Below are 116,405 nucleotides of genomic sequence, written 5' to 3' on the forward strand. Positions count from 1 at the left end.
TTACACGCACAATCACACATAAACAGTTTTTACACTCATCATTTGCTACTGCTACTCTGTTCTTTATTTTACTCTTATCATTATCTATCCTGATGCTTAGTCACTTTAGCCTGCTTTCATGTACTGTACAAATCTACCTCAAATAGCTTGTACCTCTGCACATAGATCTGGTACTGGTACTCCCTCTATATAGCTCCCTTGTGTATTTTATTTTATTCCTCTAGTGTTACTATTTTAAACTAAGCTTCCCTGTGGCTCAGTTGGTAGAGCATGGTGTTTGCAACGCCAGCATGGTGTGTGCAACGCAAGGGTTGTGGGTTTGATTCCCACGGGGGGCCAGTACAAAAAAAATGCATGAAATGAAAATGTATGCATTCACTACTGTAAGTCGCTCTGGATAAGAGCGTCTGCTAAATGACTAAAATGTCAAATGTAAACTCTGCATCATTGGGAAAGGCTTCTAAGCAAGCATTTCATGGTAAAGTCTACACCAGTTGTCACCACATGTGACAATTAAAATTTGGTTTGGGATCATGACGCGCGCAGACAGCAGTGGACACACAAATCAATTCAGAATACAAGTGTGCCTAATGAAATTGCTGAATGTCATTACACTTTCGGTGTTCTAAGATGAATGGTGGGTGCACAGTGCACTGTTTTAAGATGCTGGAATCATTATAAAGTGGATTGAACGTGTGCAGATGGCCTACTTTTTAAGTGCTTTGTTTGACAATCAGATGAAAACAACATGCCTTGTTTTGTTCATGCCAAAAGTGAATGGATTTTTTTACAGTTAAATGACATCTTTACTATTATGCACAATGGAGGTCCCTTTGAAAAAACCCTGTTCTAACCCCCATATCACAAACTGAAATCATAATATAATATTGTGTACACATTGTACAATCAATTAGTGAGAACCTCAAATATCACATTTATTAGTGTATATCAACTGAACACATAAATGACAGCAAATTGGTTCCTGTTTCAGTCATGTCTTTGGTCACGTTCGCGTGAGTCAAACAAAAACACCCTAATGATTGGTTGACAATAGAGCCTCCCACAATGCAGGTGATGGCAGCAGGATGAAGTTGGTGAAGAGCAACTGCAGAAACTTGTAGTCAAAACTTCATGAGCTTTGGTTGGATTTAAACCCTTCTCTTACAGTGAGTCAGACACAGCAGTGTTTTAAACACAATCCATGTTCTTTCTTAAACACTACTACTTGAGGTGAGAATGGGCCTGAATAACTATTCACACTCTTGTGGAGGATTTACTGCTGTCCAGGGATAAAGCTTGCTAAAGACTGATGTCAGCAAGAAATCATTAGCCCTGCTCCTCCATCCTCGATTGGGACATACCATGAAGTCCCAGGTCAAGTCCATTTGAGGGTTGGAAAGTGGAGGAAAATGCTCAACTCTGACTAGTATTGTTGGAGGACAAAAGGGTCAGAACCACTGAGAGACCTTCTGTTTTAAGTAAATATGTGGTGCTTCTTCAGAATCCATCAGACAAGTTGTATTACCATAAGCAATAATTTACTTGGGAGAGACAGCATTAATCATTTGATTTGTCTGTCTGCTTTTAGGATTCCAATTTCCTAATCCACTAACTGTAATGAGCAGGATTACAGATGTAATCAATTTGGAAAATGAAAACTACTTTCAAAAGCTGAGACAAAATATAATTTGGAACTATGCAAACACTAAGCAAGCAGTGTCTTTCCATTCACCAAAACCATACAGTTTATGGGTTTTTCACCTAGAGTGCAACATTTCAAAGAAAATATGTATATTCCTAAAGCTCTAGGTGCCAAACAATATTCCTAACAGGATTCTTTGCACTTTTAATTGTTTTTACATCTCTTCTCTCTCAATCCATGCAAAGTGTTTCCAAAGAAATGAACAATAAGATTTATTGACCTCTTGCTGCAAATAATTCAGACATGTTGCTGTGAAATCAATAGCTTTTAACATCACCATATTTCAAACCCATCTTCCCGGACGCTGGACCAATATCGGCTTGTCAGAGTGAATCTCCTCTCTGCTGTCAACACGGTCTGGAGAGAAAAGGTTAGATATTTTTGCTCCCCTTACAAAAAATGTGTAAATTATTCATGGCTTGTATTAAAGATGCAGACTGGATCTCTCTGGGGAGTAAAGTCGTCTTCCAGATGAAGAACTGACATAGTCCTAACAGTGCATTCTTCTCATCTGCTCTGTTGCGCTCAAGCCCCAATCAGCAGAGCTAGGCAGGCTCTGTCATAGGCCTGTACACTACTGATGGATGGCTGGATCAACACCGTCAGTCACTCACCATACCTCTTACATTACTGACTTCTATTCTGACACATTGCTTTGTGCAGCAAGAAACTAACCTTGATTTACCAGGAACTGGCCAAACGCATGGATAATGTGGAATTATTGTTATGAAATCAGCTAGCCAGCCTTCTGAAATGTCGCTGTGTCTAGGGTTCTAGGCGTAACTAACTGAACCTGTCTGAATGTGTGCATTTAAAACGTTAAAGTAAGAGTCCGGGGACAGGGTGTTGGATGCATGTGTCTAGGCAACAGCTTACTCACCAGGGTCCTGGGACAGCTCTGTCCGGACTCCAACAGTCGGGAAACCCAAGCAGGTTATGTTCAGTTGGGTGACAATAAAACAATATTGGGCTCCTGAGTGGCGCTGCCGTCTATGGCACTACAGACCCTGGTTCAATTCCAGGCTTATCACAACCGGCCATGATTGGGAGTCCCATAGGGCGGCTCCCACAATTGGCCCAGCGTCATCCGGGTTAGGGTTTGGCCGGGGTAGGCCGTCATTGTAAATGAGAATTTGTTCTTAACTGACTTGGTTAAATAAAATAAAAAATTTAAATTAAAAAACATAAACAAAAAGATGGCTTTCTGACACTGAAGATATAAACAAAGCCAAGTTCCAGAGCAGCCTCACTGCTCTGCAATCACCTAACACTCCCCAATCACCCGCACAGTGCGTAATTATTCACTTATCACGAGTAGTTACTGGCTACTGACTCCTAGATGTGGAAGTGGAAGGGTACCTTTTACTTGTGCACCTAAGCACTTACTTACCTAACTAACCTCCATTCCTGACAGTGTTTACACTAGCTTACGCTATAATCATACTGCAGTGCATGATACTATGTCTATAGCATTTGTTGAATCATTAAAGATATTGTACAACCTATAGTTTAAGATGAGAATGCACTTGACTGAATATGTATTGAATGTGTATTGCCTGTACATGGCGAGAAGAATCCCTCTATAATAAGAGACCCAACATTGAACCGACAGAGGTTCTTGGTCAGATAAAGATGAAAAGGAGAAGCACGCAGGTTGAGATGTGGGTTGCGACACACTGGCACAGATTGTCGTGAAATAGACACAAATTACTTATTTGTGACAGGCACAAGATTTTCTTCATAACACATTCGTGTCCAGTACACGATTTTCGAGTCCACCACACGATTTCTTCATAACGCATTCCATTTTTTTGTAGCTAACACGTTAGCTAGGTGGCTAATGTTAGCTAGGCTAGGGGGTTAAGGTTAGGGGTTAATGTTAGGATAAGGGTTAGCTAACATGTAGTTGCAAAGTTGCTAAATAGCTCAAATCCTAAAGTTGTCGATCATGTAATTCAACGGTGGGATTGCTACTGTAGATCTTTGCGTTATACGCCCACCCATCCTCCCTGACCAACCTCCCTCCTATCGTTTCTGTCTTAAGTCACCTACTTCTTTAACCCTTTTGTTGTGTTCGTTTCATGTTAATTAATTCTGTGTTCCCAGTCCAAAATGACTGCCGCATTATAGCTGATTTATAAATCCATTATCACTTAATGTTGTGTTAGATCTTTTTATCAACTTAAGTTCGTGTGAACATTACACATTTTGAACTTCTATTTGCTATTTATGGTCTGTAGGCCTCATTGACCTGAGCTCATACAACTCATGTTTGAGTTAAATAGCGTAATGTATGAATTATTTTGACTATAACAAATACTCAGATGAAACATATTGTGCTACTTATCACAGACTACTTTGTGTCAAAGTTTAACAAGGACTCTTTCCTCCTCACCAGTGTCATGATTGGGGCGGCAGGTAGCCTCGTGGTTAGTGTTGGGCTGAGCAGTAACTGAAAGGTTGGTGGATCGAATCCCTAAACTGACAAGGTAAAAATCTGTTGTTCTGCCCCTGAACAAGGCGATTAATCCACTGTTCCTAGGCCGTCATTGTAAATAATAATTTTTTCTTAACTGACTTATGATCGAAGATATGATCAAGAGCCTCACATACAGTATATCGTTTGGTTATTGTGCTGCCACAGAATGAATTGTGAGCAAGTCCTCAAAAAAGCTTTAAACACCAGAACTGTGAGAAGTTCTATATATCATTGAAACAATGTTGCGATTGTTTGTAAGTATGCCAACAGGTGTGGTTCCTGTGGGGAAAAAATTATATTGGGGAAAGGTTCCTGTGGGGGTTGCCATGGAAGCCAAGAAGGGGAGTGAGGTGTTTGTGTGTGTGCACGTATGCGCTCAAACACACATGCATGTGGGGGTCTGGGAGAGGAAGTGTGTCCATCTGATGAATGGGCATGTGCCTGAACTCAATTGTATACACTAATTGTAGTCTCACCCATTAATTTCTAATGATCGGTCATTTTTGACCGGGAACACCACAGGTGTACAAAAGTAAAGAAAACACCCAAAATGTAATGTAAATCATAAATGTATTTTGTGTGTTCAGATGCCCTGTGTGGACAAAGTCATGGAACCATATAACAATCAGATTAAATGAACATAATTTTTCAGAGAGAGAACTTGTAAATCGGTCCAATTCGACCGGAACGCAGCAGGAGGGTTAATCTGTTTAGTTTAGTTTATTAGGATACCACAAGATATTACATTAAATTCAAAATAAACAATAGACAGTTATATAGTGTAAAGACACCAAGAGACATCCAAAATACTTTTTACACATTATTCATGTATACATATTAATATTCTTACACAGTGCCTTCAGAAAGTATTCAGACTCCACTTTGTTACGTTACTGCCTTATTCAAAAATGTATTAAATCGTTTTTTTCCCTCATCAATCTACACACAATTTTTTTTTAAATTGTTGCTAGTTTATTAAAAATAAGAAACTTAAATATCACATTTACAAAAGTATTTAGACCCTTTACTCAGTACTTTGTTGAAGCACCTTTGGCAGCGATTACAGCCTCGAGTCTCCTTGGGTATGACGCTACAAGCTTGGCACAGCTGTATTTGGGGAGTTTCTCCCATTCTTCTCTGCAGATCCTCTCAAGCTCTGTCAGGTTGCATGGGGAGCGTCGCTGCAAAGCTATTTTTAAGTCTCTCCAGATATGTTTGATCGGGTTCAAATCCGCAATCTGGCTGGGCCACTCAAGGACATTGAGACTTGTCCCAAAGCCACTCATGCGTTGTCTTGGCTGTGTGCTTAGGGTCGTTATCCTGTTGGAAGGTGAACCTTCACCCCAGTCTGAGGGCCTGAGTGCTCTGGAGCAGGTTTTCATCAAAGATCTCTCTGTACTTTGCTCCGTTCAACTTTGTCTCGATCCTGAACAGTCTCTGCCGCTGTAAAACATCCCCACAGCATGATGCTGTCACCACCATGCTTCACCGTAGGGATGAAGCATTCTGACGCTTGGCATTCTGGCCAAAGAGTTCAATCTTGGTTTCATCAGACCAGAGAATCTTGTTTCTCGTGGTGTGAGAGCCCTTTAGGTGCCTTTAGGCAAACTCCAAGCGGGCTGTCATGTGGCTTTTACTGAGGAGTGGCTTCCGTCTGGCCACTCTACCATAAAGACCTGATTAGTGGAGTGCTGCAAAGATGGTTGTCCTTCTGGAAGGTTCTCCCGTCTCCACAGAGGAACTCTAGAGCTCTGTCAGAGTGACCATCGGGATCTTGGTCACCTCCCTGACCAAGGCCCTTCACCGATTTCTCAATTTGGCCAGGTGGCCAGCTCTAGGAAGGTTCTTCATGGATCCAAACCTTTTCCATTTAAGAATGATTGAGGCCACTGTGTACATGCGGACCTTCAATGCGACAACAATGTTTTGGTACCCTTCCCCAGATCTGTGCCTCGATACTACAGACAATTCCTTCGACCTCATGGCTTGTTTTTTTTTTTTTACATGCACTGTCAACTGTTGGACCTTATATAGACAGGGTGTGCCTTTCCAAATCATGTCCAATCAATTGAATTTACCACAGGTGGACGCCAATGAAGTTGTAGAAACATCTCAAGGATGATCAATGGAAACAGGATCCACCTGCGCTCAATTTCGAGTCTCGTAACATAGGGTCTGAATAGCTATGTAATTAAGGTATCTGTTTTTTATTTGTAATACATTTGCAAACATTTCCAAAAACCTGTTTTCACATTGTCATTATGAGGTATTGTGTGTAGATTGCTGAGGAACAAAAACTATTTAATACATTTTAGAATAAGGCTGTAACATAACAAAATGTGGAAAAAGACAAGGGATCTGAATACTTTCCAAATGCACTGTATACAGTACAGTTAAATTAGGTTTTTAGAAAGAGGAGAGGCACTGTGACACAAGATGATTTGATCTGTTTTTAAAAGCTAACCTCTGGTGGCATAGCATTCCACGATGGCATGGCTCTATCGATAACTGAGTGACGCATTAAATCTGTTTTTAGTTTGGGTACCATGAAGAAACACATAGTTGCGTGTCTGGTGGGGTATGTATGTCTGTTTGAAGTGTATGCAATTGGATTATACAAGTGGTTAGGCATTTTCAACACTCAAATGTTTCTTAACCTTTTACTGCAGCAAATCAAGGTCACACAGGGTGATTAGACAAATCTACTTTGAAACAAAAGTATGCACCTCACACACATGGTTATGGACTTAACAAAAAGAAGACACCTGTACTACGACAGAGTTTGCATCCCAATATTACACTTTATATACATCACAGAAGAGAAATATAACAAAACCATTTGACATAGAAACACCAGATTTTTTGGGGGGATAATCTGTATTAATTATGGAACTATGAATAACATTCCACCCATGAGGCCATTGACTGCAGGAACAGGCTACAAAGACTAGAAGAGAAGTACATTTCTCCTCAACCATGAAAGACTATTATGCATGTCGTTGATGTTAGTTCTGTGTGTGCAGTTAATGGCAAGGCGTGCTGTTTTGTTTTGAGCCAGCTGCAGCTTTTCTAGGTCTTTCTTTGCAGCACCTGACCATATTACTGGACAGTAATCAAGATGGGACAAGATCAAACACAGAACGTCTTTTTATAACAGACATACCTCTCCCCATCTTCACAACAACTTTGTCAATGTGACTTGACCATGATAACTGACCATCCAATGCTACTCCTAGGATCCGATGTTCAATGGTCACACCCTTTATGCACAACTCAAGTTGAGGTTTAAGTCTAAGAGAATGCTTTGAACCAAATACAATGCTTTTGGTTTTAGATGTATTTAAGACCCATTTATTAATAATTACCCATTCTGACACTGACTCTAACTCTTTGCATGCAGGCAGGCAGTGCGGTGAGAGAAAGAGCAGGCTCTTCATCCCCTCCTTCTGTAAAACCCAGGGTTCTGCCCTCCAAGGTACCCACACACATTTTTGACGATGTGCGCTTCTCTCAGAACGAATCAAAGTCCCCGTCATCTGGGAATTCACTTTTGTTCTTTGGTAGCTTGGAAATAAAGAAAACTTTATGATGATTATTTCCCTCTGGTTTTATTTGTCTTTGATTATTTTTGGGTGCAAGAAGCGGGATTATTTTACACAAAGTCAGCTTGTCTTTGGATGAGTGTTTTATGGTTGTTCTCCTCATGTATTCATTACAGAAACAACTCATGAGCTACTGACCACTGTGTGCAGTCTTAAAGATAGATATGCAATTTGAGAGTAAGGAAAGGATGTTATGCATATGGAATGTACACCAATACATGTTTTTCAGTGAGATGTCTCTATTTTACTTTATGGTGTTCAGAAAATGTGATTTACATTTTAAGTGTTGTGTTTTCGCCATGTTCTACAAATCTAGTAGAACACTGGCCTCTAGTGGAAGTCTTGCTCAATAACAGTCCTGACAACTCATGACAACTCATGAGAGTTTGCCAGTGACGTTTACACAAGTCTCATTTGTCTCTGTTACTGTAAGTGTACAGTAACAATGGATGAAGCCGCCACATGGGAAGAAGCTCATGTTAAAAAATAAATACTACTTAAATGACAGACGAAGAATCTAGAATAAATATTTCAATTTATTGCACTCTATCAAAAACACATTGTGCATGTGTAAAGGTGCAATTCAATTGTTCAATTCCTGAATAAAATGGGTATTACGCCACCTCCTGGTTGATTAGTGTGTTTACATTGTCTAATACACTCAGTGATAAAGGCATGGGATTCTGGTTAATCCACAGCAGATTTATGGAGAATTTCTGTGGGTGAGTTGAAAATTGAATGGTCCCGGGATAGAAATGTATAAAGTTGACATTACATCATAAAATCCAGCTTTTACATCATACATTAGCAATTTATGTTATGAGTAACTACTGTTGGCTTGGCATTAAATAAGACACTTTATTTGTTATTTGCGGAATCTCAGTTTTCCATGTGGGTTTTATGCTAGCTAAAATTCCCACTTTGACGTTGGTAGCTAACTCGAAAATGCATCTTCTTTAGGAGTGCTATTTATATCTCATGGACTACTGACCATTCATCCATACTGTGTGTGTCCCATCATTGCAGGTCATTTATGACAAATGTATATGTTTTATAAACTCATGAGCATCAGCCAGTTTAATAGCCTGGTTTTGTTAGCTTAGGAAAATATGTGGCACATTTTAGGTATATTATATTCCTTTGCCACAAATGTGACAATTTTTCTGGTTAATTTTATATATTTTGGATACTAAAATGGATGATAGTTTATTCTGATGTTGTAAATATGAGATTACACATGGAAACAATGTATTTATTTTATTATAGTAAATTAGGAATTATTAGAAATTGTTAAATCCACCATATGATCACAATGACTGATAGACATTTCAATAGTTTTTTTGTTAGTATATTATACAGCAGATTTATGAAGAATTGCTGTGTGTGCTATTTATATCCCGTCGACTACTGACCATTCATCCATACTGTGCATACTGTGCATCTTTGGAAATAAATGAACTATCCATCTATTGCTCGTTCCTGTGTTGACTCACTGACTTGAGGGACGGGACCAGGAAGGTCACGTTGGTGCCGTGACCCGGATCATCAATCAAGATTGGTGTTCCTCATCGAACTGGGAGCCGTCCTATCTTCTCAGAGTCTACAGGCAGCGAGAAGAAATGGAACAAGCTGTAACTTTGATGCACCACTGTCCACACATTGATGCAACACTGACCATTCATCCATACTGTGTGTGTCCCATCATTGCAGCTTTGAAAATAAATGAACTATCCATCCATTGCTCCTTCCTGTGTTGACTCACTGACTTGAGGGACGGGACCAGGAAGGTCACACATGAAATAAAAGCAACAATGACAGGTCACTGTTAAAACATTAGGGTCCGTTTTGTAAAAGTATGATCCAAATGATACAGTATAATTACTTCATCTCAAAAACAATTAAGAGAAAACATATGGACATTACATCCGCTCTTATAATACAAAAAACTTTGCCAGGTAGTATACTATAATGTGAGTGGGGGAGGAACTTTCAAGTCCCTTAGACTTTGTTAATTGCAACTGCTTCCTATCGACACTAGGTAGTACAAGATAATCAACAACCTTTAGTTAGACTTTTTGAGGTCCTTGTGCTCATAGCACCAAACCATACTACATGTACCTGTCCTGATGTGACATCAGGAGGACACTGAGCGTGTGTCTTCAATGTCTGAGGAATCACACTCGTCTGCGGACTCGGTGAGGGCGGGATAGGGACGTGGCTGGTCCAGGTTGACATAGGTGACCTTGAGGTTGATGTAGTGCTCCCCCTCGAGGCCAGACAGGATGGTCAGGACAGCAGACACCAGCGTGGCGAAGCTGGGCCTCACTTCTGGGTCTGGGTCCCAACACTGCAGCATGATGGCATACCTGGAGAGAGTTACATATAGCACTTACAGTTTTACTCAATCGCGTACAAGCATTTTTTGATCTGTGTTGAGACGTAACTATACAACTTACATTAAATTGCTTGTTAGTGGGTAGGTACTTAGTAAATACGTGTATATCCATTGCAACAACATTGTAATTACAGAGTTGGTTGTTAAAGATTTATATTGTAAGTACAATGTAACTAAAAGGGTTTTAAATAATGTTCTCCTGTCCCTTAATTTCTCCTAGTTATCTTATTGTCGGTAAAGGTTGTTTCATTCTAACTACATAGTAATTATAGAGGTTATACCCTACTGGGTTTCACTTTACATTGTAAGTTGTTAGCTCCTGGGTTGGTACATGAAAATTACAAGTATATCTTATGTAACTACATTGTTCTTACATTTCACTTTATTCAGTATACCCTTTGAGCCGGGTATGTATTGTAAGTAAATACATGTATTATTAAGTAAATACATTTATATTTAAATATGTACATGTATTGATCTACTGGGATTTTAAAAAGAGAGACTAACTTCCTGTTTTGTCTGCTTGGACTCGAGATAAATATGGTTGTGTTAATCTTTTTGCATGCAGTTTCTTTTGATTAATGTATTTGCAATTTTGACAGTATAATATATTTTTGATGAATGTATTTCTGTTTTGAGAAGGAAACTACATTTTGAAAATGCATTTACTGTTTTGCAAAAGGCCAGAGCATTTTGAAAATCGACAACATTGTTCCAAACAATTTTTTTTGTGCTTTCTTCTAGCAATAGGAGTACAAGTCCTACAAAATGCTTAACTGAAATAAAATAGTATTGCGCAGGCTCAGTACATAACATCTGTAATTACACATGTGGAATAACCTTTCAGCAAGTGGACGTGTAATTATACATGTGGAATAACCTTTCACCAAGTGGACGTGTAATTACACATTCCTTTATCAAATTGTGTAATAACTAATACTGCTACAACCCTACTACCATGCAATTATATAGTAATACCTATGTAACTACTACGTGGCCTTACAGGGGCAACTTAATGTAAATAGTTACCCAATGTGCTTTTTTTTTATCAGGAATAATATTACATTTGATATGTTCGAAATTGTTAAGTGAAATAGGCTAAAAAGGAGAGTAATTGCTCATAATTCTGCACCTTTGGATAGTTGTACTTTCAATTTTGATAATTTTTTATTTTATTTTTATTTTAACCTTTATTTAACTAGTCAAGTCAGTTAATAACAAAATCTTATATGACGGCCAAACCTGGGGCAATTGTGTGCCACCCTATGGGACTCCCAATCACGGCCGGTTGTGATACAGCCAGGAATCGAACCAGGGTCTGAAGTGACGCCTCTAGCACTGAGATGTAGTGCCTTAGACCGCTGCGCCACTCGGGAGATCATCATGATTTAGTGACTGCAAAGAAAATGTATTGATCTACTGGGATTTTAAAAAGAGAGACTAACTTTCTGTTTTGTCTGCTTGGACTCGAGAGATAAGTACGGTTGCGTTAATCTTTTTGCACGCAGTTTCTTTTGATTATATGAAAATCAACAACATTGTTCCAAAACATTGTCTTGAGAAAAACTGTAATGTGGTGCTTCCTTATAGCAATGGGAGTATAATTCCTACAAAATGCTTAACTGAAATAAAATAGTATTGTACAGGCTATGTACTCATTTCAATTTACAGACCGAAATTATTAAGCAAAAGCGATATGGAGGTGATTTATGGCTTTTACATATTTGAGATATTGAGACCAATGTTTGTTCCCACATGGAAAAGTCAGCCATTATGTTGCGTTCTTCTTCTCTACAGTTTTTTTCTCAATCGTTAATCTGTCTTTCAACACTTCCTATTTGTCACTGGGAGAGGGGACACATTAGATTAGACTGTAGAATTTATCATTGATATTGGGACGAGGACACAGGGAAAAACAAGTTGACGTTCATACGTAATCTCACTCCAGTGTGTGTGTGTGTGTGTGTGTGTGTGTGTGTGTGTGTGTGTGTGTGTGTGTGTGTGTTTTGTGTGTGTGTACTTGCGCATGTGAGGATATCTTTGAAGTGAAGCATAGTGGTGATCATTAACTCTCAGACTACATTGCTTAACCATATTCGGATATGACTGTGGTGGACATTTACGGGTTTAACACTGCAGGTTGACCTTTCCAACATCCTTTAATTACTGGCTAGACTTTCCTGTTCCTCTTTGTTGCAACTGAAGAGGTGGGAAATTCATACTCCATAACTTTCTGATTTGTTTTAAGCATCTCTGTTACAATATAACACTATTTACTATAGACATATTTATTTACTTTGAACAGGGCTTTTCTTCTTCTTTTTAGTTCTAATATGAGGAATTTTCAACAAAATGAAATGTCACTAGACTATCATTACCACTACTTACAAAGGGTCAGGACAGAACTGTGGTTGGGGGAGTCTCCTGCCCTTCAGTAGGTAATGTGTGATGTCATAGGGGTCCACCTCTGGGTAGGGGCTTGCTCCTCTCGTTAACATCTCCCACATCAACACCCCAAAGGACCACTGCAGAGGGGCATGATGGGAAACTTAGCTTGGTGAGAAAAGATTTGGGGGTAATATAAAGTTGCTCTTATTACTGTGTATAAACACTATAATTATTCAAGTAACAACAATGTCAGTCCTAATTCCACAAATGCTGCCTAATTCTTATTGTGTTATCAGAAAGTAAGTCCTTTACTTACTACGTCTGACTTGGCAGTGAATTTCTGTGTCTGGAGGCTCTCGATGGCCATCCACTTGACTGGTAACTTAGCCTTCCTGTGGTCCTGAATGCTGTAGTACTCCTTATCAAACACATCCCTGGCCATGCCGAAGTCTGCCACCTTCACTGTGTACGACTCATCCAGCCTGCACAGACAATAACAAGGGCAGACAGAAGGGCCCCAGATTGGTGATCTGTGAAAGCAAGCCTGCAACTATGGTACAGAAGCATTACTAAGTAAAATATAATCCGTTTGCTTATGTCAGGTCTAATGTATAGTTTAAATTGGCGACTAGCCCCAGTTACAGAGAACTGAACTGATTGCTCAACCCTGACTTACATGCAGTTGCGTGCTGCAAGGTCTCTGTGCACAAATTTCATATGTGCTAAGTACTCCATCCCCTTGGCAACCTGAAGCCCAAAGCCAATCAGGTCCTTCACTGTGGGGTTCTACAGGAAGAATCAATACCACACAAGAATAATGTCTGTCACATAAGCCTTGAGACACACTGTATCATTGAGGTGTTAAGGGGATCCCTTGTATGCTGATCAAAGTGAACAGGTGGTAGTTATTGTTTTGTCGCGTCCTTACCCTTTTCTCACAGCGTATGAAGTGGCGGAGGTCCCCGTGTTTCATATAAGGTAGTACCACCAGGGGGAGCCCCTCCTGGGGCAACAGGATGCCCAGCAGAGAGAGAACGTTGGTGTGATGGAACCCCTTCATCAGGATGCCCTCCTTCAGAAACTGCTCTACCTCATCTACATCTGTTATCCCTGATATGACACACACACACGCATGTACGTACGCAGGGCATACACACACATATTAACGTAAAAACTGCTTATGAACAGTCAACATTTACAGATAAAGCTTAAAAACCCTAAACAAACCACATTTAACCGAGTTTGCATGTTCAATTATCCCCACAAACGAGCAGGGTTGTTCCATGTTCACCCAGTTGGTCACATGTACAGGTGACTAATGCTCAGTCCACCTGGTTCAGCTCTAGAACATTGTGAAGGAGATACTCACTGTTCAATGACTTGACAGCACAATGGATTTCTCTGTTGTTGTAGTCTGTGAAGTAGCCATGGTAAACTGTGCCAAAATGACCTGAGGGAGATAAGAGAACATTATAATTGGAATGAGATGGGTTTAAGTCCCTATTATTTAAAATGGCCAATTTGATTTACTTGGTATAATAACAGAGACTAAAAGGTATGGGAGTAGTAGCCTATGTGCATTTGATTGTTGTCTAAAAAACACAATTAAAAAGCACTCTATGTATAGTGCTGTACACACTATAATGAGACTGACCCTTGCCAATGATCTGGCAATGCTGGACAATGAGCATGTCTGCTGGGATCAGCACATCCTTCACCTCTTCCAGGAGCTCTGGTCTAAAGCTGGAGATGGAGATCTTCTCAGAGGGCAGGAGGGGGGTGAGTGTGGGGTCCATTCTGCCTGCAGGGAAGGCCAGGTTGGGGAACACCACTGGGCTTCCCAGAGCTGAACTTGGCCTCTGAGGCAGGACTACTAGAGTGGAAAAGGGCAAGGTCAGTAGAGTTCCTTCAGTATTTGTAGATAATGCACATACATCAGTATGTGTAGATAATGTACATACATCATATGTGTAGATTTCAACTACTGTTGTTGAAACCAAAGAATAGAAACTGATCGAGACACAATATATTTTAGCCAATTAGAGTCTCACCTCTTCTGTAGTCAGCTACAGATGACAGTTCCACACTACTGCTGTTGGAGCGGTTGTGGTTTTGGGCCAAACGGGTCTCCACCTGAGAGTCTGGAAATGTCACAAGAGTTTTCAATCGTAAACCACGGGAGTAGGAAAATGCATCAAAAGTCAGCAAGACAATGTTAGCTACCACTGTCACTGTGCATGGCTGTAGATGTCCTACGTTAAACCAGTTGCATAAGACATCCTCATTACCAGTCATGAGGTTGTGTAAGATGACCTGATCAAAGTCCAGACAGACAGGGAACCCCACCTTTCTTCTGCTTCCTCAGGTGCTTCATGACTACAAAGGCCAGCACGGCTCCCGCCACCAGGGCCCCCAGTATCCCCAGTACGATGCCCACCATGTAGTGGTTACTGACCAGGACCACTGTCCCAACGTTGTGAACCTGCCCATTGATGGAGATCTGGGGAAGGAGAGACAGTGGGTGGGTCTTGATTGATTGATTTTATTTCCTCGTTTCAAAAAAACACATTCACACATAGATACAGACATGTTTTTTTTTTGTCAGCTTTTGACATCCTTTTTAAACGAAGTTATGGTCGGCATGGTCACACACTACTGCCAGAGACTGCTGTCTTGTTTTCCTGTAATTTCACCACACATGTAGGGAAAACAACCAAGTACAGCCCAATAGAAGGATGTTTATTGTTAACATACTCTAATGTTGAATGCACAACATAGTGTCCAGTAACCAACAAACCTTCACAGGCAGTCCTTCACTGATGGTTACGTTTCTGGGGATCCTGCAGGTGATTTCATTGTCCAGGACTTTCGCGTCACAATCCACTCCTCCCACTGTCATAGTGATTGTCATGCAGGAACTCACAAGGTTCAGTTTCTGGTGCTGTGATGGAGAAGAAAATGAGACTTCTGAGTTTTCCTCCTTGAAAATGTTTAAACAATACGTAAGCAATATAAAACGATATTCCTACTCCTTCTGACAGTAAGTAGCAGTCAAATAGACATTAATAAGGTGTGTTGTTACGGCACTGTTGCACTTACATGCAGTGACACTTCATCTTGTCCATGGTACAGCCTAAGTACATGGCCCTCAGTTTCAAAGGGTATGGGCTCGCCATAGGGGTGGTAGGAGAACTCTCCATTCCACAGTCCAACAGCTCCATCCATATCAAAGGAGAGCTCCCCTTCCTCTGTTTCTTCCCGGGGGAGAGCAGGAGTTATGCACTCCATCCGTGTAGGCAAAGACTTGCCTTTGCACACCTGGAGGGAATTATAAAAGAGTTGTATGCATCTGATTACATGAAACGTTTTTTTTATCTCTATCATGTATCATGTATGTGGTTGTATAATATTTTATTGGCCCGTACTCTGATGACAGGCTTCAGGTGGCCCTCATTGGGCTTAAAGCGGATGATGGTCCTGTAAACAGAGTCCAAGTTCTTCCCTTCAATGATTATCTTTGACCCCCTGGAGTCGACAGAGAAAAACAATGGAGAGTGGAGCGAGTGACAATAACAGATTCTACAGAAACCCACCAGCGGGGCTTAGATCTATCCTCTATCCTTTTATTTTGGTTGAGATGGTGACAGATTGTAAAGGCTGGCCTACCTGTCGAAACTGCAGTCTGGGAGGACGGCTGTGACCTCTGGGTTCTCTTTGTAGTAGAAGACCTTGGTGGTGAGGACAGGGGACTTGTCTATGAACACACTGAGGGGGACGTCCCTCACCTCCGCGATGGGCTGAGACAGACAGATGATGGAGGACATGTTCCCTCTGGATGCTGTGACACTGGAGGCAGGTGAAGTAGGGAGGAAGTCCAGGGTTAGTATACTCCTACAGGTCATACTGTAGGACTTATGGTCACCTCACTCTACATGTGGCTTTATGTGTTTATCACCCCACATTATCACCCCACAACATGAAAAAGTTGAACAGACTATTTAGAAGATATGTATATTTTGAAAAGAAAAAAGGATACACCACACTGAGTTAGTCATCACAACTACTAGTTCTTCATTCACTCCCTGTAATTGAAAGGTTTAAAAATATATATATAAAAAATAATAAATATATATATAATAAAGTAGTCCAAGCACAATCAGATTGCGATCAGTTTGCGTTTACTGTACACACAAATGCTGGGACAAGCATGGGGCTCACACAGGTAAATAGTCAATAGTAAATGTCATACAGGCAGGTATTTTAGAAGTACAGGTTAGAGGAAACAGGCTTTGGGTGAAAACATCACAGGAGAGCCATAATGACATAACCAGTAACTGGATCGTTCCACGAAATGAGTGCCTTTGCGTCCTTTGATAGTTGAATTAGACATTTTGCACCAAAATTGAAATTGAAATGAAACGCCTGTTATATTCAACTAAGTGCCCTTTAATATAGACCACATGGAAAATTCAATAAATGTGATTTTTTTTTTATTTGAATAAAGACTGAATAAAGGCTAAATATTTGAATAAAGGCTAAAGGGCAAAATCATAATTGTAAAGCCATAGTTATTTGGTTTCTTTGACAAAGTAATTTCTGAAGATTATTATTTATTTCATGTGATTAATGATTCATTTGATTAGTGATTTGTCCCATTTTTTAAGGTCAACCATGTTGACTATTCCATTTTAAATATGATTTTCAAAAGAAACATTGAACATATAATAGTCAAATCAAAGTGTAAAAGCAGGTGAGCTGATTTGTCCATTTTCTGGTGTTTTGTGGTGGAAAACATAGTTGGCCAAGCATAACAAGTCAACCCTGTTCACCATAGAAAGACAGGCTAGAAATGTTTTAACAATTACATTTTTGGGGTGAAGCTTGCATTCAATTATCCCTCCCTGTTGCACATAACAAGCTTCCATTTCCCCTATCACAAGCGGCTGATTTAAGATAAAATTGTCAACCCTGTTACTTTATTTGGCATTGAATAAGCCCTTATTATAGTAATTTTGTTATTTAACCTCTTGAGATGGAAAAACTTGTTTTTTATTCAGTTGAACATGCGCTTTATGACAATGTAAAACATTTGTGAAATCAACAGTTTTTTTCACTAAGTTACACATCTCAAAATGCACCGAATTGATGTAATGACCCAACTACATCCACCTGGTGATTGGGCAGGGATCTCCATTCAGAGTGACCCTCCTGTTCTTCCCAGCGTCCAGGTGAGGCCCAGTCACAGTAATCAGAGTTCCCCCAATACGAGGCCCGTAGTTGGGCTGGATTTCTGTGATGTTGGGAATCTGCCAGAGGGAGCAAAATGTTACCAATTGAATCCTAAAGCCATTCATAAAGTACCCCTGAAAGAGTGATGGTGACTTTGTACAACAGAGGATACTTCCAAACTCACTTGATATTTACAGTATGTCTCTGTTACATGCAATAATACATCTTATTATTAACAGAGACATAATCAAATGAGTCACCCAACTGAAACTAGGTAGTGCAATCAATTGCAGATTCAAATTACCACAAAGGTAAATCCTGGCATTTCTGATTTCCCGTCGATGGAGTAGCGGCCCTCCACCTTCTCCTCATGCACCTCCACAGTGATGTTAACTGATTTGGACAGCTCAGTGGGCCCAGAGTGGATCTTACACACCAGGCTAAGAAGCGGCACAACAACAGTGTCAAACTAACATAAAATAAAAAAGATGAAGCAGAAATCACCATGCGACGTCAACCCGTTTCAGTTAAGTTAACATCTACAGGATGGCCCATACTAGTTGAGTAAAACCTACATACTGTACATACTGTACATATAATACACATATATGTCAATATGACTAATACGATCCACTGTGTATCTCAAATCAAATAAAAACTTTCACATGCACCGAATACAACAGGTGTAGACTTAACCGTGGAATGCTTACTTACAATCCCTTTCCCAACAATGCAGAGTTAAAAAGTAAGAAAAATGTGCACAAAATCAAAAGGAAATAGTAACATAATAAAATAACAATAGCAAGACTATATACAAGGTGCACCGGTACTGAGTCAATGTGCAGGGGTACGAGGTACTCGAGGTAATTTAGGTAATATGTACATGTAGCTAGGGGTAAAAGTCATTAGGCAATCTGGATAGACAATAAACAGAGTAGCAGCAGCGTATGTGAAGAGTGTGAAAGTGTGTCTGTGTGAGTGTGTGTGTGTGGTCAATATGCATGTGTTTTGTGTGTGTGAGCGTATGTAGTGTGTGTGTGTGTGCGTGCGTGCGTGCATGCGTGCGTGTTGGCGTCTCAGTGTTGTATGTGTGAGTGTGTGGTTAGAGTCCGGGGAGTGTGCATAGAGCCGGTGCAAGAGAGTTAGTGCAAATAAAAAGGTGGTCAATGCAAATAGTCCGGGTAGCCGTTTGATTAACTATTCAGCAGTCTTGGCACTCTGGTACCACTTGCCGTGCAGTAGCAGAGAGAACAGTCTGTGACTTGGGTTGCTGGAGTCTTTGAGAATTGTTAGGGCCTTCCTCTGACACCGCCTGGTATAGAGGTTGTGGATGGCAGGGAGCTTGGCCCCAGTAATGTACAAGGCCGTAAACACTGCCTTCTGTAGCGCTTTACGGTCGGATGCCAAGCAGTTGCAATACCAAGCGGTGATGCAGCCAGTCAAGATGCTCTCAATGGTGCAGCTGTAGAACTTTTTGATAATCTGAGGGCCCATGCCAAATCTTTTCAGCCTGCTTAGGGGGGAAAAGCGTTGTCGTACCCTCTTCACGACTGTGTTGGTGTGTTTGGACAATGAGCGGTCCTTAGCGATGTGGACACCGAGGAACTTGCAGCTCTTGACCCGCTCCACTATAGCCCCATCGATGTGAATAGGGGCGTGCTCTGCCCTCCGTTTCCTGTAGTCTACAATCAGCTCCTTTGTCTTGCTGACATTAAGGGAGAGGTTGTTGTCCTGGCGCACTGCCAGGTTTCTGACCTCCTCCCTATAGGCTGTCTTATCATTGTCGGTGATCAGGCCTACCACCATCGTGTCGTCGGCAAACTTAATGACAGTGTTGGAGTTGTGCGCAGCTACGCAGTCATGGGTGAACAGGGAGTATAGGAGGGCACTAAGCATGCACCCCTGAGGGGCCCCCGTGTTGAGGGTCAGCGTGGTGGATGTGTTGTTGCCGACCCTCTGTCTTTGTGAGTGGTACTCACTGTGTGTTGTTGCTCTTCAGTGGCAGCACGGCGCAGGCTGTCTGTCCCAGTCTCACCAGGTGGGTTCTGGAGCTGATGGCAGGTCTCAGGGGAGACTGAAACTCCCAGCCACACAGAGTCAGCTCTGATTGACCATCAGGCGGAGCTGTCTTAGGGAAGAACTTGGCCAAACAGGAACAAACAGATTCAGCATATGAACTTTCAATCCCAACCTATCATCATCATCACAACATACAAATACTATACAAAGTCATGGTCATGTTATGGTTATGCCCAGGTAATCTGTGACTATGGACAATCTCAAACATATCTTTATGATAACCATACATGCATATGACTAATGGCATTTCTTTGAATTCATCAACACATTATTCCACATAGAACCTAGCCAGCAGTAAGATCCATTGTATGGTAGGGTAGCTAATTGCTCCAATCCAAACCTCCCTGCCCAAAACAAACACATCCCTCTCCACAGTTCTTCTCACCTCGGTAATACCAGGGGGGCAAGACTCGTTCCGCCAGCGGCCACTGCATTCCTCCTCCCAGGAACACTCTCCAGAGCACCAGCCACAGACCATAAACTCAGGGGCTATCAGGCACATGGCACAGGTCATGAAGTGCTGGCAGCCTGGCCCCCTCTGAGGCACCTGGATCACCTGCCAGCCAAAGAGAGCGATTTGATTAACTTTGATTCAATCAAAGAGTCACTTTGATCGCTGTGTTTGCTAACTGTAACTGATTTTGAACTGGCTTTTCCAAACCTTGTCTCCAACCACAAACAGTAGAGATTCTGACGAATACACAGCAGCAATTGAGGAGACTCTCTGGTTCTCTACCAAGGTGTAATTGGCAAAGATAATAGGGCTTGATCTTCTCAAAACAAGCTGCCAAAAAGACAGAGCAGATCGTTAATAATCTATCGAAGAAGAGCAGAACTATAGTATGTTCACACTTTTCATTTAACTGGATTAGATCATATGGATCAGGATCACACTGTATTGTGAGCTGTCCCCCTCCATACCTGGAGGAGCCGTCCAGTGGAGGTGCCAATGTGTGCCACGGTCTTGTTCTCTATGGTGGTGACAAGCAGGGAGGTAAGCAGAATGTCATTCATCTGCCTGTTGAAGAGGTCCACTCTGTAATAGGGCTTAGACACCATGGTGGGGTGGTCCCTGCAGGTGGCTTTGTTCTCCATGCTCTGGTCACAGGGAGATAGGGCATAGTAAATAGGGAGATGATGTACGTTCTCTGAGTAGGGCCAGGAGTTTTTTCTGATCACGAGCCTAGAGCATGAAAAATAATTGTGCCCTAGTTATAGCGCACAACAAGCTCCCAGAGTGTTTTCTGGTCAAGATTAATCAGAATAATTGGGCTGCAAACCAAGGACTCATAGGGGCATGTGTAAATAAATCGACTTGTGCTATTCAAATAACATATTCAAAACTACTTACACAATACATAGATAACACTAAATTACCAAAAGCAGAAAAAGTATTATCTTGATCCATGTACAATGTGTTCACAGTTTGTTTTTAAAAAAATCTCTCTAGCTACAACCTGTTAAAGTGCAATAGTAAATGTAGGGTATTATACTTGTATCTGGTACTTGACATCAGGCCTTGAGGCACTATAGCCTACTGCTGTTGTTTCGTAAACAGATGTTCTAGGAACAAGGAACTGGGTGAGCAGCTTACCTGATGCCAAGTGAAAAAGGAATGAAAAGGTTTTAAAGCAAATGCACCCTAGCTTGTGTAATGCTTTTATAAGGGAACACTTTGAGAACACACTGACCAATGAGTTCCTCCACAGCTCTGATAGTATTATATCAGCTATAGGCTGTGCAACTTTATTGACTGATTTTTCCCACCTTCCTCATGGGACCAGAAAACCTTTGTTCTGCTTCAGCTTCCTGAATGAACCACAATGGCGTCTGACCTCAGATGCCAAAGACCCATGGTGATTCATAGCTCTCGCTACTATATTATATTTATCATACTGACGTGGTACAAAGAAACTCCATCTAAAAGAGGTACAAATAACATGTTAAAGAAACATAATCAATTGTCTCAGGTCTCAAGTTCCAACAGTCATTGTCATGAATATGCACAAAAACTAGAAAACAAGGATATAACCAAGGAACAGTATGTGATTATTAGTTCAGGTTCAACAGAACTGTTAGTACTATTTGGGAATCAGAATCTGTACTACTGATACAGATGCCAAAATGGAATATGCCTTATCAGTGTATTTTTCTGACTGTCTATATGTATATGTTTTCTCCCACAATACTGTACTAAAAAAAGGTTGGCGAAGGAGGATTTGTTTCCATGGTTTCATAACATCTGGGCATGCTGGAGGTAGACAGTGTGGCAAAGAACAGACAACAATAAGCACTCAATGCCACGAGCCAGTAAAAGTACACATAAATAGGCTTCAAATTATACAATAATTATATAGACAATGACACTCATGAGAGGTGTAGTTGTTCTTCTGAGAAGCAGGGTTATTGGTAGCAGCTGTGAGCTAATGTTGGAGAGGGAGGGACCCAGATTTCAGATTCCTGTAAATTCCAGCTGGCAGGCCACTCCTGTCCTGAATTGTGAAAACACAAAGAAACAGCCAAGTACTGTGAAACAATAATCCCTCTCGGAGTCACGTTCACTGTGGTTACGTTGGTCGTATTGGTGTACGGATGTAAAAATCCCTCAAAATCTGCTGTTGATGTCAATTCAAATTAGACCCCCTAAAGAATCTCAGAACCAGAGATCTGTATAGGTCAGGGAATATTTGGGGAGTCAAATGTGATCTCATAGTAGTAACACTCACTGGCACGTTTTTATTTGCTATTTGCTGAGTAAATAAAAAATGTAAAAAGAACAGTCAAAAATGTAAATGGTCGTTATGGCAGACTTGTTAAATTTCACAGTATTAAAACATGTTCATTCCCAGATAAATGAGGCATACAATTCATTTGACTGACAATAAAACATTGCCAAAGGCACAGAAATGTATTCAAAGACGCATATCCGGAAACAAGTTTAAAAGCGAACTAACTTCCAAATACGTTCGCCTCTGTCCAAAATCATGTTCTTTTTCAGCTGTTTTCTTTTGTTGGCAAAATGTTGTGTCCTTATTCCATAAAGCAGTTTTCCATCCCACAAAAAAAGCTTCCAAACAAATGGATTGCTCTCTAGAGGAGTCAAGAGCCAGTGAACGCTATTGGTTGCTACAGGAATCATGTTACAACTGTGTCATGGCCTTGTCTATCCTGAACCTGATAAAAAGGATAACAGCCTAATTAGATTTCAAAGACACTGCTTGGCTTACTGCTAAATATACATGTAAACTGACAACTAAAGAATTTTGATTAAGCCTAAATCACAGTTTCCTTTTTTATGGATATGTCATCTGGATCATGTGAGATATCGAGGATGTGTGCATAGTGGATTGACTACCCAAGGCAGAGAAGAAAAATAACTTGAACACACTATAAAGTCTCTGCTTTGGACTGGGCAATACAGAAACATTTTGTGGAGCAATTGCATTATGACTCCAATAGATTTCTCTGTGCCTAGATAGCTGTTTACACATGAAAATACAGATTTTTGTTGTTGTGATTAGTGATTGCTGTCGGAATCAAAATAACTCCTTGCTTTCAACCCTCCTCTGCTCCTGTGTAAACCAAATTGAGCAGGTTGAGACAACCTATTGCGTGACTAAATACAGACCATTAAACTCTGACACGCTTGCTTTTGTTTAACATCCTTGTCATGTCCATGCACTTACTGTAAGAGAAAACATCATCCTAGACTTACCACGCACAAGAAATTCCATTGGCTCTTACTATACCTAGCCTACAGTGGCGGTCGGTGTCATTTCAGATGAGGGAGGACGATTATTTTTGGGGAGCATGGCCTTCTTTCTATTGCAGCATACTGGATGACTGTCATTCATACTCCATTCACCCAGTTCAATGTAACATCGATAGGTTTAGGCTACTACATGCTACTTCAATTTTGCCTATTCCCATCATGAGGTTGTGACAAACGAGCCTATGAATTAAAGTTTACAGTGTAGGTTGAGAGAAATTTGAGTAATCGAGGTGACAGACATTGACACATTCAATACTGCCTTGCACAATCTTGCCTGCATCTAGCTGCTCTAGGATATAATCCTTAGTCCAACAGTTGCAAACAAGAGTTTCTATTGGACAAATTAATGTATGTTTATCCCCGTTTCCTTCCGTTTGCTTCCATTTAAGAAACTTTTTCCAACAGAATTGGCAGAGTGAATCACACGCAAATACAGTTCACTTTCATAGCAGCCACATACAAATAGCATGATTCCTTTTATCATTGGGATAATTCCTTCTCACATCTACGCGCTCTGTCTACGCGCTCTCCTCCTCTCACCTATCCCCTTCGCTTGTGGACTTCAGTGCACAACACATCAGCTATCTGTGACATGGCAAAAAAAACTTTCCAAGCCAAACCTTCATATAATAACCTCTAACCCCTACACACAGCCTACATCGTTGTCACCATATTAGCTAACATAGCTACTAGAACTAATGTGTTAGTAAAGCCGCTACAATCATGCAGTACAGTGTACAGTTTGCAAGCAGTTTAGCAGTTACAATACATCGGCGGGCCCCAGTGACAATGCATTAAAGTTAAGCTTAACTTGACTTGGAAAAATTCCAGTGTCGGATAGCCATAGCCAGCTAGGTAGCATAGCATCCCTCTCTGTTTGAGCCAGGTGTTTGAGTAGGCTAAACCAGCTAGCTGCATTTGCTAGCTAAGAAAGTGAAAGTGAAAATACGAAATACAGCTAGCTCTCTCTCTCTCTCTCTCTCTCTCTCTCTTGCTTCTCCTTCATTTTTGAAGAAATGAATTTGTTCAAAACTGTTCAACTATTGTCTTTCTCTCTCTTTGAGTCAACTACTCACCACATGTTATGCACTGCAGTGCTAGCTGGCTGTAGCTTATGCTTTCTGTACTATATTAATTATCTGATCCTTTCATTGGGTGGGCAAGAGCTCTGATAGGTTGGAGGACATCCTCCGGAAGTTGTTATCACTACTGTGTAAGGTTATGGAAGAGGGCGAGAACCACGAGCCTCCTAGGTTTTGTATTGAAGTCAGTGTACACAGAGGAGGATGGAAACTAGCTGTCCTCTGGCTACACCATGGTGCTACCCTACGGAGTGCTATTGAGGCTACTGTATACCATCATTGCAAAACAGTGTGTTTTAATCAATTATTTGGTAACGTGAGTATATTTAGGATATCTAAAAAGGACATATTTTTTAATGTTTCACTATTTTTATTTTTATGAAATTCACTGAGGAGGCTGGTCCTCCCATTCCTCCTCTGAGCAGCCTCCACTGATACACAGGAATGAGAGTCATTGAAATAATCTGTTTTCCTGCCGAAAGAGTAGTACAGGATGTTCCATGGCTCCTCTGGAGAGTCCACTTCTTCCTGGTTGGAAAATAGCTCACACCTGTCTCCTGGTGCACTCATTATCCTTCACACTGTTCCATACTTTTGTACAGTTGTTTTTTTATTTTATCACTGGATCACCCACTCTCGCTGAGTCCACAGACATCCAAGTCTCCATTTTACCAGTCCAGCCAGACATGTACATCTAGGCTCAGGGCCGGTCCGTCCTAGTCAAGACAAATAAGTTGCCGCCCCTACTAGAATAGTCCCAGTAAGCAAAATGACATTGAAAAGATATCTAAAATACGTATTTTTACAGATATTAAAGTTGGGTTCACTTTAGGTTCTGAATGAATATGAAAAGACGTGTTTTCCAGACGTTGAAATCAGGTTCATTTTCAGTTCAGAATGAAAGTTGAAAATACGTATTTTCCCTACATTGAAAATACGTATTTTCCCTACATTGAGATCAGATTCAATGAAAGTTGCAAATATCTATCTTTTCGGACGTTGAAAATACGTATTTTCCGGATGTTGAAATCAGGTTCATTTTTGGTTCTCAATTAAAGCTGAAAAGACACCATTTATAGACATCTATGTTTGGGCCAAATCAAGGCTGGTCCAGACGGACAAAATCTGAACGAAACGTCCGTGGATGTAGAAATCAAGGCCGGTCCGGGCTGCACCGAAAAAAGACATCCAGAAGTATTTTAGGAATGCCGATCTATGTGGTAAGCCTACCATTTGTGACCGACCGTCTCGATTCGGTCTTATGTAGTACATTTTTAAAAGGTGTTGACTGACTAAATAAAAGCAGGGCATCCTACCGGAGAATTTTAGAACTTGGACACTGTCTCATTGACCTAACGTTATATCCTAATTTGACTTTGGTGCAGGTCATGTTGTTCTTCACATTATCTTCTATGGTAAACTCACACTATATCAAATTAAATCTAAGTTTATTTGTCATATGCACAGGATACAGAAGGTGTAAACGGTTACTTGCATAGTGGAGTCTTTTGTTTAGACATGTAGCTAGCTTAACAATGAACCATAATCCCAACTCATAACATCACTACCCTGCATGAATCTGCTGGTAGCTAAAGCTAACCAACTAGCTTGGTTCAATGTGAGCTAGCTAGCTAACTAACATTAGGCTATAACTAGAAATTCAAATGGCTCTGAGATACGAAAAATATTACTACACAGATCATACACGTAACATTAGCTAGCGAGCCAGCCAGTTAACATTAGCTAGCTAGCTAACAGTACGCTTTAACTTGCAATGAAAATGACTTTCTGACAAAATTAGGAACATATAATATCTGATAATGTAGCTAGCTAGACCATTTTACCTGTATACATGGATGAACGCTTCTCCCTCTCTGTCATGGATGCTATGGTTGCCCTTAGTTTGAAGATGTCATCTGGAGACAGGTGTTTTATGCAACAGCCTTCTTCTATGTGTTCTCTTTTCGACTCCCTCCGCAAATTCATAGCGGCAGATATGAGACACTTCTCTGTGGTAGAGAATGCGGGGTTCAGAAACATGTTTAAAGTGGTCGAGCCGCACTTCACTATTCCTTCCTGTACACATTTTGCCCAGACATTAATACCTGCCTTACACAAAAAACAAAATAACATTTTGAGAGCGAGTTGTCAGAAACGTGGTCTGTTGCTCTAACCACAGACAGTTGGACATCTAGAGCTACCTTACTGTAACGGCTAATTTCATTACGGCAGAGTGGGAGATAAAAAGCCATGTCCTTCAAACACGTCCCCTTGAGAGTAGTCACACCAGTGTAAACTTGGGGGAAGAGCGATGGGAAGTAGTTGCAGTGTGAAAGTTGGAGAAGGATAATGTAATGATTCCTGTGACCACTGACAACACTAGAAATATTGTAAATGCAGTTGCGCTAGCTGGATTGGGGCCACAGATAGGATGCTTTGCTCACGTTATTAATCTAGCATTTCAAAAAGCTATGTCGATGAATCCAATCTCTCGCCTCCTAGCAAAGATCAGGAAGGTGGTATCCTTCGTTCATAAACCACACATGTGCAGATCTTTTCAAGACAAAACAGGAGATGCTGGAGCTGCCAAACCACAAACTAATCCAAGATGTCCCTACTTGATGGAATTCAAGCCATGACATGTTTGAGAGATACCTTGATCAGAAAGTTGAGGTGTATTCTACACTAACTGATCAAGTTGTGAGGAAGAATGTCAAAGATATTGTGACTTTGTCTGAAAATGACATAAAACTAGCAGAGGAAGTTATCAAAGTGTGCAAACCTCTCAAAACAGTCACAACACTGATATGCACTGAGAGCATTCCATCAGTTTCCATGGTCCTGCCTATGAAAACAATGATCCTGAAATCAATGGTGGCATCTGATGAAGATGAACCCGCAGTAAGGGATGTCAAGACTGCTATCAGAGTTAACCTGGAGCCTAGATATGCTGACCTTGGTGACCAAGACTTCTTACACAAGAGCACCGCTTTGGACCCCCGGTTCAAATCCCTGCTGCACCTGGATAAACTCACAGCAGAGATTGTGACCAATATACAACAGGTATTGTATTTATTTTGTTAATGTGACATTTATTTTATTAATTAGTGATTTAACAATTCATTATAAAGTAATAATTGTAATTGTCATAATAGTGTCTGATATATATTTCTAACAACAAATCATATTTTTAAAGCCACTTCAGAGATTTTCATCTAATTTAATTCTGCAGGGTCAAGCCACAGATACCACAGGAGCCAACCGCTCTCCAGAGACGACAGACGACAGGGGTTCTCCTCCAGAAAATAAGTCTGCCATGGCTGAGCTTTTTGGGGAGTTGTTCACGACCCAGGAGCAGGGAACCAAGTCAAAGGTCAAGGTCATAGAGGAGGAGGTGACCTCAAACAGGGAAGTGGACCTTATTCCTCTGGATGCTGATCCACTTACATGGTGGAAAACCAAAGAGTTAATATACCCTCATGTTGCCATGTTAGCAAGGCGCTACCTGGCTGTGCCTGGGACCTCTGTCCCTAGCGAGAGTGTATTCTCCACAGCGGCTGACATTGTCACAGTAAGCCGATCTGTGCTCACTACAGATAATGTGGATAGACTAATCTTCTTAAATAAAAACTAGAAAATCTGATTTTATTTTTTTCAAGTAACCAGTCTCAAGTGGTCCTATTTTGTTTAAAGCACTGCTATGTGACTACATTTTGATATATGCTGCTGGACTAAGCACTCTTGTTGAAGTTCTGTTTTAAATGACTGTATTATTTCATGTTATAAGGCAGGCACTGCTGTTTTTAGTTGTCCCTTTGTTTCCATATCCTCCTGGGAATTCAAGCTACCCATGTTTACTATTATAATAAATGGAAAATCTAAATACAAATTACATATTTCTCAGGCATTTATTTTGTTGATGTATCGAAACCGTACCGAACCGTGACATTACAGTACAGTATCGTACCGAACCGTGAGTTTTGTGAACCGTTTCACCCCTATTAAGTAGCCAAACTAACTAACGTTTACCCAGTCTGTCACAAATATTAGAGTGAAGTAAGGGAATAACTCTCATGCTATCTATGCATTGTGAAGACAACCTGAACAGACTATGTACGCATAATGTATATAACACAATTTACCAACACCTCTCTGGATCAACCTGTGTGAGTGAGTGTTGAGTTGGTGGGCTGGTGAACTCACCTCATGAGGACAGCTCTCGCAGGCCTGGAAGTGGCAAAGTCCCCGGGACAGCTGCTCTGGGCCAGACTTACAGCAGTCATCCACCCCGTCATCGATGGCCTTGTTCACATTGTCCATTGGAAAGGCACAGAGGGCCGAGTCATGCTCTGTGACCCCATTGTCATCTGTGACAGCGAACACTCCATAGAGGATGTCATCCTCTTCCTCTGCTCCAAGTTCATCCGCCAGCTCTCTGCCTGCCTTCCCAAAGTGGGCTGCCTGCACCACGTTGTACACCACATCCTTAAAGGCCTCACTCCCGCTTACCGTGTTCCTTCTCCTCCGTTTGGGTTCAAACCGGCACTCCAGAACCACCTCCCGGTACCTCCTCATCTCCCACTCATTCCTCGGCAGGCGGCCCAGCCGCGTCTGAAACGGGGAGAACTCTTGGTCAGGGCTCTCTCTCTGGACAGACAGGAAGTAGACAAACTCCTGGGTGAAGAAGCTGTAGACATACTCAATGTTGTAGGTCCTGCGCAGGCTAGGCAGAACGGTCAGTCCCCGCACGTCATTGTAAAAACCGTCTTCTGACGCCAATGGTCGGCGCACTGATATGGACTTCCTGTCATATCTCTGTGTCACTCTATCATTTACAGTGGAAGCCACAAAAAAGTATACAGTCTGTCCCTCCTCCACCATGGTGACTTTGGTGCCCAGCGGGCTGGCAAGACAGTCAGGACAATAGGCAGCAGAGTTAGATTCTTTTCTGAATAAACATTTTGATGAATTCTTATTGGGTGGTTGTCCATCTGTCTTAAGTTGGTGGAAATGGCATACACCATATTGAGAACTCCCACAAGAGTATAAATACATAAAGAATGTATCCAACAACAATACCTCATTGTCAGTGTTCTCTAGGAAGTTGGGATCCTTGTCAACGTCACACAAATCACAAATCTTACACTCAGGGCTGCCCACTGGGCCTGTAGGAAGCTCCCACACTTTCTCGAAAGTCATGTTCACAGCCTCGATCACATTCTGAGATGCCACATACACTTCCTGGTACATTGAGTTGGTCACTATGTTTTGGATGGGGCTCTTTGTTTGGAAGAAGGGCATGGTGTAGACCACAGAGAAGTTGACAGGGCTAGGGGTTGTAGAGGGGCAGGTGTCCAATGTGGAGGTCAAGACAGTCTGGAGCCAGACACATGTCAACCACTGTGTGACCCAGTGGACCATCTCCACTCTCAGATGCAGAGAGAAGGGGGGACTGATGTCCTTGCGTTACCTCCAGGTCTGATTGTTGGACAATGTCATCCTTATTGAGACCAGCTGCAGATCTCTGAGGAAAATAAAAATTATAAATGATTAAAGTGGTCCTGACTGTCCACAAGATTGCAATCAATATGATTCCTAAGCTATAAACATAATGGGATTCTATCTAAAATAACGTAGAGTATAGTACTTTCTGGTCGAGACAAGTATGAGAGAGACAGTGATGAAGAGATGTGGTCATAAGGAAGCAATGTTAAAAGCTTCCGCTGTCTCATAGTAAACAACAGCCTAATAGGAAATGTTTAGATACCGGTTGCCAAAGAGAGCTGTGTTGGTATTACACAGTATGCATCTGTTAAACCTCTTCCATAATGACATACAAAAGCCTTTTTTTAATTAACAATCTGAAGTATTTCAAAGTGCCTGAAAATGTCATGATCTGTCCTTTGAGCTTGAAAATGCATTGCTAAAGCACAACCTAATAATGTAAAAGCCCTAGTAGTGTGGAAGCATCTACCCCAAATTGTGCCATGTTCTCATACAAAGCAGGTAAAAGTCTGTCTTTCCAGTGCAATACAGATCAATAATCCAGACATCTTCTAATGCAAGAGAATATCAATTTCCCTAGAAGCTTTAATTTCCCTAGAGGTCTTTACGCTCGAATGATGAATGGGTTAAACACATTCTAATTGCTAATCAATACTGAGCCATAACATGACATACATGTAGCTACTGCTGAAGTTGACCAGAGCACTCCATGTCCCGGGAAGTTGACCAGAGCACTCCATGTCCCAGACATTGTGCATTTGCATTGAGCCACATCCCCTGGGTTGATGATTAACCGGACATATCACAGCCAGGTTACAGGTAGCACTCAGGGACCTGGGCCTCTCTACTTTGCATTCCTGTCACAACCACTACATGCCTTTCTGGGAAAAAGATGCACACGGACTGATGGTCATACAATACGTGCCTCTTAAGTCCCACATGAAAAGCGGGACTTCTCAAAAATGAGTTGTAGAATTTCAACAACAGAAGCATTATAATGCGGCTATATAACAGTCTTCAAGATACAGTAAAAAAAATACCTATAATAAAGTTATTAGCCATTAGAAAAGTTGGAAATCTTAATTTTTATATATATAATATATTTTATATATATAATATATATATATACACACAGTATACGCAACATCAATAATTCATAGAATAGCATTGGCATACATGTTACATTTTAACACCTGCAAATTCATGTCAAACAAACATAGGTTTAGTGTTTAAAAGCAGCAGGGACATGGGTGTAAGGACTGAGTGACTTTCTTCATGCTCATGGTTAATAAACCAAAGGTTGGAAATTTAGTTTCCATTCATTGCCATTTACAGGTAGGCATGCAACGCATTGCAATCTGGTCTTGGTCATTGAAAAGTCACAAATAGCATTATCTTCATTCAGGTGCTTTCTACAAAGGTCATTTGAAGAGTAGAGCATTTCAATATGTATCAATGAATAGAGTGTTCAGTAGTTCTGAACAAACCCATGATTTGTCTCTGCAGCTTGGTCTACTGTCTGAGCCTGTGAACATGTCCAATAGCGCTAATGCATGTTTTAGCTATCCAAAACTACAGAGACGTGATTAATAGGTTTATAATTCCCACAGACACCCTGTTAAACATGGAATAACGCAATATGAGTTTATCTGGCTTGCAGGAAATGCCATGTGTATATCATATTGAAGCAGTTATGATAAGGTACACAATTCCTCATAAATCCAGGTCGACACATACGGTCGTAATCAATACACTGATAATATATAATTTTGGGATTTCAGCAACTATCAACCAAATCCAAAGACTGACAAAAACAACAAACCGAATAGATATTCTGTCATTCGAGTGGAGTAGATATAAACAGAATATAGAATACCATATAAACAGAAAGAATGGAGTAGACACGTTTGAAGCACGCCTTGTAGGAAATGTTTCAGATTATTAAATCAATCCGTGTTCACAATATACATTTTAATCCACTATAAAGTTTAATATATTCGATGATGTCTAAAAATCACAATATAGTTTTTAGGTGAGAACCACAAAGAACGAATAAACTCAGAACTCGCTGCAAAATGATGTGATGCATGTTACTAAACCATAACTTTTCGCTACTTACCTGTTTGAGGTAATGCACAAACGTCACGAATCTCAGATTTGTCCTCTTGACAGCATAATTGACAATCCCTTGACCACGCGCGGACTTCGAAAAGTTTTCCCTTCGCCAATATTTATTTTAATGGAGAATTTGCTGTATGCGTAGCCTACGCTAGTTTTCAAACAATGATAACAGTTTTTATTTCCAGGCGAAAGGTGAATCATAGACTGCTGTGCACCAGATGGTTTGCAGTACTCCTCAAGCTAGCGCACGCATTCACCTCCTCTTTGCGCGTGATACAGCGTGCCAACTTCCAAGTGCATAAAATGACAGTGAAGAAGAAAATGCAGCTTGCCACTTCACTTAAAACATTTATTTCCAATTTCATTATTCTAAGATAGTAATTGTCATTTTTGCCAGTTCTTGCTGGATATATTTGTTGTGGGACATTTTGGTTGAACATAAATGGTTATAAGCCTACTGTACTTTGTTTCGGTCTTGTTGTTTGAATAATGAAAATCTTACAAAAAAAAGAAACAAATTCTATACGATTTCTTTTTATTTTACATAATAGTTTGTTACACTCCAGATACAAACGAACAACAATTTACAGACACACAAACAATGACTACATCTCATCTGGCCGGACACGCATGTTTACATGAGTTGGGTTCGGTGGTTGACATGGTGCCATGAGATCGCCTGGGGCTAGGCTGAGAGCTCTTGTAAAAAGAACATTGTAAAACTTTCAAATCCATAATTTTTTCGTTGCTAAATCTCTTTTTTTTGTTGAATATTAAAACATACAATCTACTTGCAGTGAAGCCACTCAACATTTACATTACATTCAGTCATCTAACAGACTCCCATCCAGAGCGACCCACAGAAGCATCCAGGGTCAACACCCTGCTCAAGGGCACGTCGACAGATCTCCCACAAGATCTAAAACAATGGCCCGAACCAGCGACCTATCAGCCACAGGCCAAAGCTCCCAACCACCAGCCCACCCACCACAGTTTCTGAGAGCTGCCCCTCAACCAACCAGTGGCGGTTCTAGACCATTTCAACTGGGGGGGCCAGTTGTACTGTTAGAGGGGCCAGTTACATTAGATGTTATTGTTGTCATATCGTTTTCTTCACTGAATTGCAGGCATTAGCAGGCAAAAGACCATGTTCATAATCATCATCGTTGCCACTGTCTAATAACGGATGTAAAAAAAAGAACAAGAGCATAAATTTGTTATGTAAAAATGATTTCATACTCCACATTTAGGGGGGCCACAAGGGGGTCCAAAATTGTTGTCACAGGGGCACTGGCCCCCCTGCCCCCCCCCCCCCCCCCCAACCAAGAACCGTTAGTGCAACCAAACCGAGACCCCCCCCACAGCCCCCCCCAAAAAATAATAAATTCCATTACCCAGCTCCAAGACCCCCCAAGCCACGTCCTCCCATGCACCAACAACCAACAAATTAACAAAAGAGAAAAAAGAGAAAAACTAAGGAAAACAGAAAACATGAAGGACTGCAAAAACCCTAACAGCAAGTCCAACTGAATACATTCCAGTGCATGTATGGCACTATTTACATGTGTGTACTGTATGTGTGTCTGTGTATGTGCACGTGTGTGCGCTTGAATGTGAGTGTGTGTATATGCATGTGTACAAGTGTACAAACGCCTGCACGGCATCAGCCTCAGGCAAACAGGCATTAGATGTAACAACGTTACCATCAGTATCATTCAAACTTAGTTTTATTTGTTTTTATTTTGACTGAATTTTTTTGAGAAAAAAACATCTGTCTTGATATATGGTGGTCTTCAATGTTAAAGTTAAAAGACTTTCATGTTAAATCCATTTGTTTGCCCTGGTTAGCTAGCTGGATGGAAGTCATTTTTGCATTTAAATAATGCAGGACCAGCTGTTGCTTTGTTACACCTGCTGGTTGGAAGGTGGAGATGGCTGTGTCTGAGATGTTAGAGAGGCAGAGGGACTGTTCCTGACCACTGCTGATGTGTGGTTGAATTTCTGGTTCTTTACTGCAGCCGATAAATCACCCAGTTGGGTGCTACTGTTGGCAGGGTAGTACAGAATGTGCCATATGCTGAAACAGTGAAGAGAGTGGTAGAGGAAGATGGGTACAGGGTAAGGGATCCTGAGAGGATTCCTGTGAGTAGTCAGAGACCAATAGAGAGGGATTGGAATAATATGTGCTTCGCTCAGGTGGGTTTCTTACCATTCATAGCCATGATTGTCAACAGTACTACAGAAGTGGAACGTAGGTCACAGAAAATAGAGGTTGTGGTGGCAACTGCAGAGAATTACTTGGGATTGCAAGGTTTTACTGCAGAAGATTTGTTGGGGGTGTTAAGTGATAATGTTCTGTCCTTGCAGAACATTGGCCTGGAATAGGATTAGATAGGGCTAAATAGTGGAATGGGGTCCAATCCCAAAGAAGAAGAAGACAGTTTTTTCTCACCATCAAATATGGTAGTGAGAGGAAGTCCAACTGGGCCAACATTCTGCAAATCTTCTCATCAATGAAACATCTGATCTGATTTCTGTTTCCAAAACTAGAAACTGTTACAAACACAGTGCACTAAGTTTTATACACTTGACGCTTTGCCAAAGTAAAACCAAAAAAATGTGTTGTTAAGAAGGAGTGCAAGGTTGAATTAAGTTTGTGCACATGCACACTTCATTGAGGAGGCGTTCCCTAATGGAAATATGCAATTCATGCTACAACACGCCAATTGGATCTCAGAAGCTTGTGATTGGCTTTGCCCACCTCCTTGTTGTTCTGCTCACTATGCTTCTCCCACAGTAAATGACACAGGTGAACTGTCTTAGGTTAGCGATAAAGATCTTTGGTAATACTTCTGACAGCCAACGTTCCAGCTCCACCCATAACTTCCAGACTTTATAGCATTCCCAGAAAGCATGGATTATTGAGTCATTATTGGTTTTACACTTAAGACATTACTACTAGTGTGCTGTAGAATTTGTGAATTTTGTCTCTTGTATAATACATTCTATACATTAGTTTATACTGGATAAAATGTTCCAACTTTCCCTCCATCTTGTGCCAACATCAGTTCTTTTTAAGTCTTGGTTCCAATAGTTTATATATTTGTTCTAAGATATTGTCAGTTGGATATGCTCTCTGCAAGATTTTATATATCTTCCCTATCATATGAACATCCTTTTCTGACTCAAGATTTCAGACACTTTTGGCTTACTGCTAAATATAAGGTGACAACTAAAGAATTTTGATGAAGCCTAAATCACTCTTTTATGGATATGTGATCTGGATCATGTGAGATATAAAGAAAGTGTGCATATGGGATCAACAACCCCCAAGCAGTAAGAAAAATAACTTGAACACACAATAATGTATCTGCTTTGGACTGGGCAATACATATATCTCCAGGCCAGAAAAATGTTGTGGAGCTTGCATTATGTGGTCAATGGATTTATCTGTGTCTAGATACCTGTTTGCACATGAAAACACAGTTAAAGGATATATTTAGTGTTTATTGTATGTTGGAATCAAAATAAACCCTCCTCTGCTCCTGTGTAAACCAAATTGAGCAGGTTGAGACAAACCATTGCGTGATTAAATACAGACCCTTAAACTCTGACTCCCTGGTTTTGTATGACATCCTTGTCATGTCCACGCACTTACTGTAAGAGAAATCATAATCCTAGACTTACCACCACCACGAAATTCAATTGACTCTTACTATACCTAGCCTACTCCCTGAGTCAGCAAGAGAATGGTTGACACCCAAAAACTGTTCAATTGAATGCCTTTCATGCACTTGAGGAGTATGATGCCAATCTTGACCCAATTAATAGGTCACACTGTACATTATGAAAAATACCATCTAAAAACCGTATCACATAGAGAATATACATTATCTTATACTGTATCTTCATATACACAGGAATGAGAATCAGAAAAAATAATCTGGATTCCTGCCAAGAGTAGTACAGGAAGTTCCATTGCCCCTCTGGAGAGTCCCTCAAGGTTGCTCTGTTGTCCAAAAGATTTCAAATCAAAATATTGTGATATGTAACTTTTAAGTTGCATGTACAATATTTGAAACTATTGGTCAGTCCAAAATTACTTTTTAATTCTGTCATGGAAATACATGTATTTCCTGTTACCAAGTCATTTACGGATTCTATGCCTTTAGTCTTCAAAGTGGACCAATTTATTGGGGAATTCTGAAAAGCTATCCAAGGATTGTCCTTAAGGTTGTGTTTTTAGGGTGTTATATTGGTTCTTGTAGAATACGTTTCATTTTCTTCCATGTTGTTATAGTGTTCTTAACTATGAAGTTGTTAATGTTCTTAGCTTTATCGTTTATCCACATAAAAAGATCCTGGGGATGAGCATGCGCATCTTCAGTATGTACCCATTATTCCTCTTTAGTGCATTTAACTATATGTCGCAAGTAGAAGCCTTGGGCAGCGAGTTGATATAATTCCAAGTCTGGAAGGTTACAACCACCCTCAGACTTGGAAGATGTAAAACTTTCCATTTTATTAATTGAATTTTATTTGCCCATATGAAGTCTATGCTGTCTCTTGTAAGTAGCCTATGTGGTTAAAGCGGCAACAGCAGATGAAACAGTGTAAGGGCTGTCGTCAGGAATGGACCAAGGCGCAGCGGGAATGTGGATACTCATATTTTTAATAAACACAAGTAAAGCATCCACAGGAAAAAAAACAATAAACACGACAGGACCAGTTTTGCAGGCACACAAAACGCAGTGCAAAAACAACTACCCACAACCACAAGGAAAAACACACACTACTATATAGGACTCCCAATCAAAGGCAACTCAACACTGCCTTCAATTGGGAGTCCAACAACCAACTAACTAACACATAACACAAAAACTCTGCCACGTCCTGACCAAAACTAATACAATTACGCCCTCTGCTGGTCAGGACGTGACAAACAGTAAGTGTTCCCTGCCACTGCTTTGCTAAAAAGCTGAGGAGAAAAATGTAACCACTATCACATTTATAGACAGAGCTATGGATGCAAGGACTGACCATCCATGACATCAAAATTATAGTTTTAACCATGTTTTGAAGCTATTTAGTGTTTGTTTACATTTGCTTTGTTTAGAAACATTGGAGTAAAACAAGCTTATAGTTTGGGTTCAGATTGAATACGACAGTTGAACTAAGCTCATGGGGCATTTATAAGTTAAATTCTTTAAGAATCAATGGGTACATATCATTCATATTACAAGTCCAAAAATGGATGAAGCTACTGCAGATTGCTAGCCTGACGACTCACACTAAAATCTTCCGCTGCTCTGTCGTTTGCTACATACTTTAGTCTGAGACTGCCATCACTGAAGTCGTTTGTGGTGACGAAGGGCAAGAAGGGCGTTGTACAAAACAAATGAATCAGCGATTGGATCGTCTCAAAACCAATCAGAGTATCAAAGCCAATGAAGAATTTTCAAACCACCACTTCTCCCACGTGTGTTCTGGCTATGGCCCAATCCATCGGTTTCTGGACCAATCAGATGGCCCAGAACATGTTCACATTTGGTGAAGGGTCGGAGAGGTACTCAGATCCAGGCTCATTGCGTAGAAGAAACTAACGTCTCTGGGCGTAGCCTAGCGTTTGGCCGGAGCAAGGTGTCTGAGTAGCCAGGCAAGCATAAATAAAACCAAAGGTCATATCTGATGCCAGTTGTCTTATGATAGCCTACAGACAAAATCCTCACACTGTGTTGTTTTCAGAGATGAACACGTACACATGAAATGTCATATAATTTATTTGATTATTTATCATAATATTAGACAATTAATCTCTAGACAAATGGGTAAAATGTTAGATCTAGGAGCTAGACTTGAAGCAGCTACAAAACCATACAACTCTAACAAGCTCCAGCCATCACACACCATTAGCACAACTATAAAGGCAGTTCGGCATGAAAAGTAAGGGAAAGCTTTTGAATCACCTTGACGGTGAATGTCAAAATTTATCAACCCGATGTATTGAATTTATTTTGGGCAACAGACATATACAACAAAATGCACAATGTGGACCCAGAAGATATCACTTGAAAGTATGAATTAAAACGCTTGTTCTAAAGTGGTCCTCGATGGTAAAAACAATAACACATATAATGATTAAAAGACAAGACAAATTACAAACAACCATAAATGCATTCATTTATATTGACATCCTAAAATGTGGCACTATTCACTGCACTTCTCCCTAACCTTAAATATCAACCATATTAATTTCACATTAGAACATTCTATTAATTTCCCATCATACCGATTCTTCAGATAAATACACCTGACCAGCAGTAGGGGGCACAAGGGGCAGTGGAGTGGTTTCTCCTTTGCCTGCTTTTTAAAGCTACTTTTACTTTTTATTTGCTTGATCTCCAAGGGAAGGCTATTCCACAGACAAATGCCTGTATGGAAAAACGTGCTCCTCGCAGTACTGTTTACTCTTGGGAGTTAACAAGACATAACACTCGCTCTGGTATTGTGACTGTGTTGGTTATAGACCATATCGATGTGGTTTTTCATGTAACCTGGGGCACGATCATTTAAGATGTCAAACATATGATTAAGTTTAAGTTGGTCCACTCTGGACTCCAAAGGCAACAAACCCACCTCCCGGAACTCCTGCACCCCTATATGGGTCCTAGCGGGGAAATTCAGCATATACCTGATAACATTATTTTGCATGACCTGCATTCTCTCTTTCAGCTTTTTTGATAGCCCACTATACCAAGCAGAGCAGGCATGTAAACTAAAACAAAAAAATCATATTATTACAGACAACTCAAGAGATTCCCATCTTAAAATAAATATACTTTCCCAAGTACATCACCTTTGACAGTAAAATCCTTGATCCAAAACCCAAGCAACAAATAAAGACACAAATAATAATTAAAATAACTCTTCTGAGCAACACAACGGTAATCATGGTAGACTTTTCCCGTTGGAGTATGCAGATAAACAAAACAGTGGAATTAATAGAAGTACGTGTTTAAAGTATGTGCATATACTGTAAGTAGAGTGCATGGGGCTAACTGCATTACAGTCAGAAAGTGAGATTAATCTTTCTTGGTTTCATCAATTAATGGGCTAACCATTAGGGACTCGTTTGACAATATAAGGCAGGTTTCCATTGACCCACGTCTATTCGACAAAAGCAAGACGCAAAAACAAAACAACATTAGGATGTGTAATGGAAACGGCAACTATAAGAGAACTGTTCTAAACATCAACATTTTTATCTGCTCAACGGGTGGATTCTTATTTTGTCTGGCTTTCTTAATTGCAACAAATGATGATGGAAACTGTTTTTCGAATAAATTATGATTGCTGAATAATTTTGAAGGCACGTTGTAATCACGTAACTATAGCTAAAGCTCCACTCCACATTTAATTATAAATCCCTACTGCTTGCTTAATCTATTTTCTCAACTATACACATTATGTTTCTTCTAGGACAAGGATTGTCCTGACTTTCAATAATGCCTGAATTGCTTCACCTTGTTTTTCTGGTTGGCTGGCTCACCTAGATAAAACATTCACTATGCACTTATTTCAGATCTACAGGAGTGCACGTTTTACCATGGCACGGACCGTGGCGATACGTTGGCAGGGCACATTATAATTACTAACACATGGCAAATCAATGACAGGTCTATTACAGTTTCAAATAATCCTCATCTTATAGCAATTGGGACACCATCACAGATTTCGGGAATTGTTATTAATAGAAATATCTGCTGCATATCTCTCAATTCCCATAGGTCAACCACCAATTAAAATCATGAAATTATGTTTGATAAAACATAGCTTTACCCTCATTGTGATTACCTAATTTTACCCCCTGATGACCATAGACTGAAGAATCTGCAAAGAGCAAACAAAAGTGATGCGTGATGATTTGTTGGCATTACATCCATGACCTACAATAGTGCCCATCCGACTTCAACGTCACGAGGCAGCAGGTTTAGAGGGCCAGGGTTTCTTAGTACTGTAGCTAGGTCAGCTGGGGGCCTGGGGGCTCAGTATGTCGTCCTCCCTCTTGATCCACTCCAGCAGCTTATTAACAGCAGCCACGGCCGCCTTGGTCCCCAGGGGACTGAAACAGAGGTAGAGCTCAATGCCAATTGTCACCTGATGGAGAGGTAAGGTAGAGGTGGTGGAAGAGGGTTTAGAGGAGAGATTAATAACCATGGTACTACAGATATCCCCTGAAGAGATCCGCATGGACAAACATCTTTCTTCTACATTGCAAGACTGTGCATTTTAAGATCAGCGACAATAAGATTTACAGAGATGTATGAAAATGTATAAAATGGTATAAAACCAGTGTACTATGCTTACCCAGGCCAGCAAGTTCTCATGTCTCTCCACAGGTACTGGTACAATCCCATCAGCCTCTCCTGCTCCTCTACAGATTGATACAGCAAGGGCAGCTCAGGGCTGGTGGAAGACACAGAAACAGAATGGGGGGAAAAAAGGTAAGCGGGGTAACAAGGACTATAAACCGTATAAGCCGTGATGGTGTACACCAGTGGCTCCCAAACTGTGGTTCCCCGACCCCCCCCCCCCACCCCCCCAAAAAAATGGTATTATTGTTTATTTTTTAAAGGAACTCAGTCCGGCTACTCTTGAAAGTTTTAATAGTAGAATGCACATGGAGCCATTTTAAAATTGGGTAGTGTTTTCCTCTGTCATGTCAGTCATACATACCACAGAGAGCTATTTATAACTTGTCAGAAATGTCCACATCAACTAGTCCATGTCAGCTAACATTTTTAGCTAGGTTTTTCAGTCCATAGAATTTGTTGTAATTTTTGAGCCACTTAAATATCACACATTAGACATGGCAAAATGAATAGAATTGCAAGAAAATTAGCTTTAAAACTGCTACAGTTGCTCTGTACCCCATGACAAAATGTGTAGAATTGCAGGAAAGCTTTAAAGCTGAAAAAAATATATTCACCAACATGAGGGGTGTGAACAGTTTGTACCGTGAAAAGTGCTTGTGCCCATAGAAATAGACATGGCATGCAGGGGGGCGTGGGATGTTCCCCAATACTTGAAAGGAGGGCCTGAGTGAAAAACTTTGGGAACCCCTGTTGTACGTTACAGAAATCGTCCATACTCACCTTGTGTAGAGTCCAGAGGTCTTGGACTTGTACAGAAAGTGCCTGAGCTCTGGGATGCCGACCTGGCTGACAGAGTAGCTGGGGCACTTCAGCGCCTCCAAGGCCTTGTAGGCAGTGCGTTGGCTCAGCCGCTCCAGGAAGCGGTGCTTGCAATCAGAAAGGTTAAAGAAGTCCTCCCGGTTGGCGGACACCAGGATGAGGCAAAGGTCAGAGGCCGGCTCCAGGTAAGAGATGTGGGTGTGGAAGAAGCCAGCAGTGTTGAACTTAGGGTGGCAGATGGGCATCCTGCCTTCACCCTCGCGGAAAGATGACGCCCTCCAGGTTGAAGAGCAGGTGCAGGTCCATGTGGTGCAGGTACTGGTCCTTCTTGCGTACCAGGGTGACCAGGCAGTCCCCAGCCAGGAGGATGGAGAAGACCAGGTTCTTGGTCTTGGCAGCCTGCAGGCTGGAGGAGACCAAGTCACTGGTGGAGCTGGGAAGGGGGAGGCAAGTGACAGTGCTGAGGAGCAGGCCCGTGTCACGGTCCAACAGATGTCCGTGAGATGCTCGGAGCCTGTCAGTAGGCGGCCCAGGTCGTAGTTCTGCTTGTGCTGGAAGATGTGGTTGAGCTGGGTGAGGGTAAGCAGGCTGACGATCTGGTAGTAGATGTACTGCAGCTCACGCGTCAGCTCTCTATCTGACTGACAGGTCCGGGATACACCCACCAGGACAAGAGGAGTCTTGCGAAGGAACACCACTTTGTAACCGTCTTGAACAGAAGGTTTGAATGAGAGGGCAATGACACATCTACAGTACAGTACAGACAGATCGTTTTTTTTGCAATATGGCATATCTTACTAACTGAGCTTTGAATTGCATAGCCTACTTTATAGTTGTGCACTTTGTTTCACTGACAAAAACTATGACAAGGCTACTTTACCCTCTAACTCTAATGTTCCACTCCACAGAGATACTCCCCAAATCTTCTACTCACCTGCGTGAATGGAGTAAATGGTACTGTTGTCTGCCTTCACGACAGAGACCAGCACCACCATGGAGCTGGAGAGGGCCTCCTTTGTGACGTAGCGTGAGTAGATGGGCTTGCCTGCCTCGCTCAGTACAAACACGTTTCCTGTGGCTACGACAGACCTCACTGCACACATCCTCTTCCTTAATCCTGCTTTCGGTGCCCACCTCCTCCGCTACCTCCACTTCAGGCTGCTGCTCCTTCTGGGTCTAATCCTCAGCCCCCAGATACAGAGCTTCCTCCTTTACAGACTGTCCTGACTCCCAATGTACAGAGTCTCTTTCAGTTTCCATCTCAGTAGTCACCTCACTGTCAGCAGTCAGGTCCTCAAAGGACTGTGCATGAACAAACATGGCACTCTCCTGGCCAGCACCTGTGGAGATTAGATGTTTTTAATACAGTGAATCTTGACAAAAAAAACGTGAATACAGGGGGAGCATATATGGCTTAACTGACAGTAAACCCTGGATTAAATATTGATTGTCTGTGCTTTTCTAATAACCAATTTGACTAGGTTCTTGCAAGTGACTGATTGATCGTGCCTGGGAGGAATCCTCACTATCAGTATCTGCAATTTGGCAGTACGCCCAGAACATTGTTTTGAGAATCAAAAGGGGTGTCTCAGTTTCAAGGTCTTAGCTTGGAGAGAAGAGGCCTCGTGAGGCATTGGTTGGTTACATGCATGAACCAACCGTTAACGATGAATTAATTATGAATAATGAATAAGCTAAATCATGCAAATATAACTTGTCTGTGTAAGCAGTATATACTGTAAGATAACTATTGGGACTTCCTCGGTAGAGCTCACTTCAGACCTGTACTTTATGCATCTAAGTTTGACTATGACCTCTCCAGCTTGCTGACAATAAAGAATGATTCATTTCAGATGACTTTCGGTGTCCCTGGTGGTAATTTCCACGACACTGTATTATTACTTACAAATGTCAATTGATGAAATAGTGAAATCTACAGGGGGGAAAAGAAAATTAGTAAAAGTGTAATAAAGTAAAAGTGAATTCAGTTTATGGATCTTGCTGGAAGGACAGAGAACTGAGCTGTTTCAACTGTGCTTTGACTACGACACTAAAAACAGTCATTCCAGACAAAGATCATGAGTGGTGTGTATTATGATTTTTTTATTTTACCTTTATTGAACCAGGTAGGCCAGTTGAGAACAAGTTCTCATTTACAACTGCGACCTGGCCAAGATAAAGCAAAGCAGTGCGACACAAACAACAACACAGAGTTACACATGGAACAAACAAGTGTACAGTCAATAACACAATAGAAAAAAAGAAAGTCTATATACAGTGTGTGCAAATGGCGTGACGAGGTAGGCAATAAATAGGCCATAGTAGTGAAGTAATTACAATTTGGCAGATTAATACTGGAGTGATACATGAGCAGATGATGATGTGCAAGTAGAGATACTGGTGTGCAAAAGAGCAGAAAAGTTAATAAAAACAATATGGGGATGAGGTAGGTAGATTGGGTGGGCTATTTACAGATGGACCACCCACCACTGCGACCTGTATGCTCTAGTCGGCTGGCCCTCGCACACAGCTGCAGCGATCGCTGATGTTTAAAGTTAGTGAGGGAAATATAAGTCTCCAGCTTCAGCGATTTTTGCAATTCGTTCCAGTCACTGGCAGCAGAGAACTGGAAGGAAAGGCGGCCAAAGTAGGTGTTGGCTTTGGGGATGACCAGTGAAATATACCTGCTGGAGCACGTGCTACGGTTGGGTGTTGTTATCGTGACCAGTGAGCTGATATAAGGCGGAGCTTTACCTAGCATAGACTTATAGATGACCTGGAGCCAGTGGGTCTGGCGACGAATATGTAGCGAGGGCCAGCCTACTAGAGCATACAGGTCGCAGTGGTGGGTGGTATAAGGGGCTTTGGTAACAAAACGGATGGCACTGTGATAGACTACATCCAATTTGCTGAGTAGAGTGTTCGAAGCTATTTTGTAGATGATAGCCTCCAGCATAACACCACTATGATGTGGGTGCCTAAGGGGAATGGGAAAATGAGGGAGGCCATATTTCATTGAACGACAGCAAGTCATATCCTATTAGGATATTGATCTAATCTAGATGAAACTTGCATCTACCATAAAATAGTTATTTTGCCAGGTCAGATAATGATTTAAGTTCTCCCCTGGAAATATAAAATCAATGAAAAGAAAGTTGAAACTCTCATAGTCTAAAACAGAGCAAAACCTACCACTTATTTAAAATACCACTTATTCTAACTCCAGTAAAAAAAAGTATGTGGATGAGAAAGGATACATGTGAGCCCTTGTACATGGACATTCCTACTCCCTCTTATCCAGCCAACACACACTGACGGTTTGTTCACATTTGATTTCAATCACTTTTTGACTGAACCCCTTTTGACTTGAACAAAACTTTCCATATATATTTGCCCATGGTAAAAGTGGTCAGAAAGTTACTTTTTGGACCTGAATGCCAAAACATTAAGAAGATAGAAATGCTCTAAATTGGCCCATTTTGCATACCCCACCCTCCCACCCTGTTTTTAATTTACATGCTCCCTCTCGGCCAAATCCTCAGAGATTATAACATCAACTTCCACTGCTACAGAGACAATACCCAGGTTTACATTAACAACAAACCGGACACCATCTCTGCCTTAGCAAAACTTAGCAGCTACCTAGAGGACATCAGGGCATGGATAAAAGAGAACTTCCTCCAGTTGAACAGAAGCAAGACTGAGGCTATACTTATTGGGACACCCAAGCAGGTCACCAATGCTGGAAACATCTGCCCTACAATCAACAGTCAGGCCATTCACCTGTTATCTCCAACCCAGGAGTCAAGTTTGATCCTTCTCTGTTCTTTAAATGCCTACATAAAACAAATATGTAAAACATAATTTTTTCAAAACATTGCCCGGGTCATGCATCCCATCAGCCTCCCAGCCAGATGCAGAGAAACTCAACCACGCCTTCATTTTCTTTCGGATCGACTACGGAAATGCGCTGTTTGTGGGCCTCCCAGCCAAATCACTACAGAGGATCCAACTAATCCAGAACAGTGATGCCAGGGTCCTTACCTGGACCAAGAAGTCAGACACCATCAACCCAATCCTGGGCCAAGTCCACTGGCTACCAGTGTTAGCAATTGTTGTTATTCTTCAATAACACAAGCCCCAAAACAAATCAGGGGGAGAAAAATAGGTTTATTTGAGATGGACAAATCAAGATGTGATGCTGGGAGGTAGATGTTCAGTCTCCTCTGTCCTCAGCTTTTCTCCACTGAACAAAGGAACAGGATGCCATTTTTAACCCCCCACGGTAGCCTGGGATTGACCAATCAGAAGTCCTTGCAGTACGAATGTCCAAATAACAAGTATCCTGCTCCCGACTCAATGTACAGAACGTAGCACACGTAGCTCTGAGTTCAGGAGTGACATTCCACAGATTCTTAACAGCTGTTGAACTGAAACCCAACTCCTATTTACAATTCCCTATTGACCATTAGTACTCTAGTTTTTAGTCCTCTCATCCTCTCAAACTCTGCGTTGTGTATTTATCTTCAAAATAATCTTATACCGGTCAACTACAGGATCAACTTCTAAATCCTCGTGCTTCTATTTAAAGCCTTGAATGGATTGAGTCCAACCTAAATCAGCGACCTCATCTTAATCAGCTACTTTTCACTCTCCGCTCCAGCCCCTCCCTACTGCTTCAACGTCATGGTGTGTGTGTAGGTGACAGGGAAGTCAGGCGCAGGAGAATCAAACTTGGTATAAATGGAGTAGTTTAATAACGTAAAACAAAACCTCCAAAACCAAAGTACATAATAAAATAAACGTGGGTACAAGAACCCGTCGCGCACCAATCGAATATCACGAGCATAACAACAAACAATCTCTGACAAGGACATAAGGGGTAACAGAGGGTTAAATACACAACATGTAATGAATGGGATTGGAACCAGGTGTGTAGGAAGACAAGACAAAACCAATGGAAAATGAAAAATGGATCAATGATGGCGAGAAGACCGGTGACGTCGACCGCCGAGCACCGCCCGAACAAGGAGAGGCATCGACTTCGGCAGAAGTCGTGACATTCAAGTCCCCAAACACGTCTCCGAACTATGAAGGACCGAGCCTTCTGCTCCCTTGCCCCTCGCCTATGGAATGCTCTCCCTGACCAACTGAGAGCCGCACAATCACTCTGAACTTTTAAAACGGGCCTTAAAACCCATTTCTACTGACTGTCTTTTTCATGGACGTCTCCAGCCATCACCGCTACCTAGTCTCAATCTAAAATGTATTGAGCACCTAGCACACTATTGCTATTTTACCTGCCTTGATTCTAAATGTATGTTGTTTTTATTGTATATAATGTTTATTTGTTTTTACCTCAGTAGAGCTTTGAGATAACTCCGTTATGAAAAGGACCTCTCCATAACATTTTTTTAATAAACTTCCTGTAATTCTACAGTGTTTCTTAACAGGGGGAATCCATATTTCTAAACAGAACACAACAATTTTTCGTAGGTTTCGTCAAACTAAATTATATTGAAAACGTGTTTTAATGACTAGATTACTAATCTACTCCCTTCCCTGAAAATCCCACCCCTAATAGTGAATTGACAGGTCTGAAACCCTACAAACCCTGTGACTCACAAACATCCCACCATTTCCCTGAAAATTCCACCCCTAATAGTGAATTGACAGGTCTGAAACCCTACGTACCCTGTGACTCACAAACATTCCACCCTTTCCCTGAAAATCCCACCCCTAATAATGAATTGACAGGTCTGAAACCCTACGAACCCTGTGACTCACAAACATCCCACCCTTTCCCTGAAAATCCCACCCCTAATAATGAATTGACAGGTCTGAAACCCTACGAACCCTGTGACTCACAAACATCCCACCCTTTCCCTGAAAATCCCACCCCTAATAATGAATTGACAGGTCTGAAACCCTACGAACCCTGTGACTCACAAACATCCCACCCTTTCCCTGAAAATCCCACCCCTAATAATGAATTGACAGGTCTGAAACCCTACGAACCCTGTGACTCACAAACATCCCACCCTTTCCCTGAAAATCCCACCCCTAATAATGAATTGACAGGTCTGAAACCCTACGAACCCTGTGACTCACAAACATCCCACCCTTTCCCTGAAAATCCCACCCCTAATAATGAATTGACAGGTCTGAAACCCTACGAACCCTGTGACTCACAAACATCCCCCCCTTTCCCTGAAAATCCCACCCATAGTGATTGATTGACAGGTTTAAAACCCTACCAACTCAGTGACTCTCACAAATATTCTGCTCCTCCTCTGACAATCCCACCCACAGTGCTCGGTTGACAGGCCAAACTGTTAAGAATGTGACCAGAATAACACATAACAATGAGGAAATTAAATAAAAAATGGGAGGAATAATATTGTCTTAGCCAATAAGGATTTGAATTAGAATTTTGCACTTGGTAGGTCAAGAAGAATCAAATCAAATGTTATTTGTCACATGTGCCGAATACAACAGGTGTAGAGCTTACAGTGAATTGCTAACTTACAAGCCCTTAACCCACAATGCTTTAAGAAGTTAAGAGAAAAAAAAGTGTTAAATAAAAAAGGTAATTGAGGTAATAATTAGAGTGGTTAAATTGCACATTGAGTTTTCATATTTTTGTCACAAATAATGCGATCAAAATAATGTACTACAATTACAAATGTGAACTTTGATTTATATTTTAACTATTTTCTTTCTCAATATGACAGTGTTATCTGGAAGGGCTTTGAACAAGAACTGTCAACTTGAAAATACAAACTGTGGAGTCTTGCAAATTAAATTTGGTCATTGATCATGTTCACATAAAAACAATATTGCAAACAAATTATTAATTTATCAGTATCAAATGAGCATTTTTTGTGCAGCTATATATACAGTACCAATCAAAACTTTGGACACCCTTACTCATTCCAGGGTTTTTATTTATTTTTACTGTTTTCTACAATGAAATAACACATGGAATCATGTGGTAAGCAAAAAAGCGTTTGGTTGAAGACTCTCAAAAATGTCATATTTGAGAGTCTTCAAAGTAGCCACCCTTTGCCTTGATGACAGCTTTGCACACTCTTGGCATTCTCTCAACCAGCTTCACCTGGAATGCTTTTCCAACAGTCTTGAAGGCAGGACGCCCATCTGTCACCCTAAGTTCAACACTGCTGGCTTCTTCCACACCCACATCTCTTACCTGGAGCCGGCCTCTGACCTTCGCCTCATCCTGGTGTCCGCCGACCGGGAGGACTTCTTTAACCTTTCTGATTGCAAGCATCGCAGTCTTGGAGTTCCACATATGCTGAGCACATGTTGGCTGCTTTTCCTTCACTCCGTGGTCAAAATCATCCCAAACAATCTCAATTGGATTGAGGTTGGGTGATTGTGGAGGCCAGGTCATCTGATGCGGCACTCCTTCACTCTCCTTCTTGGTCAAATAGCCCTTACACAGCCTGGAGGTGTGTTGGGTCATTTCCCTGTTGAAAAACAAATGATAGTCCCACTACGCGCAAACCAGATGGGATGGCGTATCGCTGCAGAATGCTGTGGTAGCCATGCTGGTTAAGTGTGCCTTGAATTCTAAATAAATCACAGACAGTGTCACCAGCAAAACACACCCACACCATCACACCTCCCCCTCCATGCTTCACAGTGTGAACCACACATGCAGAGAACATCTGTTCACCTTCTCTGCGTCTCACAAAGACACAGCGGTTGGAATCAAAAATCTCAAATTTGGACTCATCAGATCAAAGGACAGATTTCCACCGGTCCAATGTTCATTGCTCGTGTTTCTGGGCCCAAGCAAGTCTCTTCTTATTATTGGTGTCCTTTAGTAGTGGTTTCTTTGCAGTAATTTGACCATGAAGGCCTGATTCACACAGTCTCCACTGAACAGTTGATGTTAAGATGTGTCTGTTACTTGAACTCTGAAGCATTTATTTGGGCTGCAATTTCTAAGGGTGGTAACTCTAATGAACTTATCCTCTGCAGCAGAGGTAACTCTGGGTCTTCCTTTCCTGTAGCGGTCCTCATGAGAGCCAGTTTCATCATAATGCATGATGGTTTTTGCGACTGCACTTGAAGAAACTTTCAAAGTTCTTTAAATTTTCCGTATTGACTGACCTTCATGTCTTAAAGTAATGATGGCCTGTCATTTCTCTTTGCTTATTTGAGCTGTTCTTGCCATAATATGGCTATCTTCTGTATACCACCCTTACCTTGTCACAACACAACTGATTGGCTCAAACGCATTGAGGAAAGAAATTCCACAAATTAACTTTTAACAAGGCACACCTGTTAATTGAAATGCATTCCAGGTGACTACCTCATGAAGCTGGTTTAGAGAATACCAAGAGTGTGCAAAGCTGTCATCAAGGCAAAGGGTGGCTACTTTAAAGAATCTCAAATATATTTTGATTTGTTTAACAATTTTTTGGTTACTACATGATTCCATATGTGTTATTGCATAGTGTTGATGTCTTCACTACTATTCTACAATGTTGAAAATAGTAAAAAAGAAAAACCCTTGAATGAGTAGGTGTGTCCAAACTTTTGACTGGTACTGTATATCCATAAATTGCGGCCCTGAACCTGCAATATAAATTATAAAATGTTACTCCGATAATATGGGACATGTTTGGGCTAGGGCAGCCTGGGTTTCCAACCATTTATTTAATAAAGGTTAGTTCCTAAAACAGAAATCACGAGCTACAAACAGCCTGCATATTTTGTTATTGTGTAGGCCTAATTTGATAAATTGAAACAAAAAACAGCACTGCATGCATAATGTAATTGCGTTTTGATTTGAACCAAAATTATTCTACTGTTAGCCTGCCTTGAGAATCTTGCCTTTTTAAAATGAGACAAAATATATGGGGTTTACATTTGAATCTGTAGCCTGCAGTTACAGGACTAGGCTACTATCAATTATTTGTATTTTGTCATTTTCAACAACAACCACATTGAGTTAGCTACATACTGTAGTTCATAAAAAATCGTGTAGGAAAAGAATAATTATGAAAAGTATGAGGAATAACGTGTATTCTCAGCAAGCACATTAATTGACCATTCTGTTTTTCCCCCAACATTAACTTTTTTTGGCACTTTTGTTTGAAGCAATGTTAGTCACCATGAACATTTTTTAAATGAACTTGTCTCAGTAGCATACATATTTTCTATATTAATTACCAAGTCAAGCAGCGCAGTTTGTTTAAACGAGGTATAAATTATCCTGTGCTTTTTCATTTGCCGCATTTACGCGAATACACAGCTACAGGCAAAGTGAAATTATACAATGAATTAGCTCATGATGCACGCTGCTCAAATGATGAAACAACGACACAAATGTAACAACAGCACAACAAAATAGATTTTAAAAATATATATATTTTGCAGGTGCCTTTTCATTTTATACACCAGCAGCGCAACTAGTGCTTTCTAATTGCACTGAACTAAAATCGTGGCGCGTGCGACAAAGCAAAACTTTCCAGTGGTCAAAACCATTCATCTTGAGGCGACGGGGTGCAAAATGCAATCTGTTAATTATCCATTTTAATACACACTTTCTCAAAACATTACTCATAATATAAAATTACAAAAGACCCAATGGATTATGATTTTCTGGTAAAAAAATAAAAATACAAATTGAAAGTTGGGATGCAGCTGCTCGGTTTGCTCCATTACTCACGCGACTATGGATGCAACAGTTCTTTCACTGCTGCTGTCTCTCTTGGGAAATTATGACACAGCGAGAGCCGTTAGCGTAATCAATAGCGAATGTGGCTTGTACAGTATTTATTCTAAACGATTTCCAATAAGGAAATATCCAATATCCAAATAATTATTCTAATTCCTGTTTTCATTGGAGGAAATGATTGAAGCAGCCAATTTAGCCTATGTTCAAGTGGCCACATATTTCAATTAGAGAACTATTCATTTTCATTGTTCAGGACAACCACTGGATTTTGTATTCCCGAGAAGGGAACTGTTCTGTAGTAACATGACATCTACAGTAGGTAGACTACAAGTGGACATTGCTTGCTGGAGCACAATGCCACCATTAGAGTTGTCTTGCCCACCTGGTTCTGTGCCCTCCACCAGGCCTGTGGTGGGGCTTTCAGTCCTCTCGTTGCAGAGACGGTCCATTGGTGCCAGGGTGCCATTCTGTTGGATCTCCCATGGCACACCCCTGTTGTGGACGTCTCTAGCCATCACTGCTACCTAAGTAACTACCTGGACAACCACCTGAAACACAAGATAGTAGATACCGAGTCTGTCAACATCACAGAGGGGGTGAAGGTCAACATCTGCTTACAAAACAGTGAGTTTCTGTGTGAGCAATCGTGTCGTTGTGCATCCTGCCTCAAAGTTTTGAGTATGATACACTGACAGTTTTTCTGTGTGACTATGTTGCTATCATGATAAAGATAAAAGGGACTGGTACAACACTCTTCAGTCAATCGCTATGGTCATAGCGATGGAAAGAGGCCTCATCATTATACCTGTGCCATTATGGTGTATGTGACAGCATGAGCAGTGCCATTGAGCCTATCTCCATTTTAAGTAATACTGTAACGACCCGGTATTGTGTTCTGTGTTTGTGGGTGTGTTATGGTTCTCATGGCTACTAGCAGGGGTTAAATATGTCAGGACAGAGGGAAAGGTTGGGGGGGGTATGATGGGTAATCCCGCGGGATTTGGAAATGCATAAATAGGGATTACTGTCTCATCTTCTTTCTTTCTGTTCGGGGCCTTGATCTGTTCCTATGGGAGTGACCCTTAACTCGACATGGTATAATTGTGTACGTTCGGCATTTAGCGGCGTGGGCTGTGGCCTGAACAATAGCCCAGTTTAGGAATAAACCTGTGTTCTGACCTGTACACCTAGAGTCCGTCTCTTTTTCCTTTATGACCCAGCCGGGTCATTACAATTTTTCATTTTCTTCTTCACGATTGGCTGATCCCTCCTGATGACCCGGTTGGACATGACTCCAACAGGGTCACCAGGAGGGATCAGCCAATGAAGTTGGAAGTCCCACACTGTTGACTACATTAAAATGGTGGAAGCGCTCAATGGCGCTGCGGTGCCAATGCTAATTCAGCCTTTTGGCCACTAGAGGCCCACTATTAGTCATTTGTTCACATTGGAAACGACAGGCCGTGGTCTATCTTGAGTTAGTTATGAACCCACTCGCTTGGGCTGGCTAGCACATCATGTTCTGAGAGAGAAGGTACAGGGTTGCAATCGTTAGTACAGTTTCGTTTTGCAACAGAAACGAGTTTATTATTCGACAAATTCGGGTATGTCCCTCCCCGTTTCGTTCAGTTTAAGAAACGTTTTGCAACAGAATCGGCGTAATGAATACGCCCCAGTTGTTTCGCTATCATTGAATCTTGTGGAATTAAGTATTTTCTCCACATTTTCGCTCGTATTGGATACGTTCCCGAATGCTTATATTTTCACTTCACGAGGGTTTGCATGGCCTTGATTGCCACAGATCCGTTCATATTTTCTGCGGGCCTAGCTCGCTATTTGTGTTGGGGTTAACACTATTTCAGGGTTTATCTCAGAGTAATCTCTTCCACGGCAGAAGTCAGACAGAGAGAGCAGACAGGAAGATATCTGAACGTACCATTTTGATGATTACGTACACGCAAGGGGCGGGGACTTTCACGTTCGAACTGCGCCGCGCGAGTGTTGTGTTGCTAGCTGGGTGTAAACAGGTTTCGATAATTATTCTAACTGCAATGAATAATATACGGATTAATGTAACAAATACTCAATAGCTTTAAGGTAAATACGGGCGAATGTATGCAACGCAACCTGCTGTATCGTAGGTGACAATGAGGGTTAACAGCTATCTAGTTGGCTAACGCGAGCTAGCCGGCTAGCTAGGTTGCTAACTATTGGTTAGATAACTTGGCAATAATAACAAAGCTAGCTAGCTAGCTAGCAACTTAACTACAGGTAGCTGATATCAACATTAGAACCAGCAAACATGACTATGTTGAACACACATGATAACTTGCTTTTTTCTTGACAGGGTTTTCTTCAAAAATGCCTATTCGTGCCTACTGTACCATCTGTTCAGATTTCTTCGATCACTCAAGAGATGTGGCTGCCATCCACTGTGGGCACACCTTCCACTATGAATGGTGAGTTACCAATGACTGTCAGAGGAATCAGTCTCTACATTAAGGAAATAGTATGACTAGCCAGTACTTGTGGCCCTAGCCAAATGTAGTAGTCTAGCTATTGTTGAATGTCAGTTGTGTGTAACTTTTCACTCCTTCCTCTGCTTACAGTCTTCTTCAGTGGTTTCAGACTGCCCCCAACAAGACATGTCCACAATGTAGAAAACAGGTAGGACTAACTTGCTATACTGCTGACCCCTTTCTGAACACTGGTGTTTCATTCTGCACACATTACATCAATCCCATTCATCTCAAAATAACCCTACAAATACTTTTTCTACATGTTTATCTTTGTCTGGACTCTCCCCTCAGGTTAGCACCAGACACATTATCAACAAGTTGTTCTTTGACATTGGTGGTGAAGGAGAGGGATCCTCTGCAGATCCAGAGTGTTTGCAGGTAGGCCTACACCTGGAGGACTACCATCTTGACTCACGTTGTGGCTACATTAAATAGAACATTGTCATTGCATGTGAATTGGGGATATTATTGTATGATGTCGCTTATTCAGTGTTTAATTTTTTTCTTCTGCAGAACGAGCTCGATAGAATGAAAGCTGTTTTAAGTACCAAAGGTAAGAGGCCAGTGAACACAACTGATGCTTGCTTTGATAGACCACGTGTCATTATGATGGTGTAACTATTTTTGGCATTTGGATAGCTGAAACATTGACTTGTATTTCTATCCTCAGAGAGAGACTGGAGGGACAGACTGAAGATGCTAGAGGGCTTGAAGGAGACTGTGGACAGGCAGAAGAAAGACCTGGACAGTGTTAGGAAGGAGATTGGCGAGAAAGAGATGCTCTGCTCAGTTCTCAGGGTAGGACGTTAAGTTGTCAAACGTAAAGCCAAATGTATTTACATGCTCCTTTCTACCTGACATGTCTCTAACATTTTGAGGGTTTTGGAACTTTCAGAAACAGATGAAATACCTGGAGAACCAGCAGAGTGAGACTCAGGCTGCTAAGGAGGAGGCCCGACGACTCAGGACCAAAATGAAAACATATGAGAGGTAGCCCACAGACTCACACAATAATCATTTTCTGACTTTTGTGCCAACCCAAACCATACTGTGCTGGCTTGTATATTTTACTTGTGTGTGTCCTTGTCCTTCCCAGTCTGGATGTGGTGTTACAGGGTCAGAGGGCTGAGGTGGAATCCATGATCAGTGACATGGGTGTTGGCCAGGCTGCCGTGGAGCAGCTCTCCATCTTCTGCATCTCTCTCAAGAAGTAAGGAATGTCAAACTTTTACACTATACACTGAGTATAGCAAACATTAGGAACGCTTTCCTAATATCAAGTTGCACCCCTCCCTTGCCCTCAGAACAGCCTCAATTCATCAGGGAATGGACTCTAGAAGCTGTCAAGCGTTCCACAGGGATGCTGGCCCATGTTGACTCCAATGCTTCCCATAGTTGTGTCAAGTTAGCTGGATGTCCTTTGGGGGGTGGACCATTCTTCATACACACAGGAAACTGTTGAGCATGAAAAACCCAGCAGCATTGCAGTTCTTGCGTCTGGCACCTGCTACCATACCCCGTTCAAAGGCACTTAAATGTTTTGTCTTGCCCAGTCACCCTCTGAATGGCGCACATACACAATCCATGCCGTAGTTGTCTCAAGGCTTAAAAACCCTTCTTTAACCTGTCTCCTCCCCTTCATCTACACTGATTTAAGTGGTATCAATAAGGGATCATAGCTTTCACCTGGTCAGTCTGTCATGGAAAGAGCGGGTGTTCTTAATGTTTTGCATACTCAATTTACATTGTCAGGGCAACAGTGTTTTGTAAGGATTTTATTTATTTATTTATTTATTTCACCTTTATTTAACCAGGTAGGCAAGTTGAGAACAAGTTCTCATTTACAATTGCGACCTGGCCAAGATAAAGCAAAGCAGTTCGACAACATACAAAAACACAGAGTTACACATGGAGTAAAACAACATACAATCAATGATGCAGTAGAAGAAAAAATAATTTAAAAAAAATTAAAAAGACTATATACAATTATAAGACTATATACAATGTGAGCAAATGATGTGAGATAAGGGAGGTAAAGGCAAAAAAATGCCATGGTGGCAAAGTAAATAAAGTATAGCAAGAAAAACACTGGAATGGTAGATTTGTAGTTTGAAGAAAGTTCAAAGATAAAATATAAATAATATGGTGCAAAGGAGCAAAATAAATAAAATAAATAAATACAGTAGGGGAAGAGGTAGTAGTTTGGGCTAAATTATAGATGGGCTATGTACAGGTGCAGTGATCTGTGAGCTGCTCTGACAGCTGGTGCTTAAAGCTAGTGAGGGAGATAAGTGTTTCCAGGATATTTACCAAGTAATTCCTATTATCATTTGCAGAGAGTATGAAAACCTAAAAGGGAGCCTCCGATATTCAAATGAAATGTCTGAAAAGCTCAAAAGGGAGGTATTTGCTTCAAACAACAAGGTAATACATGTATACATTATTTTTTTTTTTTAAACACATTAATTGAATTGTTCTGTGATAATGTGGGATGTCTCACCTACTTCCAATCTGAGACTGACACAGTTTCTCATGTCTCTGTAGTTGCAGAAAGCCACAATGGAGATGAACAGGACCAATGATGACCTGAAAGCTGTCCAAAATGACTTGACCAACGCAGACAAAGAGATCACTGTAAGGAGCCCTCAATTCTAGAAATTATGAGCACTATACAATTTGCAAAGCTATGTTATATTTGGGTAATAAAAATACTGAGTTTACTATTCCACTACTTTGTGTTTTTAACACTGTTAGAGTCTGAAGAAAAAAGTAGAGATTCTTCAAAAGACCCTGAGCACACCAACCCGCACTAACGAAGCCTTGAGCCGACTAGTCTTTGAGAGGTTTGTCACTTGACCAATTGATTTTCTACACAGCGAATGCTACTTATTATATAGATACCTTCTTGCTAGATCTGGTGTTAGTCACTAATTGGGGTCTTTCCCCCTTGTCTTTCAGCCCTGCCCCAGTGGAGCTGCAACAGCCCCGTCTCCACCAGCCTGCCAACAGTGAGGACATTGACCTTAACATGACCTTTGACATCACCACACCTGACCTGGTGGATAAGAGGGCGTCACAGGTCCCATCCAAAAAGATGCGTCTGGATCCAGCCACGTGAGTCTCCCTCTACAGTGTGTCATTGACGAGGGACATATGCTCCTGACACTTATTTGTTAAACGTTTCTGAAGTATTGATCATATTTATCTTATGTTCTTTCTTTCTCAGGTTGTCGTCCTCGCCAACCAAACACCGTGACAGCGCCTCGTTGGGAAGCAAGGTATTTTACCACTTCCAAGGGTTCACCTAACACATGCACCATATGTACTGACTTTGTGTTGACCACATTGCTCTGGATACATTTAAAGCTAGACGTGTTGTACTTTAGTGTGCATGGCATGCCATAATCTTCTGTGTTTATGAATTCTCCCAGGCCAGAGAGGAGGCAGCGCCAATGGGTACATTCTTCCGTAATTCCATTCTGTTCAGGAAGAAGACCTTTGGCAGCATGCTGGACCCCCAGAGGAGTAAACTGGGAGCTGTAAGTAACCTGACTCTATTCTCTTTCCCTCACAACACTGCAGTTACTGTATGATTGTTCTGGTGTTTTTCTTACTATGAGCCTGTTCCACATTTTCACACCATCAATTACAGTGAAGTACAGTGCATTCCACCTAATGACTTCCAAAACATGACCCACAAATGTCCTTGCTTTCCTGTCTTGTTCCTGTCAATGATATGACAAAATGTATGGCTATCTCATATTCCAGGTCAGAAGTGGTTATGATGGACTTGGAGGGAGAACCAAATTCTTCCAACCTGTATCCATTTTCTTAAACCGTACAATTCAGGTTTCCTGACTGGTATTTCTCATTGAAGTGGGTGTTGAAGTACATATTGTGACTGAATTATATCCTCTATGATGTCTATTGATAAATGTATGTTATACATTGCTTTAACTAATCTCATAGGAAACAATCAGGGAGGAACAGGGAAATGCCATTTGTTATGGAATGCCATTTTCCTTAACTCAGCCACCCACACCAGTCTCCTTTGTCAGATATTCGCCCGCTTACGATGAAGGCAAAGAGAAAAAAGGTTTCCCGACCAGCTCCTCCCAAGATCCCCACCTGTCTTACTCTGGACAGTTTTCTGGAGTGACCTATGACCTGTCCATCCGATTAATACAGACGTGTCAGATGCACCTCTGACAGTAGGGGCCAGCCGGTCTGGAACAATAGAGAGAGGAGCAACCTGAATAGGTTTACCGGTCAAGTAAAAGGACTATGGTCTACTTTGGTTTGCGCTTCTTACTTGAGGGCTTGCTCCAAGCTTTGGGCATGAATGGGAACAGCAGATGGTTTGGTGTAGAATATTTGTTTTGGTGTATTGAGACTTCTTTTGTCTCATCATGAAACTCTGTCTGTGTGTAGTAATCTTGTTTTGAGATGTTTCATCTAATTGTAATTAAGTGTGCGGTACAGAGTTATTCTGGGAACTTTCCTGCATTATGAGCATCTGTGAAATGTCAGCCATTTGACTGTTGCACATTACAAAAAACCTCTCTTTCGCACTTGAACATTTGTTTTACTAACACTGTCTGAATATTGTAATACAGCACTGTATTGAATATTTGTTTTCCACTTCCCCAGAACATCATCCTCTTGTTTTTAGTGCTATTTATTTTAGATACATACTTTTACTTGTGATTATTGCGTAAGATCTCTTATGTTTGTGAAATAATAAACTATAGTTTCCTTAATTGTTGAGTGGGGTGTGTTAATGTTTTATTTTTTAAGTCTACACACTATGCATCTCACTATGATACTGTAGCAGAGATGCCCTCTCCACAGCATGGTCCAGTAATGTGCCCTACAGTCCACTCCATGCTACAGAATGGTTAAGTTTCTTAGCCAGCACTTTGCTGTTTTACTGTACACTTTTAATAAATCTCCAGCAGGGGGCAGTGTAAGCATGATGGCAGCCTCACAATGGCTACAGTTACAGAAGTACAATAGTATGAAGGTGGAATTATTGGGTTTTATCTATATTTTCGTTTTCACAGTATTTTAAGTAAAAATTAATTTAAAAAAATTAGATTCCTGAAAACTTGAGCATAGTCCCAGCCAAGCCAAAAAATAATCTTACTGCAAATAACTTAATGGAAACTGTGCTGCCTCCACTGCATTGTGTTCTGACAAAATCAGAACGCAATACCGCTCGGCACAGAGTGAATGCTACACGCATGCGTTATGCGATCTAGGACTGCTTGGAGTGTGACCTGAACTGGGCTATCGTCATTTTGTGGACCATTACAGTGCCACAGTATTCATTTTCAAATACGTTTACATAATTTAAATGATATTGTAGTGATTTTATTTTAAGGGAAACTTGTAACATTACATACATTTTGAGAACACAAAACAGTGATTTAATGGCACAATATTGAAGAACACAAGTGATCATTGATGCTAAAACCAGCGATATTCTCAGTGAACTCAAGTGTTACCATTAACTGTTCTCATAATCGCAACACCAGCAGCACTATAAAGAGATTGTTCTTAATCTACAGAAATGCCATACGTTGTTGTGATTCTAACAATTGTCTCAGAACACAATATCCTGTTCAGAACCACTGGTTTCCAATTTAGAAAGTAGCATTGTATATATAAGTTATTACTGCTAAAGCAATTAACAGCAAACTAAACCAAAGCATAACAGAACATGTTAAAATGGTACCTTACATGAGATCTGGCAGTATTGATGTCAGTAATCAGAATTTCCTACAGTTGTTTCTCTTTACCACTATGTCATTCAAGAACCCTACACTAGTTATTCCATGATAAAGTGGTGCATAGAAAAGCAAGTTCCTTCCAGTGTAATCAGTAAAAAATAACAACGCGTCAAAGTTGTGACACCCATACAAACAGTACTGTGGAAACATTCGTATAATGTACACACAAACTCACAACCCATGCGGTGCTGATAAATCAAGTAAACAACAAAGCTTGTTCTCAAAGGATCCTACTTTAGGTCCTCCAGTCAGGAAAAGGTTTAACATTTTATTAACTATTGATCCAACTAATTGTCCTGAGGAGAGAAATCAAAGAGAACTAATTAATTGCCATGGTCACTTAGACATATCCTAATGTAAAAGAAGACTTTGTCCTGAAATCTAGCAAAGCTGTCCACAGTGTTCATTGTGGACAGCTGTCATTTATTTAATTGTTTTATTTAACCTTTATTTAACTAGGCAAGTCAGTTAAGGACAAATTCTTATTTACAATGACGGCCTACCCCGGCCAAACCCTAACGACGCTGGGCCAATTGTGCGCCGCCCTATGGGACTCCCAATCACAGCCAGTTGTGATACAGCCTGGAATCGAATCAGGGTCTGTAGTGATGCCTTAGACCGCTGCGCCACTCGGGAGCCCCCTCTCACATGTGAGGGAGTGCTTTGCCAAGAGAGACCATTATAAGCTGTCATCTGTTAGGTGCCAGGTGTTGTATTCATCTCTGGTTTCCTGCTGGATTATCTAAAGTGATTGAAGAGAGAGACAATTACCAATTGTTTTAGTGAAAAATGAACACTAATCTGTTTCTATATCATTGTGAATACATACAGTAGCACAGGTGAGGGATCAGTGGATACCGCCGCTGCTTTACTCACTGTGATCGGTCAGGCACTATGGCACTACTTTTGGACTCTCCGTTCTTCTTGTCGTCTTTCTGGGAGAGTTGTGAGGTCACTGTGGAAGCCACAGCCTTGGAGCTGCGCTTGCGTTTCTGCACGTTCTGCTCCGGTTGGAAGATGATGACGTAGACCTTAGGGATGTACAACATGCCCAGGGACACCGTGGCACTCAGGCTCATGGACACCGTCAGGGTGGTGGTCTGGATGAACATCTAGAGCAGAGGGAAAACAGGGTGAAGGTTAATAATAAATACCTCAGTATACACCTAGACATTTTACAATAGGGTTTGGATTGCCTGGCTGAGGACTATATGAATTGTCTGTGTTGCGTTCACAATTCAAAATATTAGTTTTCCTGATTTTCCTTTCTATCCTATGCCTATCCTTCCATCTATTAATCTGATAATACCCCCGAGAATGAGAATATAGTATTTTGATAATATTCTGAGAACACAGTAAAACTGTACATTCAATAATTCATAATAATAATGTATGGAGGTTGTCTTACATAATATTTTCCATGGCAATCCCCATGACATACCTTTATTATACCTAATTATTGTATGAAGAATCAACAGGAGGTGAAATAGGAGGTACACAGTATACAGATGTTGTTTCTTCATCTGAATGTTCAAGGACACAGCTGTGTTTTTAGCCTGGGATGAATGATTTATATTCCAGTATAAGCACTGAGGAGTGGTGTTCTATTTATGGGCCTTCAGAATGTCTATTCACATGTTGTTCCTCTGTTGTCAGGCTGGCAACAACAATACTAAGAACAGACTTGTGGTCTGAGTCCGATGCACTGACAATTCAAAAGCAGTACATCTCATGAATAAATGAAGAAATACATGGAATAAAAAAATAAATAAACAAAGACCTAAAGTGCATTTGGAAAGTATTCAGACCCCTTGACTTTTCCCCCATTTTGTTACGTTACAGCCTTATTCAACAATTAATTGAATTGTGTTTTTTCCCTCATCAATCTGCACACAATATCCCATAATGACAAAGCAAAAATAGGCTTTTAGACATTTTGGTAAATCTATAAAAATATCACACGTACATAAGTATTAAAACCCTTTACTCAGTACTTTGTTAATGCACCTTTAGGGGCGATTACAGCCTCAAGTCTTCTTGGGTATGACGCTACAATCTTGGCACACCTGTATTTGGGGAGTTTCTTCCATTCTTCTCTGCAGATCCTCTCAAGCTCTGCCAGGTTGGATGGGGAGCGTCGCTACACAGGTTTTTTCAGGTCTTTCCAGAGATGTTCGATCGGGTTCAAGTCCGAGCTCTGGCTGGGCCGCTCAAAGACATTCAAAGACTTGTCCTGATGCCACTCTTGCGTCGTCTTGGCTGTGAGCTTAAGGTTGTTGTTCTGTTGGAAGGTGAACCTTCACCCCAGTCTGAGGTCCTGAGAGCTCTGGATAAGGTTTTCATCAAGGTTCTCTCTGCATTTTGCTCCGTTCATCTTTTCCTCAAACCTGACTAGTCTCCCAGTCCCTGCCGGTGAAAAAAATCCTCACAGCATGATGCTGCTACCATCATGCTAGACCGTAGGGATGGTGTCAAGTTTCCTCCAGACTTGAGGCTTGGCATTCAGGCCAAAGAGTTTAATCTTGGTTTCATCAGACCAGAGAATCTTGTTTCTCATGGTCTGAGAGTCTTTAGGTGCCTTTTGGCAAACTCCAAGTGGGCTGTCATGTGCCTTTTACTGAGGAGTGGCTTACATTTGGCCACTCTAACATAAAGGCCTGATTGGTGGAGTGCTGCAGAGATGGTTGTCCTTCTGGAAGGTTCTCCCATCTCCACAGAAGAACTCTGGAGTCCTGTCAGAGTGACTATTGGGTTCTTGGTTACTTCCCTGACCAAGGCCCTTCTCCCCCGATTGCTCATTTAAGAATGATGGAGGCCACTGTGTACTTGGGGACCTTCAATCCTGCAGAAATATTTTGGTACCCTTCCCAGACACAATCCTGTCTAGGAGCTCTACAGACAATTCCTTCGACCTCATGGCTTGGTTTTTGCTCTGACATGCACTGTCAACTGTGGGACCTTATATAGACAGGGGTGTTCCTTTACAAATCATATCCAATCAATTGGATTTACCACAGGTGGACTCCAATCAAGTTGTAGAAACATCTCAAGGATTGAGCTCAGGATGTACCTGAGCTCAATTTAGAGTCTCATAGGAAAGGGTCTGAATACTTATGTAAATAAGCTATTTCTGTTTTTGTATAAATTTGCTAAAAAAAAAATAAAAAAATGTTTTGTTTCGTCATTATGGGGTATTGTGTGTAGATTGATGAGGAATATTTTGATTGCATACCTTTTAGAAAAAGGCTGCAACATAACAAAATGTGAAACAAGTCAAGGGTCTGAATACTTTTCAAATGCACTGTAGCTATATAGCACAATATCCCTTATCTTCTCTGTCCTCGTCTTTGTCATGTTTCTTATTGGCTCTCAATGTCCTGTCCAGCACTGATGTGGCAACGCATGGATGACCAGGGAGCACTGTTCATCACAGCCATTCATATGAAAGATAGACTCAGCGATATGGTGTAGATAACAAAGTGTGTCAATTTCCACAACAATTAAGAGTGTTGACGCGAGAGGCTCAACTTCTCCACTCTTTTGGTGCCCTGGCTACCACGCTGTAACAGCGTGAAGCGAACCTGTGCACAGGTGCAGATATTGTGTGTGAGACTGTGTGAGAGCAAAATCTTGCAACTCGCTCATCTCTATATCTGCGGTGCTGCAACTTCATTTTGAAGAGTTTACCATTAAAGACATTACTGACTCCAGGCTAGTGCTAGGTACAGTATATGTATGCCTCAGCCACTTCTGATCTTCTTTTTCCTCTAATTGGTCTTTTGACCAATCACATAAGGTCTTTACACAACAGATCTCTTTTAGAGCTGTTCTGATTGGTCAAAAGACCAATTAGTGAAAAAAGATCAGAATTGGGCTGCCTGTCTAAACGCAGCCAAAGTGGCATTGAAGTATGACAGACAACAGTTCTAATGAGACTTAGGCAATCCAGAACAGAAAGGGATCTTTTCTTGTCAGGTGCATCATCAAGCAAGTCAACCATCTGCACGAAAACAACACACATTTCTGCATCGCAGTGCTTGAGGCGTTCAATCACTACAGCCCCGGGTTCACTACAGCCCCGGGTTCAATCTCAGGCTGTGTCACCAGTTGGACAGTGTTTCCTCCGACATATTAGTGTGGCTGGCTTCTGGGTTAAGCGAGCGGTGTGTCAAGAAGCAGTGTGGCTTGGCAGGGTTGTGTTGTCAAGAGCCATGAGGACCATGGCTCTTGACCTTCGCCTCTCCCAAGTTCGTAGGGGAGTTGCAGCGATGGGACAAGACTGTAACTACCAATTGGATATCACGAAATTGGGGAGAAAAAGGGGGTAAAGTAAAAAAATAACATATATATATATATATATATATATATATATATATATATATAATAATTCACACATTGAGGGAAGTCAGTAGAAAAATGTAAGAAAAATAGCCAACCCCCCTAAGTTTGCCAACACCTTCCATTCACACTTCCCTATTGATCAACTTGCAATTCTTTACACTTTTCTGAGTACCTCTCAAAGTCTAATGCATCAATACCCTTGCATCCTATCTAATAACACTCCTTCCCTGTTGTACTGTTTTAATACTGTCTGGTCAAAAATGTCAACTAATGCGATCTGACAACTAAATGTTATTGATGCTATATTTAGATGTTCTAAGCTGTAAGTGTGTAATTGAATAGCATGTAGTGGATATTTTTTTGTCTCTCAGAGACCCATTTTGCCACTGAGCTTGTCTGACCTCTTTTCTGACCTCTTTGATTCATTTCATTTCGATTTGCAGAGGTGAAAAGACTAAAGACTTAATTTAGGCTGACTGATTTAACAACACACTCTACTAGTCTGAACATACACTACATTGCCAAAAGTATGTGGACACCTGCTTGTTGATCATCTCATTCCAGAATCATGGGCATGAATATGGAGTTGGTCCCCCTTTGCTGCTATAACAGCCTCCACTAATCTGGGAAGGCTTTCCACTAGATGTTAGAACATTGCTGCGGGGACTTGCTTCCATTCATCCACAAGAATATTAGTGAGGTCGGGCACTAATGTTGGGCGATTAGGCCTGGCTTACAGTTGGTCTTCCAATTCATCCCAAAGGTGTACGATGGGGTTGAGGTCAGGGCTCTGTGCAGGCCAATCAAGTTCTGCCACATTGATCTCAACAAACCACTTCTGTATGGACCTCGCTTTGTGCACAGGGGCATTGTCATGCTGAAACAGGAAAGGGCCTTCCCCAAACTGTTGGTACAAAGTTGGAAGCACAGAAACATCTAGAATGTCATTGTATGCTGTAGTGTTAAGATTTCCCTTCACTGGAATTAAGGGGCCTAGCCAGACCATGAAAAACAGCCCCAGACCATTATTCCCCCTCCACCAACTTTACAGTTGGCACTATGCATTCGGACAGGTAGCGTTCTCCTGGCATCCGCCAAACCAAGATTTGGACTGCCAGATGGTGAAGCATAATTCAACACTCCAGAGAACGCGTTTTCACTGCTCCAGAGTCCAAAGGTGGAGAGCTTTACACCACTCCAAGAGACGCTTGGCATTGCACATGCTGATCTTAGGCTTGTGTGTGGCTGCTCGGCCATGGAAACCCATTTCATGAAGCTCCCGACTAACAATTATTGTGCTGACGTTGCTTCCAGAGGCAGTTTGGAAATCGGTAGTGAGTGTTGCAACTGAGGACAGACGATTTTTACGCACTTCAGCACTCGGCCGTTCCCTTCTGTGAGCGTGTGTGGCCTACCACTTCGCATCTGAGCTGTTGTTGCTCCTAGACGTTTCCACTTCACAATAACAGCACTTACAGTTGACCGGGGCAGCTCTAGCAGGGCAGAAATGTTACGAACTGACTTGTTGCAAAGATGACATCCTATGATGGTGCCACGTTGAAAGTCACTGAGCTCTTCAGTAAGGCCATTCTACTGCCAATGTTTGTCTATGGAGATTGCATGGCTGTGTGCTCGATTTTATACACCTGTCAGAAAAGGGTGTGGATGAAATAGCCGAATCCACTCATTTAAAGGGGCGTCCACATACTTTTGTATATATAGTGTACCTCCTTCTTTTAAATCCTGACCATTGTTCCGCTGTCAGACAATGAAGAGGATGCTGAACATACTGTGAGTGCCGCATGGAAAAAAATCTGATATTAAAGGTAACAAACTAGCATTTGATAACAGTCTAGAACCTATTCTAGAAAACATACTTTAGTTCTAGAGTTGCTTTTTTAAGTATATACAAAATTGACTTTCTCTGCCAATGGATAAATACCAGCAAATATAGAAATATGATTGATTTTCAAACCTTCTCAGTAGACTGTGCTGTACCAAAGAAGATGGGCACAAAGGCCAGCCAGATGATACAGGTGGTGTACATGGTGAAGCCAATGGGCTTGGCCTCGTTGAAGGTCTCTGGCACCCCTCTGCTCTTGATGGCATACACAGTGCAGGTCACCATCAGCACGATACTGTAGCTCAAGCAGAGGACCAGGGCCAGGTCGGACATGTCACATTTCAGGACCCCACGTGCAAACTCTGGGTTGGGCGGCCGCTGCTCCTCATAGTCTATGATGGTGTGTGGGGGCACCACTCCGAACCAGATGAAAATGCCAAGTAACTATGGAGATACAGAGAATGATCCAAAGATTGATGTGGCCCATGATTCAGCAGATCAATCTAATTCTACTGTATACCATTCCAGATACCATTTCCTGTCTTTAACAAGCACTGTTGTATTACTGCCTTGTTTTCATCAAATGCAATAGGATAGAGGCAGCAACTCACTTACCTGCACACCAATGAGTATAAAGGTGATGATCAGCTGAGAAGCAGGGCTGATGAACGGAGGTGGCGTGACTGCTTTCTTGCCCTGCTCAAAGATACGGTATATGCGGTTGGTCTTGGTGAGCATAGCTGAGTAGGTAATACACATGCCCAGGCCCAGCAGCAGCCTGCGGAATGCACACACTGGGGCGCTGGGCTCTGCGATCATGAGGAAGGTGATCAGGTAGATGAGGAAGATGCCTGTCAGGAGAACGTAGCTGAGCTCCCGGCCGGAGGCTCGGACGATGGGGGTGTCGTTAAAGCGGATGAAGGTGATGATGCATCCGGAGGTGGCCAGGATGCCCAGGACAGCCAGGAACACAGGGATGATGGCCCAGGGGGAGCTCCACTCCAGTTTGATGATGGGTGTGGACCGGCAGCCTGTTCGGTTTGGCATGGGACGCATATCGAAGGGACACATGTCACAGTTTAGCTCATCCAGCTGGTATTGATATCCGTCACACAGTTCGCAGTGCCAGCAACAGGGTACACCCTTCACCATCTTCTTCCTCTCTCCTAACTCACAGGGGAAACTGCACACAGAGTCAGGGACTGCACGGTCCCCACCCGACCACTGCATCTCCTCAGCCTTTAACAGAGACAGAGACAATGTTAAAGAACATTAAGTGAACTCCTGAAGTAGTCACATCATGTCATTACTGGGGAAAAGAGAATGAATGACTAAATGGAGCTAAATAAAAGTGCATGAATAACTGGAATGAGTTTGCTTAAATTGAAAGGTAGTTAACTCAAAACACAAACAGTACATTCCTCAATGCAATAGCAACACTGATAAAGTGCATCATTGAAAAATAAAATAGACCAAAACAAATGTTTACATTGAGTCGCAGATGGTTTGTCCACTGGCCAATACACCGGTAGCCAGGGTTGGTGGTGTTGGAAAGTTGGAACTGGAAGATGTCATAGCGACCAGGAGCATCTCCATTCTCATTGAACATGACCCCAGTCCCTGCACTGCCTGTTGGATAGAGGAGCAAGGATTTTTAACAAGGCTACACGCTAGTGGGCCGTGCAATGCTTTTACCTTTGAACAAAGAAAAATGAAACCTACGGTGAACCTAAGGCTCATGTCTTACGCAACCAGGGCAAAGCTGACCATAAGATTCTTCCTGCTGAGGGTTCCTTTCCATACATGCTATTTTTTTTCTGTACTCTCTGTTCCCTTCAAGCATTCAATCAGAGAGGGCTTCCATACAAGCAAAGGTCATCCACAAACAGGGAAAAGGAAATAGCTTTGCTTTTCACAGAAAGCTTCTTGGACTCCAAGAAAAATATTTTTCATGAAAGATGGAGATGAAAAGAGGAGTGTTTCTTGTGTATGAAGAAAGAAGAGAGGCTGCCCTGGGGAAGAATAGTGCATTGAAGAGGTTAACGCAGAGTGCAGTGACGTCTTCAGACTGACTTCCATCCACACGTTTTTGGAGTGACTGACCTCTCAGACTAACCTCTCCGATGGTATGTGATGGGAACCAGTAGTGGAAAAGGCTTCATGAAATCAGGACATTTCCTCTGTTTGGGCTTTAATTAAAAATATATATAATTTCAATTATCAAGAGTATTATCTAATTTGACAGCCACAACAAAAAGAAAAGTCAGGATAGAAGGTTAATTTTCAAACTCGATCCAAACAAAGTTTATTGAATGTTCCCAGACCTGATTAACTGCTGCTCCAACGGAATTGCTCAAGACTCCTTTTTAACAACCCCTGGTCTGTACATTTCCAACTCACCATTAAAGTTGACTGAGCGAATGTAATGGAGCAGCTGACTCCCTTCCACTGGGTCCATCTTCTCACAGATGCCCATGGAGCCCGGACAGAGATCCAGGTGCATGCTGTGTAAGGCATGGGCCATGGCATACACCGCATCTATCACAAACTGTACTTTCCCTTCCTGCTCGTACTGAGATTCCTGTGCGATTCTCTCTTCCCCTGAAGAAGGGAGGAAGGGTGGCATACAATGGATAAAACCTGTGTAGCCTGTAAGTAAATCTGCTTATTTGAGATAAACCTTTGAAATATGTCAGAAATAATCTCTTCCCCTACCTGTACATTTTCTTCTACCAAGGTCGTACTTGATACCTGGTCGAGTGAGTTTACATTTGAAGTCGTCCTCCCAGTATTCTGCAAACCAGATGTTCCTTCTGTTGTTTTTCAGAGATCTCGAGGTGAAGTAGTTGTCAAACCCTGGGCAAAGGACCAACAGAGCATCACTATCACCTTATGTTTAAGACTTTCCCAGACTTTCCCATCCCCCACTAAAGTTAAATTCATATTGAATAACAAAATACAATGTATCTCTGCAATATCTTTTTCATGTGTTTGCCTTACCATCGATGGAGGCCCTCTTGGGGAGGATGGTGACAGCCCCCTCAGCCACATCCTCCTGGTCCAGGATGGGGGAGCTCTTGGCCCCCCAGCTGTCAGAGCCCACAAACAGGAAGTGACCCGTCAGGTTGGCCCTCTTTGCTGCCTCCAAGACACGTCTGTGATAAGTGGTGATAATGGATTAGCACACTGGACCTTCATTAGCTCTAGAGTCTATAGGAACTTGACAATGTGGAGCTTAAAGAACAAGTAGCATGGTGGTTATGTGACAACAGTCCTAGGGAAAGGAACTAGTTTGCCACTAACCTGATGTCGTCCTCATTGGCAAAGATGATGACCCCACGAGCATTAGAGGTCTCCATTAGTCTCTTGATGATCTTATCAAACCCACCTGGTTTCGGCTCTCGAGGGATTTTGATGGATTGGCCGATGCATAGACCTCCTGAATGAAGGGAGAAGAAAGACAAGACCCAAACCAAGGCTGCTCCTCCATTGGACGTCATGTCCTCCCCATATAGTACCATCAGTTCTAACACTATATTGGCCATGGTTAAGCTACACCAGAACATTTTAATTCACCACTAAATTCGGTACAAACCTGCCTCTCGAGAAATCTGGAGGAAGGCATCGACGCCGCTCTCACCGTAGTTTCCTTCTGAGGCCAGTGTAGATACATAGTTCCACCCCATAGCCTTGACGATGTCCACCATGGCCTGGGCCTGGTAGGAGTCAGGAGGGACCACGCGGGAGAAGAACTCATAACGACTTTTGTCACTCAGCTCTGGAGCCGTGGACGCATAACTAATCTGGGGGATCTGAAAGATACAGACGTTACATGATGTTTCCCTGCTGCATGGTTTTAAGAAGAGACCGGAGACAGTCATTAGATTCAAAAGGAGGGTTAATGGATGTTGGACAGCTACTGAACCAGACACCATGTGTTATTATCAAATCAATCTTCGTCGGGACAAATCAGACACAGTTGGTAAACTAACCACATAATACCTTATGATGACACGTTGCCAGTAATTGAGAGTACTGAATAGTTCTCACATGTCCAGCCAATGTAACCCACTAGGACATGGCGACATTCATCCACTGTAATATTTCTAGAGCTTTACTACTGGTTTATGTCGGCAATAAAAACCAACGTCATGGTGAAATACAGATGGTAAATTTCACTGCTGTAAAAGCATTTGTTTGAAAAAAATTAATGGATGAGAGGATTAATTTACTGGTGTGCTACTTCCTTAATGACACAGTTTATGTGAGTGGGCTTGACTCTGATCCCACTAATGCCCGCCCATGGCTTGATGAGAGGTTCTTTAGAGGGAGTAGAGAAAGGTAGACACACAAAGGGTTGTGAAGGGAGAAGAAGAGAAGAGGGAGAGAACCATTTCACAGATTATCTGGAAGGATTATATGGGTTTTAGTCAAATTACATTGAACACAGAGGGACAGAGACAGAGATCAAGAGACAAGGTTACCATATCTCAGCTGTAAGCCATACAATATATTTAATTCTGATGGTCACGTGCAACTTAAATTTGCTGCTTTACTTTAACTCTTTCTCTCTAGTGGGAACATTCATCTATTACTGTGATATGTATGGCTCCTACTAGTTTATAATCTTCTGTCTGGGAGGGTGAAATTCTAGTGACCAAACATTGATGTGATCAATGATAACATCATCTTCAAATATTTACATTCCAACACTAATTCCTAAAGCAACATGAAGCCTCCTTTAATACAAAATACAAGGATGCCATAATTTATCTTCAAAATCAATTAATTATGGCTGTCAGACAGTCCATCAAAAAAATAAATACATCTGTAGACTGTTATGCTATGTTGCAACCCTAACTGATTCTTTGGCCCTCCCATGTACATTTCAGTGCCATGCGTGTTGAGTTCAATGACATATCCAGGGATCTCTGACCTCAACCCCATAGACAAACCTAACCTTTTTCTGACAGGAACATTTAGAGCATAATTATCTAGATTTCCATTCAAATGTAGTTGTAATCCTTATCATTGGCATAAAACACTCATAACTGAACTGACTTAGAGTAGCTGACATGTTATGTCAAGGTGCTATGACACATTCCTCCTCTGTGTAACCCATTTTCATTCAGAATATACTGAAATTACTGATGGCAAAGCATCAGTAGGCAAAGTATTGTTTAGTAGATGCGCTAGCACTCTCCATTTATAGAATCCTGCTCTATAATTGCACTGTCCCTGGACCCTGCCTTGTCTTACCTCTAGCCCTTTCCCATAGCTCTTACAATTCAATCTCAATGTTTGTGTAGTCACAATTCAAATGTTTGTGCTGAAATTCAATAAAATACCACAAAGAACATGTAGTTCAGATGTCATGTTAGAATATTATGTAATGTGATTAAAGAGAACAATCATTCAAATATCTGATATGGGCAGAAAGCTTAAATTCTTTTAATCTAACTGCACTGTCCAATTTACAGTAGCTATTACAGTGAAATAATACCATGCTATTGTTTGAGGAGAGTGCACAATTATGAACTTGAAAATGTACATAATAAACCAATTAGGCACAGTTGGGCAGATTTGATGCAACATTTTGAACAGATATGCAATGGTTCATTGGATCAGTTTAAATGTTGCGCATACACTGCTGCCATCTAGTGGCCAAATTCTAAATTGCGCCTGGGCCTTTCTCTTGCATTTCAAAGATGATGGTGCAAAAAAAGCATGTTAATTTCTTTGTATTATCTTTTACCAGATCGAATGTGTTATATTCTCCTACATTAATTTCCACAAACATTTCCACACACTTCAAAGTGTTTCCTTTCAAATGGTATCAAGAATATGCATATCTTTGCTTCAGGTCCTGAGCTACAAGCAGTTAGATTTGGGTATGTAATTTTAGACGAAAATTGAAAATAAGGGTCAGATCTTAACTGAGTAACTGTGCATACTCTAAAAAAGTGCATACTGGGAAATGGCAAAATAAAGGAATCGCTGGAGTAAATGAGGGATAGAAAGTATATTGAAACCACAGGTGTTTCCACACAAGTGTGGTTTCTGAGTTAATTCAGCAATGAATTCCATCATGTTTAGGGTATTGTAAAATAATAGAGTCAGCTATAACTCTGAGTTGGACGGGGACAGACTATATAGAGCACCTAGATGGACAGTATAGCAAGCAACTGGACGGCCCCGCCAGGAGGAACCGTCGAATGGATGTTGAACTGGATGCAGTTCCGCATCCAGTTCAACATCCGCTCGTGGACTGCCCCAGGCCGGGGCTGTCCAAGTGCACTATACATTCCGTCTTAGAGCCCACGAGTGGATGTTGCGCAGGATGCAAGGACGTCTCAGTCAGAGAGAGCCACTGCTCAACTGGACGTGGAAGTGTAACCAGATCTGGACGGATTCTGCAGTGATTTGCATTTTGCCTGTACATTTCATAATATATGTTTTTTTTTTATAGGCTTATATGTTGTTTTGGACTATTGTTTAAGACATTCTTTCAGATCAAATTCGATTGTTATTGTTTCAAACATTTGTTTTGGTTGTAGCAGTTGGGCTAGCTAGCATGCTAGCTAACAAGCATACTGGTTTGGTTAGCTAGCTAGCTAGTACACACTAACTATCTAGCTAGCACAATACAGCACTAGCTAGTTGGGTTTGTCTAGCTAGCACAATACAACACTTGCTAGATAAGTTGGGTTTGGTTAACTAGCTAGTACACACTAGCTTGCTAGCAAGTACACTAGCTAGCTCAATACAACACTTGATATCTAGCTAGTACAACACTCACTAATACACATATGTGCTTGAGCCAGACCCTACTGAACCCAACTCTCACTTGGCACTACTTGGTGGGCACGGTGTGTAGTTGATCGTCACTACACATTGTGACCCACATGCCGTGCACCCCTGTCTGCGGTCCGCAGATAGACCCTACTCATCTAGCCTAGTTATTTGTATTCCAGTCTGTCCATGTAGCCAGTTGGCTCTTTGCTATGTTAAAATATGTTATTTGTTCTAATGTCTCCAATTCATAAATGTTCAATGTCAAAACATAATTTGATAAACCACCGACAAGGCAAGGCAGTTTACCATTCAATTCAGCATGTATTTTTCCAATATTAGGGTACGAGATAACTTTACAGTGATCACAACTTTAGTTGGGTGATTCTGCAACTACGGACACTTCTATGTCCTCGGGGTAAATGTTGAGGATTGACACACCTACTCATTCAAGGATTTTTACTATTTTCTACATTGTAGAATAATTGTGAAGACATCAAAACCATGAAATGACACATATGGAATCATGTAGTAACCAAAAAAGTGTTAAATAAGTCAATATATATTTTAGATTCTTCAAAGTAGCCACCCTTTGCCTTGATGACAGCTTTGCACACTCTTGGCATTCTCTCAACCAGCTTGAAGGAGTTCCCACATATGCTGAGCACTTGTTGGCCAATTTTCCTTCACTCTGCAGTCCAACTCATCCCAAACCATCTTAATTGGATTGAGGTCAGGTGATTGTGGAGGCCAGGTCATCTGATGCAGCACTCCATCACTCTCCTTATTGGTCAAATAGCCCTTACACAGCCTGGAGGTGTGTTTTGGTCATTATCCTGTTGAAAAACAAATGACAGTCCCACTAAGAGCAAACAGCTTAAACTTGTTTTAAACGCTAAGAAAACAAATGTCATGTTTTTTTCTAGGTCTAAACTCTCAGTTAGAAACACTTTTGTAATCACTAGCTTGGATGGTACTCAAATCAAACAGGTCTCTGCATATAAATATTTAGGGGTATGGTTAGATGATAGGCTTTCTTTTAAAAAACATGTTACTGAATTGGGAAAAAAGCTAAAATTCAAGATAGGGTTCCTTTACAGAAACAGGGCTTATCTGTCCTTTGTAAATAGAAAACAAATTGTGCAGGCTACTTTTATGTCCGTTTTAGATTATGGTGATATTATCTATATGTATGCATCGGCAAACACATTAAAACCACTGGATGCTATTTACCATTGTGCACTCAGGTTTATCACGGGTGATAGTTACAAAACTCATCACTGTATCCTATATCAACATGTGGGTTGGGCCTCTCTATCTGTGAGGCGAGAGCAACATGCTCTCTTGTTTATTTATAAAGCGCTTCTTTTAAAACTACCTCCATATATATCATCATTAATTTCCACTAGATATACACATTTTAAACCCAGATCACAGATGTGGATTACATTAGAGACTCCTGCGGTCTCCACAGAGTTGGGTAGGACTGCCTTTAGTTCCTTTGCGCCTTATTTATGGAACAAACTGCAGATCCAACTTAAGTTAGACACTCTGGTGTCCCTTGCCCATTTAAAAAATGTTATGGAGGATCAATATGATATTGTCTGTGATTGTTTCTGTTGAATTGTGTCTTTGTTTTGTATGTTTCAAATGTTCTTGTCTGTATGCCTAAAACTGTACATGTCAACATGTTTACACAGGGCACAGCCATAAAAGAGATCCAGGTCTCAGTCTGTTTTCCCTGTTAAAATAAAGATTAAAAAAACTAACTAAAAAAAACAGATGGGATGGCATATTTCTGCAGAATTCTGTGGTAGCCATGCTGGTTAAGTGTGCCTTGAATTCTAAATAAATCACAGACAGTGTCACCAGCAAAGCACCCCCACACAATCAAACCTCCTCCTCCATGCTTCACGGTGGGAACTACACATGCAGAGATCATTTGTTCACCTACTCTGCGTTTCACAAAGACATGGCGGTTGGAACCAAAAATCTCAAATTTGGAGACCAAAGGACAGATTTCCACCAGTTCATTGCTTGTGTTTCTTGGCCCAAGCAAGTCTCCTCTTTTTATTGGTGTCCTTTGGCAGTTGTTTTTTTGCAGCAACAAAGGCCTGATTCACGCAGTCTCCTCTGAACAGTTGATGTTGAGATGTGTCTGTTACTTGAACTCTGTGAAGCATATATTTGCAATTTCTGAGGCTGGTAACTCTAATGAACTTATCCTCTGCAGCAAAGGTCTTCCTTTCCTGTGGCGGGTCTTCCTTTCCTGTGTTCGTCCTCATGAGAGCCAGTTTCATCATAGCGCTTGATGGTTTTTGTGACTGCACTTGAAGAAACTTTCAAAGTTCTTGACATTTTCCGTACTGACTGACCTTCATGTCTTAAAGTAATGATGGACTGTGGTTTCTCTTTGCTTATTTGAGCTGTTCTTGCCATAATATGGACTTTTACCAAATAGGGCTATCTTCTGTATACCACCCCTACCTTGTCACAACACAACTGATTGGCTCAAACCCATTAAGGAAGAAAGAAATCCCACAAATTAACTTTTAACAAGGCACACCTGTCAATTGAAATGCACTCAAGTTGACTACCTCATCAAGCTGATTGACAGAATGCCAAGAGTGTGCAAAGCTGTCATCAAGGCAAAGGGTGGCTACTTTGAAGAATTTAAAATATATATTGACTTATTTAACACTTTTTTGGTTACTACATGATTCCATATACTTCATTTAATGGTTTTGATATCTTCACAATTATTCTACAATGTAGAAAATAGTAAAAATAAAGAAAAACCCTTGAATGAGTAGGTGTGTCCAAACTTTTGACTGGTACTGTAAATGTTAAGTTCACACAACAATCACCCCAGACTTTTTTAACACCTTTCTATCAAGTATTTTAGCTACTTCTCAGATGCATTTTATACCTACATTTCCCTGTTTTGCTCTTGTCCCTGATCCAGACATTTGAGCTTCTACTATGTTTTTCTATAAAAAGACATTAATAATTACACATTATATAATGTGATCTACTCTAGAAAGAGTCAATGGCATAAAATCTATATCAATATTTATTTTGAGTATGCCCTTTATATATTTTTTCACACAAAATATACCTGTCCTTCGGTAGTGGTGTCATTTTCACCACTGAGGACAAATAACTCATTAATAAACTTTTTACAAGAGAATGTTACCATGGAAACTTAATGTGACACTGAAGCACATGGCTGCAGCGGACATTTGTTCCAGATGTGATGTCCAGAAGTTTGCTTGTGTAGAGAATATTCTTCTTGTCAGACATTTCCAAACAGGCTATAATTTCTTTAATTTGTGGTAGAATTTTGTATATTTTATGTATTTATTGTAAACTATATGCTAGTTGTAATACTAGCCAAAACATGTTAAACAGCCTGTCATTTTTCTGCAAAAACTGTACGAAGCATAATTTCGACCACAGTCAATTCCACCACAAACTTAACTGTGGTGGAAATGACAGAACGTGGAGGAAGAGGAATGAAAAGTCGAATACTCGCAGGAAGGAAAAAGGTTGGAAGAGGTCGCTCAAAAACATACAGAGATCTTTGCATTACAAATGTCAAACTTGATAATGCTTTACGGAAAGCTGAGAAATACAAAAAAAGGTATTCCCCAAAGACAAAGACAAAACAGCAAATGAAGGGAACTCTGAATAACTTGAGAAGGATTTAATTGTTTAAAGATTCCATCATTGCAGAGTTAAAGCAAAAGTATCAGAACATGTTCAGGGCCAAGGACAAACAAGTGGCTTCAAAAATGCTCAGAGGCTACATCCTGAGAAAGTATGGCCTGGTCAAAGCCACAAACAGAGAATGAGGGAAAAGGGAAACAGGCCAACAAGTCTTCAATACTCCATTAAAAAGCAGTGTAACAGAATTATCACAGCCACAGAAGACAAAATCACTAGATTCTATGAACGTGATGACAACAGAGCAACAACCGGGAAAAAGGACACACTAACGAGGAGCTAGAACAAAAAGAAGAAGCGCTTCTTGAATGGTGCAATTCAGAACCTTTATCAGAAGTTTAAGAGGGAATATTCAGAGATTAAAATGTCCTACTATGAATTCTTCAAAAGAAGAATTTGGGTTGTCAAGCCAACAGTCCAGGATAGGAACACATGCCTCTGCAAAATCCACGCCAACCTCCAGTTCATGGTGGACAAACGACAGTATCACAAAGTGATCAGCTGCAACAACATTGAGAACCTTATTGAATCTTTCTGCTGTGAGGACCTAAAGAAAGAGTGCATGTACACAGTGTTCCCTTTGCCAAGCAAAAGAGCTTAAACATCTGACTTTGATGCTGGTGAGCAGACATGCTGGTTTAGGTGGAAAAACAAAGCTGAAGAGAGAAGACAAAGAGGGAAACATGGAGAAGTTCATTGTACATTTGACAGTAAAATGTGGCACACTACAGACTCTACTGGAGGACTTCTCCAAAGGAATGAAAGAGAACTTGGGGAAACACGTGTACAATATTTGACACCAATAAAGAGGAGATCATTGTGCATATTGACTTTGCAGAGAACCACTTGTGTAAATACACCAGTGAAATCCAGGCAGTTCACGTTGGTGATTCTCACAAGCAGGTGACCCTCCACACCTGTTTTGGATATACTACAAATTATACAGTTTCACTTTGCTCACTGAGCTCTTCTATGCGGCATGACCCCTCAGCTATCTGGGCCCATCACTCAAAAACACTGGCCTACTTCCTTGAGCTCTACCCATCGGCTTCTTTTGGAATCTTACTTTGTCTTATATTAATTAAATGTTTAACAATGGTTGTTGTTCAAAATGTTTGCAATAAAATATTGTTTTCATACGTTTTCTTTTAACATACTGTAGATGTCATTTCCACCACACCCATATTTTCTGGGTAAATTAGTATAGTATGTATAATTTACATTGATTGGTTTGTTTTAGATAGGTGGTTGATATCATAATCTCACAAAAAGGTTGGGTGGAAATATTTTATTTTTCATGATAAATAAACATTTTCAGCTGTCACAAAGGCAAGTTTATACATTCAGGGGTCGTGTTGAATTATTAATATTAGGAAAACCTTAAAAATCACAATAATATTCAATACAAGTTAATGTACAAATGTATAAGAAATATGTCTAAATAAATTGTATGATATTTATTTTTCAACTAAAATGGATGTTTAATGACGTGATGGAATTGACATTTGTCCATGGCTGTCTGGGAAAAATGACAAAGATATATAAATTCCTGAATAGTATGATCGCAGCCATTATCAAATATTGTTTCTAGACAAATCAAAGACAATTATAATACTGGTAAAATGGTGTTTTAATAAGTTTTAATTTCTGAAATCTTGCAGGGCCAAAGTGCCCGAAGTTGCAGAATCACCCAGTTACCATGTTGCCAACTTTTAGGTAGACCCACAACTTTTGTTTAGTCTGGAAAATATTGCAAAACATGTTGATGCTCTCATTATCACTGTGTTGACACATACTGCTTTTTTTGTTACTATTTTGCATGCTGCGTGAGCCTGGTGGATGCCACACCCCTAACTCAAACTGATCTGAAAGAGGTGGCTGCAGCTTTGGTCCATGTTGTGTCTAGAACTGTCTCCACACTGACAGGAAAACACACGCACTGCTGTGAAGAAGCTTGCCAGACCCAAATGCTTCAAATGACACAATTACATAAGAGGCTGTCTGTTTGACAAGGTGTTTATCAAAAGGAAACCACCAGAACAATCCCTCACAAGGTCGACTAAAAACTGTGAAAAAGTACATTTATTGAAACTGTTTTATCATTAACTAGTGATTCATGAATTACATGTTGCCTACATGTTGTTACCCTTTCCTGATGTAATTTAATAAATCCTGACTGCTGTCTCTAGGCTAGTATTATATGGCACTTGTAGCTGAATGTATTGCTAATACCGCCCCAAAAACATTGCCATTCCCATGCTGTTTCATTCTGTGTATCTCATTAATCATTTACATAAACATCTGTGTGTGCTATGTTGTGTTGTTTTTCCTGTGTTGACAGTTGGTCAAAATGACAAGAATTACAAATATATTTATACATTTTCTTTCATTGATTTTGATCTAGGTGCCAGTTCCAACATCATAAATTGTGTACTCTGCCAGGTCTTAACTACATGTTCTCTGTGGTATTTTATTGAATTTGGCCAGTTCGTTAAGTACACCACCCCGTTCACAAAAATGGTTCGCTCCTACAGACAGACAGAGTCACGTGGCTGTCACTTGCTATATAAAGCAGGCAGACAGGCATCGATGCATTCCATTACTGTTCGATTGAATGGGCAAAACGAGTGACCAAAGAGACTTTGAGCATGATATGATCGTTGGTGCCAGGCGTGCCGGTTCCAGTATCTCAGAAACGGACGGCGTCCTGGGCTTTTCACGCACGACAGTGTCTAGGGTTTACCAAGAATGTTGCGACAAACAAAAAACATCCAGTCAGCGGCAGTCCTTTGGGCGAAAAAAGCTTGCGGGTGAGAGACGATGAAGTAGAATGGCAAGAATCGTGCAAGCTAACAGGCGGACCACAAACAGGCAAATAACGTTGCAGTACAACAGTGGTGTGCAGAATGGCATTTCGGAAAGCACAACTTGTCGGTCCTTGTCATGGTTGGGCTATTGCAGCAGAAGACCACACCGGGTTCCACTTCTATGAGCTAAAAACAAGAAGAAGCGGCTCCAGTGGGCACGTGATCACCAACACTGGACAATTGAGGAGTGGAAAAACATTCTCTGGTCATACGAATCCCGGTTCCTGTTGCGTCAAGCTGATGGCAGAGTCGGGATTTGGCGTAAGCAGCATGAGTCCATGGCCCCATCCTGCCTGGTGTCAACGGTACAGGCTGGTGGCAGTAATGAAATGGTGTGGGGAATGTTTTCCTGGCACGCGTAGGTCCCTTGATACCAGTTGAGGAACATTTGAATGCCACACCTTGTAGAATCCATGCCCCGAAGAATTCAGGCTGTTCTGGAGGCAAAGGCAGGTCCGACCCGCTACTAGATGGGTGTGACCAATAAACTGTCAACTGAGGTTTAAACGAGAGCATGTAGAGTTCTGTAGAGTAGAGTTCTGCCTAGGAAAGGAAGGATGGACGACCCAGAGTTACCTCTGCTGCAGAGGATAAGTTCATTAGAGTTGCAGCCCAAATAGATGCTTCACAGAGTTCAAGTAACATGTATTTGGGCTGCAATTTCTGAGGCTGGTAACTCTAATGAACTTATCATCTGCAGCAGAGGTAACTTCGGGTCTTCCTTTCCTGTTGCTGTCCTCATGAGAGCCACTTTCATCATAGCTGATCCTAACTGTTATAGGCCTATTTCTATTTTGCCCTGTTTATCAAAAGTGTTGGAAAAACTTGTCAATAATCAACAGACTGGCTTTCTTGATGTCTATCGTATTCTCTCTGGTATACAATCTGGTTTCCGCTCAGGTTATGGATGTGTCACTGCAACCTTAAAGGCCCTCAATGATGTCACCATTGCCCTTGATTCTAAGCAATGTTGTGCTACTTTTTTATTGACTTGGACAAAGCTTTTGATACGGTAGACCATTCCATTCTTGTGGGCCGGATAAGGAGTACTGGTGTCTCTGAGGGGTCTTTGGCCTGGTTTGCTAACTACCTCTCTCAAAGAGTGCAGTGTTTAAAGTCAGAAGATCTGCTGTCTCAGCCACTGTCTCAGCCACTGCCTGTCACCAAGGGTGTACCCCAAGGCTCGATCCCAGGCCCCACGCTCTTCTCAATTTACATCAACAACATAGCTCAGGCAGTAGGAAGCTCTCTCATCCATTTATATGCAGATACAGTCTTATACTCAGCTGGCCCTTCCCCGGATTTTGTGTTAAAATCTCTACAACAAAGCTTTCTTAGTTTCCAACAAGCTTTCTCTACCCTTAACCTTGTTCTGAACACCTCCAAAACAAAGCTCATGTGGTTTGGTAAGAAGAATGTAAACTGGTCATCTCTGTAATCCCGTCGGAAGACCACCTCTTAGGCCTCACTCCCCCCTATCTGAGATATCTACTGCAGCCGTCATCCTTCACATACAACACCCGTTCTGCCAGTCACATTCTGTTAAAGGTTCCCAAAGCTCACACATCCTTGGGTCGCTTGTCTTTTCAGTTCGCTGCAGCTAGTGACTGGAACGAGCTGCAACAAACACTCAAACTGGAAAGTTTTGTCTCAATCTCTTCATTCAAAGACTAAATCGTGGACACGCTTATTGACAGTTGTGGCTGCTTTGAATGATGTATTGTTGTCTCTACCTTCTTGCCCTTTGTGCTGTTGTCTGTGCCCAATAATGTTTGTACCATGTTTTGTGCTGCTACCATGTTGTGCTGCTGCCATGTTGTGTTGCTACATTGTTGTTGTCATGTTGTGTTGCTACCATGCTGTGTTGTTGTCTTAGGTCTCTCTTTATGTCGTGTTGTGTTGTCTCTCTTGTCGTGAAGTGTGTTTTGTCATATTTTAATTTAATTTATTTTTATTTTTAATCCCAGCCCACGTTCCCACAGGACGCCTTTTGCCTTTTGGTAGACCGTCATTGTAAATAAGAATTTGTTCTTAACTGACTTGCCTAGTTAAATCAAGGTTAAATAAAAAATAAAAATAAACCGACATCTCAACATCAACTGTTCAGAGGAGACTGTGTGAATCAGGGCGGCCCATCAGGAAGTTCAGGGCCAAATCGCACAGGATGGGGTTTGGACCCAGGGCCTCAAGATGAATGATGACCATGGAGGGTACTATAGTGTTGAATGCTGAGCTGTAGTCAATGAACAGCATTCTTACATAGATATTCCTCTTGTCCAGATGGGATAGGGCAGTGTGCAGTGTGATAGCGATTGCATCGTCTGTGGACCTATTGGAGCGGTATGAAAATTGCAGTGGGTCTAGGGTGACAGGTAAGGGGGAGGTGATATGATCCTTGAATAGTCTCTCAAGGTACTTCATGATGACAGTTCAGTTACCTTTGCCTTCTTGGGTACAGGAACAATGGTGGCCATCTTGAAGCATGTGGGGACAGCAGACTGGGATAGGGAGAGATTGAATATGTCCGTAAACACACCAGCGAGCTGGTCTGCGCATTCTCTGAGGACGTGGCTAGGAATGCCGTCTGGGCCGCAGCCTTGCGAGGGTTAACACATTTAAATGTCTTACTCGCGTTGGCCATGGAGAAGGGGGGGGGGGCACAGTCCTTGGTAGCGGGCCGCGTCGGTGGCATTGTATTATCCTCAAAGGCGGGCAAAGAAGGTGTTTAGTTTGTCTGGAAGCAGAATGTTGGTGTCCGTGACGTGGCTGGTTTTCTTTTTGCAGTCCGTGATTGCCTGTAGACCCTGCCACATAGGTCTCATGCCTGAGCCGTTGAATTGTGACTCCACTTTGTCCCTATTCTGACTTTTCGCTTGTTTGATTGCCTTGTGGAGGGAATAACTATACTGTTTGTATTCGGCCATATTCCCAGAGCATCTTTCCATGGTTAACTTTTTAGTGACAGGGGGCAGTATTCGGAAATTCAGATGAATGACGTGCCCAAATTAAACTGCCTGCTACTCGGGCCCAGAAGGTAGGATATGCATATTATTATTATTGGATAGAAAACACTCTGAAGTTTCTAAAACTGTTTGAATGATGTCTGTGAGTATAACAGAACTCATATGGCAGGCAAAAACCTGAGAAAAAATCCAACCAGGAAGTGGTTGTAGTTTTTCAAGTGATTGCCTATCCAAACTACAGTGTCTGGGGGGTTATTTTGCACTTCTTTAGGCTTCCACTAGATGTCAACAGTCTTTAGAACCTTGTTTCATGCCTCTACTGTTACTGGGGAGAGAATAAGAGCTGACTGAAGCCTGAGACCTATGAGTTGTTTACTGCTCAATCACACAGGCGCGCCGTTCGTTCTTTTTCCTCTGTAATGAATACGCTATTGTCCGGTTGGAATATTATCGAAGATTAATGTTAAAAAGACCCTAAGGATTGATTGTAAACATCGTTTGACATGTTTCTACGAATGGTAATGGAACTTTTTGACTTTTCGTCTCGGGTTTTGCGCTCGCGCATTATGCCTTTGGAATAGTGTTCTGAACGTGCGAACAAAACAGAGATATTTGGACATAAATATGGAGTTTATTGAACAAAATGAACATTTCTTGTGGAAGTGGGAGTCCTGGGAGGGCATTCGGACGAAGATCAGCAAAGGTAAGTGAAGATTTATAATACTATTTCTGAGTTTTGTTGGCTCCAGAACTTGGCGGGTAACTGTATAGCCTGATTTGATGGCTGAGCTCTGTACTCAGAATATTGAACAATGTGCTTTCGCCATAAAGCTATTTTGAAATCTGACACAGCGGTTGCATTAAGGAGAAGTGTATCTATAATTCTTTCAATAACTGTTGTAAATTTGATCAATGTTTATGATGAGTATTTTTGTAAATTGATGTGCTCATTCACCGGAAGTTTTGGGAGGCAAAACATTTCTGAACAATGTAAAATGGGGTTTTTGGATATAAATATGAACTTTATCGAACAAAACATACATGTATTGTGTAACATTGAGTCCTGGGAGTGTCATCTGATGAAGATCGTCAAAGGTTAGTGATTAATTTTAGCTGTATTTCTGTTTTTTGTGAGGCCTCTCCTTGCTTGGAAAATGGCTGTGTGGTTTTTCTTGTTTAGGCGCTGTCCTAACATAATCTAATGTTATGCTTTCGTCGTAAAGCCTTTTGAAATCGGACAATGTGGTTGGATTAACGAGAAGTGTATTTTTAAAATGGGATATAATAGTTGTATGTTTGAGAAATTTGAATTATGAGATTTTTGTTGTTTTGAATTTGCCGCCTTGCTATTTCACTAGCGTCCCACATGTCCCAGAGAGGTTAACCTGTTTGGGATAGGGGGCAGTATTTGCACGGCCGGATAAAAAAACGTACCCAATTTAATCTGGTTACTACTCCTTCCCAGAAACTAGAATATGCATATAATTAGTGGATTTGGATAGAAAACACTCTAAAGTTTCTAAAACTGTTTGAATGGTGTCTGTGAGTATAACAGAACTCATATGGCAGGCCAAAACCTGAGAAGATTCTATACAGGAAGTACCCTGTCTGACAATTTGTTCTCCTTCTAGGGCATCTCTATCAAAATACAGCATCTCTGCTGTAACGTGACATTTTCTAAGGCTTTCATTGGCTCTAAGAAGGCGCCAGAAAGTGGAACGAGAGCTCTCCAGTCTCTGGGCGAAAAACAGCAGGGGTTTTTGTGAGTGGTCCTTCTGAGAACAATGACACTGGAGCGCGCGTGCACGAGAGGACTCCATTTTTTTAACTACACATCCGCCATGCTGATCCTTAACACAGGGGCCCCTCAGGGGTGCATGCTCAGTTCCCTCCTGTACTCCATATTCACGCATGACTGCACAGCCAGACACGACTCCAACACCATCATTAAGTTTGCCGATGTCACAAAAGTGGAAGGCCTGATCACCAACAATGATGAGAGCATATAGAGAGGAGGTCAGAGACCTGGCCATGTGGTGCCAGGACAACAACCTCTCCCTCAACGTGATCAAGACTAAGGAGATGATTGTGGACTACAGGAAAAGGAGGACTGAGCATGCCCCCATTCTCAGTGACGGGGCTGTAATGGGGCAGGTTGAGATCTTCAAGTTCCTTGGTGTCCACATCACCAACAAACAAACATGATCCAAGCACACCAAGACAGTTGTGTAGAGGGCACAACAAAACCTATTCCCCCTCAGGAGACTGAAAAGATTTGACATGGGTCCTCAGATCCTCAAAAAGTTCTACAGCTGCACCATCGAGTGCATCCTGATTGGTTGCATCACTGCCTGGTATGACAACTGCTCGGCCTCCGACCGCAAGCCACTACAGAGGGTAGTGCGTACGGCCCAGTACATCATTGGAGCCAAGCTTCCAGCCATCCAGGACCTCTATACCAGGTGGTGTCAGAGGAAGCCCCTAAAAGACTCCAGCCACCCTAGTCATAGACTGTTCTCTCTGCTACCACACGGCAAGCGATACCGGAGCGCCAAGTCTTGGTCCAAGAGGCTTCTTAACAGCTTCTATCCCGAAGCCATAAGACTGCTGAACATCTAATCAAATGGCTACCCAGAATACTTGCATTGCCCCCCCTCTTTTACACTGCTGCTACTTTCTTTTATTATCTATGCATAAGTCACTTTAATAACTCTACCCACATGTATATATTACCTCAATTACCTCAACTAACCGGTGCCCCCGCACATGACTCTGTACCAGTACCCTCTGTATATAGCCCCGCTATTGTTATTTTACTGGTGCTCATTAATTATTTGTTACTTTATTTCTTTTTTTTTTTGGTATTTTTCTTAAAACTGCATTGTTGGTTAAGGGCTTGAAAGTAAGCATTTCACTGTAAGGTCTACACCTGTTGTATTCGGTGCATGTGACAAATACAATTATTTGATTTGAAACTAATCAAAATATATTTCAGATTCTTCAAAGTAGCCACCCTTTGCCTTGATGAAAGCTTTGCACACTCTTGGAATTCTCTCAACCAGCTTCACCTGGAATGCTTTTCCAACAGTCTTGAAGGAGTTCCCACATATGTTGAGCACTCGTTGGCTGCTTTTCCTTCACTCTGCAGTCTAGTTCATCCCAAACCATCTCAATTGGGTTGAGGTCAGGTAATTGTGGAGGCCAGGTCATCTGATGCGCACTCCATCACTATCGTTCTTTGTCAAATAGCCCTTACACAGCCTGGAGGTGTGTTTTGGGTCAATATCCTGTTGAAAAACAAATGATAGTCTCACTAAGCCCAAACCAGATGGGATGGCGTATCACTGCAGAATGCTATGGTAGCCATGCTGGTTAAGTGTGCCTTGAATTCTAAATAAATCACTGACAGTGTCATCAGCAAAGCACTCCCACACCACCACACCTCCCCCTCCATGCTTCATGGCGGGAACCACACATGCGGAGATCATCCATTCATCTACTCTGCGTCTCACAAACACATGGCGGTTGGAATTAAAAATCTCACATTTCCCCCAGTCTAATGTCCATTGCTCATTTTTCTTGGACCAAGGAAGTCTCTTCTTCTTAGCAAGATGGCGCCGACAGAGAGGGTCGCCTCACTTCTAGTCCTTAGGAAACTATGCAGTATTTTGTTTTTTTAATGTATTATTTCTTGCATTGTTAGCCCAGAAAATCTTAAGTATTACTACATACAGCCGGGAAGAACTATTGGATATCAGAGCGACGTCAACTTACCAGCACTACGACCCAAAACATCACCGGCAGTGGAGAGGCACTCGAGGCGGCCTGCTGGTTCGCACATACCACCCACCGCTTCCGAGTATATTACACGCCAATGTTCAGTCTTTGGATAACGAAGTTGATGAGTTTAGAGCAAGGATTTCTTTCCAGAGAGACATCGGGGCCTGTAACATACTTTGTTTCACGGAAACATGGCTCTCTCGGGATACTCTGTCGGAGTTGGTAAAGCCAGCAGGATTCTCAGTACATCGCTCAGACAGGAATACATATTTCTCCGGGAAGCAGAAGGGTGGAGGGGTGTGTTTCATGATTAACGACTCATGGTGTAATTCTAGGAACATACAGGAACTCAAGTCATTTTGTCCACCCGACCTAAAATACCACACAATTAAATGCTGACCATATTATCTCCCAAGAGAATTCTCCTCCATCATCGCCACGGCCGTTTACATCGTACCTCAAGCCGAAACTTTGACGGCCCTCAAAGAACTTCACTGGACTTTATGCAAAATGGAAACCACATATCCTGAGGCTGCATTTATTGTAGCAGGGGATTTTAACAAAGCAAATCTGAGGACTAGGCTGCCGAAGCTCTATCAAAATATTGACTGTCTTTCTCACGCTACTAAGACTCTCGACCATTGCTATTTAAACTTCCGGAATGCTTACAAGGCCCTCCACTGCCCTCCCTTTGGAAAATCTGACCACGACTCCATCTTGCTCCTCCTGTCCTATAGGCAGAAACTTACAGGAAGTGCCCGTGCTTCATACTATTCAACACTGACCTGACCAATCGGAATCCACGCTTCAGGATTGTTTTGATCACGTGGACAGGGATATGTCCTTGGTAGCTTGCGAAAATAATCTAGACGCATACACGGATATGGTGACTGAGTTCATAAGGAAGTGTATAGGAGATGTAGAACCCACTGTGACTATTAAAACCTACCCTAACCAGAAACCGTGGATAGATGGTAGCATTCGTGCGAAACTGAAAGTGTGAACCACCACAATTAACCATGGCAAGGCGACTGGTAATATGGCAGAATATAACATTTTACATTTACATTTAAGTCATTTAGCAGACGCTCTTATCCAGAGCGACTTACAAATTGGTGCATTCACCTTATGATATCCAGTGGAACAACCACTTTACAATAGTGCATCTAAATATTTTGTTTGATTACGCAAGGTAATCAAACAAGCTAAACGTCAGTATAGAGATAAAATGGAGTCGCAATTCAATGGCTCAGACACGAAACGTATGTGGCAGGGACTACAAACAATCACGGGTTATTAAAGCAAAACCAGCCACGTCGCAGAGACCGACGTCTTGCTTCCAGACAGGCTAAACACATTCTTTACACACTGAGGATAACACAGTGCCACCGACGCAGCCTGCTACCAACATAAGTAAAACATTTAACAATTCTCAAGGATAAGGAAACGCCCCTTTCTTTCAATTTTCACCTAAAATGACATACCCAAATCTAACTGCCTGTAGCTCAAGCCCTGAAGTAAGGATATGCATATTCTCTGTACCATTTGAAAGGAAACACTTTGAAGTTTATGGACATGTGAATGGAATGTAGTAGAATATAACACAATAGATCTGGTAAAAGATAAAACAAAGAAAAACCAACCGTTCTTTTGTATTATTTTTGTATTTCATCTTTGAAATGCAAGAGAAAGGCCATAATGTATTATTCCAGCCCAGGTGCAATTTAGATTTTGGCCACTAGATGCCATCAGTGCATGTGCAAAGTTTTAGACTGATCCAATGAACCATTGCATTTCTGTTCAAAATTTAAAAAAGACTGCCCAAATGTGCCTAATTTGATTATAAATAGCTTTTCATGTTCAAAATTGTGCACTCTCCTCAAACAATAGCATGGTATTCTTTCACTGTAATAGCTACTGTAAATTGGACAGTGCAGTTATATTAACAAGAATTTAAGCTTTCTGCCAATATTAGTTATGTCTATGTCCAGGGAATTTTTCTTGTTACTTACAACCACATGCTAATCACATTAGCCTACGTTAGCTCAACCGTCCCGTGGAAGGGACACCAATCTCGACGTATTAACCTTCGCAAGGCTGCCGGCCCAGACGGCATCCCTAGCCGTGTCCTCAGAGCATGAGCAGACCAGCTGGTTAGTGTGTTTACGGGCATATTCAATCTCTCCCTATCCCAGTCTGCTGTCCCACATGCTTCAATATGGCCACCATTGTTCCTGTGCCCAGGAAGGCAAAGGTAACTGAACTTAATGACTATCGCCCTGTAGCACTCACCTCTGTCATCATGAAGTGCTTTGAGAGACTAGTCAAGGATCATATCACCTCTACCTTACCTGCCACCCTAGACCCACTTCAATTTGCTTACTGCCCCAATAGATCCACAGACTATGCAATCGCCATCACTCTGCACACTGCCCCATCCCACCTGGACAAGAGGAATACCTACATAAGAATGCTGTTTATTGACTATAGCTCAGCGTTCAACACCACAGTACCCTCCAAGCTCATCATTAAGAGGCCCTGGGTCTGAACCCCATCCTGTGCAACTGGGTCCTGGAGTTCCTGACGGGCCGCCGACAGGTGGTGAAGGTAGGAAACATCACCTCCACTGATCCTCAACACTGGGGCCCCACAAGGGTGCGTGCTTAGCCCCCTCCTGTACTCCCTGTTCACCCATGACTGCGTGGCCAGGGACGCCTCCATCTCAATAATCAAGTTTGCAGATGACACAACAGTAGTAGGCTTGATTACCAACGATGACAAGACAGCCTACAGGGAGGAGGTGAGGGCTCTTGGAGTGTGGTGCCTGGAAAACAACCTCTCTCTCAATGTCAACAAAACCAATGAGATAGTCGTGGACTTCAGGAAACAGCAGAGGGTGCACCCCCTTATCTACATCTACGGGACCGCAGTGGAGAAGGTGAAAAGCTTCAAGTTCGTTGGCGTACACATCAGTGACAAACTGAAATGGACCACCCACACAGACAGTGGTGAGGTCAGTACAGGTGCATCAAAGCTGGGACCGAGAGACTGAAAAACAGCTTCTATCTCAAGGCCATCAGACTGTTAAACAGCCATCACTAGCACATTAGAGGCTGCTGCCTATAGGCATAGACTAGAAATCACTGGCCACTTTAAGAAATGGAACACTAGTCGCTTTAATAATGTTTACATATGTTGCATTACTCATCTCATATGTATATGCTGTATTCTATACTATTCTACGATATCTTAGTCACTTAATAATGTTTACATATCTTGCATTACTCATCTCATATGTATATACTGCTGTTTTCTATACTATTCTACTGTATCTTAGTCCGTTCCGCTCTGACATCGCTCGTCCATATGTATATAGTCTTAATTCATTCCTACTTAGATTTGTGTGTATTGGGTATATGTTGTGTAATTTGTTAGATATTACTTGTTAGATATTACTGCACTGTCGGAGCTAGAAGCACAAGCATTTCGCTACACCCGCAATAACATCTGCTAATCACGTGTATGTGACCAATAAAAATTGATTTGATGATTCGATCTTAGTCCTGTATTGACACATTGCCTGTTTGATGGTTCATCGGAGGGCATAGCGGGATTTCTTATAAGCTTCCGTGTTAGAGTCCCGCTCCTTGAAAGCGGCAGCTCTACCCTTTAGCTCAGTGCTGATGTTGCCTGTAATCCATGGCTTCTGGTTGGGGTATATACGTACAGTCACTGTGGGGACGACGTCATCGATGAACTTATTGATGAAGCCAGTGACTGATGTGATGTACTCCTCAATGCCATTGGAAGAATCCCGGAACATATTCTAGTCTGTGCTAGCAAAACAGTCCTGTAGCTTAGCATCTGCTTTATCTGACCCCTTTTTTATTGACAGAGTCACTGGTGCTTCCTGGTTTAATTTTTGCTTGTAAGCAGGAATCAGGAGAATAGAATTATGGTCAGATTTACCAAATGGAGGGCGAGGGTGAGCGTGGTACACATCTCTGTGTGTGGAGTAAAGGTGGTCTAGAGTTTTTTTCCCTCCAGTTGCACATTTAACATGCTGATAGAAATGAGGTAAAACAGATTAAAGTTTCCCTGCATTAAAGTCCCCGGCCACTAGGAATGCCGCCTCTGGATGAGTGTTTTCCTGTTTGGTTATGGCGGTATAGAGCTCATTGAGTGCGGTCTTAGTGACAGCATCGGTCTGTGGTGGTATGTAGACAGCTACGAAAAATACAGATAGTGTGTTCTACAGCTTATCATGAGATACTCTACCTCAGGCGAGCAAAACCTTGAGACTTCCTTAGATATCGTGCACCAGTAGTTGTTTACAAATAGACATAGACTGCACCCCTTGTCTTACCAGAGGCTGCTGTTCTATCCTGCCAATGCAGTGTGTAACCTACCAGCTGTATGTTAATCATGTCGTTGTTCAGCCATGACTCGGTGAAACATAAGATATTACAGTTTTTTATGTCCCGTTGGTAGGATATACATGCTTTTAGCTCGTCCAATTTATTATCCAGCGATTGTGCGTTGGCCAGTAGTACGGATGGCAAGGGCAGATTAGCCACTCGTTGGCGGATCCTCACAAGGCACCCCGATCTCTTTCCGCGATATCTTTTTCATCTCTTTCTCCTGCGAATAACGGGGATGAGGGCCTGTTCGGGTGTCTGGAGTAAATCCCTCTCATTCGACTCATTAAAGATAAATTATTTGTCCAGTTCAAAGTGAGTAATCGCTGTTCTGATTTCCAGAAGCTCTTTTTGGTCATAAGAGACGGTAGCAGCAACATTATGTACACAATAACTTACAAAAAATGTGAGGAAACTAACAAAATTGCACGGTTGGTTAAGAGCCCAAGAAACGGCAGCCACCCTCTCCGGCTCCATCTTACTTGCGCCAATTGTGTACAGATCCTTGCGACATGGGGCCGTACATTATCATGCTGAAACATGAGGTGATGGCGGCACGACAATGGGTCTCAGGATCTCGTCACAGTATCTCTGTGCATTCAAATTGCCATCGATAAAATGCAATTGTGTTTGTTGTCCGTAGCTTATGCCTGCCCATACCACAACCCAATCCACCACCATGCGGCACTCTGTTCACAATGTTGACATCAGCAAACCTCTCGCCCACACGACACCATACACGCTGTCTGCCATCTGCATAGTACAGTTGAAACCAGGATTCATCCGAGAAGAGCCTACTTCTGCAGTGTGCCAGTGGGCATCAAAGGTGAGCATTTGCCCACTGAAGTTGGTTATGATACCGAACTGCAGTTAGGTAAAGACCCTGGTGACAATGACAAGCACGCAGATGAGCTTTCCTGAGATGGTTTCTGATAGTTTGTGCAGAAATTATTTGGTTGTGCAAACCCACAGTTTCTTCAGCTGTCCAGGTGGCTCGTCTCAGATGATCCCGCAAGTGAAGAAGCTGAATGTGGAGGTCCTGGGCTGGCATAGTTACACGAGGTCTGCTGTTGTGAGGCCGGTTGGACGTACTGCCAAATTCTCTAAAACGACGTTGGAGGCGGCTTATGATAGAGAAATGAACATGCAATTATCTGGCAACTGCTATGGTTGACAGTCAGTATGCCAATTGCACGCTCCCTCAAAACTTGAGACTTCTGTGGCATTGTGTTGTGTGACAAAATTGCACTTAATAGAGCGGTTTTTATTGTCCCCAGCTCAAGGTGCACCTGTGTAATGATCATGCTTCAGCTTCTTGATATGCCATACCTGTCAGGTGGATGGATTATCTTGGTAAAGGAGAAATGCTCACTAACAGGGATGTAAACAAATTTGTGTACAACGTTTTAAAGAAATAAGCTTTTTGTGTTTGAAAAATGTCTTGGATCTTTTATTTCAGATCATTAAACATGGGACCAACACTTTACATGTTGCGTTTATATTTTTGTTCAGTGTATTTGAAAAAATGGTGAAAGTGTTTGCTATTGGACTGAATGTAAATATATACTTTTACATAATCTATACAGCTAAAAACAACAATGGCATTGACATTGAGGTTAAGAACGTGTACTATATCAATTTACCTAATTTTGCTAACTGTTACTTTGGACAAAAACATCAGTATTGTGTAATGCTTTTTATATAAAAACGAAATCTTAAAATTACAGCGCAATGAGCAAACTCTGAATTTTCAATTAATCTTAATTAATCACAGCAAATCCTACGATTAACTTGATTACATGTGAAAATCCATGTGGAACTTCACATGTCCTAAAACCACGTGTCTGACTCATGTGAAAGAAATATGAATATATATTGTGTTTTTTTACTTGTCATTTGTCACTTGTGTCCGAAAGCCACATATTTTTTCCACATTATGTTTTTAGCACATTTGGTTCTTTGGAAGTTATGGGAACATATGTTTTCGGTTTCACATTGGTTGGGGGAACGAAATCCTACGTTTCCTGAAAACTCATTTCTTTTTTATTGTGAAACAGTATCATTGAGATTCAAACCTATAATCTTCTGGTCTCTATCTGTGGAATTAGTCCACTGCACCACCAGAATAGAGCTACCATGCCATGTTTTCTTACGCATGCAAAGCTGTTTATTTTGGTTTATTCAAACTAGAGGATAGACAGAGTTTTGTTGATGCTGAGAAAGGAATGTATATGTTTTTATATAACATTCTTAGAACGTTCTCTGAATGTTATTAAAGTTTTCTTGTGTTTTTTTTATGGATAGTTTTCTTAACGTTCTCTGAACAATTTGAGAACATGACTTTAAAATAGAACAATGAAGAAACCTGTAGGAAACGTTACGCTGAAGTACTGAAATTCCCACAGAAGAACATTATTTCTTAACATTCTTGGAACAATGGAAACATGAATTTAAATAGAACCATGAGGAAACGTTATGCTGAAGTACTGAAATTCTGAAGTACTGTTGTTTCTAAACGTTCTCTAAACTACAGGATCAGTCAAAAGTTTGGACACCCCTACTCATTCAAGTGTTTTTCTTAATTTTTTTACTATTTTCTACATTGTTTAATAATAGTGAAGACATAAAAACTATGAAATAACACATATGGAGTCATGTAGTATCCAAAAAAGTTTTAAACAATTCAAAATATATTTTATGTTTGAGATTATTCAAAGTAGCCACCCTTTGCCTTGATGACAGCTTTGAGGTGCAGTTAATTGCCGATTTCTGAGGCTGGTAAATCTAATAAACGTATCCTCTGCAGCAGAGGTAACTCTGGGTCTTCCTTTCCTGTGGCGGTCCTCATGAGAGACAGTTTTATCATAGCGCTTGATGGTTTATGCGACTACACTTGAAGAAACTTTCAAAGTTCTTGATATTTTCCAGATTGACTGACATTCATGCCTCAAAGCAGGGGTGGGCAATTCCAGTCCTCGAGGGCCTGAATGGTGTCACAGTTTTGCCCCAGCTAACACACCTGACTCCAATAATCACCTAATAATAAGCTTCAGTTTAGAATGCAATTTGATTAATCAGCTGTGTTTGCTAGGGATGGAGAAAAAGTGTGACACCAATCAGGCCCTCGAGAACTGGAGTTGCCCACCCCTGCCTTAAAGTAATGATGGACTGTCATTTCTCTTTGCTTATTTGAGCTGTTCTTGCCATAATACGGACTTGGTCTTTTACCAAATATGTCTATATTCTGTATAGTACCCCTACCTTGTCACAGCACAACTGATTGGTTCAAATGCATGAAGGAAAGAAATTCCACAAATAAACTTTTAACAAGGCACTCCTGTTAATTGAAATTCATTACAGGCGACTACCTCATGAAGCTGACTGACAGAATGCTAAGAGTGTGCAAAGATGTCTTCAAGGCAAAGGGTGGCTATTTTGAAGAAACTAAAATCTCAAATATATTTTTATTTGTTTAACACTTTTTTGGTTACTACATGACTCCTTGTGTGTTATTTCATAGTTTTGGTGTCTTCACTATTATTCTACAATGTAGAAAATATAAAAATAAAGAAAAACCCTTGAATGAGTAGGCGTGTGCAAATGTTTGACTGGTACTGTAGGTCTATTACATCTCACATAGTTTTAATATTTACTCATGCAAAAATTAGTAGCGGTGCATGGGTAAGATCACTGTGGAATGATGATGACACACACACTGTCATTTCACTCAGAAAACTCTCAAAGGGAAACGCTGTCGTAATACCTTTCATGACAGGTCTCTGGAAGAATCGCAATACTATAGTAACAATGGTGAACTTTTAACTTTTAAGGCACACCTGTTAATTGAAATGCATTCCAGGTAACTATCTCATGAAGCTGGTTGAGAGAATGCCAAGAGTGTGCAAAGCTGTCATCAAGGCAAAGGGTGGCTACTTTGAAAAATCTGAAATATATTTTGATGATCTGTTTAACACTTTTTTGGTTACTACGTAGTTTTGATGTCTTCACTACTATTTTAGTGTAGAAAATTGTTTAAAAAAAATGAAGTAAAACCCTTGAATGAGTAGGTGTGTCCAAACTTTTGACTGGTACTGTATATTGACTCTGATGAAGAAAATGTAAGTGTGTGGATGAGAGTTCAGCATGGGATTATAGTATAGGGAGGGCTAAAAATGCACAGCACAGGAAGGAGTCTCACCGCAAAGAGTCTCAGCACGTTGGCCACCATGATGGACACAGAGCTGCCTGATGCCCCGATTACTCCCACCACCCTCTCTGGTTTGCGAATAATGGGTGGCTCATTGTTGGAGCAGCGCACGTCTGAGTTATCCTTCTGGATGAGGGCCTGGACGAAGGTGAGTGACTGCTCCAGAGCGTAGGTGTCTCTGGAGCAGGTGTCCAGGACCATGGCCCCCAGGGTGATGTTAGGCAGGAGATCAGGGTCACTGTTGATCTGATCCAGCGCATACAGCATGGCCTCCATTCGGTGGATCCCCTTCTCCCTCTTGATCTCCCCACAGGGCACACCGGCTGGCCCACGGGAGTGCACTGGAAACAGGCCACCCAGGGTGATGTCCCCCTTGATCTTGATGGAGTGTGGTTGTGTGCCCTGCTGAGCCCATGACTCTGGACTTAGACCCAGAAACAGCATCCACAGTAACCTGAGCAATGTTGTTACATGGCATCCAAACAGTGGACCAAACCGACAGCAGAACTGTGATGTGTGGCACTGTGATATCATGATTCTGGCCACCAAAGGTTCCTGCATCCAGTGTTAAAGTACCAGGCTTCTCCCTCTACATTTGATACCTGTGAACAGTAATGAGGACATGTTGGTCTTTGGTTTAAGTTCAGTTATAGCTTTTGTTACATCAATTTTAGACTAATTCTGAGTGAACAAAATAACTTTTAATCATGCAAATTGATCTGCAAGCGCTCTTACCATGACATCAGAAATTGCTATACAGTATGTCTTGGCATCAAAGGCATATTACCAAACATTATCATTCAAGCAGACAATATAGAACATGACACTTCAGTTCTTCACCACAATCTCAAAATGGGTATAAAAATATGTGTCTGTGTCCGAGAAGATCTACTGCTTCTAGACTTAAACATAGTCACACTCAAACCCCACAGCAAAGAGTCTTCTAAGTAAAGGGTATCTGCATGGAAAAGGTTGGACAAGTAAAACACAGCCAAGAGAGCAGCAAAGAGCATAGTGATAACATCTCATAAATATTGCACAAAAGCTAACATGGACAGATATGTGTTTTATGAATGTTTTTCATGTTCTGTAAAACTATTTAGGTTTAATGAAACATAAGGGAAACATAGGGGTGAGAAATATAATTAAGGGGCATGTTCAAGATACAAATATGTGTTACGCAAAGAACAAGTCTTATCCTGATTAATTTCATCTTGATATGAAGCTAAGAATATAAATATATACTGAAATATTTATAGCTCAGTTTGACTGCCTAGCCAGCTTACTTTCCTTCCAATTTCACTGTGTCATCCAATTAAGTTATAATGGTATTGAAAATTGGTATATGATGTAAAAGATTTGGTTTAAGACAAATCCGACTAAAGATATTGAAATTACAAGTAAGTTTAATTAAAGTTGTATCTGTTCATGTTTTTTTTGTTGCAAAACAGAGTTTTATCTTAGTTGTATGATTATCATCCAACCAAACATCATATTCTATCATTTGATGCAACATATCAATATTGTGCAAACAATGAAAAAACTGTGTTGGATACTGGCCTGAAGTTTACACAAATGATGCAATGCATTGAAATAGAGATATGCCTCACAGAGATTAAATGTTCAATACACAGTACGGGTAGCAAGCTTAACATGTATATGACACCTAATAAAAGAGTCAAATGTGACCTAGGTTCTTGAAATCTGAAAAGAGGTTTATGGGTGTAATAATTATAAGAATTGACTGCTTACCTGAACATTCCATTTGGAACAGTCTCGATTTCATCCATCACGCCAACACTCCCAAACAGGTCTATTCCCATATTCAATATGTGATGATGTTCATGTGCCAGATTCTTCATTGTTTTCGCAAAAAGTAAATCCATTAACATCTCAGATATTATATGTATTTTCAAAAAATAACTGGAATGGACTCAAATCCTTCAATAACATAACATTTGTTTTAGTTAGCAAAAAAGTATAGAACATTTTGGCTTTCGAGGCTTTAGTGTACAGCATCGTCTGAATCACGGAAAAGTAGAAAAAGCACAATATTATGCCACTTAGATTCTACAAATCACTGCCAGATCCCTTAAAAGTTCTCTCCCACTTGCTCTCTGTTTATGTCACTGCTTCGTTCTCTCTGTTGAACCCTCTTCTCTCTCAGTGCACTAATGGGCACAGATTGAGATTATCATGTGGCTGTCTGTGAAGAAAGCCCTTGGTGGACTAGCCTTTATATTTGTATGCAGCTGTACTATATGTAGTAACCTCCCCCTTTTATGATGGAACTCCGTCACTTTGCAGGGGAGATTAGAAAGGCAGTGACATGAGAATACATTCTCATACACACCTGTAGAGTATCATGTTCTAACAACTGAAACATGTTCAACTAAAACAATAGTGATTCACAATCACATGCAAATGATAAAGATGCATCAGTTTCTCTGCTGTATAGACAAAATCATTTTCTATAGCGTCTCCAGGATCAGTCACATTAATCAGTACTGTTAATACCCGGCTTAAGTTGATATTTTAGTGATCTGTTTGATACCCATTGGATTTGATCAAATCAAAGATTTTGGTGCAACAGACCTTTCTCACAGAATCTTTAATAACTAAACGTCGACCTGATACAGATTCATAACAAAACATAAATAATTATTTACAGTTGCTAGATATGGTGTAAGATTTTAGTCCGTTTTCTGTCTGTCTATACCGGAAAGAAGACTATACATGCTATGAAGTTATGATGGGGCCACTTTGCAAGCTGCTTTTCAGTTGTTTGATTGGAATCTCTAAAAAGGCACACTACTGCCACCTACTGTATTAGATCCATGTTTGACATCACACTACCGTAATCCGGCAGCGGTAAAACTGACAGCACTAAATGTAACTGTTAAGACCTGACATTTTAACAATTTGCATAGCTAGATAGCATTGTGACAAAGTCAAAACACACAGAAATACTTTTCAAAGACATATTGGTTTACTCTAGATAAATCATACAGGGAAAGAAATGCTTTGCACGGTAAGTTACAGTATGTCATAACTCAGATATAAGGCAGCGCTTAAAATTGAAACAAAACAAAAAAATACATTACCAAGAAAGTTACAGTGTTTTAAAACAAGAGGTTCAATGTTTGGCTAGTATCCTAAGAACACAGACTTCTCCAAGCCGTCCTCTGCTTTGGTGTACTCCAGGTGGGATCTGTAGTAGTGGCTGTTGTAGCGAGGGCTGTTGCGGACGTACTCCAGATAGTCAGGGGTTCCTGGGCAGATTACATTGTCTGCCAGCAGCACTGTGCCTTTCTGTATGAGACCACACTCCTAGAGAGAGAGAGAGGGAGATTGAAGAGATAGAGTTGGAAGAATGGGAGAAAGAGGGAGAAAAGAGAGAATGACATGTGTTTTGTGTTTTGATTATTCACATCGGTGTAAGAGTGTAGGACTATCAATGCTTCCCTATAATCACAGGGTGATCAGACTAGTTATCTTACTTACCTCCAGCAGTTTTGTGTCAGGAAGGTAGCGCTCTTTCCAGTGGTCCAGGAAAACTAAGTCAAACGCCTGTACCCCGAAATGCTCCTTCATCCAAGGGATCCAGTCTCCTGATGCTCCCTCCACTAGCTGCACCTGGACAACAGTAATGAGATCTCATCTGAGCTTCTGAGTTACAACTGACCCGTATCTTTTAACATCTACTACCCACCCATATTTACATGAATGTACATCACATTCATCATCAGATGTAATTATATTAATCCATCCTAATCTCCTTTTACCTTATCTTCCAGTCCTGACCATTTGATGACTTGACGAGCAATGGCAGCATAATCTGGGTTGAACTCCAAGGTAATGACACAGGCTCCAGGGGGTAATAGGCGGGCTATGCGTACTGTTGAGTAGCCACAGTAAGTGCCTAACTCCAAGACAGTGACTGGACTCACTTCACTGACCACCGAGTCCAGAATGGAGCCTGTAATAAACACACAATATATAGACACACACACACACACAAAGATGTGGACACAGTCAAGACCAAGCAGACATGTGGCCTGGGGTGGTCTAGAGGTCTAAGAACACATCCTGTATATACGGTTGCAACATGGGTTAATTCAATTCGACTGCTCTTTCAGCACTCTACCCAACCTTTCACCTCTATCTAGCCAATAAACATACAAAATATTTACTATATACTGTGTTTGTGTATATATATATATATATATACATTACCAAGAGAGTTACAGTGTTTTAAAACAAGAGGTTCAATGTTTGGCTATATATATATATATATATATATATATATATATATATAAATATATATATATATATTATTTTAGGTTTTAAATACCAGGTGGACTGATGATAGGATAAAGATCAATTCAAGAATTGTATTGACTTCTCATTTAGCTGGTTATCTGAGGCCACACGAATATAAAATGTATGCACACATGACTAAGTCGCTTTGGATAAAAGCGTCTGCTAAATGGCATTTATTATTATTATTAATAACCCATTCAAAGCACATGTAGAGTACCTTTCTCATCCCCCACATTCATGGCCCATTCTCTATGCCTGCAGAAGTGGTCGATGGCTGTGATCACACTCTGGGGGTCTCCTACAGTGGCTTTCCTTTGCACTGCCTTCAGAATACGCTAGATATTTCAAAGGAAAGAATTATGGATGGTATTGTACCTATGATGATACCTACATTAAATGTAGTATTTACTATTTTATTAGGATCCAAATTACCTGCTGCCAAGGCAGCTGCTTCCCTTCCTGGCGCCCAAACAACAATAAAACGACACATCACAACAAAACGATAGTCTACTCTACATCATAAATAAAACAACACATCACACAATACATTGTGCACTATACACATTTACACTGGTCCACCATAACAAATGTACAATATAACATGTACAACATTACAATATCACAAATACAATTTGTGGGTGTGTGTGCGTGCATGCGTGGCAATGGGTGTGTGCGCGTGTCTCTTCACAGTCGGCTATGTTTAATCGTTATTTTTAAATCTGATTTTACTGCTAGCTTCAGTAACCTGATGTGGAAGAGAGTGCCATGTAATTATGGCTCTATAGTACTGTGCGTTTCCCAGCCTCTGTTCTGGACTTAGGGACTGTGAAGAGACCCCAGGTGGCATGTCTTATGGGGCATGTATGGGTGTCTAAGCTGTTTGTTAGATGTTTGAACAGACAGTTGGGTGCTTTCAACACGTCAATACTTCTGACAAAGACAAGTAGTGATGCAGTCAATCTCCCCTCTACTTTGAGCCAGGAGAGATTGACATGCATGTTCTTGATATCAGCCCTCCATGTACATTTAAGGGCCAGCTGTGCTGCTCTGTTCTGGGCCAACTGTAATTTGCCTATGTCCTTCTTTGCGGCACTTGACCATATATATATATATATATATATATATATATATATATATATATATATATATATATATATATATATATATAATATATACAGTACCAGTCAAAAGTTCAGACACACCTGCTCATTCAACCATGAAGGCCTGATTCACGCATTCTCCTCTGAACAGTTGATGTTGAGATGTGTCTGTTACTTGAACTCTGTAAAGCATTTATTTGGACTGCAATCTGAGGTGCCGTTAACTCTAATCAACTTATCCTCTGCAGCAGAGGTAACTCTGGGTCTTCCTATCCTGTGGCGGTCTTCATGAGAGCCAGTTTCCTTATAGCACCTGATGGTTTTTGCGACTACACTTGAAGAAATGTTCAAAGTTCTTGAAATTTTCTGGATTGACTGACCTTCGTGTCTTAAAGTAATGATGGACTGTCGTTTCTCTTTGCATATTTGAGCTGTTCTTGCCATAATACGGACTTGGTCTTTTGGTCAGGAAAGAAATTCCACAAATTAACTTTTAACAAGGCACAATTCATTCCAGGTGACTACCTCATGAAGCTGGTTGAGAGAATGCTAAGAGTGTGCAAAGCTGTCTTCAAGGCAAAGGGTGGCTATTTTGAAGAAACTAAAATCTAAAATATATTTTAATTTGTTTAACACTTTTTTGGTTACTACATGATTCCTTATGTGTTATTTCATAGTTTTGGTGTCTTCACTATTATTCTATAATGTAGAAAATAGTAAAAATAAAGAAAAACCCTTGAATGAGTAGGCGTGTGCAAACGTTTGACTGGTACTGTAGGTCTATAACCTCTCACATAGATTTAATATTAACTCATGCAAAAATCAGTAGCGGTGCATGGGTAAAATCACTGTGGAAGCCAAGCCCCCCCTTAAAAAAAAAACATATTACAATTTATATGTTGTGATAATTGTGTTGTTTGCATTAAAGGGATGACACACACACTGTCATTTCACTCTGAAAACTCTCAAAGGGAAACGCTGTCGTAATACCTTTCATGACAGGTCTCTGGAAGAATCACAATACTATAGTAACAATGGTGAACACCAAAGACTGAACTATACATCTGTTTAGAGAGCTCACTTGAGGACGTGAAGTCCGGGTCAAGGTGTCCAGTGCACGCTCCACGATGATATCATGCCACAGTAGCGCCAGTCCTCCATGATACTGCACAGCCGTGGGGATCACCCAGCGGTAAAGAACAAAGAGGACAGCCGCTCCCATGATCAAACCAGAAAGAAGGCTCAGCAACATCCTAGGACACACAAAGATGGCTGTCATGAAAATGAATTCACTGTAATATAAACTAATTCTAATTTAGTTATGAAGACGGATAAACCAATAAATAACCATAGACACACTGTACCCATTTTAAAAGATTTTGCAACACAGTATGTTCTCTTATAAACAACAAGAAATCTGTGTGATCATAATGAAATGAATACTTATGGAAATCAATGCCCACGTCCATCAGCTCTTGTATCTCTCCTTTCATTCCACCTTTTGTACTAGGCTAATGAAATGGGTATTTACTATGCAGCAGATGACACTCAAACATATCCTCCTCTCATTATCATTCAACCACTGTTGTCATATCCACTCATTACTCTCCATCACTCTCACCATCTCTCATCAAGGGGAAATGTATTTCATGATTGGCACTTTATATTAATAGTATCAACAAATACATTCATGTGTCCATGTGTTCTAAAATAATACTAACTAAATCACACTGGACTAAGTAACAACAAATACAACAAGTGTCTATTCATGAAGGAAAGACAGTCAACAACCTAGCGCTCATATTGAAAATCCAAAACACCTCTGAAGCATGGTGGTTGAGTTGAGAAAAGTGCAAAAAGGGATAAGAACTAAGCCTAAATCCACTACAAAACAAATGATTTGCTGTTTTCTAGGAAAACAGAAAGCATGCTTTGAGGCGGGGGGTGGGGGGTGGGTGGACTCTTGAACCTTTCATAGAGAATGCAACTCATGTCTATAAGCCCAAAAGAGACTGAACGGAGGTAATGCCTCGAGATGGGCTTTGCGTTGCATAGCAACGGGCAGAACAGGTCAAGCTGTGAGACAAAACCCATGGCACTTGGGCTGAGACCATGTTTACTTAAGCTTTCTTACACGTGTATTGTAGCTACATACATAAAAGCTTCTGGAAATTCAGTCAGGCGCTTTGAGAGAGTGCCTTAATTTGATGGCAAATATACTGTAAATTGTTTGATGAAGCGGATTAACTGTACCATATTCCAGTGGGCATTACACCCTCAAGGTGCTTGAGATGTATAAAGACAAAATAAAATGTATAAAGACAAAATATTAACATCTGCTTATACTAAGTAATTATGAACTGCAGTGTACAGAGATAGAGCTCAATAAAACAACTCTGAAGATCGTTCCAGGACATCATGAGGTGAAGAATGGCATGCGAATCAGATGATAGAAAACACATGCCACACATATTTAACCCAATCCCCTCTGATGTAATTATGGAATCTAAATAGTTCCATTGAAATCTACACAATTCAGTCAGTCAAACTTCAGAATGCTCTGCAACATCTTAAGCTTTTTAAAGGGAGAAGACAATTTACTGCACTGTTGTCATAAAACCACAGTTGAAACCAACAATGTAAGCATGCAAAAAGTAGCAGCTATTTACTATACTATTTCAGCATGCAAAGATAGATTAAAGACATGTCAATGGCATAATAACATGGCTATACTTACATCTGAAGCTTGTCAGTCTCCAATCAGGATGGAGATATTCTTCCTTTTCTTCACTTACACTTCTCCTTCTTGATGCCACCTCTCTCGCCATAAAACTGTTTCACACCTTCCAGCACAGTTCGTCTCACACACCAGCGCACGCACATTTCCACGCGACTAACCCCTCCCTACTTGCCAACCCTCCCCCTCTCTTTCCGCTGCTGAATTATAGCTAACCCTTAGTGTGAACAGAGAGGAATCCCACTGGGCACAGACGTCAATTTAACATCTGGTCCACGTTGGTTTGACATCATTTAATTGAAATGTGGAAACAACATTGAATCAACCAGTGTGTGCCCAGTGGGATGTGGAGGTCTCACTAGAGAAAGCCCACTTTCAGTCATCAACACACTCACAGCCCACTCACACATCAGTTAGATCATGAGGGACAACACAGAAGGAAGCAATGAAAAGAGGGGAGGTACGGCTTACCTTGCACGGACTGGGTGACCTGGCTGCAGTTTTGAACCCTACTCATCAGTATCCTAATTCCCTTTGAAGCCACTCCTTCTCTGTCATTCCATGAGGTCTCACAACAGGAGTCAGGTGAATCAGAGTATTATGAATTCATGCATGAATTGGCTAAATTAACACAATGTCTAATTCTAACCCGATTTCTATGAATTATTTGAAGAAACGTGGTAGATAATGAAAGCCTTGTATAAACAAATAACATTTATTAAATGAAAGACAAAAACAAAAGTAATGTTCCCAGTGTCCTTTTGAAAAGGCAGTATTCCAGTAAGTCTTGCCTTCTTTATGATTTTGGTCATTGATGTGCTTACATTTGAATAATCTGAACACAGGCCATCACATCAGAAATAATGTGGAATATCAAATGAATATCTAAAGAGAGCTGTAAAATTAAACCGTGACAGTTTTACATAAACTGGATTTGTTTCATCATCATGTCATCTCTCCATATGAAAAGTTATTTTCTCCACATCAAACGCTTCAAATCACCAGACAAAATATAGTGATAATTGATTGCTCTCCCAGAGCAAACAGAAAAATAGCACATGCAGAAAATCAGCTGAAAAAATAACACTTGCTGAATATCGTACGTGACCCACAAAACCGCCCTCCCCCACTTAAATGGCAATTCTGCCACTTTTCAACCTCAAAATTATCACGAGCACCAAACCAGTGTCTACATACGGTATGTGAAAACAGCACGTTTCTATGATCTGTGGTTAAACAGATAAGGTCCTAAAAAAAACCTCTCTGTGACATCACAGGGTAGGATTAAAAGTAAGAGAAACTGATTTTCTAAACCTGCAACAAGCTTCTAGTCAGAGGGAGGGTATTTTCTTGCTCCCCACATCGCCGCATATCTCACAGTGTTAGAAAATCACATTTTTAAAAAATATTTTAACTTTTGATGTTGTCATCAGGTTTAACTTTTTCAATTTATATTTTGTTATACAAAAAGTAGAATTACGCAAATTTCACATATGTAGACACTGGTATTGTGCTAGAGATAATGACATGAGGTTTAAAATTGGTGGAATTGCCCTTGAAATCATCATCATATTAAGGGACTTCACCTGTGTAACCTCTGTGGCCTCGGTGAGACGGCTGTGTCTATGATGTAATCCAGGGTGGTTCAGACACTGGGCAGTGGTGGCGACTCTGTGTCCATGAGGGGATCCAGAGGGGTTCAGACACTAGGTAACAGTATGATGTCTATGAGGAGATCCAGGGATGTTTTAGACACTGGGCAGCGGTGGCTCTCTTCTCTGGGAGGGGCTCCAGCATGGTGAGGAGGAAGGCACTGAACTGGACTGCCTGCTCCCGTGGCCACTCGTATTTATCCAGCAGGATCTCACACAAACTCCACGGCTTCAGCCTTGAGATGCGCCGCAGATGCCCTGTTAGCAAACAAGGGAAAGAGTCTTACATAATTACACTAGGTATTGACTGAACAGGATATGTAAAAGGAATTTGATAGTCATTGTGTGGGTGAAATTAAAATAAGGGTGCTCTTTCACATACATATGAATCATATGCTACAATAAACCGTTTGTGTATACAACAGTTCACAAGTCATTGTGAATAGATATACCTTTGTGATTGAAATATCGCCTGGAGTTTCTCCCTGAGAGGGCAAACTGGGATGGAAGGGGTCCCAGCAACTCAATTATGTGAGCAATGTGATCTGAAAGGAGACATTGGACTATGCTGGTTAAATAAATATTATAGCATTTATTTTCTTTCTTTTTTTATGAGCAAGGCCAATCACCAGGAAAAACACAGGACAGAGAGGAGAAAGAACAAGGCTTACCTTCCTCTCGAGAGAAGTTGTCCCCTGAATGGGGTTCAAACAGATATTCCCCAGTGGCCAGCTCAAATGCCTGTATGGACATGTTAGAGTTCTTAGCAATAGATATTATGGACAGTCATAAGGGTGGATGTGGTGCTCCTGGGTTCTCACCATGCAGGCTGTGCTCCAGATGTCTGCAGGAGTGCCATAGTCAGCCCCAATCAGGACCTCCACAGAACGGTACTGACAGGTCTGGATGTCCTCTGTGAAGTGTTTGTACTGGAGAGCAGACATGAAGAATTAGCCCTCCATACTATGAGCAATTACTTGATATTAGCCTGTTGAATGTTGTATTAATGTATTTTGTCATCTAAGGTACAATATTTAATACCTATACAGTACCAGTCCAAAGTTTGGACACACCTTCTCATTCAATGGTTTTTCTTTATTTTCACTATTTTCTACATTGTAGAATAATAGTGAAGACATCACAACTATGAAATAACACATATGGAATCATATACTAAGCAGAAAAGTGTTAAACAAATATATTTTATATTTGAGAATCTTCAAAATAGCCACCCTTTGCCTTGATGACAGCTTTGCACACTCTTGGCATTCTGTCAACCAGCTTCATGACGTAGTTACCTGGAATGCATTTCAATTAACAGGTGTGCCTTAAAAGTTAAAAGTTAATTTGTGGAATTTCTTTCCTTCTTAATGCGTTTGAGCCAATCAGTGGTGTGACAAGGTAGGGTTGGTATATAGAAGATATCCCTATTTGGTAAAAGACCAAGTCCATTTTATGGCAAGAACAGCTCAAATAAGCAAAGAGAAATGATGGTCCATCATTACTTTAAGGCATGAAGGTCAGTCAATTTGGAAACTGTCAAGAACTTTGAAAGTTTCTTCAAGTGCAGTCGTAAAAACCATCAAGCGCTATGATGAAACTGGCTCTCATGAAGACCTCCACAAGAGGATATCATAAGGTGAATGCACCAATTTGTAAGTTGCTCTGGATAAGAGCGTCTGCTAAATGACGTAAATGTAAATGTAAAAACAAGAAAGGAAGACCCAAAGTTACCTCTGGTGCAGAGGGTAAGTTCATTAGATTTAGAGTTAGCATTCTCAGAAATTGCAGCCCAAATAAATGCTTCACAGAGTTCAAGTAACACACATCTCAACATCAACTGTTCAGAGGAGACTGCGTGAATCAGGCCTTCGTGGTGGTATTGCTGAAAAGAAACCACTACTAAAGCACACCAATAACAATAAGAGACTTGCTTGGGCCAAGAAAAATTAGCAACGGACATTAGACCAGTGGAAATCTGTCCCTTGGTCTGATGAGTCCAAATTGGAGATTTTTGGTTCCAGTCTTTGTGAGACACAGAGTAGGTGAATGGATGATCTCCGCATGTGTGGTTCCCACCGTGAAGCATGGAGGAGGAGGTGTTATGGTGTGGGGTTGCTTTGCTGGTGACACTGTCAGTGATTTATTGTGATGGTGTGGGGGTGCTTTGCTGGTGACACTGTCTGTGATTTATTTTGAATTCAAGGCACACTTAACTAGCATGGCTACCACTGTAATGGTCCTGTGTGGAGCTGGTGTAGATAGTCAGGCGCAGGACAGCAGATATGAGAAATCAACATTTTTTACTCAAAAAGACAAATATACAACGTAACATAACAAGCCCACAAAGACGGACCAAATTGCAATAAACAATCACTCACAAACACAACATGGGAAACAGAGGGTTAAATAATAAACAAATTGGTTGAGTGAAGCCAGGTGTAAAGACAAAGACAGAACAAATGGAAAATGAAAAGTGGATCGGCGGTGGCTAGAAAGCCGGTGACGTCGACCGCCGAACGCCGCCCGAACAAGGAGAGGGACCGACTTCGGCGGAAGTCGTGACAACCCCAGCATTCTGCAGCAATACGCCATCCCATCTGGTTTGCGCTTCGTGGGACTATCATTTGTTTTTCAACATGACAATGACCCAACACACCTCCAGGCTGTGTAAGGGCTATTTGACCAAGAAGGAGAGTGATGGAGTGCTGCATCAGATGACCTGGCCTCCACAATCACCCGACCTCAACCCAATTGAGATGGTTTGGGATGAGTTGGACCACAGAGTGAAGGAAAAGCAGCCAACAAGTGCTCAGCATATGTGGGAACTCCTTCAAGACTGTTGGAAAAGCATTCCAGGTGAAGCTGGTTGAGATAATGCCAAGAGTGTGCAAAGCTGTCATCAAGGCAAAGGGTGGCTACTTTGAAGAATCTCAAATATAAAATATATAAGAAAAACCCTGGAATGAGTAGGTTTGTCCAAACTTTTGACTGGTACTGTATTCATTCATATACATAATGGCTGTCAGATAGTAACTCACCACCCAGCAGGCGTTGCCCAGATCTGCAATCTTGATGCTGATTTCATCAGCATTCTGTGGCTTCAGAAGATTCACCAACATATCTGTTTCACTGAACCCTGAAACAAATTACAAGACAGATGGCGCAGATAGATATTATGGATGATGGATGCGCCGTGAGTGCTCTGGTGTAAAATGGATGCTATGTATGATGTATTACAACATAAATATCATTCATATACACTGAGCATACAAAACATTAGGAACACCTGCTCTTTCCATGACATAGATAGACTGACCAGGTGAATCCATGTGAAAGCTATGATCCCTTATTAATGTCACCTGTGAAATCTACTTCAATCAGTGTAAATGAAGGCGAGGACAGAGGTTAAAGAAAGATTTATAATCCTTGAGACAATTGAGACATGGATTGTGTTTGTGTGCCATTCAGTGGGCGAATGGGCAAAAACGTGCTCAAGTTTCCCTGTGTGTATCAAGAATGGTCCACCACCCAAAGGACAGTCAGTCAACTTGACACAACTGTGGGAAGCATTGGAGTCAACATGGGCCATCATCCCTGTGGAATGCTTGACACCTTGTAGAGTCCATGCCCCAACAAATTAACGCTGTTATGAGGGCAAAAGGCATTGCAACTCAATATTAGGAAGGTGTTCCTAATGTTTTGTACACTTAGTGTAATTAAACTTAATCATCAGCATATGCATGAAATACTATAATGCAAATCACGAAAGTTCAATTGAAACACTGGACAGGTATTCTACACGGAAATATACTACACGGAAATATGCTGTGACAATATACTCTATACAGCCGGCTCCAGATCACGACTGACCATGTGATGGTGATGAGGGCTGGTTGTCTCTCTGGGTAGAGTGATGCAACACTGTAGATTGTCTAGAGCAGTGAGACATTGTAGTCAATGATTGTGCATCTTCTATCGGTGACGAGACTGACTCCTTGCTGTCAGAGCCCATTGCTTCTTCATGCAGCAGGTTCCGTCTCCAAGTAGTACGCACAGGACCTGAAGGCTTAGGGGGAGAGGTGGAACTGGGAGTACTACAGGGTGTGGTGATATTGGAGAATGACACATGAGGTTTTGCCCTCTTCTGACGGTCAACTAAAGTGTCCTCGCCCTGCTGCGGCTGTTGATGTTTGTTCTCCTTTCTCGACAACCTGGCCCTCGGGATCCTGGAAACCTTCCCGGTCTATGAGCACAGTCACAGGACTTTGATGGGAAACTTAAAATGAGACGTCTCTCATTTTGCAGCATGCAACAGTGTTAAAAATATTTTAAACCAATCTCTGCAAATAAGGTACATTTCTTTAAATATTAGTACCACAAATCCCTTTTTCATGCAGTGCATGCTAATTTTCAATGAATTGATCAAGGTGAACAATTTCACTACAAACGCAAAGGTATAGTTATACATACTGAATGAATACAAATAGCAATTAGTAAACTGTGCATCTTCATTCAGAAATGCTGTTCATGTGCAAGTTAATGATTAATACACATTTGTTATAAAACACACACCACTGCTGTTTTAATGGTTGAATGAGTAGAATGAGTAGAAAACCTGAAACAATACTGTAACTATTGACAACAGCGAGATTCACAGATCAATGCTTTCCTCCAGAAGAACCTTCCTAGGGCCAAGATGCAGTGACTCAGCACACACTCACAATGCCAAGGCCATCTTACCCAAACCCCAAGAGTCTGGAAAGCCACAGTCAACTTCCCCAACAAGTTTGACACAATCTAATACCCAAATTATGATAGGAGGGGTCAGAGAGACATAGGTGACAGATGAGGTCATCAAAAGATTACCAGAAACTATGTTTCCCCCTTTGTAGCAATATGGTTGGTTCATGATTTGAGACAAGACAAAGAGTTGATGCCCATACCTGCTTCTCTCTTAGACTGGTATTTTCTGGCATCAGTAGTAGATGAAGAGATCAGCAAGGCACAAGAGAGCATGAAATCAAATCATAGAGAACAAAAATAATAACATTGGGTAATATTAAACTTCGACTCCTAATATTCAGCATTGTTATTGCATCTCTATCTCTCTGTAACAAATCTGTTCCATTTCCCTCCATCTAAAAATAAAAGAAGTTCAAAAAAGACAGAGGGAATTGTACTTAATGACACATGTATGCCAACTTGGAATAGAGAGCAATCCTAACCTGAACAGCTTGTGGGAGCAGGAGAAACTGGAAGCTCCTGTAGGTTGGTGTCGGCTGCCAGCTCCTGGACGTAAAGATCATCCACTCTCAAAAGGATGTTCTCTGGCTTGATGTCTGTGTGGATAATCTTGCATTTAGTGTGCAAGTAATCTAAGCCCTGGAGAACCTGTGATATGAAACAACAATGGTGATATACTGTGGCTACATGACACCAGGGAACACACAAAGGAGATCATCCTTTCACAAAAGCTGCTCTGGATGATAAAATGGTAGAGACAGGATTTGGAGATCACAGGGAAAAGACACCACCTGTCTGAGGATGCTCTTAACGCAGGGCAGGGGAAGGCCAGTGTAGTTGGATTTGATGATCCACTTCAGCAGTTGGTGACCCAGCACTTCAAGAACCATGCATACATCTGACACATAGCTGAATTAAGGAGAAACCCTTTCACTCAAATGTGCAAGTTAACATACGACACATACTGTATGAGAAATAGATCATGGGTAAAATGATAACACGTGGATGACTTTTAAAAGGATACGCTCCCCATTGACTCCAGAGACCTTGAAGTCATCGATAAGTTGCACAACAGTGTCTCGTTTAGGGTCAGATGGGTCACTGTCCCTTACCTAAATGCAATTGATAACAGGACATAACTTGGGAGTAAACATGTGACGTTTCATTATCACCATTGTGCAACTAATAAAAGGCAATATTTCCTAATAAGCTTGGCTCTGGTTGATGAACAAGAAAGGTATTAGACTGATTAAGCCTATATAGCAGAGAATAAAAGGTTGAACATGGGTATACAATACTAACACATTTCAGAAGCTTGATCTCATCCAAACCAGCCTCTGTGAAGGTTGGAGCACTCTTTACCACCTTCAGAGCAACAAAACGCCTCTTCCTGCTCATACAAATAAAAAATGTGAATCACTTGCTTTAGCTGTCATAATCACAATATGAAACCGAAGGTCTATCAATAACAAAAACAATGTTATCAGTATACAGTAACTATTATACTTACTCAATGTCCCAGCCTAGCCACACAGTGGAGAAGTGGCCCCATCCCAGCTTCTTCACCACCTGGTAACGGTCAATGAATATTGCTCCAATTTCCACCGGGTAGTAGCCACCTACAACGAACATTGAAACCTCTTTCCGATCAACAATAAACTGTATAAAAACTCCTACCACACACTATTGTATTGTTTTTTGGTGATATTTGGCACGCTGGTGAAGTACCTATACAGTAATCAGATGGATTCTCCTGTTCCTCGTCATCTGATCCGAAAATCTCAGGTGAAGGGGGATATGATGATAGTTTGATGGTAAGGGGTGGTTTGGGGGTAGGGGCAACTAGTGGTTTAGGGGTCAGGGATTTGGGGGTAAGGGATGATTTGGGGGTAAGTGGTGGGTTGGGGTTAACAGCAGGTAAACTGAGGGAAAGGGCTGATATTGCAGCAGCATATCTAGATGAAGGCACATTGGACATTGTCAAAGGACACACAATAGAACAGGGAGCCGACGCCTTCTAGCCTAGACAGCACAGGTCATGCAAGTGTAGGACTGAAGAAAATGGAGATGAAGATGGTACACGCAGAAGGCCTATGGCAAAAAGAAAAACAGACAAACTGTTCATTAAACACTTTCACACTATTATAAATTGACATCCTAAGCATTCATACATAGGATATATGAGGTTAAATCAGGCAACACAACATGGCCAATATACAGGTAACTGCCAAAATAAAGGAAACACCAACATAAAGTGTCTTAATAGGGTGTTGGGCCACCACAAACCCCTCTTTTAAAGTCGTGAGATCTCTTCTAGCCATGGTAGTCAAAACAATGGGCAAATGGGCATTTTCATACATGACCCTAAGCCTACAAGCCACTGATGCAGACCTTTGGAACATCTACCTTTTAAAAAGTATAATAAATCCATGTAATATAGCCTACACCTTCACAATAAATCCATTATTTATTTTAGACAGGTCTAAAGAAACATGATATGAAGAAAATGTAGTCTATTTCAGAAGAATGAATAGCATACTCTGAGTTGTCCTTAATTAGTTCCTGATCTGGCTATGCCAAATGGCTGTGGGCTACACTAGTTCATTTAACAGACAAGACTTGCTTAGAATTCCGTGGCATTACTTAATATTATTTTATAGTATGAAGAATACAATTGAACAAAGCTGAATAAAATAGACAGGATATTTTCTCCAAATGATTTGAGGGTGTGCTGTCACGGTCTTGGAAATGAGCAGACCAAGGCGCAGCGTGAGTATAGTTCCACATATTTATTTATTAAGTGAAACTAACAAAACTTACAAAGACTGTGAGGACATAGTGCCCAAACACACTAACAATCAATCAATATCCCACAAAACACAGATGGGGAAATAGCTACCTAAATATGATCCCCAATCAGAGGCAACGATAAACAGCTGCCTCTAATTGGGAGCCATATTAGCACCAACATAGAAATAGACATACTAGATCACCCCCTAGTCACGCCCTGACCTACTACACCATAGAGAACCAAGGGCTCTCTATGGTCAGGGCGTGACAAGTGCACACGTGGCTATTCTGTGTTGAGCGGTTAACAAAGAAATATGTACTCCTATATGCTTATTTATAGTTATTAATGTAACTTTAGTTGTTCTACAAACGTTGGGCTATATGTTTGGATTTTTAATACACTGTAAGGCTGCATGATGCGACTCCAATGATGATTTGAAAAAGTTGCTTGAAAGGCATGAGCTCTGCTTTGTTTTTTGCGCAGTCTGTACACTCTTCGTCAGTCTCTAAATTACAATTTGAGAAGCACTTGATAATGCCTCGAATTTCCCGGCGGCCTCCCCTTTGTGTGGCGATAACGCACCCTAAAATCAGAAGCACCTGGGACGCAACTATCCCCCATAGTACAAATTCTATTCTGTGGGATAAATACATATTCCGAACATATTCTGGGACAGTTGTAAGATGCGATAGATCCCAAATTATTATAACAACTAGCTTCAAAAAAAATTACGCAATATGGCTGACGCAACAGATCAGAACATTTAGCTTAAAATGTTGATACACTATTCGGCTATTTCTTCCCATTATAAATTCAGTAATGCGTACACAGCAGTAGGTTATAAGTGCAAATGTTCCATTAGCCGGAAAACACCATTATCAAAAGTGACCATGAATGCGATTATGCATGTAATGCTTTTATTATAAAGGTGCATTTTTATGGTGAAAATGATCTTTCCCAAACTTGAAACTCAAGCGCTGCATACAGTATGTACGCCCTTTAGGCTGTACACCCCTTGTAAAGAGGATTAATGTGCTTCATTTTAAGAAGTTATTTGGCCACTTCAGTTGTGATACAAACCTTATCAAAACATATAGGCCTATGGGTTAGGCTACATGAGGTGTCCGACTCTGATTAGAAACAGTCACACAAAAATCTTGTCTTGACATATATTAAATAATATATGTGTGAAATTCTCTTTGATTTAGAATGGCAGTAAGCAAGTTTGGTAGGCTACTAATGACCATCAGCAGCATCAGAGTTTGGAGAAGCCTAATAACAGTGACTGAAAGGTCACGTGGAATTTGACTGCCTTCATGACTGGTGGCAGCTGGTGTGGCGGCAATATGGTCACCACAACAGCCCTAGGTGTGAATACTTATGTAAATGAGATATTTCCTTTTGATTTTCAATAAATCTGCAAAAAAGTCTAAAAACATGTTTTCACTTTGTAATTACAGGGTATTGTAGATAGATGGGTGAGATTTTTATTTTATTCATTTTGAATTCTGGTTGTAACACAACACAATGTGTGGTAAGTCAAGGGGTATGAATACTTTCTGAAAGCACTGTACTTCGTATTCCTCATTTACTGAAGTATTTCCTTTATTTTGGCACTTACCTGTATCTACAAAAGAGTAAAGCCTATTCAAATTCTACATTTAGTAAATCTTATCATTCTAGATACTGTCTGCAATTAAATTTTCATGGTCCAGTGAATGTGCAAGAGACAGTTTATTTTTAGCTGGGTTTCGATGAATGGCTTGTCAACTTAAATAGCTCTTCAAAGCTGGCCTGTAAGTATTGACAGGGTGCATGCTCTCTAGCTGAGTCCTTCTTGTAAACATGTCACAACTATAGCTAGATAGGGCCGTCTGTCAAGTCATTCTCTCAGTCAAGTCATGAAGGTGTCAAACACAACCTCCAGTTTGAGTTGTTTGGTAAGACTTCAGCACTGCCAAGTACAGCAAACCTGTCCTCTAAATACACATTTTTTAAATATGTAACAGATGATTTACATTTGTGTAACTGATTTATAAAAGTAACTATCTAAGGCAAAACGGAAATTAGCGTGCTAATAATAGTCGTTAGGTAGCCTGGGTCTGTTCTCGACAAAAGTTGTTTATTTGTTGCAGTTTGTCATTGCTTTGAAGCTGATATCAGCGTCCAACTTCAAGTTCATGCAGTTATTACAAGGTGACATATTAAATAAATAACATTTGGTTCTAAACTTAAATTATTGTTTAATATTTACCCAAATACTTACATATAATAGTGAAAAACAGTGTCCTCCGATTTCTCTGGCAGCTGAGGGACTGTTCTTTCCTCGTCAATGTTTGCTCTGCGTGCGTGCGTGCCTGCCCATAAGCACAGCACATGTTCTGAAAATGACATGAGCTGAGCTGTGCTTGTGGCTGGCAGGACACTGGTTTCCACTTTCCACTAGAATCAGTGGTATTCAACTGGGTCTCCGCGGCCCGCTGTAGGGGCAGAGGCGGTTCTAGACCATTTCAACTGAGGGGGCCATGCTGGGGCCAGTTGTACTGTTAGAGGGGCCAGTTACATTAGACGTTATTGTTGTCATATCGTTTTCTTCACTGCATTGCAGGCATTAGCAGGCAAAAGACCATGTTCATAATCATCATCGTTGCCACTGTCTAATAACGGATGTAAAAAAAGAACGATAGCAAAAATTAGTTATGTAAAAATTATTTCATACTCCACATTTAGGGGGGCTATTGGGGTCCAAAATTGCTGTCACAGGGGCACTGCCCCCCCCCTCCCTCCCCCAGAACCGCTAGTGTGTAGGGGGTTTCAATGTTTTTATGAATATCGCTAGAAACAACAGAATACATTCATTTGGAATTACAAACCTACAAGTGCATGTGTCGCTGCCTGCTGGTAAGCTTTCTTAACTTGGGCATACATTTTTGCCAACACATGGCTAACCTTTGTTTAACCAGCTAAACAGCTGCTCTTAGTGAAAATGTGTTTGGAGTTACCTTTCTAGCTAATAGGCTATGTTGGAGTGTACACCTCCGCTTCCAATTATAATGTGGGATGGTTAAAATAATGAAAAACTGTCTACCAAATCTATTCATTTTAAAATGTTGATTATTTCTCCATCCCATTATCATTCACCTGATGAGAAAACTTATGATAGGGTCACTGGTTTGCCTGGGAGGGGGTCCCTGGACAAGAAAAATATTTTTTAAGACCCCTGCACTAGATAACACAGCCACAAAGTCAAAATTGGCTATATTATAAAGATTCATGCTTTTTGGTCTTAATTTAAGCTTAGGGTTAGGCATAAGGTTAACAGTGTTTTAAAAGTTAGGGTTAAGGTTAGGTTTAACATTTTAACTCACTCACGGCGCTCTTTCCCTCACTCACAAACTCCCTCCAGGGGTGGAAAGAGTACTGAAATATCCTACTCAAATACTGTTACTTTAATAACATTTTACTCAAGTAGAAGTAAAATTACTCAGAAAAGCTATTCAATTTTAGTAACAAGAGAATTTGCAATTAGTTACTTTGCACCTCTGTAAAAAAGTAATCTGTCAAATTGTGTCATTCTTCAAGCAAAGCCAAAGCCATTAGAATTAGGCTAATAAGGATGAACTGATAAAATGTCCTATGATACATATTTTATTTAACTGAGGCAAATCACTCACAATCAACACTGTAAATACATGAAAATCAATATACTGTAGTTTATTTTGAATGACTCCATTTCAACCTGTTGAATTAACCATGATTACACTTTATTAAAAAAAGATCTATGAATGCACCCCATCCTCCTCACACAGAAAATGTACAGTATGTCTCACCCCTTTGAAATATGGTCATAGCGTAATGGGATGAAAAAAAAGATGTCTCAAATCATTCCAGTCAATCAATAACTCATTTGAGGCATTACTCCAAAAACAAATACATTTGTAAATGTCAGTTAACACCACACGTATCTTGCTGGTGCTGAGAATTGTATGGGCTTTATGACAGAAGTGTATTTCACAAAAATATACAAAATATTATAAGTTCATAAATATACAATATATATTCTGGATAAATTTGCTTTGAGCTAAGTGTATATTCATTTATGTTTTACAGACATAAGTTACATCACCTGAAAAATAAATTTACGACCCCCAATGCACAGCAGTTTGGTCATCAGTTTCAGGTTTAGACTAGCTGGAAGAATTTCACACACTAACTATTGAATGGAAAAACAGCAACATTTAAAACCATATAACATTCCACTAAAGGTACTTGAGAATAAAGGAATATTTTCAGCTGTAAAACATGTCAATAGATGAAAAGCCATGGCATTCATGAGTCTATTATCCTCAGTAAAAATGATAGGTCATTATTAGCTACGTACATACTTTTTTGTTTTCAGATGACAGTTTGCACCATAATGATCAATAAAGAAATAAACTTACACTTTCAATATTATTCCAGAGGTATTCCTTTCCTACCATTAATTTTGTTAATGATGCCCTTTTATAATAGTATAATCATGAACATAAGATACACAAGAACAGACAA

At 41.0% G+C, this 116,405-nt stretch overlaps 5 protein-coding genes and 1 pseudogene across 13 annotated transcripts; 1 reads left to right on the forward strand and 5 right to left on the reverse strand.

Moving 5' to 3' along the window:
• Positions 1-6,965: 6,965 nt before the first annotated feature.
• LOC106582868 (macrophage-stimulating protein receptor) lies at positions 6,966-32,617 on the reverse strand. Of its 5 annotated transcripts, none has more exons than XM_045705490.1 (23): positions 32,353-32,613; positions 30,909-31,114; positions 28,932-30,252; positions 20,796-20,972; positions 20,536-20,658; positions 20,260-20,430; positions 19,775-19,935; positions 18,100-18,235; positions 17,736-17,872; positions 16,233-16,412; positions 15,992-16,091; positions 15,666-15,884; positions 15,364-15,507; positions 14,913-15,066; positions 14,618-14,707; positions 14,221-14,439; positions 13,936-14,016; positions 13,495-13,676; positions 13,243-13,352; positions 12,883-13,048; positions 12,567-12,703; positions 9,902-10,149; positions 6,966-9,383 (listed from the first exon to the last, which is right to left on the reverse strand). In XM_045705490.1, the coding sequence occupies exons 3-22, from the start codon at positions 30,147-30,149 to the stop codon at positions 9,918-9,920; spliced, it is 4,137 nt and encodes a 1,378-aa protein (XP_045561446.1). In that variant the 5' UTR covers positions 30,150-30,252; positions 30,909-31,114; positions 32,353-32,613; the 3' UTR covers positions 6,966-9,383; positions 9,902-9,917. The 5 variants fall into 5 exon arrangements, with proteins under 5 accessions (XP_045561446.1, XP_045561447.1, XP_045561448.1 ...); XM_045705491.1 differs by having other exon boundaries at positions 30,909-31,110; positions 32,353-32,603; XM_045705492.1 differs by lacking the exon at positions 30,909-31,114 and having other exon boundaries at positions 14,221-14,436; positions 32,353-32,617.
• A 7,762-nt stretch (positions 32,618-40,379) lies between these two features.
• LOC106582869 (protein SAND-like) lies at positions 40,380-51,775 on the reverse strand (annotated as a pseudogene).
• A 536-nt stretch (positions 51,776-52,311) lies between these two features.
• On the forward strand, positions 52,312-58,539 carry traip (TRAF-interacting protein). 4 transcript variants are annotated; one of them, XM_045705352.1, is made up of 16 exons: positions 52,312-52,365; positions 53,608-53,719; positions 53,870-53,927; positions 54,071-54,157; positions 54,293-54,332; positions 54,450-54,577; positions 54,675-54,769; positions 54,876-54,989; positions 56,116-56,203; positions 56,324-56,413; positions 56,534-56,622; positions 56,738-56,893; positions 57,006-57,057; positions 57,211-57,318; positions 57,548-57,598; positions 57,825-58,539. In XM_045705352.1, exons 2-16 carry the CDS (start codon positions 53,622-53,624, stop codon positions 57,936-57,938), a joined length of 1,368 nt encoding a protein of 455 aa, XP_045561308.1. In that variant the 5' UTR covers positions 52,312-52,365; positions 53,608-53,621; the 3' UTR covers positions 57,939-58,539. The 4 variants fall into 4 exon arrangements, with proteins under 4 accessions (XP_045561308.1, XP_045561305.1, XP_045561307.1 ...); XM_045705349.1 differs by lacking the exon at positions 52,312-52,365 and adding an exon at positions 52,591-52,794; XM_045705351.1 differs by lacking the exon at positions 52,312-52,365 and adding an exon at positions 52,613-52,864.
• A 591-nt stretch (positions 58,540-59,130) lies between these two features.
• On the reverse strand, positions 59,131-96,963 carry LOC106582870 (metabotropic glutamate receptor 6). Its single transcript, XM_014166437.2, has 12 exons — positions 96,261-96,963; positions 94,500-95,110; positions 69,351-69,567; positions 69,059-69,194; positions 68,756-68,910; positions 68,471-68,611; positions 68,156-68,356; positions 67,245-67,384; positions 66,371-66,994; positions 65,888-66,199; positions 60,448-60,683; positions 59,131-60,313 (listed from the first exon to the last, which is right to left on the reverse strand). The coding sequence occupies exons 2-12, from the start codon at positions 95,067-95,069 to the stop codon at positions 60,310-60,312; spliced, it is 2,736 nt and encodes a 911-aa protein (XP_014021912.1). The 5' UTR covers positions 95,070-95,110; positions 96,261-96,963; the 3' UTR covers positions 59,131-60,309.
• Positions 96,964-97,100: 137 nt separating this feature from the next.
• Positions 97,101-102,839, reverse strand: comtb (catechol-O-methyltransferase b). Its single transcript, XM_014166440.2, has 6 exons — positions 102,669-102,839; positions 101,013-101,184; positions 99,049-99,166; positions 98,294-98,487; positions 98,013-98,144; positions 97,101-97,838 (listed from the first exon to the last, which is right to left on the reverse strand). Coding segments are annotated over exons 1-6 (801 nt in total). The 5' UTR covers positions 102,671-102,839; the 3' UTR covers positions 97,101-97,655.
• Positions 102,840-103,362: 523 nt separating this feature from the next.
• On the reverse strand, positions 103,363-114,240 carry LOC106582871 (SRSF protein kinase 3). Of its 2 annotated transcripts, XM_014166438.2 has the most exons (15): positions 114,124-114,240; positions 110,795-111,157; positions 110,577-110,685; positions 110,369-110,456; positions 110,091-110,178; positions 109,858-109,964; positions 109,549-109,714; positions 109,267-109,292; positions 109,064-109,120; positions 108,194-108,566; positions 107,362-107,459; positions 105,142-105,249; positions 104,992-105,061; positions 104,773-104,865; positions 103,363-104,578 (listed from the first exon to the last, which is right to left on the reverse strand). In XM_014166438.2, the coding sequence occupies exons 2-15, from the start codon at positions 111,042-111,044 to the stop codon at positions 104,394-104,396; spliced, it is 1,818 nt and encodes a 605-aa protein (XP_014021913.2). In that variant the 5' UTR covers positions 111,045-111,157; positions 114,124-114,240; the 3' UTR covers positions 103,363-104,393. The 2 variants fall into 2 exon arrangements, with proteins under 2 accessions (XP_014021913.2, XP_014021914.2); XM_014166439.2 differs by lacking the exon at positions 109,064-109,120.
• Positions 114,241-116,405: the final 2,165 nt, after the last annotated feature.

Source organism: Salmo salar, chromosome ssa22 (genome assembly GCF_905237065.1).
Source record: "Salmo salar chromosome ssa22, Ssal_v3.1, whole genome shotgun sequence".
Taxonomy (NCBI): Eukaryota; Metazoa; Chordata; class Actinopteri; order Salmoniformes; family Salmonidae; genus Salmo; species Salmo salar.

Excerpts from the sequence above, each read along its gene's own strand:
- LOC106582870 (XM_014166437.2), bottom strand. The coding sequence starts at position 95,069 with ATGCAGGAACCTTTGGTGGCCAGAATCATGATATCACAGTGCCACACA. Across the intron at positions 68,612-68,755 it reads CAAGAGGGCCTCCATCGATG|GGTTTGACAACTACTTCACC; the intron begins GTAAGGCAAACA and ends TCCTTTGCCCAG. Across the intron at positions 67,385-68,155 it reads TCGCTCAGTCAACTTTAATG|GCAGTGCAGGGACTGGGGTC; the intron begins GTGAGTTGGAAA and ends TCTATCCAACAG.
- comtb (XM_014166440.2), bottom strand. Across the intron at positions 99,167-101,012 it reads CCCGGACTTCACGTCCTCAA|CGTATTCTGAAGGCAGTGCA; the intron begins GTGAGCTCTCTA and ends TGAAATATCTAG. Across the intron at positions 97,839-98,012 it reads CTGACACAAAACTGCTGGAG|GAGTGTGGTCTCATACAGAA; the intron begins GTAAGTAAGATA and ends CTCTCTCTCTAG.
- LOC106582871 (XM_014166438.2), bottom strand. The coding sequence starts at position 111,044 with ATGTCCAATGTGCCTTCATCTAGATATGCTGCTGCAATATCAGCCCTT. Across the intron at positions 109,121-109,266 it reads CCAGTCTAAGAGAGAAGCAG|ATTGTGTCAAACTTGTTGGG; the intron begins GTATGGGCATCA and ends TTTGGGTATTAG. Across the intron at positions 107,460-108,193 it reads GCCCTCATCACCATCACATG|GGTTCAGTGAAACAGATATG; the intron begins GTCAGTCGTGAT and ends AATTTGTTTCAG.
- LOC106582868 (XM_014166435.2), bottom strand. The coding sequence starts at position 30,149 with ATGGTCCACTGGGTCACACAGTGGTTGACATGTGTCTGGCTCCAGACT. Across the intron at positions 20,973-28,931 it reads GCGAGAGCTGTCCTCATGAG|AGCATGGAGAACAAAGCCAC; the intron begins GTGAGTTCACCA and ends CCCTGTGACCAG. Across the intron at positions 15,885-15,991 it reads ACCTGAAGCCTGTCATCAGA|GTGTGCAAAGGCAAGTCTTT; the intron begins GTACGGGCCAAT and ends AATTCCCTCCAG.
- traip (XM_045705352.1), top strand. The coding sequence starts at position 53,622 with ATGCCTATTCGTGCCTACTGTACCATCTGTTCAGATTTCTTCGATCAC. Across the intron at positions 56,414-56,533 it reads ACGCAGACAAAGAGATCACT|AGTCTGAAGAAAAAAGTAGA; the intron begins GTAAGGAGCCCT and ends TAACACTGTTAG. Across the intron at positions 57,058-57,210 it reads GCGCCTCGTTGGGAAGCAAG|GCCAGAGAGGAGGCAGCGCC; the intron begins GTATTTTACCAC and ends GAATTCTCCCAG.